Below are 144179 nucleotides of genomic sequence, written 5' to 3' on the forward strand. Positions count from 1 at the left end.
TTTTTTTTCATCACATATTCAAGGGCTTCACAAAGTGTTGTTTACATGACGAAATAGGAGCTCTTTTGAGTCACAAAATGTGGCCTTTGCCCCGCATGTGCTTGGAGCATGGCTCTCTTCCACCAACCGGCTCTCCTCACGCAAAGTTCAAAGGTCAGCCCTTTAGCTACGACCCCACCTTATCCACTCCTCTATTGATCGTTCCCTACATTATGTTTCCATCTGGGGATCAATCCTTTAGCAGAGAGAGAGAGATAGAGCGAGAGAGCGAGAGCGCACAAGAGAGAGAGATAAAGAAAGAGCGACAGACAGACAGACAGACAGACAGACAGACAGACAGACAGACAGACAGACAGACAGACAGACAGACAGACAGACAGACAGACAGACAGACAGACAGACAGACAGATGGATAGGTAAACGTATCTCAGAAGGACTAAAGGTTATGTGAAGGTAACCCTGAAGTTCTTTAGTCTATCCTAAGAATGTCACACATTTTAGAGAAGCTCTTCTGAAGGACCAGAATGCCTCCCCACTCATCCGGTCTGCTTAAGGTTATGAAGGCCTTTTTTACACCGCAGGTGAGACATGTTTCAGTCAAACTTTCATTAGAGTGCTTGCGTTAAGTTTAAATGTCACGTTCTTTCCTAAAGGTAATACAAATTAAAAAAATTAGCAGTGCATGGGAGCCAAGTGCATTGCCTTCCTGTAGAATCGGTGGGCAACTGCATAGCATAACTCTATACGTGGCAATGTCATGCCATTCAGCCATGACATCATAATCCAAATAAGAGCAACAGCAACACTTTTTAGGGGTTGCACGAGTGAGGTAACCTGTATCTAAAGGGACAAGAACAAATACGAAGCAATGAAGCGTAGTGGAACACTCGGCATCGAGCCAAGAGCTCTAACAACAACCTTACTGCGTGGAGCAGCTGGCACACGTAAGGCTGGCTCAAAGCTGACATTTTAGCCGTACCATATGTGAATACAGCTGATGACCCCGAAGACGAGTCCCAGCAGGAAGGCCATGGGGATAGCCAGCAGGGTGCTCAGTACGCGGTAGAAGACGTATTTGGCGAGCTCGAACACAGCGTGGCTTCCTATCCAGACCCGGTCGAAGCTCTGCGTGGAGCGCGGCTCTGCGATCACATCGTCAAAGCCAACCTGTCGAGTGATCAAACTGCTTGTCAGACAAATGGGGCTTCGACCGATCAAACACATTGAGGAGATTGAATCGAGCAAAAACAATCACACATTGAGAGGGGGCTTGACAATGAACACAGCTTACATGAACGATAACACATGTTGGAGAGCCTGAGATGATGCATTGGTGCGGCGCACATGAAAACGCAGGGGAAACGCGTCTGGCTACGCATGGCTTGAATACAATATGGGTAATCTCTGTGATCGTGGAGTTTCGCTTTACCTTCAAGTGCGCGTTTATGTCGTTTGGATCTCGGTCCGGCTCCTCCACGTAGATCTTCCCTTTCTTGGATAGCATTGGCTCTATCGACCTGTTGAACTCGTCTTCGTCCATCATTATACTCGTGTCCGATCTCTCCTTTTCGACCCCCATTTCAGTTTAGCGGGAGATGGCTGAGCGAACTCGCGTTGACAGTTGCGCGCTGATTCTCCTCACTGTAGCCTACACGCTACAGACGCGCTTTAGTGCGCAGCAGGGAGAGACCTGACCCACGCCCCGTGCTGCCGGGCGCGGAACAGCAGCACTCTCACACACTCACTACTGTTGACCGAGAGAAGGTCGCTTGAGTAGATATCCTCAAGGCTGTGTGGTTTTTAAGATGAAGACACCATGGAGCAACATCCAATACAGTGTTTCAGTTCAAGCAACTTTTATGCTGTTTATTGCTCTACTAAATATCGAGACGATGCACGGGAACTAGTTTGGTGTGATACACATCCTGAGTTATGTGATGCAAGCAACAAGTGTGCACTACCCAATGTTGCCCTGAACAACTCTAATAATGCTCACTGGAATCAAACGAGCGGTTCCTCCCGCAGCTCTGTCGAGCTTGAACACAACGAGGAGCCGCAGTGCGTTCTCCATATTTGGTAGGAAACTCTGCCTGCACAACAAGCGCAGTCATATTTCCACTTGCACCCAACAAAGCCCTCTGAAACAGACCGCATTTGTGCTGTCGGTGGGAATCTGGGGGGGGGCTGGCATTAGGCCTGACCCCCTGGCCGTCTCACTCTCCCCGTTAACATTGTTCCAATCACTGGATCTCCTCCGAGGTCCAATCAACGGAAGCACAACAGGAAAACCCTTTTCCAAGCCGCCACCAGTGCCATTGTCTCGTATAGAATGAGCTCACTGTCACTGAGACCTGTAGGCTATGGGCTATACCCCGACCTCGCAGGCCACATACATGCCCTCGGTGCTGCTGGGAAATACTGGAAACCTACATGTCTGTGGAAAATGTTAATAATGGAGTGGATGGGCCACTCTGTCTGTCTGTCTGTCTGTCTGTCTGTCTGTCTGTCTGTCTGTCTGTCTGTCTGTCTGTCTGTCTGTCTGTCTGTCTGTCTGTCTGTCTGTCTGTCTGTCTGTCTGTCTGTCTGTCTGTCTGTCTGTCTGTCTGTCTGTCTGTCTGTCTGTCTGTCTGTCTGTCTGTCTGTCTGTCTGTCTGTCTGTCTGTCTGTCTGTCTGTCTGTCTGTCTGTCTGTCTGTCTGTCTGTCTGTCTGTCTGTCTGTCTGTCTGTCTGTCTGTCTGTCTGTCGATTTGTGCATAGGTTTCAGTAGAGCAACAACAGTGAACAACTTCACTGTGTCAACAGTGGGTCAACTGCAATGTTGTTGACAGTGGGCCAACAGCATTGCATTTTTTCAATGCAATGAATTGCATTGAAAAAAACTCTGAATGTTAAATGGGAATCTCCAAATGATAAATGTGAATATTTTAATAAAATAAAGATACAAAATTACAAACAGACACACAGACACACACATCTCAGCAGAGAGATGCTGCCCCCCCCCCCCCCCATAATCCACCTGGCTCAGCTAACAGGCGGCTGCTGACAGCCCTGCTTTGGTAGGGGCTAGCCCCTGTGTGTGTGTGTGTGTGTGTGTGTGTGTGTGTGTGTGTGTGTGTGTGTGTGTGTGTGTGTGTGTGTGTGTGTGTGTGTCTATGTTTGTTTATATCTGTGTCTTTGTTTGTGTTTTATTTTATGTGTGTGTGTGTATGTGTTTGTGTGTGTAACTGCGTGCATGTGTGTTTCTGTAAAACAGGAAGTTCAGATATGAAGAGATACAGCATTAACAAACAATATTAAAGTTTATGAATTCTAGTTTACAAGCCTTGCTTTGTAGGATATTGAGGATATGTACAGTATATGTATGAATCATTTCAAAGCAATATTTGTGATTCGTTTTCAGCACGTCAACATGATGGCCAGGGAGGTCATTCTTATCTTGTCTTACCTGACAAGATTGCATTTCTGTGACATCTGCTCCTGAAAGCACCCTCACTCTATAAAGTCATCAACAACAATGGAGTGTGTATGTGATTTTGTGTATGTCTACGTGTGCGTGTGTGTGTGTGTGTGTGTGTGTGTGTGTATGGTCATTGTTTGAGTTCCTGTGACCTGCATACTCTTCTATCATGTTAATGGTTAATGAATTCTCCAAGCAGCCACATTCCAGATTGTCCAAAGTTTCCATGTGCGACTTGGCTGTGGAATTCTTGTGCGCCTTAATGGGGAACAAATTCCTTAATGTCCAATGTTTTCCAGGGGGAACAATGATATCAGCCCACCTGCAGTGGTGGGGGAACTTCCTGTTACACCCTTGTAGAATGATCTTATCTGTTAGGTAACACACACACACACACACACACACACACACACACACACACACACACACACACACACACACTGTATACTTATACAGAATTTATGTATTGGGGACTATTTACGGAGCACTAGTTTTGAGCCCTCAAATGGACAGGGGCAAACTCCTAACAACACGAAGCAACCTTGAGCAGATAGGTGATACCAATGAGAGGATCCTTAGAATTACAATTTATGCGGATGATGCACACAGAAATACATGAAAGTGGGTTACATAAAATAGATCATGAATACCTTCATTCTTATTAGCTTGCATAAATAGCTTCCCTATGCCCTCCCGCTTATTTGAAGAAGGGGGTTGCTTGTAAAAAAATAAAATAAAAAAGATTTCTCGATAACGAGGCATAAACCACATGAGCCATCCAGCTCACTGACACCAATACCATCATTAAACAGCACCCGGTCTGGGTTGGGTGCTGGCAACACACCACAGTATCAGTTCTGTTCACGCCTTCACATTCCAACTACTCTTACTTTCACCCAGTGCAGACATGCTTAACCAAAAACTGGAAATGCGATTGTGTTAGGTCATTGCTGTCTCTAAATCCAGTCCTGCATGTCCATGTTACAGGTAGACCAGGGCCTGATGACAGAGGATACACACCTGTGCACCAGATTAGTATTACTCTCTTTCACTGAATTTCATTTGATTCAAACTGGATAGCAGTTTGTTACCAATAGTAGTATTTTTGACAGACAGAGAGAGAGAGAGACAGACAGACAGACAGACAGACAGACAGACAGACAGACAGACAGACAGACAGACAGACAGACAGACAGACAGACAGACAGACACAGACATAGAGACAGACAGACACAGAGACAGACAGACAGTCAGACAGACAGACAGACAGACAGACATAGAGACAGACAGACACAGAGACAGACAGACAGACACAGACATAGAGACAGACAGACACAGAGACAGACAGACAGTCAGACAGACAGACAGACAGACAGACATAGAGACAGACAGACACAGAGACAGACAGACAGACAGACAGACACAGAGACAGACAGACAGACACAGAGACAGACAGACAGACAGACACAGACATAGAGACAGACAGACACAGAGACAGACAGACAGACAGACAGACAGACAGACAGACAGACAGACAGACAGACAGACAGACAGACAGATACAAACACACACACACACACACACACACACACACACACACACACACACACACACACACACACACACACACACACACACACACACACACTGGTAATATTGTCTGAATAAATAGTTAAGTCTTAAATCATGCAACATGCTTCAGGCATGCAGCTGTGTTTTCTTAGCATTTAAATGAATCTAAGTAGTTTTTTAAACTTTTATATGCAATGTGATTTGAATATGAATATGAATTGAATCTTATTAATGGTTGAATGAAGATTACACACTAAAACCATTGAATCACTCCATTACTTTATTAAGCCCTCCTTCATGTTTTGGCCCTGGGCACCTTGTGTTTACAGTGCTCTCAAATTAGTTATAGGCTGCTTGATAACTATAATAACTATCTTTCTTTCTTTTGGGTAAGTCCACTGAACTGGTAAACCCGCTGGCCATTCTCCGTCTCATTGAACCTCTGCCATCCCAGCCGCGTGAGTCAGGGGACATTCTGTCCAGTTCTAATGAACGCTGCCTCTTGGCACAGGACAGTAAGTTAGGCTGCACCCGGAAGAACTAACTACTGTTTGATGTCAGGCTAGCAGGGTTATGAGGAGAGAAGTGAACTCCTGAGATTTGAGTATACAAATATACTTATACGGCATTATACAATTTAAATCAAAGCCAAGTCAAATATACTGTGCATCAATATGTGTGCGAGAGACTTGAGTCCAAACACCATATCATTGAAGTGGTGTCCCAGGGGAGCTCTCTCCAGGGGAGGATTATGGCCAGGTGTGCCCAGCTAAACACCCCACCACCTCCAGCTCCCCCACCACCCCCACCACCCCCACCACCACCACCGCCACCACTTCCACCACCACCACCACCACCACCCCCACCACCTCCACCAATCCCCTTCCGGGCACCATAACTTGAGGACCAGGGAACAGCAGGCTCCCCGTCATACTGTTGAATGATGTGCTACAGGGAGAGAGTTCCTTCCTGTTCACTTGTATGAGGGAGGGAGGGGGAGGGAGGGAGGGAGGGAGGGAGGGAGGGGGGGAGGGGGAGAGACAGAGACAGAGACAGAGACAGAGACAGAGAGAGAGACAGAGACAGAGAGAGAGAGAGAGAGAGACAGAGAGAGAGAGAGAGAGAGGGAGAGAGAGACAGTCAGAAAGAGAGCCAGAGCTGCGGACGGCCTCCAGAGCTGGCCTGAACCACCAGCCCCTCCACCCAGCTCTGCGGAGGTTCCCCTGCAGCTCAGCGGAGGTTCCCCTGCAGCTCAGCGGAGGTTCCCCTGCAGCTCTGCGGAGGTTCCCCTGCAGCTCTGCGGAGGTTCCCCTGCAGCTCAGCGGAGGTTCCCCTGCAGCTCTGCGGAGGTTCCCCTGCAGCTCAGCGGAGGTTCCCCTGCAGCTCAGCGGAGGTTCCCCTGCAGCTCAGCGGAGGTTCCCCTGCAGCTCAGCGGAGGCTCCCCTGCAGCTCAGCGGAGGTTCCCCTGCAGCTCAGCGGAGGTTCCCCTGCAGCTCTGCGGAGGTTCCCCTGCAGCTCTGCGGAGGTTCCCCTGCAGCTCAGCGGAGGTTCCCCTGCAGCTCAGCGGAGGTTCCCCTGCAGCTCTGCGGAGGTTCCCCTGCAGCTCAGCGGAGGTTCCCCTGCAGCTCTGCGGAGGTTCCCCTGCAGCTCTGCGGAGGTTCCCCTGCAGCTCAGCGGAGGTTCCCCTGCAGCTCTGCGGCCCTCGGCGGCAGCGCTGGGTGGCTGCTGAGTGCTTGGCGGGCAGAGCCGCCTGTGAAGCCTGCAGTGTTTATCCAGGCGCTCAGAGAGCGGGTGAGGAGTTCACCTGCCTGATGGGAGCGCAGGGAGGAGCAGCGGCAGGTCCTGGATCAGTCCCGCCGCCCTGCAGTCAAATGAATCATTTGCAATGCAAACAATGTGTTAGCAGAGCTTCAGGGAACAGCGTGGGTGTGTTGAGAGGGGGGGCAGCCACTCAGCGCAGTACACTGTGACATTGAGAGAGCCCAAGAGGTCCACTCAAATGAAGGGCAGTTCTGTCAATAGAACATCACAGGCAGCCAATCACACAGCAGCGTTTGATCCTGATCACAGCTTTAATGTGATGATTAATACAAGCAATGTCCTTGAAAGGGACCCCTTTATGGTTTGTTATGGACATAAAATGGAGCAGTTTGTGACGGTAGCATGAGTGTTGAAGGCTTCACCTGCCAGGACCTTCATGTTTATTAAAGGTAGACGTATCTCTGGGGCCATCTCTGGTCCAACATCGGCCATTGTGTCTTGGCTGTGATTGCACCACTCTCTTTATCTTGATGTTAAGATTCAGTCGGGCTGACGTCATGTCCTGTTTGGCAGGAAGTAATCAGGTGTTTGGATAGCAGACATCAGGAAGCGGCTGTACTCCACCGCCTGGCAAAGGTCCAAGTACAAGGCAAACATTGTAATGTTTTAGTAAGGAATATCCTGCTATGGCCGTTAATATAACCCCACCTCTAGTGTTATCTGTTTTAGAATCCAACAACCCCAGTGATGCTTATGGTCATATAGTTAGTAGCAACGAGCAAGGCTGAAGGTGTGTCAACCAGCTTCAGCCATGATGGTTATCAGTTGAAAAAGGCATGGGACTCCAAGGCCTGCTGGACCTTGGTCATCACTTGATTTATTCATGATTTATTAATGACTCATTCATCATTTTAATTGTGCTTATTGAATAACCATCCGTTCTAGTATTCAATTGTGTGGCTCAATTCACGAAATGCATTAATGCAATACAATCATCCATAGACCAAACAGAATTAAGTCTCAATGGAAGAGGGAGTGCAAGTTGACTGCATGACTCATAGAGCAGCACAATGTCTTGTTTTGAGAATCTGATCAGAGGGCTATGCTCCGATAGGTTGCTAGTTCCAATCCCCTGACTCTTTGCTGACACAGTATCTCCAGGAACAGCAGGTGCGAGCAAAGAGAACTATGTGAATGTCAAAAAAAGAGAAGGGCCCTACCCTCTCCCTTCTTCCCACATCCTCTTCAAAAGACCTCTGTTCTCAGGGTTTGGCGTTTGTGAAGACAGATATACTAATAATTGCATCACCACCCTTGTTCTTAAAATGGAAAGTATGACCTCATGCTCAGAGACCGCGAGCGAGGCAGGGCGAGCGAGAGAGAGCGAGAGAGAGCGAGAGAGAGCGAGCGAGAGAGAGCGAGAGAGAGCGAGAGAGAGCGAGCGAGACAGGGCGAGCGAGAGAGAGCGAGGGCACCTGTAACCCTTTTTTTTGGAACGATAAACACCCGCCTCAGGCATGGAACACAAACGCCGGTGGTAGGTGTTATTACATCTAGCGTTTAGCCGACGTTTAGCCCCGAAGATCGATTGCTGAAAGAGACCAAAAAAAACGAAAAAAAACAAGTACCTCTCACGGATGGCGGCAGAGGATTTGCACTCTTAGGAGTGAAGGGCCATGCTCTACTCCACTGTTGAGGGGTTTTATCCGTAGCCTACGTCTCTCTCCCTTTCTCCCCCAGCCCAGTGGATTCTGGAGGCTGTGAGGACAGCTAACGCGAGAACGCCGGGCTGCAGCTGGGGAGGTATGCAGAGCCGCTGTTGGGTCATGTAGGGCCTGCGTTGAGAGGGTGAGGTACTGGAGAAAGACTTTAATTACACTGGAAAACATTCGGTGGCAGCTTCCCGTAAGACATTCCAGTGATGAAAAAACACAAGCAAACCACGTTTTGGAGTGTAAATGATTTAAGAAGTCTTTCATTATAGTACGGCTATATAAAAATAAGTGTTATACAGCACTTAGCCTATACATATAAAAAAAATCTGCTATACAGATACAGAAATCGTTTTTGAGAGATAATTACATGTTTTTATCATACCAAATATGATTTATTTATAATTTAATATAGTTCTATGTGGTTGTTTGAAGGAAATAACCAACTAACTAACAAAACATACTTTCAGCCTGACTTTAGCACAAGACAAAATGTAAATATGTGAAGGGGTACGAGTTCACTGTCATGTTCAACGACCCTTGACCTGAAGGGATAATAATGTGTACACTGTGGTTGTGCAGGTACCCACTCAGCCCGTCACTTTAGAAACCTTTTGCCTGGTGGCCATATTTCATCCAGTAAACTGCATTAATGTGAGATGCCATAACAGTAGAGCATGAGAGACATCTTACACTGAGAGACGAATACATGCACCAAAGCATGCATCCAATATGTCTTCAGATTCTCACAATGATCTTTCAATTATTATGTATTATTGTCGTGTTTCCTAATCATGCTCACCATGTGTTTTATGATAATGCATGATGCTATGGGAACATTGGCTGAATGATTGCACAGCTCGATAAGACATTGCAGAAATGTCACATTACCTGTATTCATATACTCCCCATAATGCAATTACACACACACATACGCACACACCCACACAGTGACACGCAGACACACACCTCCCACACACATATCTTGTGTTTTTCTTGGCAGTAAAATGACAGGTGTCTCTTGCTAAAACATTGTTTCCAAAAATCGCACAGATAAGCCGATTTCCAAACCAGTTTGTTCACTGATTCTGATTGAGCACTTTGAGAGATAATTACCCTATTGTTGTCACTGCTTCATTACACATTGGACCTCAACTCGAGTTACTGACTTACTACTGCATTATTTAATAATAGTGCAATGTCACTCACATTACATGTTAACATGTTAACATAAAACATCATCTATGAGTGTGCGAGAGACCCATTCTGTGGGCCCTAACTCCACTCATATGAGTTTTAATCACCACTTCAAATTCTGTATGTGAATTATGGCGGAGCATACTTAGCAGAAGGAGAAGAGCTGCAGAGGGCTGTGGGCTCCCCCCTGGAGGGACCTCTGCTCCACGCTGACTCAAGTGTTGGGTTGTGTGGGACACACCCGTCTCCTCTGTGTCAGCGCCCCCCGCCCCATCCTCCCACTAGCAGCCCCACCTTCTCCAGAACCGCGACCACAGCGTAGTGAGCTCACAGGCGCGCTGAGTAACCCGTTAAAGACGTGCGCGTGATGGAGCTCCATCACTCTCCTGTCAGAGAGACAAATTACATCGCTCGACAGCCTTGGCAAAAAACTCAACTATGCAGCCAGAAATGCCTCTGAGATTCACACCCTGGACTGATTTATAGTTGCTGTCCCCAAACTGCTTGGGAGTTCAATGATTGTAGCTGATGACATACGAATAGCAGAACGCTGTAGGGCAGAATAAAACAAAACTATAATTTTGGTTGGTCTGCAGGGCCCATTGGGAATGGAATGGGGGGTCGGGGGGGGGGGGGCTGGGGGGTCGGGGGGGGCTGGGGGGTCGGGGGGGGGGGGCTGGGGGGTCGGGGGGGGCTGGGGGGCTGGGGGTCGGGGGGGGGGGGGGGGGGGGGGCTGTGAGCCAGCATGCTATGTCAGCATGGCTGCCTCCCCAGTAGTTTTCCAAAGAGGGGGCGGAGCGCGGCGCGGTGAATGATGCTTTCACTCGGCGGCTGGGAGGCGTTCGGAAAGCCACAAAGATTCCCTTTCAGCGGGTGGGGAGACCTCCGCTTCTAATAATGACCCTGTGCTCTCCGGGCGATCCGACGGAGCGGGGTACCTGGCTGCCTGGGCCCACGTACCCACGCACACACCAAGGCCACTCGATGCCATCCAAATTTCGCTGTGAAAGTGACCGATGTGATCAACGTGCTAAAGAATGAGCCAGAGCTGAGGTCGGACTGAGAATTGCACGGGATTCTCATGGCAAGAGGATAAAAGACACACAGACGCTCCCCGGGCCAAACCTCGGGTAAGACACGCCCCGCTACTGCCAAGGGCTGAGAACCAGCGGCGGTCGCCAGGGTAACGGTGAGGACGCTGTGAGGAATGCAGGTCTCATTTGTTACAGGAGATACGATGTGCCTCGGAAGAATCTCCCCCGCTGCCGGCCAGCGACCGAGGGGCCGTCGATACGCTGAATGGCAGCCATGTTGGAAAGCGACCGCAGGGTCGGAGAAACAGCCCACGCCCACGCGCACACGCACACGCACAAACGTACAAACAGACATTACAAATGTTTCCTCCCCAAAAGCGCGCGCGCTCTCTCTTTCTGCCCCAAATATCATAAAAACACATTTTCCCACTCCCTCTCTTCTCCTTTCCTCTCTTCTCTCCTCTGGGGTCGACTAAAAATATATTTTGAGGGTCAACAACCCCTTCCTCCTCCCCTCTTCCCAAAACAAGCCCGAGCCCTGCTTGTGGGAGCGGTACTCTGTAATCTGTGCTCTGGGTACGGTCCGACCGGGCCCGGCCCCTGGCTCTTTGCTCGTTAGTGTTATGGCTTCGCAGTAGGTGGTACCATGAGGCTGCTGGGAGTCCTCCCAATGCTACCGCTTACGTCATCAGGTGCATGTTTCATTTGACCTTTGATCATTGGACGAAATCTCAAGGGTCAAACAGGATGCACCTTAAAGAATTGGCGTTTTAGTGTTAACTTTGACGCACACGATGTTGCAAACAAACATGTGCGCTCAATAATCAAGGTTTATGGATATATTACCGCGGAGGGATCACAGTATAAACACAGTGCAAGTACCTCACACGCACACCCTCATCCCAAGCTTCAACAACCCAGTCTTTGTGCGTGTGAGGGCGTGGGTTGCTTCCGGGAGAGGCATTGTTTACGGCAGAACGCGGCGAGAAGAGGAGCATTCCAGGAACGCCGGGCGTGTCCTGGAATATATATATATATGAGAGAGTGAGAGCGAGAGAGAGCGAGAGAGAGAGAGCGAGAGAGCGCGAGAGAGCGAGCGAGAGCGCGAGAGAGAGTGCGAGAGCGAGAGCGAGAGAGAGAGAGAGAGAGAGAGAGCGAGAGAGCGCGAGAGAGCGAGCGAGAGAGAGAGAGAGAGAGAGCGAGAGAGAGAGAGAGCGAGAGAGAGAGAGCGAGAGAGAGCGAGAGAGAGAGAGAGGACTGAAGCCAGACACCACCACGCCCGTTTACTCCCCACAGGAGGAGAGCCGGGGGGGGGGGATGAGGGAGGGATGGGAGACAGATGTTGAGGGATGGGAGAGGGGGAAAGGTAGGAGGTTTCGATGAAAGCTATTTAGAGTTTGGCTCCAAGCTTTTTTTGTTCTTTCTTTCTTTCTGTATAAAAATAGCTTTTACCAGATGTTTACTTCAAACTCAGCACAAAAACAAAAAACGCTTCAAGGGGGTCCGTTTGTGGTATTTCCTTCGATTTACAGCCGTTGTAGGTCAAGTTGTTTCTTTTCCTTGAAGCAAACGGGCCATTCTGTCTGATTAAACATGTGTTGTGATGCTTGTGAACCCCACTGGGCTATGAAGCTCGACTTTGTTGGAGAAGAGGAGGCTAGGTCACTCCCAAAGGTCATGAGGAGTGAAAGGACACATCCGCACAATATGGACTGTGTGGTACTACAAACGACGGATCCTAAACAGAAAGCAGCCTCTCACCTCAGGATGTTTTTGCATGAATCGTTTTTCACAGAACACCCACAATGGAGCCTAGGCTTTGCATATTCCTATTTGCTTTGCCAGTTGATATCAGCAGAGCAGCATCAGATGTTGGTTGGAGGAAGTTGTAACGATATGCTCAGCTTGTGAACGTAAAAAACATTATTTTACCTGATGAAAGACTTTTGTAATTATCATGTTAAAGTTCATAAAGCTACACCGGTACATTTGTGTAAAATGTAGGAACAACTGAAGCCAATCCTCTGTAAAAATTAAACAGCTTTTTGGCTTTTAGCAACATTTGGCATCAGTAAAACACTTAAAGCTAGGGTAGGCAACTTGGAGAAGCCAACCAGAGGAAGATAAAAAGTCCCACTACTTTGTTCAGGCCTCTCTCCAAATTCACTCCCCCCAAAACACATTGTGAGCTTGCTTACATTAGGTCTACCTCATCGTGGTGAGGATTCCAGTCATGAGCAATGAGTGCACAGACAGAGTGCGTGTGCAGGCAGTCTGTCTACCTACCATAACAGGCCTGCCACAGGCACAGATATTAGATTGTTTTCTTTTTTAGTCAGAGCATTTGATATAATGACTGCTGTGAGGAAGTAAAGAGAAATTCAACAAATAACAAACAAAAAAAATGCTTTTAAAATATATTGCTACCTATCTTTAAACGGGCAGGCAAACAAACTCACTTGTGACCAGAAAGCATATTACCAGATTATGTATCATTGACTCAAGCTATTAGCTTGTGTTTATGAAGACTATTTTGAGACGATAGAGACAAACCAAAACAGAGGCAGAGAGACAAAGACAGAGTGAGAAAGAGACAGAGAGTCGTAGAAACCGAGAGAAAGAGGCCGAAAGACCGAAATAAACGTTCTCAAACTGGTTATGTACAATAGTTCTTGTTTTTTTCGGCCAGGAGTGGATCTCTGTGAAATGTCTCCATCGCCTGGCATCGGTCAAACAGCCCAGAAACAGAATCATTTGTCAGAAAACATGTCAACATACCCTGCATGATGTGTTAACTCTGAGTGTGTGTCAACATACAAGTTAAGTGAATATCTGTCATTCAATGTAAGAGCTCAATGCCTATAGAGTAGGCTTTGAATTTACATTTAATCTTTTTTAAATAATCTGTTCATGTCTAAGACAAGGACACATGCAGCATTGGCATTTATACAAAAAAAGTGAGAAGAATGTTGAAAGAGAGGAACAAACAGCTAAATGCAATATTTAGCTCTATTTATGGAAGTAATTCTTCATGCGTTAGTCACACATTCTAGGGCATTTAACATTGATGAATTGCATATGGTTCACTATAGTCTCTTTAGTTGTGTGTGTGTGTGTGTGTGTGTGTGTGTGTGAGTGTGTGTGTGTGTGTGAGTGTGTGTGTGTGTGTGTGTGTGTAGCATAGGGACCATTTGTTTAAGCCCAAGCTATTTTATATATCTGCACTTAAGTTTCAACCGCCAAGGTCAAAAGATAAATAATTGGAGGGAACCTAGGGGATTATTCGTACGAGAGGCATCCACACTGAAACAACTGTATACATATTCAAGGTATCCAAACCAATCTGAAGTGAGTAAAAATACAGATCTTGCTAGCCGTTAGCCCTCTCCCTTTACGAAGATAACAGGTTGGGAACCAAACCCATGACCTTTTTCGGCTGGGAGACAAACTGCCTCATTTCCAAGAGGTTGTCAAAACAAATCATTCAGCGAAATCATTCAGCAAAAACAAATGTTAAGGATGCAATTCAGTCTCGACAGAGAAGGAACCAGCAATGTGGACCCTTTACTTTTTCGTATGACAATACTTCTCAATTCTGATTGCCTGATGAGTTAATGAGCAAACAGTTAGTTGAATGTGTTTATGTTATCTTAAGTTACACTTTGCGGTTACACATTACTGGACTACTGCTCAATTATCTACCGTAATACTTAAGAGATCAAGCTGTGCATGAGCTCATTGGACTGGAATCCTCCCCCCCCCCCCCCCTCTCTCTCTCTCTCTCTCTCTCTCTCTCTCTCTCTCTCTCTCTCTCTCTCTCTCTCCCTCTCTCTCTCCCTCTCTCTCTCTCTCTCTCTCTCTCTCTCCCTCTCTCTCTCTCTCTCTCCCGCTCCGACACACCTTCCTCTGCATGTCGCTTAGGAAGTGGTGAACAGAAGATAACAAGACCATGCCAAAGTGATACAGGGTACACCTCATTGTGCTTCTGCCTGGACCGGGGAGAGCATATGTTGAGCTTGTGTACTATAGCACTTTGTATGTGAAAACGGTGTGTGTGAGTGTGTGTGACATAAAACAAAGGACCAGCATCACAAGGGCTCATTAAACCAGGAAGCACTTCATTTGTGTTTCTTTGAGCAGCCAAACAGCGGGCAGAAATCCAGCTGCTTTATCTGGACCCTTCATGATCCGGTCCACCGGGCGTGGAAGCAGGCAAGGAGAGAGGGACTTCATCCATGTTTCTGAAACCCACAGGAGCCAATCCTAATATGGGCGGGGAAGTGTTGCCATCCTGAGTGGGGCCGGTATGAATCATAGTAATAACCTGCCCCCGCTGATTGACCCTATCGTTACCTTTGGTTGAATCTCGAAAGACATCCTTTGTTGTACGACAAAAACGCACATCTTTGTATCGTGTTGTATCATTGTCTTCAAAAGGGAACAGTTGTTTCGGCATCCCATTTGGCTTCCCAGCCCCTAGTGGCCGTTTAGGAGAACTTCTCCCAAGGACTTTCCCTGCTGGCCTGAAGTGTGCAGGTGGTGGTGGTGGTTCTGGGTAATGGAGGCAGGCCTGCAGATATGTCTGTGGTGCAGTGTGATGTCATGCAAGGCTTTCATTCATCTCCCAAGGAAAAATACGAACTTGTTCAGCCTTTAGTTTCCCCTGCTTTCCGCGACTCAAGGTCTGGACCGGCCCCAGCAGAGTCCCCTTCTAGTCCCCCAGAGAGCACCATGGATTTAAAAGGGGATGTAGAAAAGAATGCTACGAGAAATAGCACAGTTGTGTGCTTGGTGGAGGTTTAGTTCCCTGTTGCACTCATTGGGACACTGCTGTGTGGAAGGCTGTCCCCTATGAATGGAAAAGGGCAATCGACTGTAATCAGAAGGTGAAAGTTGTTGTGGCACCACTTGTACCGCTGGTGTCTGTATGAAGTAGGACACCGGTGTTTCAGCAGGGGGATGTTTATCGAGGGAAGGAATGTCTGAAACGTTTTTAATTGACCTGTAAGCATGACTCACCGTAACTCTTTAAGAACCTGAATCTGTTTTCAGAGCAACATTGGATCAAAGCGTTATTCTATTCTGCATCAAGTACGCTTCTTATCTGGTAGCTCATGGTCTGTGTCTCAATCACTCAGTCTCTGCTTTTAGCGTGACTCTTTACAGTTCTACTGATCCACGCACACATTATCTTGGTCTTCTCTTCTACTCATGCCTCTTCATCACATCTGTTCATCAACCAGCCCCGCCATCCCTACGCCCTACTCCTTTACATGCTCAGTTTGTGGTTAGCGTTAGCAGGGCTATATAAAGCATGGCTCTAGCCCCCCCCTCCTCCTCCTTCCCACAGTGCTCTCTGCCAGAGCCAGCGCTCACTTTCCTGGCCCGGGTTCAGGAAATTGCCGCTCCAGAGGCGTAGGATGGAAACTCGGAGACGGAACAGCGCCTTGGATACAACAAAACACACACAAACACACTGAGTCAGAGAGAGAGAGAGAGAGAGAGAGAGAGAGAGAGAGAGAGAGAGAGAGAGAGAGAGAGAGAGAGAGAGAGAGAGAGAGAGAGCTCCATCAACCTCTCCAGGTGACTGTCTCACTGAAGGTACTAAGAGACACACTCCTTGTGCGTGTCTCCTTGGTGGTGGGCAGACAGCGGGTCTTTCCTTGCGGGCTTGGATCTGGTGACTCATTCTTCCCTTTCAAAACAGAGTTCCCTTTCTCTCTTACCCAGAATGCTCCTTGCCCAGAACCGCCGGCTCGCTCCCTCTCCCTATGTTCATGCTCTCTCTATTCATGCCTACGTCTCTCTCCCATCTCTGTCTCTCTCCCTGAATTCTGGTGTGTTAATGTTCATTCATTTGAGTGCCTGTCGGTGAGACCGCCGGAGGCAGCCATTTTGGATCTTGGCAGTTTGAGTAGATAGCTGATCTGCCAGCGGTTTGATGGGGACTACGCTACGATTCTGCCCCCCCATCAGGAGAGATCTACAGGCATCCTTCACACAAACAGACGCAAATATGCACAGACAATCAAGCACACGCACAGAGGCTAAACTTGTAATAAACCACAGAGTACAGCTAGTCTGTACCTTCACTGCTACACACCTGTGAAATTGTTTTACTTTCTTTCTTACAGTCTCTCTTTCATGTTGAAAAGCTGTTGGCAGTGGGTTGCTATGGGAGTAAACTATGTTGCCAGGACATCTGCCAGTTGTCATGACAGCTGCCGTGACAGCTGCCGGTTGCCATGACTGCCGCGGTTATGGTGGTCACATAAGTAAGTGGTGACTGGGTCTCTTCCTCCACAGTGGTTCTGGAAGATTATCTGGTGTGGGCTCCAGGATAAACACACACACACACACACACACACACACACACACACACACACACACACACACACACACACACACACACACACACACACACACACACACACACACACACACACACACTTCTAAAGATTCCAGTCATGCCATACAAGTTGTTCAATTGGTTGAGGGAGGTTTATGGATATTCAATAAAGACTACTTTGTCTGATGGTATGAGCCTTGAAGTAGACATACTACAATAATGATGCAGTGGTTGGAGAGGCAACCTGACCCCTGGGGCTGCCATAAGAGTGCCACGTCTCAGTCTGCCAGCCTGGCCTACAGCCATGCAGAGTAAATGCAAAGCCAAAGGCATTGAACTAGACGGTTGTTTTCATTCAAATCCTCCACGCGTATTCAGAGAGCCTTATACCTTATTCATTCGGTATTCAAACTGTTCAAGATGTCATCTGATCATTTCAAGCCCGACTCGTTTACAGTCTCGTGATTTTCTTGGGACTGAATGTCTTTAAAAGTTAATTGCAATCTGACACGGATTACAACCTTTTCCTTCATTATAGACTTCCTCGCCAATAGATCTCACCCAGATAGACATCCGTTCATGCATATACAAAAATGTATATAGTACAGATTATGCATATAGTTGTCACATCATGGCCATCATGTCTATGCTGTTAGTCAATCTGCCTTGATTGACTAAGTAAGCGTACAAAGAGGGGTACTTCTATTGGGTGAGAGCGGTCGGTCGTGAGACCTGAGCCCGCTGTGGTCGTCCATCAAGCAGGAAGAGAGAGGCGGCAGGAAGGGCTCGGAGACGGAGCGCCGTGGACCACATGAGAGGGAATTCCACTGGAAACAGAAGTGTGTTTGTCAGGGGGCCTGACAGGGAAAACCCTATCATTCCATAACACACACACACACACACACACACACACACACACACACACACACACACACACACACACACACACACACACACACACACACACACACACACACACACACACACACACACACACACACGTCGTGAAAGAGGGCCATATCGCCCACCATCTGAGGACTCCCCTGCCAGCCGCGTGGCGGGGGAGAGGAAACAGGGATTTCCTCAGTTCGTCAGAAGAATGCGGCCTTGCTAACGAGTCGTCACTGAGTGTAGTACACACGGGTAAATCTTTCCGTGGCCCTCTGCTTCTCTTTGTGCCACAAGGCGCTCGGGGGGTGGAAACAGGACAGGAAATGACATACTGTATCCATGCCGACGGTCTCATGTTTTTGGAGCTCTGGTGTTACGGTGAGAACGGCCCCCTGGGGAGCCCTCGCCCCCTACCTACGCAGCTCCAGCCCGGGGGGCTTCCGTGTATTGTCAGCACCGCCGCGCGACCTTGAGCGAGCCACACGCCCCCTTGGCGTGTCAGCCAATAGGGGGCGAGCATGTGTAGTCAAGTGAATCCCAGGGAGGGTTTTAACCACGGCAACGGCAAAGGTTCCATCTTGATGGTGCATGTGTGTACGTGTGTGTGTGAACGTGTGTGTAGGTGTGTGTGTGAACGTGTGTGTACGTGTGTGTGTGAACGTGTGTGTACGTGTGTGCCATGGACCGCAGAAGGAAAGAGCAGTCTTAAAGTCATTCCACCGCCACTCGGATCTGCTCAGTAGCGGTTCGATGAAGTCCACATCAGACTCTCATAGTTTGTGGATTGGATAAATGTTTCTCTCTCACATACACTCTAGTGAAATGATCTTGCGTGTCTTTGGCTAGAGAAACACCAGTGGATGTCCAACACATGCAGATAAGGCATACACTAGGACTGATGTCGTAGACAGAACACCATCTCCTTACCACTAACTCTCCGAGTCCCTCTTGACTATAGATTGAGAGACCAATGATGTCCGTGTCACCACATCAATCAGTCAGTTTTAAATCATGCGGCGGATATTAAAGAACGAGTCGTCACAGGACAACAATGAATGAACACACCGCGGCTCGTCTCCGAGGCTCATGTCGAAGGACAAGACAAGACTCCTCATTGTCTCGTGGTGCTCAAGGGTAAGTAGCGTAATGCCGCGTGGGCCCACACTGGCTGAACGCTTTGGGGTTCGGCTCCTGACGAACAAACCGCGTCATCTTTAGAAAGGCTATCTGCACCGATCTCCATTGACTTAGTCAACACATGGCTTTGGCAAACTTAAAAAGGAACATACAAAGGCATGCACACACACAGGCATGCAAACACACGCACAGATAAAGAGGCATGTGCGCGCAAACACACACAAAACAAGGGGTGGGAGGCGGATGCCTGACAAGGCATCTCGGGATGGGAGTTGAGCCACAAACGATGAGGACAATTTCTTAACTGCTGCCGGAGGTTAAGCTACGGCCCAGGGCCTAGGCCTTCCCGCATGGGCTTTCCATTAATTCCATACTGGATTCATCTGGTGCTGCCTGTCATTAAAGTGTGGCATAACTATCCCTAGTTGACCTGCAGCTCCACAAGAAACTCCTCCTCCTCCTCCTCCTCCTCCTCCTCTAAACATGAGCTTCTGGAGCCCATTAGGTGGTTTCCCGAGATGGTAAGTCTCCAGTCCTGGCTGGGATCAGAGAGCTTAAGGCAGTGTTTCCCAGTTTATGGATCGGGGTCTCACTTGGGGTTTCCTGATGCTAACCTACAAGTTATAGATATTTGATGATACATTCTTCAGAAATGTTTTTTTACAGTTTGAAGGTCTCATAAAAGTTCATGTATGAAGAAACTGCTACTACTAATGTGGAACGATGGGCATAGATTGACTCAGGTAATAGCCCTGTTTCAGTCAACGTATTTGTGTGCAGAATTTTGAAAGCATGCATTTGAAAATGATGATGAAAAAAGGAAAAATGAAAAAAAAGGACAGACTAAGGATTTTACGGATACTTGGTTTTCCTTTTTCTAAGACTAGTCAATGCACTAAATGGGAGAAGGCAACACCTTTGCTAATTAAGTTCTGAGATATCGAACATCTAACTCACATGACCGGTTAGCCGTTTCAACTGTTGGCATCTTCCAGGATGTTCCATAACGGCCCAGCTCCTGCCAGATTGGCAACGGCTCCTTTTCACTTTGGGTAGGAAACGATAACACATGGGGCAAAGGATTGTGGGAAGGCTCACACACAGGCGGGGCCTTGTAGCACGTCGAAGTGGCGGGGAAGAAGTTGAACTTCAGTCGACTTTATGCAAAACGAGCGGGTAGGGTGGAGTGTTTCGGCTTTGTGATTGGCCAATCGACATTCAGTGAGCCCTGGAGGAAATGACAGTGTTGAATTTAATTTCCTTGTTTCTTAAAAACATCGTCAACGTCCACAACAGCAATGAGAGCAGGTGGTCATTATCGACCGCTGTCCATCATGAGAAATCCCCTCTGGTCGGGCGGGTCGAGGCATTGGTTGTGCACATCCTAAGAAATGAGAGAGACGCGTCTTACACACGCACATGAACGGCAGGGGCAGTATCGGGGTGCGACAGGGGGTTCTATGGAAGGCCGTTAGAGCAAGTACCGTCTTAAAATGTTGTGTAACACGTAACATTTGTACACGTTAACGCAACAAGCAAGGTGACTAGTTGTTTCCAGTGGGTAGCCTGTTCTTCTACTACTTTTTATTACAGCCATGCCTAAAGTAGCCAATACCGCTCACCTTTAACAAAACTACAAGTTGATGGAAACATGCATAATTCTTAATATTTTATGATTTGATTTTTTGTGACATAAATAACGCAACCACTTTTTGCCATTTCAATTTAACTTGAAAATCACACGGAAGCAAGGTTTATGATGCAGTTGTGGACTAGGTTAATGAGGCTTATGTGGAAGCAGATGAACAAAACATGATCTCTAATTGTACCGCGAGTTGTAATGCATCTGTGACTTAATGTTGTTACAAAGTTTCTGACAAACTTCAAACGATTGCATTCCACAGAGATTAGTCTGCGGGTTATGGACCATGCAGTTTCATTATATGTTATTGTTGAAGCTATAAATCATAGTTACAAAGGGGATGTGATATTACAACAATATATTCAGACGAATGCACCTTGCTCCAGCCTAGGGTGTTTCCTTAAGTCACACACACACACACACACACACACACACACACACACACACACACACACACACACACACACACACACACACACACACACACACACACACACACACACACACAGACAGTTAAAGTCAACGTGGATATTGACAGAGAGCGAGAGACATTCCTAGTCAGAGTATTTTGTGTAGTTCTGTAGTTAAAGGCCAGCAGGCAGACCCAAGAGCTGTAAATCCTTCGGACTGTCCCTGCAACATTGTGTGAGATCTTATTTATAACCCTACTCATTACACACCCCTAGCTACACTGTCAGAAGACAAGAAACACACAAATACAGAGGGCGGTGGATGGTACCTCTCCTATAGAAATGTAGATCACCAAACCCACACGCACACACATTTACTGCTCTCATTTTCTCAAGCTCATTGTCTGTTCCATTTCAACATCAGCTTCTGGTCATCTCCACTTCTTGGCTCACTGCCCCCCCGCTAACAAAGATAAGTTAGGACATTCCATTCCGGACCATCCCTGAATCGCCACATGGAACAAACCAAATGAAGGTGTGTGTGTGTGTGTGTGTGTGTGTGTGTGTGTGTGTGTGTGTGTGTGTGTGTGTGTGTGTGTGTGTGTGTGTGTGTGTGTGTGTGTGTGTGTGTGTGTGTGTCCATCTCCCGGTACATCATCCTGACTTTATATATGCAGCCATTGTAAAAACACAAGCTCATAAATCAGCCCACCATTTAGCTTCTATAAGTAGGCCCTTTGTGTGAAGTCATTGAGGAAGTTTTCCATAGTGTGTTCATTCTTCTTCCCCTTAAACTGGGCTTTTGCACACGGTATAACGAGTATAGGAAACTACACAGAATTCGGTACAGACTTACCTCATGCTCATGATTAGAATCTTTCAATGACTTTGAGTCTAAACGGTTTATTTTCACATTGCTATAAATTAATCAAATGTTTTTATCTTAATCTCCCATCTGGGATTTAACTGCATAGTGGCCACACAAAGCTGGACTTCGTCAAAGCCATCATCTGGATATCTGGACTTCCACAGAGTCTAAATGTGGCCATAAATGAGCCAATGAGGATAATGTGGAAAGAGTGGAGGCCGGCTCAATGGACCTCTGTCCCTTGTGGAGCCCAGGGGGAGAGCCGGTGGGGCTTCACGCCCGCACCATGTGGAGCATTCTACAGCCCTTTCACCTGACCCTGTTGTTGGTGGATAAATATTCTAAAAAGATAGACACTTTAAAAAGTTTGCCATCTTTGCACTGTCAGAAAAAACATTCCATCTACAGCACCCTCTCTGATAGACTGAATGTTTGATTGTTTCCAAAGCTCAAAAGAGTTTCTGTTTCATGAAACCAAACGAGTACGTATTCCTCCGCAGGCATGTGATGACTGGATGAATGGAGTGGAACAGCTCCATGTGATGACTGGATGAATGGAGTGGAACAGCTCCATGTGATGACTGGATGAATGGAGTGGAACAGCTCCATGTGATGACTGGATGAATGGAGTGGAACAGCTCCATGTGATGACTGGATGAATGGAGTGGAACAGCTCCATGTGATGACTGGATGAATGGAGTGGAACAGCTCCATGTGATGACTGGATGAATGGAGTGGAACAGCTCCATGTGATGACTGGATGAATGGAGTGGAACAGCTCCATGTGATGACTGGATGAATGGAGTGGAACAGCTCCAGGGGAAGGTATGCAGCAGACACAGAGAAGCAGGACGCTGAGACAGGCTGTGTTCTGCCCGCCAAGGCCCGCAGGAGAAGGCACTCCGCAGAACACCCTTCATTTCATTTAATTCAGCTTCAAGGAAACCAAAAACGTTTGGATAAAAGATTGATTCGATAAACGTCTTTGATACATGCCAATACCTGCTCGTATGTCATGGATTACACACACTTGCACATCGAACACACGGCAGACAAATGACGTCATCCATTTTCCGTGAAAGACACAGAGATGCCTTCTCTTTTGCTCCATTGCAACCACGTGATAACATCAACTCTGAGATCTCGAAGCGATGCCTCAGAAAACCTGGGACTTCCAAGTGGCTCGTCCACCACAAAGAAAAAAGACCCGCTTCAGAAGGGGCTGCGGCTGCCCCCAGTGCCAACAGACGGCTCACAACAGAACCTGCAGGCCTGGCGACCGGCTGACTGACTGCTGGGAGATCCTTCACTGCTGGAATATGACGGGTATGTGAAGAGAGAGGGGCCTCAGTGGTCGGGAGCCTCAGCATTTGACAGGTGAAGCAGAGCAGGTTTACAATCTGGGACGCCCGGATGTGGGGCGAGGCGCTCCAGAGCCAGGGACCCGTCTCTCACTGGAGTCTGCCAGCGGAGCCGACCCGAGGAAGGACCGTGGGAAAAGGATGCTTTGGTAAGAAGCACAGCGGTTGGTTGGTTTGTGAGGTGGTGGGGGGGAAAGGGGGGCTGCCATTTAGTGACACCTGCTAGTTTACTTAGCCCCACTTCCTAATGGCTGAGAGATGTAAGGAGGGAGGGAGGAGGCCGTGCTCCGCTCTCTCTCTAGCGCAGATATATCCCACAGCACCTTTAAGTTGTGGTGTGCCTTTTCCCACTACATCTTTAGATTACGTTTAGCTCAAATTAATTTGCGGTGCGCATGACTAGCCTATATTTTGCTTTACTTTGGCCTACAAATTCAACAATCATCTTCCATCTTGCATTAAACAAAATGACATAGCATATCTATAGAGAGAGCATTGAAATATCTGCTCTTAGCTATTTGAGAAGTTTTAAAAGGGAAGTTAACCTGGGACTCTTATCGGAATTTAAACATGGTCGTAGTCATATTCTAAACGGCAAGAGGGGTGACATGAACACAGTCCCCCTCTAGGTTACCCTGAAGACCTAATCTCCACATGAGACACTTAAAGGTCCCATGACATGTGATTATCCGTTACAAGCCGTTTTGAAAAACTGCCCCTTATGACATCACAAGAGGGCGTGTCCACCTAGACATGGGACCTTTAACCTGCAATCACTTAACCCCTACCTGGGGGTGCTTCCTCTGACCTTTAGGATAAGTTACAGTCCAACAGGGGATTCACAGTTTAGGCCCCTCAACTGCACACCACTCTGCAGCCCCACCACACACTTACCCCCCGAGTCATCCAGACTAACTGTCTAGAGAATGTAATGAGCTGGCGTAAGGACTGTGTGCTAGCTTGTCCTTTTGAAACAGAGAAACCATCAGAGGAATGTGATGTTGATGTTTGTCATTGAGTCAACAATCCGCCTCAGGCTGCAATAATGAGGTGTGTGTGCGTGTGTGTGTGTGTCAGGCTCAAGGGCCATAAGGATTTGAACCCACAACCTAAATTTGTATAACGATCCTTGGGTTCAACGCCATCTCTTCTTTAACCCTGGATCTCATTACCGTTTGTGTGATAGAACTTCCAGGGTGTATATTCATTTAAACACACACACACACACACACACACACACACACACACACACACACACACACACACACACACACACACACACACACACACACACACACACACACACACACACACACACACACACACTTCTGGTCCAACTGATAATGATGACACGCATTGTGAAGCTTCTGGGAGGTCAAAGAGGGACAAGCCTAGTTTTACAAAGTAGACGGAAAGACTTCAGAAAACAACTCCACGGAAAAACATTCTTTCAGCAAGTATGGACCGGTGGCCCGTTTGTAAGCAAGGACGAAGAAAAAAAGGAAAAGCAAACTCTGAAATGCAGACTGAAGTATCTAGGATGTTTATTGATGTCTGAGTGTATAAGTGTTCAAACAAGTCCATCATTTTGATGCGTTGATAATGATATGGCAATAGGCAACTAGTGATCGCTCTCAAGTGATGTTTATGAGGAATACAGTAGAACTGTATTGCACTCCCCTATGAAACGAGTCCTGCCGGGATCCATGAAATGATCTTGTTTAGAAGGAGTTTCCTTTCCAGTTAAGACACAGCTCAACCGTTACGCTTCTTATCAGTTAGTTCATTGTTCTTGTGCTCGTTAGGAAGCTCATGATGGATGAGAGTAGAGCTTGATGGGTTCTTTGGCTGCAGTACGTGTGCGTGGATAGGAAGCCAACCCCAATGAAACAAACATGGAAAGATCCAGTTAGGTAGGGCTGGGCGATATGGCCTGAAAAAAGAATCCCAGATTTTTTCACAAAAAATCCAATTTCCGATTTAAATCGATTTACAGAAAAAGGCATTATGGCAGGCCCTGCCATTGTAAAAAGTGTAACCAGTAACATTACATAAAATGTAAAATATATAAAATATAAAATATTTTTTTTCTGTAAACATAAAATATTACTAATGATAAGAGGTAGTTCTGATAAAGTGCCAACATAACATTCAAACTTTCAACATGTGTTCATAAATATACAGTGTTTTGCAAATGATAATTGCCTTAAAAAAAAAGGGAATGGTAACGGGAGAAGAATGAGAAAGACGCACACGCAGCTCTTTCCTTCACTCGTCTGTATAGAGTGGCGAAGTCACGCCCCTTCTGGTAGGGCTCATGGGACCTATGAGATCGAAAAATATGAATGGGTGTCAATGGAGAGAAAATAATTATTTTGTGGTCCCAGTCTTTATATGCCCTGGATTACACATATGTTGTTTGTGGATTTAAATGATAATTTTTCATGCAAAGAAAACTAAAAATGTTCGTGAAGAAGTTTGATAATTTTAGGTTTTATGTGAGGCCGCTTTGTGAACTACAGCTCTTCGCTGCTCTCGACGCATATGATATACGTCACCACACCCGCACTTGGAACTCGGCACAGAGATGGCGATCTCTCTGCCCCACTTCACCGCTTTTTCCAAGGGGAGGATAAAAGCATCGAAAGAGGTGAAAACCATTATAAGTCGGCGCACGTGCAGAGTTTCAGTTATGCCGATGGGAAGATTGTCGGTCTTCTCCACGCCAGTCGCAGGGAGCGTGACGTCACATACGAGCAGTGTAGTCTTTCTCGTTGTGTTTTCTCTACAGCCTTTATCTGAACAATTGCACAATAAACGGTCGAAATCTTTGCATGAAAAATTATCCTTTAAATCCACAAACAACATATGTGTAATCCAGGGCATATAAAGACCGGGACCAGAAAATAATTATTTTCTCTCCATTGACACCCATTCATATTTTTCGATCTCATAGGTCCCATGAGCCCTACCGGAAGGGGCGTGACTTCGCCACTCTATTGAATGAGGAAGAGGAGCGCGATCCCCCTACTGGAGCCCCGAGGCATTACCAACAGATCGACGAATTACCAACAGATCGACAAATTATTAAACCACACAGATATATTTAAAATGAATTATGTTTACCTCAAAATAGATTATACATACATGAATAAATTGTTGTATACAGCTTGTCGTCACACTCGCTGCCATGTTTGTGTATCACTTTGTTAAATGCCACTCTGTGCGGGGGGAGGGCTGAGCCCATTCCGAACTACGGGAGCTGAGAGGGAGGCGTTGGCGAATGTTGAAGAGAAAAACGATTTTCATTTAAACAAGTCGACGTGAGCTACACACTCGAGTTAATCGATAAAATCGGTTTATCGCCCAGCCCTGGGGTGAGGAGGGGGAACTGTGGGTTTTGGCACGAGTCGGTAGGTAGAGGCTTTTATGTGTGAGGAGGGGTCAAAGGTCGCAGGTCGAGTTCAGTGGAGAACAACCTCATAAATAAGTCACAACATGTGTTAGGAGGATGGTACCAAAATCCATGACCGTCATTCTGTCCGTCTCCTCTATGGTGGAGATTCTGGGATGTCGAAAACGCTCGGAAAGAATCTTGGTATCAGGAAGAGTTAAACTGGAGAAAGAAAGAAAGAAAGAAAGAAAGAAAGAAAGAGAGAAAGAAAGAGAGAGAGAGAAGGGCTGAGACGCTTCTGTTACGTATTTTAAGAACCTAAGCTACCCACACATAGACCCAATGAAGCAGGACCAAACATATAAGCCGTAAATACCATACATAGCCACAAGGGGAGCAAGACCTTACTGAAGGCTGCAATAAATACTTTAGCCACAGAAGGCAGCGGCACAGACCAGGCAAGAAAGCCGAGGGTTACCTCACATCGGCTCCCCCCACTACTTCCCGACCGCGCTGTTCAGACCATAACAGCCTACAGATCGAGCATGTCTTCAGAAACTCCCGGTAGCTATTGGACAGGGTTAGGTCTATTGATCAGCTAGGAGTCGCTCAGCACGTGTTTAGAATACATCTTCAATTTCTCTTTGCTTCAGAGTATCAGTTTACCATACCGAAAATACTTTATACAAATAAAGTCTCTTTAAAGCTATTCCTTTGGATTCGATCACTTTCCTTGAAGAACTCAGCACTTCCTCTTCTGAGTCTGAGAAGACCAAACAGTGCTTCAGAGTCATAGACACGAGTCCTCTAAGTGGGTTATCAACCAGAAAGAGAATAATAAATTATTAATATGGTAACAAAAAAAGGTCTACGTCTGCCTACAGGTGTGCTCACTCAAGGTTGGCCGATTTGTTCTCAAGCACGACAACTTTAAAAACAAAATCATCCTCAGCTTAAAACATTGCATTTTTGGACTGTGCCGCAAATCGATCGGATGGCGCGTCAACTTTGAAGTGATTTGCCGTACTGTGCCCACACGCGACGGTAAACGCATTAACGGCAGTCAGAGTCAGATGGGTAACACTTGTACCGGTACGATTTGAGGCGCCATGTTGAAACTAAGAACTTCCAACAGTGCGATATATAATAATACGTATGATGGAGTTATTGAGATCGTCCAATAATATCAGAGGGAATCGTAGTACCAGGTCAAGATACACACAGAAGAGAGATATTTTTTAAATGTCTCCAATACAATTGACATGCTGTTAATTTTCCTGCCAATCTGGATTTATCTGCACTTGGATAGAGCTTTTTGAATAGTTTCTCTCTTCCTCTGTCCGTCTGTCTGTGTCCAGTAGTGAGAACAGAAACAGAACCAGTCTCTTTATGACCGTACATGGCGGCCTGGCGCGCTGGTCCCAGGAGCTCCTAAACACTGGATCCCGGGTCGTGCCAGAGACTCGTGGGAGGGGAGGGGCTGCTCAGTCCATGTCTCAACAAGTGAGACCCAGTTTGAGGTGAACCGTTAATATTGAAGCAAGATAGAGTTTGGAGTCTTCTATGGTTACCTTGTGCAACAATGTCAGTCCTAGGCGAGGGTTTAACCATTTAATGTGAGGAAGGAGCCTCGATCAAGAGCAGAACGGTTCTGGCTGTCCAGTTCATGAGCCGAAGCAATCAGTGCTCCCTCGCTAAATGATAAGTAACATGCATATTGTTTCAGATTCTGAACACATGTTGTGTTCCTAAATTCTTGTCATGTCATACATTGCTCCGTGTAGACGCATATAAAAGTAAATAGAATCAAACTGCCACCCAAGCAGTTATATACAATCCTGCTTGCAGAAATACAAACTCTCTCTCCCTTTCTTCATGGTTTGCAAACTGCCACCTGTTCAGCAGATGTGTCTTCCAATACATCATGACTGGGACTCAGATAGCAACTTAATCTAAATCTTTAACATGTATTAAATTAACTAACACGCACCACACACACAAAGGTCAAGCATGTCTATGACTAACTACCAACTGGTGTAATCGGTACCTTGCAAACAGGTAATCAGTCCCATATTTTGATCTAGGAATCATCTGCACCATCCCTAGGGGCCGGGGGCATCTCTCAGGGGCCTCCCCTCTGACCTGAGAGGGAGCTTTGTGGGAACAGAGAGGAGGACTGTTCCAGCGCCAGGCTTCCAGTCCTGGAAAAAAAAGCCCAATCCCACAATGGCAGGAAAGGGAAACGTGTGCTGGAAGTCTGGCCGCTGTTACAGTGTGGGCCTGGGAGGAAGTGGTCATCATCAGCACATTCTAAACATGCCGTACATAGGCCTCGTGTCAGAACCAGACAGGCCTGTACTAGGGTGTTAATTGGGATACTGCAATTTAATTATATATAAATTGAATTGTCTGTTAGGAGGTCTACGTTTGCAAACATAAATGGAACATCTGAATCACTATACAATATATGTATTTCCACCATTTAAATTCAATCATGATTCCCCCCCCATCATTTGCTTTCAAATATCCCAGTCAATCACAACCCCTGCTCCTTGCATCAGCATCCCATTCGCCGTTCACCGGGGCAATTCCCCACGGACATGCTTCTGGGAAATGAGCAGGAGAGGAGGTGACAGAAGCTCAATCGATTATCGAAGCAGGGCTCATTATACGCCCTCACGCAGTTCAGGAGTCTGTACTAGCAGTCGTCTCGAGCCAAGGGATCGGGGTGCAGACGGAGAGCCACACCTGGCAGAACTCAACATCTGGCTGAACTGTTACATGAACAACTCTCACTGAACTCTGATTCCACATCGGAGACATTCCAGCATGGTCCTTTATCTTAGCAACGTACCTTTAGCCTCATTGGACTGAACATACCGTAGGGCATAGGATAATCCCAACCCATTACCGCAAAGCACACTATTCCAAACAGTGAGGCAGTGTTTACCGCTGCCCACCTCGTCCCCCCGTCCTGCCCCCCCCCTCTCCCTCTACACCCCATGACCCTGCTCTCCCAGGAGGTACTGCTTGTTGCAAGGACTCCAGACACATGCCATTTGGTTTCCAAGATGATGGAAGCATGCTGCGCTGTTGTTTCTCCACATTCCTAAGACGGACAGGTGTTTAAAGATTCCAGCATTCCTGCAGATTTAAACTGGGATGGTGAAATTTCAATCGGTTCCATCCCAAAGACACTACAGTTGAAATAGTACACTATATCCAAGTTATTTATGAGGCATGTTAGCTTGTGATATACATCAAGATTCTTTACCAAATTAGTTTAGTATTTAGTATTAAAAGCAATGAGGGAACATAAATGAGAATAAAAATAATTCATGCCCAAAATGAAATCTCAAGTTCTAAAAGAAAAGAAACGGTCTTGGGCGAACCGCCCCCAACACCGTCTGTGTCCTTTGGACCTGGGGCTCAAACAGGTGCTGTCCAGCCTTTATAAAAGATAGGCTAGGACCCCACCGAACAGGCTCCAGATGTACTGGCTCCTCATCAGAAGGCCTTTTTTTTGTTGCAATTCTTGATCTAGATGGTTTGATTAACATTTCTTCCCCCACTTTTAGCACAGATTAACCCTAAACACTATGAATACTATCTCATAAGGTTCCTAATTTAGGTTAGCTGAGCTTAGCTCAAACTGATAACAGATTGTCTGTAGATGTAGGAACGTTTAAAACCATTCAAATAATGGTTAACAGTGTGTTGGGTTGTTTACTCTTTCAAAATCAACAGTAGAATATCACCAAAAAGGGTATTTTGTCTGGTACTGAATAGTTAGCCTGTGGGATAAGTGGTTCTAACAAAGCCACATTGAATTCCCCAATTCCTTGTAATGTCTGGTGCCAACGTGATATCACTCCCTTGGTTGAGATCATGACTCACTGCTGAGTAACAGAGGAATAAAGTCACATTACTACATTAACAATCTGTTCTGAGTGGAGACTTTCAAACTGTTTTCAGTGATAGGATACTGAGATAAAGTCCAACGAAGCACACAAAACAAGGTTTCCCCAGCAATGGAAAATACATCTTTAAATTGAATCATTAATTCTGTTTCAGAATAAAAACGGAACACTGCTTCATTGTCATGTGCCTCATCTTTGAACCAGAGTTTGTTAGAGGAACTTCTGGGGTATCAACATCTCTCTATGACCAAGGGGTACACCGACAGGACAGCAGTACGGAAGAAAAATGTATTCTACTCCCGAAATCTATCTCATATTCATGGTACATCCCTCGTCTGTTGCACTTTAGATGTGTGAAACCAAACGAGAAAATGATATTGAAGCAGACTTTGTGGGCACTAATAATAAAATAAAGAATGCCTGCAATGTACTTTAGTTAGTGTAGCTCCGCATTGTGATTGAATTAGTTGGCACCACAGGTCTTCGCCATTGCCAAACCTAACCCATCTGGGACAAGAGAGCAAAACTAGCCAAGCATGTAGCATGGTTCCTATCAACAATACTGCCTAACCTTAAGCCAATGTAGACTCCACAGAAAAGTCAAAAAACGGGTCTGGAGAGGCGAGCATAGCTCATGGTCTGTGGCCAGAGACGTATTGGAGCTGCACTCCTGCGTCTCATCATTCTCTGTACCAACCGTTATGCGGCGCGGGGAGACACAGACAGGCACGAGGGCTTGGTGGAGGGCAAGACTAGGGTTGTTATGGAAATGGAAACAATGCAAATTCCTTTGTGAAACCTGATGAGTGTGAATCACATCACAAGGCAAAGCCCGACAGGCAGAGATGTGTCCGGACCCACACATCACGTTCAAAGCAGATTTACGCGATTCATGTTTAGATCTATCAGCATTGTTTTGGTAGTGGTATTGAATATAAAGTACAACTACTTAGAGGGATCGTCGAGACAGGCAGACAGTGGGGCATCGTGCCAGTGAGGGTAACGTATTCCATGACAGGGTATTCAGAGTTTCACTGCTTGAAGTCAGTCGTTTTCTAATGTGCATGAAGACATGTAGCAGAGTACTTGGGTTGTTGCAGGTCCAGCGGCAATATTCTGCACAGCAGGGGGGAAACGGGAGCAACGCTTTAGGCTGGCTGCCACTCAGGACAATAGTCTCGCTGAGGCAGAGCTTCCATGAATTGTGCGCTTCCTCACAGGACAATCGAAGGCACGGCTGGGCCGCCCGTGGAAAGCTTTTCCATGCCGGGCCGTCCTGCATCACTTCTCCTGGAGCCGGGCGCTCCCTGAGGTGTACGAGTGCTCACACTTCTTTCTAAATCAGCCGTGCAGAGCTTCCACCCCTCTGCATGTCCCTGCCGATAACCCACTCCCCAATGTGCCCGACGACACAGCGGTGAACCGGGAGCACGGTGGTCTAGGGAAACAAGAGTGACCGCTCCAAGGTGAAAGGATGCAGTCAACTTTGACAGGACTGCAATGGCCAATCTTATAACGGTTGCATTGGCGCAAACCATAAACAAAACTGAATGCAAAGCTTAGTTGAATTGAAACAAACTAGTTCAACAAAGACCTCCCGACAGACAATTGAACACTGTCAGCTGACTGTGGCCTATATAAGTGACACTGCCAGAGGAAAGTTAAATACAGCATTGCAAAGAATGTAACCACATTGCACCATATCTCATCAAGCTCTTAAAAAACTTCAAATTATAGCATGATAACATTCTACCAAGACCAAACCAACCAATTCAACATGAAACCGAACCTTTACACATCCACAGTCATCTAGTCAGTATCTTCCGACTACAAGAAGGGATGGGGTGGGGTAAATAATCCATTGATCGACCATAGAAACCATCCTTTATTTTGTGGAAGTCCTTCACTTCACTTGTTTGTACCAGGGACGATATTTGGACACATATCTGGTGGGTGCGCTTTTGGCTCATTTCGACCTGAAAACACGCGCTTCCAAGTGTACCTTGTAGATTCCAGAGAGCAGTAATGGCAGAATCTGCAGAAAGGGCTGTGCGATTCTCCAGAGTGAATTGTGTAGTTGATCCCACTTTGTGTTTTGATTTGTCTACTTACCCTCCACTTACCTATTGGTTCGCTCAACAATTCCAAATGACATAAAGAATGGTTAAGTGTATGGGCTGCACAACAATAAGCTGGCATTGGAACAGCATGGCTTACTAGACATCCAAGTGGCCTTTGAGCAGAAGGGCTTCATTCTGGAATATCTTCAAGCAGCTTGTAGGAATGCAAGACACCAAAGTGCTGTTGGAACCGCAGGGCATCAGTGTGTCATATACACGTTACCAAAGTTACAGCCGGTTCCACAACGTTCTTTCCCCATAGTTGCAAGTGTTTCCGATTTGTTGCCAGTTACTAGGGCACACATTCTTCAGTGATATCTCTGATGATATCAGCTGTCAGTTAGCTTGTCAACCCCAGTCTATGCAAAAGATAGTATACACAACACTGCACAATCTACATTCAGAACATCGTATTGCCTAGCTCTTCGTTAAAACTAATGTAAAGTTTCAGGTGAGATAACAGGGATACAGGGAAGAAATAAGGATAATGTAATCTTAGTTTCCATAGGAGCAAGTGAATGGTGCGTTGTCAGACCTAAACCCATGTCACACTCACTTGAGCCAGGGTGCATAGCTAATGGAAAACTACCAAAACTACTTAGCCTGAAGTGGGAGATTGTTTTCAACTGAATAAAGGGATTTTAACTTACTGATCTTTTGAAGAATACAAATTGGGTTACTCACTGTTGTGTTCCTCGCTGAAGCTCCACCATTGGCGGCACTGTCACCAACCGGTGCCAGATCCATAGTGCACATGAATGGATATCACTTTGCGGCACCTTTACCATGCATAACGAACATAGAAAGCAAAAAAAAAAAATGGCCAAGAAAATATAACACCTGACCTCAACTTTATCCGAAATATTTGATTGGCTGCTAATGGTAGCTTTCGTAACATATACACATACGTTTAAACATGTAGCCCATACGTGTTGATATTTTTATTAATGTATATAATTATCCACTTCTTGCCGAGTTGTTTTTTAATAGTGTAGCGACCCTGGGACAATTAAATAGTTTGTGTGTTATGTGTTGCATTGTATTTCATTGTCCGTTATGCCAGTTGTTCTATGTGCATGTATTGTAATGTTCTTATTGTCAATCAGGGTGGGGGCCTGCACGCGAGTGAGACCGTGTTGCCGGGGTAACCGGGGGTTTGTTTGTGTGTCGGTTTTCTGCGGTTGTTTACATTGTTACGAGTTTTTCAGTGACCTGGTTTTGGTTGATTAAAAACTACGATCAATTACTAATGACTCTACATGATTATGTCACCGGCGAGGTCGTTACAATAGCTTGAATCACAGCAATAATGCTGTTGTATAAAATACAAATACTTCTGCCCACGTGCAGTAGGGGATCTGGGTAGGCAGAGTGTTCGGTTAAAACCACACAAAAAAACGAAATGAAATGAGGGGTGCTACTTGGACTATACTATGCTAACAACGGGGGTGAAAATGGCAAACTTGCTAAGGCGAACACAACTTCAATTTCGCAATACAACGCAAAAGTGAAACAGGACCAACGTGTGATTTAAAAAGTAGCGGCAGGCGACACAGGTGAACTTAATTGAGTGTTTAGGTGAATAACGCACTGTGATTGGCTGAGGGCAAAGAGCTCGAGACAAGAAAATGGGATTAACGAGAAAATTAAAGCAATCCGATTATCAGGCGATTTATTATTTTGGATTGGGTTGTATGGCAATGTTATAATGGGATAGACTCCACGGCATATCATATGGATAGAACATGTTTGGGAGTATAGTATAGTCTGTGCTCCGTCATCTCAAAACTTTGAAACCACACAGAAGTCGCTATAATGATCCTTAAACTGCGATGCGCCATCTCCGAATTCATTGGGGGGGGGGGGGGGGGGTCTAGGTTTTTGGGCATTTCAAATTTGCAAGCAAGTTGCCAGCAGCCAGCGGCAGATCTAGAAACGTTCACTTATAGGTGGCAAAGGGGTGGAAGGAGGTGGTTGTTTGTAGTTGGCATAGAGAGGTGGAAAAACATGATTCAGCCTATAAAGTAAGTAAGCCTTAGGAAAAGCCACGACTTTGGCTGCCTTTAGAAAAAAAAAAAGCCTGTTTTAAATGATAATAGTATTGAATGAAGTTTACTAGAAATATAATACTACTGTATTTTATCACTGCGTAAATTGCTGCAGCAGGCCTTTTTGGGTATAGCCTGCTAGATGCAAACCCCATGATTCACAAACGAAGTTGCCTTGGATAAAAGTATCAGCTATGATTAATTAGGAAATTGCACGATATTGGAACGGAAAATATATGGCTAAAGAGATACATTATGCATTTTTCCTAGGGCTTGTTCAACACAATATGGCCTTTTGTTCTATAGTTGCATGCGTTATGCTCATGGTTACCATGGCAGGATGTCAGGTACACCATACACCATGTCACCTGAGATTAAATGAAAGATGAAAATGCCAAGACATTTGTTTTTTTAATAGAAAATCTGTCGATTACAAAATGGAAACAATTGAAACACAATGAAAGTATATCAAAAAGTAATTGTAGAAAATGTGTTATTAAATCAATTGAATTTGATATTTTGTCATTAAGTTGTAAACATTGGGTCATAATTGGTCATTACTAGTATCCAATGTTGCCTTGAAGACACTGAAGTCTATACACTTACAATTGTTATCGTATCCTACAATTCTACATTGTAACTTAGGTTTTTAGTTCTTTGACAAATGTTTTCCCTTCAGAGTGATGGCTCTATTAGAACAATATGAACTGCAGTTTATTGATCCATATCTTTTTTCAAATCAGCCAAATGAAGAACCTTCACCACATATGGGAATGGTATTGTTAGTCTGGAGAAAATCAGTAGTCTGGGCCAGAGATGACTCACAAGCCAAACAACATTAATCTCATCAGCAAATGAAAAAGAGAAAAGAAGCCAAGAGTGAAGCTACAGAGATATTCGTGGGGAAAGTGTGCCACCTAGTGAAGGCAGTTTAGAAAGGCGATGCATAGATATTGACTTTATCTATCTCAAATACTATTCACCGTTTATATGTTTATAGGTGGATTTTTGGAATTGCAAATTCCAGAGATGTCAAGCAATGCCGTTGTTCAGAGTGAACGGGACCTTGATCTCCCACCATCATCATCTGCCACATCTTGCACTCTCACTCTCACTCTCACACACACTCTCACTCTCACTCTCACTCTCACTCTCTTTGATTGCGCTCGGTTCAGTATCTTGTGCCTGGCCGCCGTTCCGCCGCTCAGGCGGGCGTCTTCTTCTTGCACTCCACGGAGCAGAAGAGCTTGTCCTGCACGGCCATGAAGCGCTCCCCCATCAGACACTTGGCGCATCCGGAGCACTGGAAGCACCGGGGCTCGCCGTGCCAGTGGTAGTCGCCGTAGGACACGCGCTGGGCCTCGGGCTCCAGCTGCTGCTGGCAGGAGACACACCACTGGAGCGAGAGGGGGGCGGGGGCCCGGGGGTTAGAGACGGCGGGAAGCAGGACGTCCGATTCAACTCAAAGTCAAACAACTGTCAACAAACTTCATTTGTGGTCAGGCACATACAAGCAGGACATACTTCAACAATAGATAGTTAGTAATCATGTAGGAGAATAAATCAATTCTTAAAAGCTAAAAACCCCTTTGGGTAGGGGTGGAGGTTAGGGTAGGGAGGATGGAGTGTTAGTAGGGGAAGGTAACCAGGTTGAAGTCTGCAGTGATGGGTTGGGTTGGCCGAGATAGGGGGCGGACTGTTTTATTGTATTCAACAGACCGATTCAGACAAAGGGTCAGTCCATACATGGGTTTGTTTAATGTGGTAAGGAAGTGAGTATTGGTAGTGGGGAGATAAGATACCGATAAGGGTGTCTTGCTGATCCTTAATGATCCTTAATGTCTGATTAACTAAGATAATGAGTAACTAACTTTACAGCGATATATCAGAATGACCAGCTGTAAGGCTAGGATGGCCAGATACAGAAAACCTGACCCACGAAGCTATGGTATCATAAGCGGACAGAGAGAAAAACCAAGAAATGCTCAGAAAGTTAAACAAGCTATCAGACCTACATGTGCACACATACGTAAGGGATAATGTACAGACCACCGGTCATTATCGAAATGACCGGTGGTCTATACATTATCCCACTCATTACACGGCAACTTGCCGAAAAAATAACTTGACACAGTGTGTCCTTTTACAATTACCATTCATAGTTTTGATCAGCAGAGAATTAGTCTGTCAAAGACATTGACGTCGCTTAGCAACCGAATACGCTGGGGTTGATAAGTTACCGGACTAAAATCCCCTTTCCTTGACAGCGGTCATTATATGCTGAGCAACGGTCAAAAAAAGAATTCACTCCAGGAGTCGGGAAGGCCCATGTAAGTGAACGGAGCGTTCCACAGTATTGAGAAGAGCCGTGTAATAAACATAGGCACACACACACACACACACACACGTACCACACGTACCACACACACGTACCACACATACCACACACACACACACACACACGTACCACGCTGTAGGTGTTCATGTAGCAGGGTCTGCAGAGGGGCTTGTCCTTCTCCATCACGTAGGTCTCCCCGGCCAGAACACAGTCGCACTCAAAGCAACAGAAGTGCTTCAAGTGCCAGTTCTGATCCTCGGCCTGTGTGTACGCGTTACTGAAGATCAGCTGTACATGAAAGACCACATACATACACAGGGAAACACAAAACACACACAAACGCATACAAATACACAGGGAAACACACACACAGACGCATAGAAATACACAGGGGAAACACACTCCACACACACAAATACACAGGCGAAACCAACAAACAATACACAGGGAAACACAAAGACACAGGGGAAAAGAGTCAAACAATGACTGAAGATCCTTGAAAAGTAACACTTACATCTCCGTCCCAGGAAAAATAATATGGAATACAACAGCAGACGGATAATCCAGAGACTGCAATGATGTGAAATGCAATGGATTTGATCTAGCGTGATTTTCTGATTCATAATGCACACCTTCATAGCCCTTTATGACATGACCAGAAGTGAATAAAAGGTTTGTGTTGTCCCCAAACCCCCCCCCACCTCGTCACAGCCCCCGCAGCGGGGCTTCTCGCTGTCGCCATAGTGACGGCCGCAGTACAGCTTCCCCTTCTTCCAGAAGTAGATCATGTCGACCAGCAGCTCGCTGCACTTGCAGCAGACGAAGCAGGCTGGGTGCCACAGCTGGTCGTAGCCGGCGCGCTCAGCGTACACCGCCGGCTCGCCACGACGCATGGGCAGCTGGCAGTGGCTGCACGACTGGGGGGGAGGGAGGGAGACAGAGAGGGAGGGGTGGAGAGGGGTAGACAGAGAGAGAGAGGGGGGGGGGAGAGGGGGAGAGAGAGCGAGAGCGAGAGAGAAGGTTGATAATGACTGAAGGGCGGTTTTATTTTTTGTGAGATCCAAACCAAGGGAGGCCCCGACACGCTGCTCTGTTTGAGGGGAGGAGACCAACGCTCCCCAGGGTACTCACAAAGCTCTGCTCCGCTGCGCCCACGTCTCCTCCAGGGACGCCCAGGGCTCCAGCCCCCGCAGCCCGGGCCACCTCTCCCAGCGCCGGGCCCCCCACAGACCCAGACCCAGGGGCCCCGAGCCCCCCAGACCCAGGGGCCCCGAGCCCCCCAGACCCATAGCCAGGGGCCCCGAGCCCCCCAGACCCAGGGGCCCCGTGCCCCCCAGACCCATAGCCAGGGGCCCCGTGCCCCCCAGACCCAGGGGCCCCGTGCCCCCCAGACCCAGGGGCCCCGGGCCCCGCATGGGCTGGTCCTGAACCGGCCCCTGAAGCGGCAGCGCCGAACCCTCCCGGCCCTACGATCCCCCCTGCCCCCCCTGCCCCTCCCAGCCCCCCTGCCCCCCCCGCCCGCAGCAGGGCCATCTCCTCGGGCAGCCGGACGTCGCCCATGCCCAGCGCGTCGTCCTTGTACTTGCGGACGTACTGCTCCATCAGCGCCACCTCGGCGGGGCTGAGCTCGTGGCACAGGGCGGGGTCCTGGTCGTGCTCCGGCAGCTGGACCGCCATCTGCTGCCGGCGGTACTCTGCGCCCTCCGAGCCCTTCACCGGACGCTTCCCCGGGGGAAGCAGCTCGATGTAGCGCACCGCCTGGGGGGGGGGGCAGAGCGGAGAGAGGACTCGGGGTGAGAGGTGCGCTCACAGACCCAGGCCGTCCCCTGAGCCTCACCTTAAGGCCCCAAGGCCCCCTGACATGCCGCCAGGTGTGGTGTGATTGGCCTTACTGCCCCTTATGACATCACAGGTGGGCGTGTCCACCTAGATGTGTGCTGATAGATCAGTCGACCGGCCTACCCAGTGGGCTGTAGCAAACGACGCTCATCTATCCGTCACACATCTAGGTGGTCATAAGGGGCCAATCACACTCACACCTGGTGGCACGTCATGGGACCTTTAATATCGCTGGAATGCATCAGCAGAGCCAGACCATCGCGCACAAGGAAGGAGGCGCCGATACCAAGGCTAAGGGTCGGCACACGGGGTAACCATGGACCAGTCATATGATAGTAACAGAGTTAATGGGAAGTATAGAACACACACACACACACACACACACACACACACACACACACACACACACACACACACACACACACACACACACACACACACACACACACACACACACACACACACACACACACACACACACACACACACACACACAGGGGGGGGTCTTACCATGTATTTATTGGCCCCCGGGGGCGCCCACTCGTACGTCACAGACGAGGTGCCGGCGTTCACCGGCACGGCCACGCCCTTCACCGGGGTGATGGTGACCTTGGCGGGGGGGGCGGGGGCCGGGCACTTCCCAGACCGGCCAGGGGGGGCGGCTGCCGCCCCGGCACCGGCCCCGGCACCGGCCCCGGCCCCGGCACCGGCAGGGCCGCCGAACGGGCCAGACGCAGCGTTGGAGGGGGAGGAAGAGGAGGAGGAGGAGGAAGAGGAGGAGGAGGTGCCGAAGGCGGGGCGCACCAGCGAAGAGGAGGCGGGGCTGAGCGTGGAGACGGCCGCCATGTTGCCCCTGTAGGAGGGCACGCCCTCCGTCTTCAGCTTGGCGATGAGCCCCGTGTACTTGGTGTCCTCGAACAGCTTGCCCACCTTCTTGCTCTCCTCCGACTCCATGTGCACGTTGTGGTCGGCCAGCCCACATTTGCAGTTGCGGCAGATCTTCCTGCGGACGAGGAAGACGGACAGAAGGAGGGGGCTGAGGCTCTGAGGGTGGAGGTGTTGGGTGGTGTCTGTGCATCACCCAGACATCGTGGTGCTTCACGGTGATAGTTGGACCTCATTTTGTAACATCAGTTCATGACTTGTGCAGTCATTGAAACACTAACCCTTCATTTAGAGTGTATTATAATATTTAACAATTACTCACCGAAGGCAAAGTGAATAGTGGTTACTCCCCACTATTCATGGAGCCTGAGGTGAATTATTGTTATATATTCTACACACTACTCCCAAAATAAAAAAATATAACACTTTTTGCCGGGATTTATTTGTCTTTTTATTAGCGATTTATTTGTCTATTTATTAGCGACGACCATCACGCGATATCCCAAGTTTGAAATCTCAATCATGGGGTACTGCCCAATATCCCAAGAAGCGAACCAATCAAATTGCGCCATCTTAGGGGGTACACGTGTAGCATTTACTAATAAGAACTAGAGGGATGAGGCAGGGAGGGGGACATTCAGGGTCACAGAGGAAGGGGGCATTCTTGTGGGACTGTAGGCTCTCCAACTGCTCTAACCTGCACGATTTTGGATGTGGGAGCAAACCAATGTCCCACCTTCTATCTCTGCTTTATAGACCACTCCCTACAATTCAGTGTTCAACCACAGGAGGGCGTGCAGCTCAAAGCCCTGCACCCCGTTTTGGATGTTGGACCGGTCAGGACATAATATGTCATGTCTAGCATGCTTGCAACTGCAATATTGCCAACTGATGTGCTCATTGTGGTACATGTTTATGATTAATTACATTTCACTTTAGACTCATTGGGTTCGTGGTAGTGTGAGCTCTTTCTGCTCTACCATATATGCAATAAATTATCTTTGTAACTTTTCTGCAAGTATGGGCCTACGTTTGAGTCACACTTTAAAGCTGTGTTTTCTCTATTAACATGATTAAAATATGAACAAAACAAATTTTCTCCAGTTAAAACTTTTGCATTTCCATAAATCCTCAGCCCCCCGGACAATATGACAGGCCATGCTGGGTAAATATAATAATTCTCTGACCATGGAAGAAGGTCAAAAGACTATGGGTTTACCATACTAATTTCAATGCAATAAGAAATACATTAAGAGTGTATATAGGCCCATAGGATTATGATGAGAAGACATGCCCTTAAATGATAAATGATGAGGTTTGAAACGTTATTGAGAGAGGGCTGTGTAGCTTTACATGTTAGGACAGGTTGTGTTATGTGGGTTGTGTTATACGAGAGAGCAAGAGCGAGAGAGAAACACACATCTGTTAGCTTTCAATCCTGCTTGCAACAGATTTTAACCCTCCGATCCACAACCAGACCTGGATGCCTTCATCTGCCTGCTCCCCGCTTCATGATTCTGATTATATGAAGGTCAGGACTGGGATCACACATATAAAAGTAGATATGCTGAGATTCAGTTCTGCTCTTTTACACAGAAAGGTAGTGTATTATGAGCTAAAAAGCTGTTTAATAACCTTTCACTGTAGTCGATATGGCCCAACCCTGCTTTACAGGCCCGGATTAAGCAGTCACAGGACCCTGGGCACAAATGTTGGATGCCCCCCCCCCCCCCCCCCCGAAAAAAAAACCAGTGCTGTGGCAGGTGTTTTTTATTATTAATGATTAGGCCTATTGTAGCCTATGTCACAACAGAACAGAAATGTTTCTATTGCATATTATCAACAAAGCATTATATGCTAAAACAAGACAAAGAAACATTTAACAAAGCAAAATGATATGCTAAAACCATCACCATCAAAATGAAATACTTTAATTATTTGTTTATTCGATTTGTTTATTCAGTTTATACTAGCCTAGCCCTATCAACTTATGAATTGCTGAATGAACATATGAACATAGAGTTTTTTTAATGTGACTGGCATCATCCCTTGGTCTCCTTTCTTCACTCAGGATCCCCTATCACGGTCTGGTTGTCTGTCTTTCTGATTTCCCCACTTCTGTCCTCTCTTTCATCTTGATCCTTAAACTAGTACTCCTCTCCGCCAGGGTATGTCTATATAATGAATGGCAATACATTACACGTAGAAGTTAGTAAACAGAAGTAAGTCTGAATACAAATATGTAACATTAAATGAGAAATAATATATATATGTTTATGTCTCCCTCCCAGACGCACCTGTAAGAAAAACTTCTTACGGGCTCTCCTATTAGCAAAGTCAGTGATAACTTCATCGAATTCCAGGCTCCTGAGTAGCTCCGTCTCGATGGCCATGAGTGACAGCGCGCTGAGGCGCTGTTGCGTCTGTGTCGTTCTAAGCTCATTTTTAATTCTGGCCAGATGTGAAAATGATCGTTCCCCTTTACAATTTGTCTCAGGCAGGGTCAAAAAAATACGGAGAGCTATAAAATCGCTTGGGAAAGTTGATTGCAGACCATGTTTTAAGATCATCTTCAAAAGCTTTTGAGGAGACTTATCCTGTTCGTTTTGTATGAAGCTTCTGAACTGGATTATTTCATTGGCCAAGTCGACATCTAAATCAGATGGGTATGACATGCAGAGCACTTCTGCCTGTTCACGGATACTGGTCAAATTGTCAGTTTCCATAAAGAGCACCTTAAATTTGTCCAAAACATCCCGATATGCGTCCATTCTGTGCCCCAGGCAGCTAACCAGTTTGTCAATTATGACATTGAATGTTGCTACCTGATATTGCTCTTGGCCTGTCACAGCCTGTACAGTACATTCCGCTACACTCAAACAGGGGATACTTGGTAAACGTTTCTAATTGAAACCGAGGCAACCGGCGTGCGCTGATATTGACTCATTCGCAACTTAAAGGGGCTCGCCCGAAAAAAATAAATAAAAATTCGGACGAGTCTTGGGCCCTCTGGCTGGGCGGGGCCCTGGGCACGTGCCCATAAAACCCATTGGTTAATCCGGCCCTGCTGCTTTACCATCAAGGTCCCATGTCATGCCTCCAGGTGTGGTGTGATTAGCCGTTACAAGCCTTTTTCAAAATCGGTCCCTTATGACACCACAGGTGGGCGTGTCCACCTAGATGTGTGCTGGATAGATCAGGCTACCGGCCTACCCAGTGGACAGTAGCAAACACTGTTCATCTAACCGTCACACATCTAGGTGGACACGCAGATTTTCCAAAAGGCTTGTAACGGCCACACTCACACCTGGTGGCATGTCACGGGGCCTTTAACATGTGCGTGTGTACTTGTGTGTGTGTGACTCACCTCCAGAAGTGCAGCTCGAAGCCCTCGCACTTCTCCTTGCACTTGAGGCAGGCGGCCCCCGCCCCAAAGTCATGACCCAGGGTCATCTGGTGGGAGAGGAGGGGAGAGGAGATTAGATTAGATGAGAGACCCATTCGATGGCCTGCATGCATTAAGCTGGATACATTATTTAATAGCCTCAGGGTTGGAGATCTTCTGTGACCCGTGCCCAGAGCCAGTACTTCATATTATAACTAAACAAACATACTCAGTTAAATATTAACATAATATGGAGGCTAAATTGTGCATCCTAAATATGGTTTGGATGCTTGGGCAGAGATGATTTAGTAATGAAATGTAAGGTAACAGGATTGCTCTCTCGCTATACAATTGCTTATAGTCTACAACGCAGTAGTTCTTGGGTCCTTAGTTACTCTCTTGTGTTTGAAGAACAACCCTGTGACGAGGCATAGTTGGAAGAGTGCAGACTACCACATTATTCATATTGACAGTTCTTGGCGCTGCTGCCGCGATCCTATCCTCCAACATCTGCATCAATCCTCCAACAACTGTATCAATCCTATCCTCCAACATCTGGATCTATCCTCCAACATCTGTATCAATCCCTGCTGGGGCAGACCCTGAGCCGTCCCATCTGATCGTGACCATAAATGGTCATGTATTCCATGATGTCTGTCTGGCCCCCGCAACCCCCCCCTAACTCCGAGCTCCCCTTGTGTCTGAGGGAGTCCTTTTGACCCACATTTCGTCCACTACTGAGGAATGCCTCTTATAAGAGCATGGCTCATACAGCCCCCCCCCCCCCCCCCCCCCCTCCTCCCATCTGTCAATAAAAACACAAATATACTAAAAAGCAAGGACCCCAAAAACAATAACTTAATAAACTTAATAACTCACATTGGTTAAAAAGAAAGTGGAGATGAACAAGAAGCTCTCATCCTAAGTTTCTACCAAGAATTAGTAAAACTGTAGCAGGAACCCATCTTTGTAGTCTTTAGAACACATCTTAATAGTAACTGTTTCTCAGCAAGGCAACTCAAAAGAGTGAGATACCTCTAACCTTCAGATGCTGGCCGGCTGCACCATCAGGCGATGAATATAAAGCCTGAGCCAACACATTCTCCACACTTCAGCCACGTTATGTCATCCCCCGCCCCCTCCTGCCTGCTTTTAATAGTCAGTGTAATTTAAGGCTCAAATCTCAAGGAAGCATAAGCTATGACTAGACTGCTTTGTTGATCACTGCCATGTCTGCGACAAAGCATTCAAAACAGGAACTACTCTGTACTCCCCCCATGCCTATATTCTCCTTTTCATTTGACAAAGCTTACGGTCACTGCGCCTTGTCTGCGTCCCCAACGACAGCAAATCATCCAGAGTATATAATTGTATGTGCTCATAAACAGTAGTTTTAAAACCAGCACTAATCTTCTGGTGTTATTGCCACTGGCTGTTGAGTCAATACAGAAGAAAACACCCATTAACCCTTTTAATGCAAATGTAAATGTTTGGATACCAGGAGATTGATGGAGTCGAACCATAACCCTCTCTGGATGTTTTGTTCTTCCACGGCAGAGTTTAAACTCAGTCCACTCCTCAAGGCAGGAGTGGACTGTGCAATAAACGGAGGTTGTACGGTCAGGTCACTAGTAAGTACAAAGAAGTTATTCACAGTGCTACTAGTTGCATTGAATGCCACCAGAGTATTCTTACGATTCTTCAAAAGACAACAAAAAAGGTTTTCATTGCAGTGTGTATTTTTTTTCCAAATTGCAGCAATCTTGCACTGTGTATAATATACTGGTATACCGTTTTAAAAAGGACCTGCAGAGCTCGGGTTCAAATGATAGTGTTTAGTGTCTGAGGTCTCCAACGACCAGATGAGCCAGGATGTACTCTAAGCATTGAGCTCAAAGATTGCATAAACGTCATCATATTGAGCAAACCGTGAGACGGATGACTAAAGACCGAAAATCTGTCACAAGGGTGGGTGTATGCGTGTGTTCGTGTATGTGAAAGTTTGTGTACGTGAACGTGTGTGTGTGTTCACTCTGAGGGAAATGCATGAATACAAATGGGACAACCAAACTATGTCACACTTTTATGATTAGAAAAAAATAGGCTTATGCCTCAGAAAATATGCAAACGCTATTCCTTCTCGTACTTCTTCGTAGGAAGGTGATATGCCTTTTTGCCTGCAGGAAAACGAGTGGCTACTATAAAAACAACATTTGCTGTTGTTAAAACAGTACGCTGTTAGAACAAATCACGGGTTTCATATCGACCCCTAAGGAACCGCAACTGTGTCATTGAATGAAAAGCAGCGTAAGCTGCACTGCAGAAAACGGCAGTAAAGTCGCGACTCCGGACATTCCGTTTATAGAATGAGGTAAAATGTTATACCATGAAGGTGAATGGCGGTGAAACTATTTTCGATTTAAAAGTGTTTAACGCCACCTGCAACAACCCTGGCACATCTCCCAGGGCGTCACCGGATCCGTGTAGGTCAGTCAATGAAGGCGGGATACCCTACCTTTTTAACTTCTCTCTCGATCTCCATTCTTTCAGCTCGACCTCCTTAGCGAGTGGACCAAACACGGCGCTTATGTCGGCGGTACTGTCAAGAAAACATGCAATGACACAAAACTTTCGGGATGACACACAGCCCAGATCACACTCTCATTCCACTTCGGGCGTCCAGTCCGGTTCAATCTTCCTTCAACGTGGGTGGGGTAAACCACTTCCGCCTTTGGGGTTCTCTCAACTCCGGGCCAATAGAAAGTTAGATAGGGACAGTGGGGGGCCAATAAAATGGAAGACAGCCAATCACCGTGTAGTAGGAGGAGTGTTCTGACGACCGAGGCCAACAAAGGCAGAGTCCAGTGGTTTACTTGTGCTTTGTAGATGAGACACACCTATACAGAGCTGAGAGTGTGAGGACCGATGTTTGACCTTTTGATTGCATGCACGTGGACATACTGTATTCAGGAAAAGGATCTGTGTGAAGGATCGACACACAAGCACGCACGCACACACACACGCAAATTAACTTACATAGTGACACATGTGAATAATGATCTTGCTGTGAGAGAGAGAGAGAGAGAGAGAGAGAGAGAGAGAGAGAGAGAGAGAGAGAGAGAGAGAGAGAGAGAGAGAGAGAGAGAGAGAGAGAGAGAGAGAGAGAGAGAGAGAGAGAGAGAGAGAGAGAGAGAGAGAGAGAGAGAGAGAGGTTCCCTCTTTGGCACCCTCTCAGTGAGCAGTGACATTGCGTTCTCCTCAGTCCGCTGCTTCGTCACCATCGTGGGGAAGGAAGTCAAGCAAGTGAGCAGGGATGCGGACCTTGACTTCCTCTCCTCGTCTTGTAGTCCACTCCCATATGAATACACCACTGTCTCACCCTGCCATCTCAGACAATAGAGCGGATGTAATTATTGAACTTGCCCTTGAACACATGAGCGGCTGGCATTCAGTAGTCTCTTGTTGGCCATTGCCTGGCCCAAAGCAGCAACACCACCTCTAGGTCTTCAGCATGCAGTTGATAGATGTGCTAAAAAGTCAAAGCTTGACCAACATTTGCTAAACCCTGCAAGGTGAGCTTTTATTTTGTTATTAGCGACGCATTCATTCATTCGAGGGTCCTGTGGTGAGCAGCATCAAAGTCAGGCGGTCTTATAAAGATCATGTATGCAGTACAACATGGCCACTCTGGTCATCTATGTAGTAAAACAATATTCATATGATAGTGATGACAAAAAATGTAAAAGCTAAAGTGGCAAATGTATTTTTGGTGTATAAGATGAAACATAAAAAAAGAGATGCACAAAGTATGAAGCAATATTTTGTGTCCAAATGTTTTTTTTACAAGGTCAACAGATTCAGATTCAAGTGTTTGAGAACAGCAGCAAAACAATATTTCCCTTCTCTGGACTGCTCGTCAGAAAAGGCAAGCAGATGAGAAATAATCACTTCAGGCTGTCGTACCTCGTGAGATTACATTGACTGGACTAAATAATGAACTGGATGACTAGATGACAAACATGCTGAAGCAGAGGCCAGTTCATCACAGAGTTACCCAGACACCCTGTCGTCTGTGGCCATACAGGCTCACAGGAAGCAAAGCCTGCAATTTGAAGCAATGGGAGTTTATGTGTGTGTGTGTGTGTGTACGTGCGTGTGCGTGCGTGTGTGCGTGCGTGCGTGTGTGGGGGGGAGAAGGGGGGCGTTCAGGTCATAGGGAGATTTAGATTTTACTTTTGAACATGAACTTGACATCCTGTGAAGTAAGGAGCAGACAGCAGGTGTAGACCAAACCTCTCATATTATCTCTTGACTTTTTCCTGTACCCAAGTCTTATCAGCACTATTGCCTCATCGGGCTACTTGTGGGCGTGGACCAGTCGTATCAGCCATCTTAATGTTTGCTTTGCTCAAAAAAGGGAACACCTTTTTTTTTAATTCAGAACAAAATGTACTTAAATAATGCCAAATATACACATTATTAAAGAAAATAAATGACATTCAATAAAAGGCGTAATATCGAGCTCTGTGTGAAGCTCAGGCTGTATCAACGCCCGGCTGTTAACCGCTTTGGCCTTATGAACACAAGGTGCTGAACCGTTTCCTGTTGTTGTCTTTGGGTGTGAACAGTGTGAACAAGGAAACTGATCTAATGAAAAGTCTAATTTTTGGTTTAAGGCATTCAATAAAGATGGGCTTCAAAACTTTAATATTTAAGTTTTAAAGTCTTTAAACTTTAACGGGACTGATACGGAACAGCGTCCGTGGGAACCCGACCAGCCGGGCCCCGGTCCGACCCCCCTGAAGCGAGGCCACTACTCGGCCGTCACCACATCAGCCCAGCCCCTGCCTCCGCCCCCCGTCAGGAGTTTAAAGCCAGGGGCCGCGCCGGGGGCCACACTCTCCTCTGCTACCATGAAGGCACTGCTCGTGTTCGCCGCGCTGTCGCTGGCGGTTCTCGCCAGGGACACCTTCGATGGGTGAGTGAGTGAGTGAGTGAGTGAGTGAGTGAGTGAGTGAGTGACTGAGTGAGTGAGTGAGAGACTGAGATGGGTAAATGTGTATATTAGGGAAATTACACAATGACCTGCAACACACAAATATAGACAAAACAAAACAGGTGCATATCAATGGAAAAAAAGTAACGTGATACTCCAACATATGGATATGTACACTTTGGATGTAGTAAAGCTGTGTCAGTTTGCAGATTTTTACCAATGCCATGGGTCTTAATATTACTTAAAAGCGATTACAAACTGTGTGTTTGTGTGTTTATTTGTGTGTTTGTGTGTTAATGTGTGTGCGTGCGTGTGTGTGTGTTAATGTGTGTGTGTGTGTGTGTGTGTGTGTGTGTGTGTGTGTGTGTGTGTGTGTGTGTGTGTGTGTGCATGCGTGTGCGTGTGTTCACCAGGCACCAGGTGCTGCGCATCTCGGCCAAGGATGAGCTCCAACTCTCGGCCCTCCGGGACTTGGAAGCCCTGGATCACCTGCAGGTCTCACCCCCTCTCCCCCTCACCCCCCCCCCCCCCCCCCTCTCACCCCATTACCCACTCAACCCTCACCCCACTGACCCTCACCCCCCTCCCCCCCTCTCACTCCATTACCCACTCAACCCTCACCCCCTCCCCCTCACCCCCTCACCCCCTCTCCCCCTCACCCTCTCACCCCCTCACCCCTTCACCCTCTCGCCCCCTCACCCCTTCACCCTCTCGCCCACTCACACAACAACACACACAGGGCTTGTTGCTTCATGCAGACAGAAACACACTAGAGCAGTGGTTTTCAAACTGTGGGGGGCGCCAGAGTTCTTCAGGGGGGGCGCGACGTGAGAAAAAAATAAACCCGAAGAAAAACCTGAAAGTCGATGATTCAAATCATCAATCGTACTTCAACTGTAGAAGTAACCTAACTAAATCGATTTTCAACCGTTTATCTTCGTGCAAACCATTTAACAAATCTACACACTTGTATCTTCAATAATATCTAAACAGAATTTCGATATCATTTAAAATTTCTTCAGAATCACAGTTTTAGTTTCATACCGCTTCGTTTTCAGCTGTTTTCATTGAAGACGTCAGCCCATTCTGATACACCTACTCCTAGACATCGTAACTCATTCATTTTTCGACCGTTTACCATAGTTCAAACCATTGAACAAATCTACACACTTGTATCTTCAATACTATCGAAACGGAATTTTGATAGCATTTATACTTTTTTTAGAATCACAGTTTTAGTTTCAAATCGGCATCGTTTTCAGTTGCTTATAATAATTTAGGTCACCATAGCAACGCCGGTAAACAAACCCCGCCGAATAGTCGAATCTCTGGACTGAAAAAGCAGATCTGATTCGACTCTGAAAATTCAGAGTCGGGGACCCTGAATGAATCTGTGTAAACTGGCAGTTTACACAGATTAAGATGTTCAAATGTATTTAAAAAAGGTTAAGCTAAAACATGCTTAGATAAAGTTCATAAATTGTGTTAAGAAATGTGTTTAAAAACGCACAAAGATGTTTTAATGTTTCAGAAATATGTTTAAAATGTTTAAAAAATATGTTTCAAATGTTTTAAAATTATGATCAGAGATGTTTAAAATGTGTAAAATAATTAGGATAGCTTTCAAAACACAGGTCTTTAGAACATTTTTTTTTGGGGGGGGGCTCAGCTGAATTTTTTTCTCTGAGGGGGGGCTCACTCTCTCACACTTTGAAAACCCCTGCACTAGAGATCTGTTAGCTGCTCCATGAGGCCGGATTCATGGGCCGGAAGTGAGTGTGACTAAATGCTGGATCTCTGGTTGTGGTGCTGAACAGGGGCTGTGTGAGGGGGGGTGAAGAAAGGCATAAGGTATTAGGATAGGTATAGAGTGGTACGGAGCACGGTGCGGCCGAATGGTGTCTGGAGCTGGTTCTCTAACAAGAATATAAAAGGAGAAGATTGTCTTGAAAAACTGTGTTTTTAAAGCTTTAAAGTAAACCATTCTCTACAGAAAATAAATAGGGTAAATCATTAATACACTAGACACGCGCGCGCACACACACACACACACACACACACACACACACACACACACACACACACACACACACACACACACACACACACACACACACACACACACACACACACACACCATCTATTTTTGTGATGTTGCGGTGCGTTTTCATTTCATTGGAATTTATGACCAATCAACATGCTTCCTTCCCTCACCGGTTAACCCGCCCTCTTGACTTCTGACCTGACAGCTGGACATCTGGATCGGGGTGCGTGATGTGAGCACCCCTGTGGACATCAGGGTGCCCGCCTTCAGTCTGAGCACCGTCAAGTCCCACCTGGACTACTACGAGATCCAGTATTCGATCATGATCCGGGACCTGCAGGTACACGACCCCGCATGAGAACAGTACGGAGGTGCAGCGCTGGGAGAACGAGCGGACGGAGATACGGAGTTGGCACAATCGGACGTAGTTGGATATGTTCCAAGGGATTTATTGGTATATTGACAGAGGAATTAAAAGCATGCCGATCAGCTATTAAAATGCTTCTTAGAACATACATTGGGCTTATTGTTCGGATATTTGACGAGGGGTAGGACGATGATAATATTCCTGGTGGTGACACGATTTGTTTCTGAGAACCGTCAGATGCACAACTGCAGTGACTCATTTTAACCACTAGACGTCGCCAATTGCTAAACACAAAATAAAAAAAATCATTATTTTTTTCATATTGTTAATAGTTGTACTACGACTGTACTTCTGTTGATCAAAGACATTTATACGTGACGGGACGTAAAACGCAAGATACGATTCCTTAAAGTAGTCAGAGACATATGTGCACTGTTCGTTCTCAGGTTGCGTTGGACGAGGAAGCGGAAGAGATGGACGCTGCAACACGTGATGTTGAGCCCAGAAACACTGACGCCTTCGACTACTCCAGATACCACACCATCGAAGAGGCTCGTAACCAGCATCAAACTCTTAACTAATTACAACATAATAAATAGTCAACGCAATGCTACAATGCTATTAGACATTTCTCTAATATATTATACCATAATAAAATATTTTTATTATAATAATACTAATACTAAAATTAATTATAAATGTTACACATATTATAATATGCAAAGTACATATTTTATTTTTATTTAAAAATTGTAGTGGTGTGGTTGGCGTTGAAGATATTTAATTTCACCATATACTTACAGCCTTTGGTTTTCTTCAGATCTACAATTTCCAGGACATGCTGGTGAGTGAGAATCCCAACCTGGTCAGCAAGATTGTGATTGGTCGGAGCTACGAGGGCCGCCCCATCAACGTGCTGAAGGTAATCCCGCAGAATATAATCCTTACCCTTGACTGAAATCTAACCGAGGCCGATGAAACCTTCTGTGTGACTAGGTGCGCGTTCTCACTCTGCTTGAAAGTGTTTGTCTTAATAATGATAAACTCTCCTGTAGTTCAGCACCGGTGGGACCAGTCGCCCGGCTATCTGGCTCGACACTGGAATCCACTCCAGAGAATGGATCACTCAGGCCAGCGGAACATGGTTTGCCAAAAATGTAAGTGAATTAACTACACACTTGGCCACATCTGTTGCCATAGTCAATGGGACCAACAAATATACTGGTTCAAACCATGCTAGCTCAAACATGGTAGTAACAATTGTCCATGGAAAAACATAGCTTTACTATTTTCGTATGATTAGATTTTTAATATGACTAAAAACGTAGTTTAATTTCCATTCAATAATGTGATATACGCCACACTGTCGTGTGGTTGCTGAACTGTAATATAACCACAAAAGTCTAACTATTCCCTGGTGTGTAAATTGCCTTTATGTATATGTGTTGTTCAGCCCTGAATGGAGGTTAACAGGCTACCGTTCTTCTCTAATGGTTAGATTGTGGATACGTATGGGAAGGACCAGGCCCTAACGGCCATCCTCGACAAGATGGACATCTTCCTGGAGATTGTGACTAACCCTGATGGTTTCGCCTACACTCACTCCAAGGCAAGTAGAGCTGGGATGCTGCCACACACACAAACACATTAACCCTGACCCTAACCATCCTGTTTTAACAGAACCGCATGTGGCGTAAGACCAGGAAGCCCAACCCCGGGTCCTCCTGTGTGGGAGTGGACCCCAACAGGAACTGGGACGCAGGCTTCGGAGGTGGGTCACCCTGGGTCACCCTCGGGGCATTCACAGTTGTAAAGCAGCGGCTCATAATGTTAAAACACAGAGTATGAACAACCATAGGATGTATAGCGGGCACGATGGTCCCTACCTGAACCCCGATGGGCGTCAGTAGCTCAGAAGGTATAGCGGGTTGGAGTGTTGAGTAGTCCCTGAGCAAGGCATCTAAAACCCATACTGCTCCCGACGAGCCGGCTGTCGCCTTGCATGGGTGACTCCGCCGTCGGTGTGATTGTGTGCGTGACCGGGTGGATGTCAGGCCGCATTGTAAAGCGCTTAGGAATAAAGCGCTATATGAATGCAGGCCGGTTAGCGTTATGTCGAGCAGCAGGTCTCCCTGCTCTCCCACCTGGTTCACGTCCTTCTAATGGTGGTTCTGATGTTCAGGAGCGGGCGCCAGCGGCAACCCTTGCTCCGAGACGTACCGCGGACCCAGCGCCCACTCCGAGTCTGAGGTCAAGGCCATCGTGGACTTTGTCAAGTCCCACGGCAACATGAAGGCCTTCGTCTCCATCCATGCCTACTCCCAGATGCTGCTGTTCCCCTACGGCTTCACCAAGACCCCCGCCAGAGACCACGGGGAGCTGGTGAGTTCAGGGCCAGGTCCTCCAGTTGTCCATCTGCAGTGTTGGGGATCATGCATGAAGCAATGCGTCTTTAATCAATGTTGTGGTTGAATTCCTGTACTGTTACTATGGAAACATATCGCCATGCAACTGTAATGAGTAGAGGCGTTTTCCAAAAATAATCTGAAGATCATAACATGTTGATACCTTGATCCGACAGAACGAGCTGGCCAAGAAGGCAATCACCAACCTGGCTTCACTGTACGGAACTCGCTATCGCTACGGCAGCATCATCAACACCATCTGTAAGCTCGGCCAACAATACTCACCATACACATCTCACCATGCTAGCCAATAGTCACACTTTAAAGAGGTCGGAAACCTTAAAATGGTTCTGAATTAAACCTTAACCTAGCTAGGACCCTTGTCCTATGAATAGCATTACTGATTTTTCAGCTGGACCGTTAAGAGGAATATCTGGCAGCAAGCAGATGTCAACAACATTTAAGCAGGAGTAGACCATTGTATTTATATTCAAAGACTGTAATATCATTTTAGACCAAGCCAGTGGCGGTACCATTGACTGGACCTACGACCAGGGCATCAAGTACTCCTACACCTTTGAGCTGAGAGACACGGGCCGCTATGGCTTCATCCTCCCTGCCAACCAGATCCTGCCCACTGCCAAGGAGACGTGGCTGGCCCTGATGACCATCATGGATCACAGCAGCAGGAACTCCTACTAGGTGGCCTGCCAACCAATGCTAGGGACAGTCTGGTGCAACGCCTGTTCCCTGAACGAGGTGGAATAAAATACTCAACCGCCATCATGACTCCCATGCAATTTTATTCAGAGGGATGTTAATCTACATTAGTTTTCAATATCGTTCCACTATTTATGTAAAAAAATATTGAAATCATTAATGTGCATTAGCCCCATCTTAATCTTGAACAGTTAATAAAGAAAGTCAGTGGACACACAGGTCAGTCCGTAGGCATGTTTATTTTTTATTGTTCATCAGCTGTACATTTACATTCTCATATCTCCAAGAACATGTTGACTCAATCTCAGGCAAACATTACAAGCAGTCTATAATCATTCATTCCTTGGTCTTTATACCAGAGCAGTGTTCAAAGCCAGAGAAGATCACAGGATTTTCAATGTAGGCGACGATCTTTTAAAGGAGCATTATAAACAGAGCTTCCATTTCACTCAACCAGTCAATGTTCCCCTCCTTGTTAACAAGACTGTAAACGCAACAGTTAATGTTCACGGTGCCAAAGTTGTTAGACGTCTGCGATCTTAACTTTAAAACGGGTTGGGGGGGGGGGAACGACTGAATGTTGACCGTATAAACCAGTAGGCATAGCCTCCTGTGGTTACCACAATGGATAGAGTTTGGCAGTTACACATTTCAGTTGAACTGATGGGAGCTTTTCAGGCGATCAATCAAGGCGTTTACACTCCATTGATTGGCTATTGCTATAAAGGGAGGGGAAATGGTTCAGTTATTTCTCATAACAAAACCGAAAGGGCCAGCCAATCCCTATCCATCGTTTCATTGTCAGACCAGTCTCAGTTCCAATCCATATTGCAGCCAGATTTACAAAAACCCTACCATCCTACAGAACTGTATAAGAGCTCAACCAAAAAAATAAAACGCTATCTTCGATGGATAATTACATACGAACGCGGAAAAATGGTAAATGCGTGGTTCAGTGGCGATGTTCTTAAAAACAGGCGTAAGAAAAATATGGAGACTCATTTCTGCCATCTGCGGCTACGGCTTCAGCGCTACTGAACCCAGCTGGGATGTTTGTAGGGCAGGAGAACGGCCACAAGAACTGTGACATTATAAAGCAAAGAATACAAAATATATATTTATATATTACTAGAGAACAATGGAGGCAAACTAAAGAATTCAACGTGTTTTAGTTGCTTAACAGGAAATACAACTGGAGGGAAAGCTTCATATGTTGCAGCCAAGCATTTATGGTAATGACATAATTTACAGTTCAAAATACTAAAGCAATGGCAGCCTATTTTACAGATCTTACAAACCTTTAGACAATTCCATGTTGCCCCTTCCTGAAACAGACGGTTCAAGCAGGACAATTTCCCTTCCAACAATAAGATAAGAACTAGCGGCAGAACACGACGTGTCCGCCCGTCTCCCCCTGGGATCCCCATCGTTCTGTCGAGCACCGTGCCGTCTGATCCGAGAGAATACAGCCTACCTAGCGCACCGTGAAGGCCTACCTAGCGCACCGTGCCGTCTGATCTGAGAGAATACAGCCTAGCTAGCGCACCGTGAAGGCCTACCTAGCGCACCGTGAAGGCCTACCTAGCGCACCGTGAAGGCCTACCTAGCACACCGTGAAGGCCTACCTAGCGCACCGTGCCGTCTGATCTGAGAGAATACAGCCTAGCTAGCGCACCGTGAAGGCCTACCTAGCGCACCGTGAAGGCCTACCTAGCACACCGTGAAGGCCTACCTAGCACACCGTGAAGGCTTTTCCGTTAGCGGTGAACAGCATTCATGTTACCGTCACTAAACAGGACAGACACTCTGACCAAACTAAACACTACAAAAGGATTAAAATGTTCACGATAAATCAAAAGAAAACAGAAAAGGTAAAAAACAAAAACAATATTTCTATTTACAGAGAACAAAAATAAAAAAGGAGAATTTCTTGGTGATTGGTTGGAAAACACAGCCTTGAGCAACGAACAAGCATTAAAATGGAATAATGCATTCTGACTTAAATCTAGCATCAAAACGGTTGCAATTATTCTCAAATAGATATTCGGTCCATTACTCCGCTGGTCAATAATCCATTTTAGTTGGTCTAAAAAACAGGCAAACACCCTTCAGTTAACATTGATAATTCCCATGAAATGAAACACGGTACTAACAGGTCAATGATCACACATATCAAATGTCTCATTAGTGGCAAACGACTGCTAATAAACAACAGACACCCTCAGACTGTCCGGTGTCCGTCTGATGGTGGAGCTTTACGGCAAGGCGGTATTGGATGAAAACGAACACCCTAGCATTAACATGAACAGGTCTCCATGGCAAATTACTGATTAAAGAAAAAAGTACTAGATCCTCAAAATTAAAATGGGAGAATTGTCGGTGGCTGAGGTTTAGTTAAGCATAAAATGACTCTTCATGATAAAGAACAGAGTGAGGACCATCCTTCAGGTGCATGAGAGGACCACTCTTTACCGTTTCAGAGTATATTTTCCAAGTGAGAGATTGTGGCATCAGCAAAAACAAAAAAGGATAGGCTCGGATCAAGAACAATTAATCTAGGGGTCTTGAATAAAGCAAATTAATAAAGGACACCTGTACGTGTGGACAGAACTGCAGCAACATGGGGCAGAACTGTGGGAGTCAATGAGCTGCTTCAATGTGTGCGGATCTTAGGTCACTTAAGATATTTACAGATGTTAGAACGAGTCTTCCCTATGTTTGAAAATCCTTTTTAAGCTCCAGCAGTTTGGGCAACGAAAAACCCGCAGCATAGAGCAGAGAAAAAATAAAGAATCAGTAACAATTGAATGTCAAGCGGGTATCCGAGCTCCTACGGTGGATGAAGGCCGATGTGTGCATGTTGATGTGCCCAGCTGTGTACCTGCCTTTACACATGTTGGTTCGGCATCCATCTGCGTGTGCTGCCGCCGGTACCGACGGGGCGCTCACCGATCCATCATGCTGAGGATCATCTCTGGAGTCAGGTCGCCGTTGGCCGCCGCCGCCGCCGCAGCTTCGTCCTCCGTGCCCTGCACCTCCACGGCCTCCACCTCCTCCGCCTCCAGACCCACCGCCTCCACCGTCAGCTCCGAGCCCTGCTCCAGAACCGCGCCCGTGGGGCCATCAGCCTCCTCCTTCTTCACGATGATGTTCTCCACGGCTCCCGTGCTTTCATCTTCCACCTGGATGATGGCGGCCGCTGGGAGGCGTGACAAGACTTATTACAATACATTTATGACACGGCTCTTCTCAAAGCGCTGGAGCGCTCCGTTCACTGGCAGGGGCCTTCCCCACTCCCGGCCGTTAAATATCGTCAAGGAAAGGGGATTTTTGGCCTTCGATTCACGTCTTCATAACTTATCAACCCCAGCGTATTCGGTTGCCAAGCGACGTCAACGACAAACTTTTTCTCTGCTGATCAACACTACGAATGGTCACTTTTTGGTAAACATAACATTTTGAAAAGACACACCGTGTGAAGTTATTTTTTCGTTTTGGCAAGTAATAATAATAATTGATGTTTTTTATAGCGCTTTTCTAAGTACTCAACGACGCTTTACAAATAATCAAACAAAGGGGAAAAAATAAAAAATAAAAAAGTATAAAGTAGCTGTGTAATAAGCGGGATAATGCATAGAAAGCCGGTCATCAGCGAAAATAAGCCCCCCAGGGCGAAGCAAGACCCCTCCGCTTCGTGCATTCTATCCATTATCACTACATAGTAGTAAATCACCATTTAGCTCCGGGAGGAGACCCACCAGGACCACTACGGTATATGACGCAGCAGTACAGGATCAGGGGCTGAGTAGCAGTATGTTGTAGTGTAAATCCCAGGGGCCTCTCACCTGTAGCAGCAGCCTTGGCCGCGACCCGGGGGGACTTGGTGGGCGTCGGTGCGGGTTTAGGGGCGTTCTTTGGTGGGCGTCCTCGTTTCCTCTTGACCGGTGGCTCCTCGGGGGCGGGGACAGGGACGGTGGCAGGGGCCTGGTCCAGCTCCATGGCGTCTTGCTCCTCCTCCTCCTGCAGCAGCACCTCCTCCTCCTCCTCCTCAGCGTCCAAGTCGTCCTCGTCCTCGTCCAGGTCAGGGTCAGCGTGATCCTCGTCTACAGAGGAAAGAAAAAACCAAAATGCATTACAAACGACCCGATGGTCATTGCAGCGACTCCACATGCACGCTAGGGTTGACGTCGGTCCAAACCACGAGCCCCTAACTCACCGCTGTCCTCCTCCTCGTCTCGCCTGCTCCTCATCTTCCTCTTGCGGCCCCTCCTGCCTCTCTTCGGGGTTGGGGTTCCGTTCTCGGCATCGTCAATCTCACCGTTACAATTCTCAGCGTGGCGCGCCATTGTGTTCTGGACAGGAAAGGACAGGAGAACATCAAACGTTTGAAGGAGGGTCTTCGAGAGGTGAGAGACCAAGGCAAAGAAGACAATGGGCCGTTGGTTACAGCAGCCTGCTTACCCGGCGTGTGAAAGTCTTGCTACACTTGGGGCAGACGAAGGAGGTGGGAATGAAGTTGGGGTCATGGTAGCGTTTGAAGTGCATGTCCAGCAGCTGCTTCTGCCTGAAGGTCTTCTCACACTGGCTGCAGGCGTAGGGCTTCTCCCCCGTGTGTGTGCGCCGGTGCATCACCATGTGCCGCTCCTGCCGACAGCAGTAGTCGCACATGTCGCACTTGAAGCGCTTCTCGTTCTTGTGGGACTTCTGGTGCTGGATGAGGGCGTAGCGCTCGTGGAACACGGCGTCGCAGTAGCGACACTTCTTGCCCGTCTCGATAAACGAGTGTTGCTTTCGCAGATGAACGCCTGGCCAGGAAGAGAGACACGGGAGGGTGAGCATCTTCAGAAATAGGGAAAAGCAAAAGCAGAGAGCACGGACTGCAGAACCCGTGTAAGGAGCAAACAGATGTGCTGCAGCATGTTAATAAAACGTACCCAAGTCGCTCTTGCGGGCGATGACTGTGTCACAGTGGGGGCAGTGGAACTTGGCAACGTTCTCAGTGTGTTTCTGCAGGATGTGCATCTTCATGGTGCCGCTCTGGGTGAAGCGAGCATGGCAGATGTAGCACTCGTATGGCTTCTCTCCTAGAGAGGGTAGGTACACAAACAGATTAACCACCAACCCCATTGCACCCAGAAACCAGTGTTACCCGAACACAGCCAGGTGGAGAGTCCGAGGAGGCAGCAGGGCGTACCTGAGTGGGTCCTCATGTGTCTCTTCAGCTTGTAGGTATCTCTGCTGGCGTAGCTGCACAGGCTGCACTGGAACGGACGCTCTCCGGTGTGGGAACGGATGTGGCGCTTCAGCTTACTCACCTGGGTAGAGAGGGGTAAAGGTAATGAGGCTCCATAAAGCAGTTAGCCCTGGAAGCTTTACACATGTTTCTTTGTGTAATCATGTTTTTGCCCGCCGCACAACTTTGATATTCAACTCTTGGCTTGAGAATCCAGTAGTCTCTAGCGTTAGGGTAAGTGAACACTGAGCTGGAGGAAAGTACCTCAACACTGGCATAGTCACACATGGAGCACTTGAAGGGCTTCTCGTGGGTGTGTTTGTAGCGCCGATGGCGAACCAGCTCTCCACTGGTCACGAAGGCCATGTCACAGTCTGTGCACTTGTGAGGACGGGTTCCTGCAAGAAAAAGGAAAATAACATAAAAAAAGTGTTGCTGGGTTTCTGGGCTTAGTCCTTGTGCTACTTCAGAGTCTGAGGGGGCTTAACCCTAACCCTAGGGTGTGAAGAGGGCCTACCAGTGTGTGTGTTGAGGTGGTTGCGGAGCAGGGTGACCGTTCGGAAGGCTCTGCCACACAGGTGACATTTGTGGGGCCTTTCGTCAGTGTGGCTCTTCATGTGGCGGTCCAGGTTAGAGCGACGAGGACAGGTGTAGCTGCAAAGCTCACACTGGAACGTCTTCTTCACACCTGCACGGGGCCAAACAGGGCACTCGTTGGAACCATCGTCAACCATTTGATTTATGCTTCCATGCTTGGTCAATAGTTACGTTTAGTGTAGGATTTTAAAATACACTACTGCTACTAAAACTGGCCACCAGCAGGGGGTGCTAGAGATGCAATTGAGTGGATCATGAGTCCCTTACCCTTCTTCTTGATCTTGGTGGGTTTCGGCGGCTTAATGTTGCCCACCACCTTCTCAGCGTTGACTTCAGACAGAAGCCCTTCCTGCTGCTCCTCCTCAAAGTCATAAACACTGACGTCCATGTCCTTATCGCCCTCCGCGTAGCGCAGACGACTCTTCTTACCCTAGAAGAAGACCAACAAACCCGCAGGCACTCAATATTCTAATACACACCATGATCAGAATTTGAATCTTTAGAAGTGAAGCCAGTAAAAGTTGATGTTTTACCATCACCTTCTTGGACTTCTTAAGGGCCGCTGAGGGGGGCTGGTAGTCGGGGTCTTTGGACCAGGCCGAGTCATCGTTTTGGACCTGAGCGGGCTCGTCCTCCCCTTCCAGGACCTGCGTCACCTCCTGTTCCACCTCGTCCTCCTCTTCCAAAGGATGGGTCTCCGTCCCCTCCTCCTCCTGCTCCACCGTCTCCACCTCCCCGTTGGCGCCCACCTTCACCACCTGGTTGGCAGCACGACAGAATGAGGTTAAAATAACAGTACAAAAGGGGTTACTAATGTCCTGCCCAAAAGGGGCCTCTTAAACTGGACGTCCAAATTGCCTACACGACGTGACCCGTGTTGGTGTAACGTTTCCCTACCTGGAAGCCTTCTGGCAAGGGCAGGGTGTGGCAGATAACAGGGTCGCCGTCCTTGGGCATGGCAGTGGCGTCCACAAAGGTCCCCTGCTGCAGAGCCTCGACCGTGGAGGCGGAGACGGGAACCTGCACCAGCTGCAGCTCACCCAGGCCCAGGGCAGCTTGCTCCTCCATGTTCACCACCTAACACAAGACCGTCTCCTGGTTAGGAACACTCCACACGCCTTCATCAGACCGCCACTCATCATTCCAGGCACTGCTCTGACCTGCAGGGTGATGATCTGCGTCTGGTCCACCGTGGTCACGGTGGCCTGATGCGCACCGCCAGCTACCCCTCCACCTACTGCAGCTTCCATCACCTAAAGGCAAAGCACGTTGATCAGCCGGATCCATGGCTAACATTATGGGCCAAATCAAATAAAACACACTGGTCGAGTCAAGTTTATTTTTATAGCCCTTTAAAACAACAGTTGACCAAAGCGCTGTACAAATCAAGAGAAAATAATTCAGTTTTTAGGAGGGATTTGAAACTGGGCACTGAAACAGGGCTGTGGTTTACCTCCGTCTTCATCTGCAACAGGGCTGGATCCAGGGACTCCATCACCATCATCTCCACGCCTCCGCCCCCCTCCTCCATGAGCTGCTGCTGGGTATGCACAGCCTCCATCCCGTCGCCTGGACACAACACATTAAGACACCGGTTACCAAGAAGCCACCCCATAGAACTAACTTAAAAGTTATGATCCCGAGAAGATCGATTAAACGTAAACAAGGATGAAACCACCCGTCTAAATAGACGACAAGTGTACACTTGCAGAGTAAGAGTTATGTCTGTGTTGGTGCTGCTGAATCCATATGTGGCCAGCCCCTGAGAGCCACAGACCCCTCACCTTGGTCCAGAACGATCCCGGACTGTCCATCCACCACTCCGCCGGCCTCAGCTGCCTGCTGGAGCAGATCTGCCACCATGTCCTCCTGGCTGTGGACACTCTGGATCGAGGGGTAGTCTTTGGTGGGGTCGTCCACACCCCCGACATCCTCTGCCGTCCCCTGGTCCATGCTGGGTAGGCTCTGATTGGTAGCGATGTGGACGACTTTAGTTTCCCAAATCGGTGGAGGGTACGCAATCACCTGGTAATACTGTAACTCACATATATCCTACAAATTCCTCCTGTAACTTTATGTAGCTAATGTCACATCCAACGGACACTGACGGAACATAAATACAAGGTTTTGTACAGGTGCTCAGCCTTTTGTGAGTTACCTGGAAGCACATCGCACCTCGAAAACTCAATGTGAACATCTCCTGACAGAACCTCTGCAGCTTCCTGGCACAGAATCTCGTTGCTCAATAACCTTTATCTCATCTCAGCCTGATATTCCAGCTAGCCTCTCTCCCTTTTCTCACTGTCAGCCTGCCAGGGGAAGGAAGGATTATTCAGAGCACTGAATCAGCCACACATTTTCAGTACATTAACCGTGAACTAATTGTGATAACAATTATTAAGCTGTCAACCTAAAAAATATATAAATATAAATGTGATTATGCTTGTGTGCCGACGTGTGTTCAACTATAAGGCGAAGTTGCCCGAAGATTTTTTTTTAAACGAGGAACTGATTATTAATTAGCTGGAAATGTTCATATAGGGCCGCTAATTCCCTACGGCCGCCTTCTTGAATCAAGAGTCAATGGTGATTAATTAGGAAGGGGCCTCTAATAATTTATTTTAGACACAGCAATGAACTAAGTTCGACAGCGACCGACCATTCATCCAATATATACACAAGTGGTCGCCTTCACACATTGCACATATAGTCGTATTTTTGTACCTCTCCTAGCCGAATCGTAGAGGGAGCTCTCTGCTGTTATACATCACTGTGTATGCCGTTCTAGGTGGCTTTTGATAGAGACAAGCGGGCAAACGGCGTAACAACAACTTGGATTCCCACCGTGGTGGAACGAGGGGAGACAATGTTCCCTCAGGAGGACCTTGTTTGCGGGGCGCCAGGCGAAAACGACGGACAGAAACACGCAGAGGTTGCAGTAGTCACTTTGCTATAAATGCCTCGTCATCCTCCCGCGGTGGCCTGATTTTTTCCTCGTGCGCCATATGCTAGCCGCGGAGCTAATGTGATGCTACATGCGTCGCCACCGCATTTTGATGTTTGAATGCATCCGGTGGCGCGGTATAGATTTGCACAACGGTAACATTGTGCTGTTGACTTGCAATGGGATTCGCCTTGTACAAAACTTGGAGGAAAAAGTGTAGTCGACAAGTTATAACATGGACGCGGGAAGGTTAGGCCGTAGCCTCGGGGCTAGGAGGGAAACCGCCTTGCTATTGCTAACCGAATATACTTTTTAAATATTAACCCCGGTTCTTCCATTTAAAGTCGACTGTGCCACATAATGGTGTAGTGTAGTGTTAGGTTGTATTTATTAGAGTATGTGGATCAATGTATTCAACGCATTACGTAGTTCTGCTTCCACATTTTCAACCCGACAAGGCGAGCGTTAGCCCACTATGCTAACGCAGCCCGCCAGTTTCCATCTCGTCTCAGCAGTAAAAGACAGGAAACAAAGAGAGGACCGAGAAAATGGACGCCCGGCCTAAACACTTAATTCACATTATTACAGTTATTCATCTACCGTTTCAACACTTCTACAGCGGATACCGCTGCAATTAGAGAGGGCTCAAACTCTATCGTGAAAACTTCTGTTATTTAAACGCATTTTGACGGGGATTTCAATAACGATAGAGGGAGACAAACACCCCCCGACAAGCCGCCCAGACCCGGAGCCCCATCGTGACACCTAGAGGCCGAATAAAGATCCTGCAAACTCCCCCTTCTCTGAAAAGTAGTAGTACTTTACCTCTTTTAAGTCTGTTTCTCCTCCCGGTGAACTCCACTGAAAGCGCAGAGACTGTGCTACAAAGTTGGCAGGGCAGATAAGAAATGCAACCTTCTCCGACGCTTCTTTTAATCCCTCTCCCGCTTTTGCAGAGTAGGCTATGCCACAAAATGGCAGTTGGGAGCTCAGTGCGCCTGTGCGACCGCTGGGGGGTGGTATCGAATCTTGTGCAGCCACCCTGATTGGCCAGGAGGGGCGCCCCGTTGGAATACATAGAAACCTTGAAACCAACCGGGATCGAACCAGTTTAGGTCAATGTTGTGGCTGTGGTTTCCCCTACGACTACGATAACTCTAGTTACTATTACTCTGGAGTTAAAATGCTGGTTATATGAGTTGCTTTTATCTGGAGCGTTTTAGAAATTAAACTTGAAGTAATCATTGTAGGCCTGCGACAAAATAAATGCAGTTTATTTTGAGGACATAGGGACTAACTTTAAATGTTGTTCAGCTTTAGGACTAACGTAATGAAGAAAACGTGTGTTCATTTCTACACTGCTTTCAGTCATGACTAGGCTACTAAACTGAATTGGATGTTTTTATTTTTTATGTTTAAAGTCTATACGCTCAAAAATGGACACCAGACACTGAACAAGCAACACAATCACCTTAGACATATTTTAATTACTTATATACATTTGACATCAGGCAATACAACTGCCAGGCAATATTTTATAGAAAAAATATTTTGCTTCCAATGCTGCAGTCTATCAGCCTTATTGAAAAAAATATATAAAATCTATGTTCTGCCTCACCTTTTTTCCTATGGTTCATCTTTTTTTTTTCTATAAATCTTAATCTCCCCAAAGGCTCACAGGATTCCATCACCACTCGAGGCACTTACACACTGAAGTATTCTAATCTAGAGGTATATCTGTAGATTATTGCTGTCCTAGGTTCACTATCGGAGGTATACAGTGGCAAATAGAAGTGCAACCATTGAAGAAGATGGTCTTCAATGATTTAGCAATAGCCTACAGCCTATTTTCTGTGTTCCCTTTTCATGCAGAACTGAACTGGCACATTTTAAATGCATCAATGTTTTAGCACAGATTGTACCCAACAACATGTTTTCTTTTATACATTTTAACAACTTTGATCATGATCAAAACGAAGAGCACAGTATTGAGTAATTATTGCTTGTAATTAAACAGGATTTCAACCATGGTTTAATCCTTACTAGGAAAGCAGCTTCCCGATTGAGTCTTGTTTCAATAGCGGTCTTTTGATTTGAGGCTGATTGCATTTCCCGAGGGCCTGCCCATCTTATTTGGTTTCTCTGGGGGAAAGGACGGGTATCGGGCTGCAATATGATTAATGCAATGTTTGATCCAAGCACTTGGTTAACATGAGAGGGAAAATAAAACCCAACCAAAGACTGCTCAGACCTTTAGACCCCATACATCAGTAGTCATGGGTTGGGAAGATGAAAAAAGACATACAGGTTAAAAACAAAAAAGGTTTCCTGGTAAATTATCATTCCAATTGAAAAGTATATGATTTCCCTCTGGGCCTTTCTTAAATCCAGAATAGTTTACAGCAGTTGCCCTTTTGTTGATTCTATGAACTCTGTGCTGCCGTTTATAAACATGCACCAATTCATGGGTTACTCATTACATGCTCTTCTTTTCATCAGAGAAAACTAAATGCTCCCAGCATGCTCCTTGATGCAAGCTACTCAGCAAATCAGAAAATAAACACGAATACTATGATTCTGTTTGGTTAGTTCACATGGTACATTAAGCGCTCTGTGGAAGACTTGTTGAATTTGGAGTCATCTTCTGTAGCCGGGTTTCTGTAACAATAACCCAAATAGAAATAGACAATAGCTGAAGTGCTTTGAAAAAGAACCAAATAACCTTTACAGTAGATAATATACAGTTGATGCATCACCAGGCATAATAATGCTTTTATAAAAGAATACAAATAAATGTACAAATTAAGAGTATGCTATAAAATAAAAACAAATGTACAATACAATCACATAACATGTACAATTCCAGTGAAGTATAGTTATATTAGTATATATATATATTTATATTTCAAGGGAGAACAGGCTGAGCAATTCTCATGCATATCATTCACACAATGGCACCGGATCGCTTCACCCAATGGCTCCTAACTCTCATCATATATATATATATATATATATATACACATATACATACATATACATATGTATATATATATGAGCTCTCTCATCAAATGGGAATAATTTAACAAGCAGATGACCTCCCAATGTTATGCAGTCAAACACAAACAGTATTTGATCTCAAACTAACCGATTGAGCCGAGGTGCAGGTTTTCCCGTGGTTAATCGGCAGTTCCCTTTCCTGAAGGATGTAAATGAAGGAATAGCCACATACATAGACCAATGAATGCTCATCCTTTCAGTAGATTGGCTTCTTTCTGCAGATTGTGGTTGGAATCCTTTTCTTTGTGGGCTCGTCTAGTGGTTAAAGAGGCCAGACACACCTGGAGTGTCCCAAGATCAGTTCTCTGTCGAGTTCATGTGTTAGTCTGTCGGTCCTCCAGCCATCAGTCTGTACGTTTGTATTTTCTTGAGCCAGACACTCAATAGAATCCATTCCTGTTTCCTCGTCCTAAAGGAGCTTTACGTTGAAGACATATTCTAGTGTCCTATTGTAGTATTCAGAGGTAGGCCAGGGAGATAAGGGGACCGATGCACTTATTACTACCGGGGTACCCCCGTATACCTGTTAGGTAATTCACAAGTCAGGTTATCCCCCTTATGTTTTAGCATACAATGTTTTAGCCCAAGAAAGGTTTCCCTGGTTCAATACAGCTGTTCTAATGAAAGAAACACAAATAGTTTATTGCTAGCTTTGTGCTAATAAGCATTTCAAAACTCAAACTCAAAGATAATAAACGTAATGACAGCAGGCACTGGTAAGTTTGACTACATCTACCAACTACGAGTTTACCAAGTGGCAATAATGAAGAATTTATAATACGCCATCATCCAAGTTAATTATGAACCATGTCACTATTCATAACAAACCGGGCTGTAATAAACTATGTTTGAGGGAGTTACTGCATCTTAACAACGGATTCATTCGAATAAAAAATAAAGTTACACACAGCTCCGTCCGAACGCTATTTGTATCTTGAATCCAATGTGAAATCAGAATACCAAAAGTGCAATGAACCCCCACCTCCTCTTCCAACCCCGGGAGGCATTGATATGGTTGCTTTAATACATATAATCAAACTCAGGAGCTCAATATAAAAGCATAAATGCTTGTTAAGCCTTCCCTCCCCCTTCATTATCCCATCAGTCAGTCCACCCTTCCGGAGGCTCTCCGTCCGCTCATCTCCACCCTCTTCTGTTTAAGGCAGTTCACTCTGCAGCCCCTATCCACAGCTCATGTACAGAGTGTGTGTGTGTGTGTGTGTGTGTGTGTGTGTGTGTGTGTGTGTGTGTGTGTGTGTGTGTGTGTGTGTGTGTGTGTGTGTGTGTGTGTGTGTGTGTGTGTGTGTGTGTGTGTGTGTCTACCACCAGACGTACAGAGTGTGTGTGTTTGAAGGAGAGAGAAGGCTGTCTTCAGAACGCTGTGCTGGCCATGCCTCCGGGCGTGAACAGGCTGGGGAGACCTTCCTGTGACGTCTCCACGTGCCTAAAGGCCATCCTGCCCTCCTCGCCTGCCACACAGCCATCAAACACAAACACACAATGGAAGGAAAACAACACAACCAATGAATGGAGGAATGTGGTGATATTCAGACACAGAGACTCATGGTCCTTCTGTGTATCACAAAGTAAAATGGTATACAGCGGAAATGATTACAAATTAACCCAGTATTCGTCCAATACAGGACATATACAGTATATGACAACCGATGGATGGCAATATGAATACATAAAAGAAAGAACAAATCACTGATTAGGTTTTTAAACTTCGGCACATGGATATTAAATAGAAAGATGAATCATCGTTAATAATAATAATATTGTTATTACCCAGCACAAGAAGGGCTTGTTTGGCAGCGTCTCGAACTTCCTCCTTGTCTGTGCGACACAAATACACCAGCTGCTCAATGCCTTCTTTGGCCTGGAACGCAGAGAACAAAACACACACACTTAACTCTTTTACTTTACTATCAAGTCATTTAGGAGAAAAAAATGCATAACAGCGACCTGGCTTGGAGCCGAAATAGATCGTGAATATTAAGCCTAGGAATAATGCCTATGTTTAGAAGCCCATTAACTTGTTTGCCTCTCCTCAACTACTTATAAGAAAACACATTTTGTAAGTTGTTGGTCTTTTCTTTTGTACCAAATATTATTGCATTTAATGTATTTTCTTTGGGTTTGGTTTGTTCTTTAAACGCTACTATAAAAGGCTAAGCGGTAGCGCAACAGACGGTTACTCCATCCCCTTGCATTTGGCTCCACCCAGTGGCCACTGAGAGGATACCGGCCAAATTGCAACTCTGATCCTCCACACCTGCACCTTGTTAGGTGAACGAGCCCGGTTCACTGAGCCCTGGGGGAAAGAACAAGTCCCAACAGCCCGGCCCCAGCGGATGCAGACAATAATCTCCAGCTTCTGCAGAGTTTAAAATCAGTTGCCGATATATGGGCTGAATATCAGGAAATTAAACTCAACACGAGTCTGGCCTGAGTCTACAATGAAGGGTGATTGGCCAACCTAATGGCCAAACTCTTTATGCAAATGGAAGCGAAAGTACTCTAACCTTTGCATAAAGTTAACCAAAGTTCTTCCTTTGTCTCACCACTTTCTAAGCACCCCAAGCCCCCGCACGCATGCGGCGTGAGATTGTCCCATAATCCTTTGCACCACTCAATATAAGGTCCAATACAATGAGAGGCGACGCCATCTGGAGTGAGTATGATGAGGCGGGGCTGGAAGGACTTCGGTCTGAGGAATCGCTGAGTGACTCAGACTCGTTTCACTTGTTGGATTAAAACATGTTCTTCAATAAATGTCTCTGGCCAGAGGTCCCCCTTCAGAGGGCTCAGGGCGCACTTTAAGCCAGACCGTCTGTGGCTGTTTGCGTCTGGTCAGTCTGTGACTGTTGTATTTCTCACAGTACCAACCTTCAAGCACGCCAGAGCCTTGCAGCCACACACCCGCGTCTCCACATCCGTGTCCTCCAGAAGCTCCAGGCAGATCACCAAGGCCTGGGGGGGGACGAACACACCGTGTGTAAAGAGGACGCACATAGAAAACTAGTGCATGCAAATACACAACATGACCGTATGGAGGCCGGAGGGCTGATTGACCTGGGTGAGGGAGAGCTGGGGAAGGGAAATTAATAGGCAAATTCTTTACAGAGATATAATCCTGTACTGTTATGAACAGTTCGATCTGATACTACCATAGCTTTACAGCGACAACAATTCCATCGCACGGAAATGTCAAATAATAGTTTTCCGGGAAATTCTATCCATTAAAAATATTTGAGTGTTACTACAGAAAGTGTATCGCGCCTCGCACATGAAGACCAGTTGCACACTTTCAGAAACCGATAGAAGTTTCCTAACACACACACACGGCTCACCCTCTCGCGGGACCTGGGCTGCTCGGCCAGGCTTCTGAAGAGCGAGCTGGCTGAGGCCGACACCTTGCCTCTGTGGTCCCGCAGTAACCTAGCGACCGCATGGAGCCCCTCCCTCTTCAGGCTGCAGTCCGGGGGGCGGCGCAGAGCGCGCACCAACACTTCCTGGTCACCTGACGAGAGGCTCTGGACCAATCGGACTGTGAGGCGGGAAGCGGGAGGATAGAGTAAGGTACTGTATAGTGGCTGAGGGACCACTTTGTAGAAGTCACCATGAGTCGACATCCTCACTGATACCCCTGGCCGACGTGTACCTGGCGTCATTAGATAAGAAACGTTCACACTCAACTACCTTAAAAACATTCTGAATGTACCAATTTGCACAATTAAAAAGCTGGGCAACACTACTATGCATTCTTATTTATCTTTATTCATCTGTATTTTTTATTATGTGTATTTTTTTATCTTTTTTTGTCTATTTTCTAACCAATCTTATATATTTAAAATGTTGTTGTGAATGACACCGTCTGGATTGCATTTAAAATTCGTTGTACCATGTGCAATGACGAAGAGATTCAGATTCAGATTTCTTATGTCTGAATGTACTATGCGTGTCTTAACATGTACATGCGTGCATGTGCACGGGATAGGTCCACACACCCTCCTCGGCCAGTTCACTGACGTGCGCGTTCAGGTCTTTAATGCCTTCCACCTCCAGGTAACTCCACAACTGGAAGATGGTCACGAGGACGACGTCTTTGTCGGTACTCCTCCGTGGTAAACGCCGTTCGAGTATCCGCTCCACTAGACGCTGGAAGACTGGAGACCCGCATTCACAGACACCCATACATATGAACACACGTGTAACACAGAAACACACACAGTATGAGCCGAGATATAACCAGGTAACAACAAACAGAAACAGCACTATTAACATGTCTACCCAAGTCTGCGGCGTCGGCCATCTTCTCAGGCAGTTTGAAGGAGCACAGCAGGCCAAGGGCAGTGAGGAGGGACTCCGTGGTCACATGGTACAGATGACCTCGCCCAACACACTGTTGCCATACCAACAAGGCCCCTTGGCAATGCTCCAACTGCGGGATAACTGATGGAGGAAGAAAACGTTTTTTAAGAGAAAAATGATTTGACCGGTGGTTGAACTAGATGGCAGAAATATGATATTTACGGCATGATCTCTTTGTAAATGTCTTAAAGGTCCCATGACATGCCACCAGGTGTGGTGTGATTAGCCGTTACAAGCCGTTTTGGAAATCTGCCCCTTATGTCATCACAAGTGGGCGTGTCCACCAAGATGTGTGTGACGGCTAATCCCAGCCCTCCTGGTGGCAGGTCATGGGACCTTTAGGGGGGAACTCTGGAGCAGGGTTTAGTTGAAGGGCCGGGTCGTTGGTCTAGAGATGGCTGTTGGTTACCTTCTTCCGGTCGGCTCAGCGCTCCGGGGGACTCCTTGGCGGCCCGCCGCACCATTTCCAAGATGCGGGCTTCCAGCAGCAGTCGGTCCAACGCGTACATCTCACCGCAGCGCAGCGGACCAAACATCCCCAGCCGCTGTCAAAGAGACCCCAGCAACATTAACAACAGATCAAGCTCTGTGAGCTTCAAAACCTGGTGACTCCATACCGTAGAAATATAACCGACATCTACTTCCCATTCCATGAATAGATTTGATTGAGGCAAAACAATGATAAAGAATGTCATTTTTTGGACTTCACTTTGGATTGAACCGGACTTTCGGGACGAAATCAGAGTGCGGGAAATTACGGGAAGGAAATAGGAAATTTTCAAATAACAATGACGATCAGTTGCTCCTGAGATTGTATTAACTTTCTTCAGAATTATATTCACCACAAACATTTCAACATAAACTACATGTATACTATTTATAATATTAAGTACTTTGTAGCCTTAACGTAAACCTCACCAGGAGCTGGGAGCTGCAGTTGTTCAGGTGGACCACTAGGGTGCGGTCTAGCGCAGCACAGCCAGTGGTGAGAAAGGCAGGGGAGGCCATCCAATCCCTCTCATGTTGGGCACTAGACACGAGAAACATCGTTAAAGAAAGGCACCATACAACCACCTTTTGTGGGGTGGAACCTGTGCTTCAGAAAATATACAATGTGTAGGGTTTAGAGGCCTCTAGCGATGAGGTTGCAGATAGCAACCAGGTGAATCTCCCCCTCTAACCTCTCCCTTTTCAAGGACGTACTAGAAGCTATTGGGGCCTGGTACCGGCCTGGTACCGGCCTGGTACCAACCTGTACCGACCTGTACCGACCTGTACCGGCCTGTACAGGCCGGTACAGGTCGGTACCGGCCTGGTACCGACCTGTACCGACCTGTACCGACCTGTACCGGCCTGTACAGACCTGTACAGACCTGTACAGACCTGTACCGACCTGTACCGACCTGTACAGGTCTGTACCGGCCTGAACCGGCCTGAACCGGCCTGTACAGCCCTGTACCGGCCTGTACCGGCCTGTACCGGCCTGTACCGGCCTGTACCGGCCTGTACAGCCCTGTACCGGCCTGTACCGGCCTGTACCGGCCTGTACCGGCCTGTACAGCCCTGTACCGGCCTGTACCGGCCTGTACCGGCCTGTACCGGCCTGTACCGGCCTGTACCGGCCTGTACCGGCCTGTACCGGCCTGTACCGGCCTGTACCGGCCTGTACCGGCCTGTACCGGCCTGTACCGACCTGTACCGACCTGTACCGACCTGTACTGACCTGTACTGACCTGTACTGGCTTGTAAGGTGCAAATAGGTACTTCCAAAATGACGTTATCATTTACGACAGCATTGGCCGTGATCATCTCCTTGATACATTAATAAATAATATCTATTTAGTCTGAAAACTAAAGATCATAGCTTACAAGTAAGATGGTGATTATAATAAGAAAATCTAAAATGATATTCTCCAGAGCTCTTTGTCTGTTCTGGACGACAGTAGAAACATGGCACTGCAACATGCTGGGGAATGTAGAAATAAAGGGCTTATTCTTAATTAACAAAAACATAATGATTTTTAATTTTCATAGTATTATACTCTAATTAAAACAAACTTATGAATACTCTGTTCCATCAATTCCAAATCCGTTCTATTGATTCCCCTAAATTAAACCCGCTACACCTTCAGGTGCTTGATGTTGTGTTGTTCTGACCCCCCCCCCACCCCACCCCCCAGCCCCAAATTGACTTATTCAAGCTTTACATTATTTTTGGTGAAAATAATTTCTATTTCTATTAATTTCTTACTACATAAACTAAGGCGACTTGCTTAGCACTTCCTTTATTATGCAATGACAGCACGAGGTCACACCACTAGATGGCAGCACAACATTATGTTGGTGCATTTCTTACAGTATGATCGGTGATTATTAGAAACTTGCTAACTATTTGCCTAATCTGGGCGTCAGGCATGTTGGTATTCTCTAGAATAGATTACAGATTAAGGAATATGAATTCTGGATATGTTAAACGCAACAACCAAAAGGAAATGCCACTTTTGAACACTGACCTGCCGTTTCGACTCTTTCTTCCTGCACCGTCCTCTTCCTCATCAGCGTCCGAGCCATTCAGAAAGTCGAAACTCCCCAAAGCGGTTTCCACAGTGAGGCTGACGATGCTAGGAGACCGGCTGTGCTTCCCGCCCTATAGCGGACACACACGCAAACACACACACACACACACATGATCAGACATGAAGCAGCAACCCCAAGCACAAAATAATGTATGATCGCATTCAGCTAGACAACCACTTACAATGCAGAACACACACACACACACACACACACACACACCCCCCCTCACCTTGAGCGTGAGCTGCAGCAGCCGCAGCTCCTGCTCCAGCAGCTGCAGCTCGGGGAACTGTCCCCGGTAGTCGTCCAGCGACGAGACCACGGCCTCCAGGGCCTCCTCCACCCCGCTGTCGACCAGGCCCCCCTCCTCCCCCTCCTCCCCCTGCCCTGCCCGGGCCCCTCCCCCGGGCCTCTCCTCGGGGTCCACCATCACCCTGTGCGCCAGGAAGGTTCCGTCCTGCGTCGGCGGCGGGCCCCCCTGGCCCCCCGGCGGAGGAGGGGCCTCTGGCTGCAGGGCGGTGTGTGTGAGGGGGCCGCCCCCCCCCTGGAGCTCCGCCGCGGGGTCCGGGAGCTCCATTGTGATGTCGGTGATGGAGAGGGGCGACGCCAGGGGGGTGACCTCGGCCCCCAGCGAGCCATCCGCGCTGCTCTCGCTGATGTGGCTCAGCGAGCGCATGAAGGGCCTCGGCGTGCCTCCGGAGGCCGCCGCCGCCGCCGCCCGCCGCCGCCGCCGCCGCCGCGCTCGCTTTGGTCGCCGCTGGTGACGGCTTCCCAGAGTCCTCGTCCCCGCCGCCGTTGGCGGGTAAGACGGCCGTGCCACTCTGGTCGTCCCTGCAGAGAGCAGAGAGCGATCACAGGCAGGTATAAATATATATATATACAGAGAGGCTCCGCAGTGCTCAATAAAAGTATCGACAAAAGAGCAGCGAGTAAGGAGTTGATTTGTTTGTTTGTTGGGTGTTTGTTATTGGTAGTAACAGAAGTTAACCACACCTCTGGAGCTCCGCTTCGCCGTCCGCCGTCCCCCCCACCCCTTTGTGGGCGGAGTTAGGTGTTGAGGAAGCGGCGCTTTTAGGACAGAACGTGATGTCTATCTGCGGGCTGCTACTTCCTGTCGCTGCCGGTTGGCGATCTGGAGTGGATACCGCTGGCTGGGGGGGGGGGGGGGGAAGAGAGAGAGAGAGAGAGAGAGAGAGAGAGAGAGAGAGAGAGAGAGAGAGAGAGAGAGAGAGAGAGAGAGAGAGAGAGAGAGAGAGAGAGAGAGAGAGAGAGAGAGAGAGAGAGAGAGAGAGAGAGAGAGAGAGAGAGAGAGAGAGAGAGAGAGAGAGAGAGAGAGAGAGAGAGAGAGAGAGAGTTGTTGAAACCGTCCACACCACCCATAACAGAGAGGCCGGGGGACGCTGAGGGCTGATCTGGGGGTGGGGGGGGGGGGTCCTGGGGTACCTTGTCGGGGGAGGAGTGTCGCAGGCCGCCGGCCGACAGCCGGGGGCTGGAGGAGTCGTCTGAGGACTCGGAGGAGTTGGACCAGGCCGTGCCGTTCTCCAGGTCGTCCTGCCGCCGCAGCATGTTCTACAGGGAGAGAGGCGTCAGTCCCCGGGCGGCGTGGGGGCGGAGCCTGTGGGCCATCATGGCGGTTCTTCTTTGACCTCGCAAAACGTATTTTCCGCACAAAGCCTGCCGACCACGGACACTCAGGGGCGACGCTGGAGGTTCTGGGGGTTCTCTACTGGGCCTCCACACCTGGGGGACGTTCCCTCACCAAGGGCCGCGAGGAGGGGGCTCCTAGGGACTCTACTCTACGGGGGGGGGGGGGTCCTTCTCACCACACCACTTACTGCCGTGGGGGCTCCTAGGGACTCTACTCTACGGGGGGGGTCCTTCTCACCACACCACTTACTGCCGTGGGGGGCTCCTAGGGACTCTACTCTACGGGGGGGTCCTTCTCACCACACCACTTACTGCCGTGGGGGCTGCGAGGGGGGGATGTCGTCGCTATGGCAACGCTGGTGGCTACGCGCGTCCCGGAAGACGTCGAGCAGCGCCCAGCTCTGCCGGCCACTGGTCAGCTGCCGCGGCAGGGACTGGTGGAGCGGGCAGGGGGGGGGGAGATGGGAGGGGTAAAGACCAGGGCGAGACCGCCGCACCAGGAGGCCACAGCGGGCCTGGTTCTGACAGATTATCATCTGTGTATTTAAAGGAGCCAGATGGGGCAGTGAGGTACTTCTGAAGGGGCTGGCCATGTAGCCATACACCACCCATCTGGTAGCCTACATCTGGTCTCCATCCATGGAGCAGCAGTGATGTTAACCTACCCTGTGGAATGTGATCAGCAGTATATACATGCTCATTCCCTTATCATGAGCCGGCCCAGGTGGAGGCTACAGCTCTGTGAGCAGTGTGGATGGTGCCCAGGTGGAGGCTACAGCTCTGTGAGCAGTGTGGATAGTGCCCAGGTGGAGGCTACAGCTCTGTGAGCAGTGTGGATGGTGCCCAGGTGGAGGCTACAGCTCTGTGAGCAGTGTGGATGGTGCCCAGGTGGAGGCTACAGCTCTGTGAGCAGTGTGGATGGTGCCCAGGTGGAGGCTACAGCTCTGTGAGCAGTGTGGATGGTGCCCAGGTGGAGGCTACAGCTCTGTGAGCAGTGTGGATGGTGCAGGTGCAGCACCTCATGTGTTGGACAGCCACCCTCCCTTCATGAGCACTACTGCTGCAAGATGGCCAAAGAACCACACAGGGCCACAACACATCGAAACTGAGCATTCAGCTACAAAATCTGATGGCACTTTGTGGATTGAAACTGCACAGAATATATATATATATATATATATATATATATATATATGTATGTGTGTGTGTGTGTGTGTGTGTGTGTGTGTGTGTGTGTGTGTGTGTGTGTGTGTGTGTGTGTGTGTGTGGATCTCTTACATAGAAGGCTTGTTCCCGCAGTGAGGGGGTGTCTGGGGGGCTCTGGTTGAAGATGGTGGAGAACCTCTTGTTGACGCTCGGAGCTTTATTGACAGTGCTGGCGGCGGACGACAGGTCGTCCTTATCAAACGGACTGAGGAAGACGCGCAAAGTTCAACGGTTAGCAGTTAGCTTTCCTTGGAATTAATGTATTGCAGACTGATGAGAAGCTTTCAATCAAAGACGAATGGAACAAACAAATGAATGAATGAATGAATGAATGAATGAATGAAGACATGACCGCACTGACTTCCATGTGACCTCCAGACTGAGTTTAATGGTCCCCAGGTCGTTGATGTCCACGGCGACCGTCTGCGGTAGAGCAGCATACAGGTCCTTGGTCTCGCACGACACGGTCCCTACGACCACGTGATTGGCCAAGCTCTTCAGCTCCGTCACCTGGGGGGTAAACAGCACGCAGGGCATTGGGTCAACTATGAGAGTTGATTTGGTTTTTCTTCAGAAACACTTGATATCTTGGTTTTTTGTATGCATGGAAAATGTCTACAGATTTTTTTAAATAAAGACATACGTCTTTACGTACATACGAAAATAGAATTTCCTCCTTGTATTTTCAAACATAACAAGGACCTTATGCGACAACCTGAACAAAACACATGTAATGCACAAAGAATTTGAGGAATCAATTGTGCTTTGTAAATGTCGAAAGTCAAACATACACGCTGAGAGCACATAAATACCCTGTCGTGTTGTACTGGAATGTTTTAGAATTGTCCTGACCGAATGTGGTTAAATATCACCAGGAGGAATCATACAGGAACCAACGATACATTTGTTTCTGTAGACAGATGACCTTTCATGCACAGGGACATTTTAAGTCAAGAGAAATGTTAATTTATTCCACATTCACAGGGTTGATGAAGAGTGTAAAGAGTTAGAGAGAGTAGTAAAGAGAGTTTAGGATGGGGGGGGGGGGGGGGGGGGCTGACCTTGATTGAGAGGAACTCTGTGACGAGCGGCAGGAAGACCATCTCCTCGCTGTCCCAGTCCTGTTTACCGTTGATCTCTATCCTCCCTCTCAGCTTCCACCGCTGTCGCCCGTACCGCATCAAGACCTGCACACACACACACACACACACACACACACACACACACACACACACACACACACACACACACACACACACACACACACACACACACACACACACACACACACACACACACACTTTAATTGCAATGCATACTGGTTTTTTTTCCCCTTCTGGTTTCTACAGTTTATTTATATCAGTGCATATTAAAATAGAAATATTTTTTATATGCTTATTTTTATAAATATATGTTTGCACCAATGCTCACGACAATCTGTTAATGGATCTTATGGGTATGAAAATGGCATTTGCCAGTTTTAATGGGAAAAATACCAATTTGAATAATATATGTGGAAATGAGTAAGTGAGTGTGTTGAGAACTTAGTTAGGAGGTGTGTGTATGTGTGTGTGTGTATGTGTGCATGTGCGTGTGCACACAAGTAAATTAGCCTAAGGGTGACGTGTGTCAATCACTCCTGCACCTTGTGTAAGCGATAAAGTGAGACAGTAATATACATATTGAAATCACACACACACACACACACACACACACACACACACACACACACACACACACACACACACACACACACACACACACACACACACACACACACACACACACACACACACACACACACACACACACACACACACACACACACACACACACACACACGATGAGGCTTACCTCATACTGGTCTCCGGCGCATAACCTGGCAAATCCAGCCAGACCTGCCAGACAGAGAAGCGCATAGCGTCACACAGACCGCGTGCTCCGGGGGGGGGGGGGGGGGGGAACCCAACATAAACACATGCCAACAAGACGACGGATCTCAAACATAAAGGAAGCGTGTAGAAGACCTGGGGTCAGAGCCGGGAGATGAGATGACTGCCGGGATTTTTCGTAAAAAGAAAGAACTGGAATAGTTGTTACCTTTCATCCGAATGTGGAACTCCCCAAGCAGGCTCTCCAACTCGCTCTCCAGCACACACATGTTCTACAGCAGGGTGGAGGAAGGGGTGAAGGAGGGGGTGGAGGAGGGCAGGTGCAGGACGGACAGACGGACATACAGAAACAGACAGAGATAAAGGCGTGTTCAAATGACAACAACCCCCTCATCAGCACACATCCGTCTAAACATCCCATTGTAATATACTAAACGATTGACAGAATGTGATTGGCTGCCAATCATTTTCAAGAACAAATACATCCGATTGGTTTACAGCTCTACAACCAGCAACATGGGAAACATTCACACCCCAAAGCATGCTGGCAAATTGTCTAGATAAACAGTACTGTACAACTTAAACAGCAATATATATATATATATATATATATATATATATATATATATATATATATATATATATATATATATATATATATATATATATATATATATATTAGTGCTGTCAAGCGATTAAAATATTACATCACGATTAATCGCATTAATGTCATAGTTAACTCACGATAAATCGCGAGTAATCGCGATTGAACGCAAATCTTTTTTCTATGCTAAATACCCCTTGATTTCTTTGTCCCATTAATTGTTCTCATTTTAATGCTCTTATCAACATGGAGAAGTGCATCCGCATGCCTTGTGCAAATGTTTTTTTATTGATAACAACATTGGCATACTGATCAAAACAGGACGATACAAAAAAAAAAGCCTATAGTGCAATTAAACGATGAACATACAAACATACTGCCTTGAACATAGCAGTCAGGCTACTGCTTCTTTGTTTTGAGGCAAAGAAAAAAAAAAAAAATAATAATAATAATAATTCCGTTAATCGCGCGATAAAAACATTAACGCAGTTAAATTTGGTTTGCGTTAACGCCGTTAATAACGCGTTTAACTGATAGCACTAATATATATATATAATTAATTAAGGGCCTAGTTTCAGAGGTCCTCACATACATAATGCTGATGATGATGATGCTGATCAGGATCTCCCCCTCTTACCTCGGTGTACTCCTTGTAGCTCTTGTTGGCCTCCGACAGGCTCTCCCGCGCCTCCTTGCTGCTGGACGAGGCGGTGTAGGCCTTCACCATCTTCTCCGCCCCGTCCCGGAGCCTGCGCTGCCGGCAGTATGCCTCGTACAGCTCCTCTATCTTCAGCCCGGCGGAGGAGAGGGAGGGAGCGCAGGAAAGAAAACATGAACATCCGCTCGTTTTGAGGTCATACAGGTCGAACTTCGGCGCAACCGAATTGATCGCCAAGCGGCCAAATCATAACCCTGAACACCACTTAGAGAACATAACCCTGTTCTTTATGTGGCGTGGGGTGTATGAATGCGCCGCATTCAAAATAATAAATCTATTGATCCTCTGGTTGACTTTACAAGTTAAGAAGAACTTAAGGCTGAGGAATTTCTCCCCCATAAAAGAGCCCGGGTCTGCCTGCAGACAGAGCGGCGTTGGAGGCCCGGCCCCGAGCTCCAGAGGCTCCTCGGGGCCCCTGCTTCTGATGTGCGGTTCACGAGGGGCTCTGTAATTTCAGGCAGCGACAGCGACAGCGCAGGAGAGTATTTATAGTCTTCCCTCCCGCTGCCAGCTGTGGGCCTGCTGTGGGAGTCTGAGGCTCAGCTCACTGCCTCCGTCTTTTATTTTTTTATGTAGAAACTAATCTTGGAAGGTTGTGCCAGGGGACAAGGAACATCTGAAGGAATGGTATCATTCCCACACACCCTGGAGCATGTGCATGAGCTAGTTAATTCGTAATTAAGTTAAAGGTGAGACAAAGATCGTTGGGACATAAAATGCATCTTCAGTACAGGTAAAAGTAGTAAACCTGCAATGCACGCACACACACACACACACACACACACACACACACACACACACACACACACACACACACACACACACACACACACACACACACACACACACACACACACACACACACACACACACACACACACACACACACACACACGTTTTGCTGAGCTTTCATGCATGCTCGACTTCTTATTTCCCCCCCTGGCAAAGTTATTTGATGACACCAACGACACTGAGTCATGCATGTACATGCAATTGTATGCAACGAACTATGACCATAACAAAAAAGATGCATATGGCATCTATTATTTAACAAATACACAAACTGCGGTGGTCAGAGAGGGGGCGAGGGGGGAATTAGAACACCAAGAAAGGACGCAGAGTTAAAAGACTACCGACCTTGTTTACTGCTCAACTACCACGGCAGAAGCATCTGGATTCACTCACAACACCCTGTGTTGCTGCCTGCTTTGATTGGCTCATTAAAGCTTTGAGCCAGCTCATATTTGTTTACACTTTGTGTGGATCATTTTCAAACTGAAACTAAATAGGAATTCAAAGTAGTTCCTATGCTCACTCTCTCCTGTGATGCGTTGCCCCAGCCAGATACATGTAAACATTGAAGAAATCCTTTTTTCGGCCATCATGGGTTTGCACACAACCGGTGACATTACCAGAGTGGTTTGTGCTGACAGTACACGTCTATTCAGCCATACATACACTACACAGACATGGAATAATCGTGGAGAAAATATCTTATTTGTTCAAGAAAGAACCGGGGGATTGGCACATCTCTGTCTGCATCATCTTTCTAAATTAAAAAATAAAATACAGATATTGTTTTTTGTTTTGGACCTTCTTCAAACGCAGTACTTGTCCTGCTATTGATAATCTGACACATCATAATGTTGACGGTAGATCATGGGCTCTGCAAGTAGTAGTTTATCAACTTCCATTCCATTGTGACTGTCTAGGACTGTACTCATTGGTCGAACCCAGAGCAAGAGGCGTACCTTACTGAGATGGAACTCCAGTCTTCTGATGAACCTCTCGTTCACCTTCACTTGCTGTCGGAGCGGAAAGAGATTCAAAAATGAATATGCAAATTAGCTTCAGAATGATGAACATTATACATTTTTCAACAGAATCTATTATTTGCTCATCATTTGCCCTGGCATTTTAGTGCTACTCGGCCTTGCCACTCACCTTGTCCAGTTCATAAAGGAAGCCCTGAATCAAGAGAGGAAACAGTCATCAGCATCTCTCACCAAGGACACTAGTACACGGGTATTATCCAACACAACTGTCACAGGTTTCTATATGCTTTAAAACGGGTCTAAAACCAACCAACTCCATTGTAATACCCATTTAATATTTTTTCTGCAGTTATACCACATGACAATTGGGACATTGGTTAAGCTAATAACAATTGCTTGCATAATTAAGTAAGACGCATCAAGAACAGTTCATTTTTTGTACAATAAATGTCTATAGTCTTCTTATTGCAGGAGTTGTGGCAGTTCATACATTTGCGTGTAATCTTCCCATCAACACTCTGGCATGTGATTGCAGATCCTATACATATTGCCCAATGACCAACCAGTCTATCAGTTCTGGTGAGGAAGGACAAGAGTGACCTGAAAATGGAGCCAAACTACAGGGAGAGGGATTGTTAGAATGCGTGACCTACCAGTCGAGAGTTCCGCTTGGATTCCTTCATCTGTCGGCTGAGGCTGTCCAGTTCTACCTGGTGGACCTGAAGATAGGACCTGATACACACACCTTCCTTTAAGAGCTCTCTCTCTGTGTGTGTGTGTGTGTGTGTGTGTGTGTGTGTGTGTGTGTGTGTGTGTGTGTGTGTGTGTGTGTGTGTGTGTGTGTGTGTGTGTGTGTGTGTGTGTGTGTGTGTGTGTGTGTGTGTGTGTGTGTGTCTTACTGTAGGCCTTTCTTCAGGGCCTCGTAGACCTCGTCCAGTCTCTCTGGCTGGGGGACTTTGGGCGGCGTGTTGGACTTGGTGGTCATGTTGAACATTCTGCTGGCCCGGCTCGTCTTCCTGCTGAGACCCGGAGCGGTGAACACCGATAGGTTCCTGGAGATAACAACAGGAAGCGCTCCTGTTAGTGTGGATGGCAACCGTCTCCAGGTCAACGTTGTTTCCCTGAGAGTTCCCGCTCACATCATCCTTTTTACAGGAAAGAGGTCGTGGACTATTCACAAGTTCAGAAGGCGAAAGCTCCATTGCGCACGTGTGTGTGTGTGTGTGTGTGTGTGTGTGTGTGTGTGTGTGTGTGTGTGTGTGTGTGTGTGTGTGTGTGTGTGTGTGTGTGTGTGTGTGTGTGTGTGTGTGTGTGTGTGTGTGTGTGTGTGTGTGTGTACCTGTAGGCCTTGTCGTAGGTGTTGACTCCGGCGAAGCTCTGGCTCCTAGTGATGGACCTGTTGAGGACCCGTCTGGACGGGCGTGCTGAGAGGGACATGGTCGACACCGCGCGGGACGGACTTCCTGAAGGACACACGGCGACACACAGCACACAAACGTCAGTCCACGTCACGCACACACAAAGGAGCGATGCTTTAAAGAGCGGGTAAAAACCAAATCCCGGTGAAAAACAGCTTAGTTTGTGTCTCACAGGGTGATATTTTGTGGTAAAATATATAACGTTCAGCGGGGAAAATTCTATGTAAATTCTAGAAGTTCGCTATTTCCGACTACAAAGCTTCTCCAGAGTGGTAGTGGTTGCTGCCTATTGGCTGCTCCCCCTGCCCAATAGGGAGTGACAGTGCCTAAGGCCCCGCCCCCCCGCCCCCCCCCCACTGGCTCCTATGGAACCCAATGTGAGTTTTTCTAAAACCTTTACGTCTGTCAACAGCTTGGATAGCAAATTTCGAAACCTGGATGTGGTAATCCTGCGAAAACGGGGTTTACTTACCCCTTTTAAACATGTGCCTCACTTTAAGAACTAAGAGGCAGAAGCCTTACACCCCATTACAATGAGCGGGTTGAATCGGACCCTCTGAGACGTCACATGTGGACGTCTTTACCCAGATGTTTAGAGGACTGACCGCTGGACGACAAGAATACAGAGTGATGGACGTAACTCAGACCAACCAAACCACTTTGACTAGACTGTAGACAGGGAGACAGTTTTGACCTCACATGAAGTACTTAAAAGGATTGAGAGCATTGGACTACCACGGAATGATGCCCCCATCACCACCGCACATCGAATGCTAATTGGTTTGGAAATCGGAACCACACACAAGAAAGTATCTTTCTTAGAAACAAGACTTGAATTTATCAAGGTCGTTAAATAGGAATGATTTTTTTTAAACTGTCCCCACTGCAACTGTGAATACTACTAGCCTAATTCATCTCAATCACCAGCAATGAATTTGTGTGCGTGCGCACACGTGTGCGCGTGTGTGCGTGCGCACGCGTGTGTGTGTTAAAGCGATGACACATCCACACAAAGACCCTATTAAATGGACCCTAATTTCTGGGGAAGCAGCCAAGAGAAAACAGTTTGAGACAATCATACCCACACTCTGTCTCTCTCCCCTCTCTCTCTCAGATTATGTACACAGTACTCATCTACCCCTGACTGGCCTATTTGTTTTTCCTTTATGTGTTACTTTATTACATCTTGGTGATGCTCCGCAAGGTGACACATGCTTCCTATCTTTACCATCAAACCCCTGCTGTCCACAGAACTATTCATGAACATCGCCTGCTGACAGGTGTCGGCGAATACAGCTGCTTCCAACGCTAGACTGTGGATCAACATGTTCTTCCACACTTCCCTTTCAGAACTAATGACCTGCCTGGATGCTCTTTGTTGTTTTTTAATGAACTAATTTGTATCACAATGGTGGATATACGACTAATATCAAGTGTCCTCAATAGTCAAGAAAAGTAGTGCAGTTGATTTTCGCTAGAGGCCGTACATCCCAGTGAGAGCCTCAAAGGGCCTCCTGTACCCACACTATATCACACCAACGCCCCTCGCCCTCTGAAGGGCGAGGGGAACCTGAGACAAAGCATGTGACCAGCTTCATGTTAACGCCACAGCACCACCGTCTAGGGCTGGGTGCGGGGGGTCTTGAGTCAAACTTCACAAAAACAGTGAGCACTTATGTGATACTAGGCTGGGATTAAGACTTTTAATATTACAAAGGACAGCCTTTCTTCAGATTCTTTTAACGGGACATCGATTTGTTTTACACTCACATCAAGAGCGTCAATAGCTCGGGAGAGAAAATTAAATGGATGGGGGGGTTCGTCACGGGATGGGGGGGTTCGTCACGGGACAATAGTGCAGCGGAAGGCTGAGTTTGCACTAGAATGAATTATTGACTTTCCACTAGAGTCACACTCTCTGTCTTTCTCACACACACACACACACACACACACACACACACACACACACACACACACACACACACACACACACACACACACACACACACACACACACACACACACACACACACACACACACACACACACACGTTTACTACCGCTGACTATGTTCAAAATAAATATAGTCAGTGGAACAATATCGACTATTTATTCATCAACCCACCTGAAAAACATAATTGCTAGTCGGAGCCCTACAGTGTTGAGGTCTTATGATGTCAGAGTTAAAGAATAACGACTCAGAAAACTATCTATTCTATTTGCGATACTTTACCCTACTGCATGTGGCCACGTACCGTAGCAACGGTATGATGGACATTATATACCAACGCAGATTACTAAGGGACAGAAATATTATTCCATATCATCAGCAACAGAGTTCTAAAAGCAAACATTTTGTAAGTGATGGGAATGATGTAATTACGATGCCTAAAAGTCAAAGACAACGTAAGGTTTGGTAATGCTTTTACAGCACATCGTTAAGTAATGTGGTTACAGTTCGCTGCGTATTCAGCTGCATCTAATAAAAAGAACCACAAAATAACCACCATAGCCAAAAAGAACCCGTGAGCAGTTTGTAGATTCTGGTCTAACAGTCTGACAGCTATAACCAAGCACTCATCTGGGCCCAAAACAGCCGGCCTTCTTTAAATAGTTAGCACTTCAAAACCGCTGCTATGACCCCATCTCCACCACCCCTCCCACATCCATCCTACACACACCACAGGAAACACTTGAATCCGCCAGGAAGTCACATGCTATTGGTTCTCCTGACAGGAAATACGTTTCCTGTCAGGAAATGGAAAGAAAAATGGTCTTGAGATGTTAAACAATGTTATAAGCTCAGCGAAAAAAATAACAAAAGAGGGTTAGCAAGGTTTGTTATCGAAACCTATCTTAACACTAAGCACAACAATTTCAAACTCGCCAATGGTCCGTTGAATTGAGAATTGAGAATATCACAGCAAATGCACAATGTCATCACACACACACACACACACACACACACACACACACACACACACACACACACACACACACACACACACACACACACACACACACACACACACACACACACACACACACTCTAAGGACTCCTTGCGGGGAGTCCTTAGACAGGTCACACAAAGTCTACACATCCCCACATCTCTCTCTCTCTCTGTTTCCACTTCTTTTCCCTCTCCCTCTCTCACCAACTGCTCTTCTAACATTGGTTTCCTTTCTACCCCGGCCCCATCCGCGTCGCTCACAGTCCCTGGCAGCCAAGCTGCCCTCTCCTTCCTCGTCCTCGTCGGTACGTTGTGTTGGTAGAGTCCCACCGTCCCGTTAACGCGTCCACTTGTTTACCACAAAGGATTCAGACCAGGCCGTCCCCTGATGTCACCCAGGTTCTAACCACATTGATGGTATGTCTCCCCTAACCGTCCATAGGGTCCAGGGCCAGTGTGTGGCAGGTGGGCTCCACCCTGTCTATTGTGCAACCGCTCGCTGGTCACCCTAGGACCGTTCTAGAACACAAAGCCCTGCATAAAGTGAGGCACACACACACACACACACACACACACACACACACACACACACACACACACACACACACACACACACACACACACACACACACACACACACACACACACACACACACACAGTGTCACCCAGTTCCAGGTGTTGTTGTAGTTCTCTGCTAAGCCATTGTGTGGTGCAAACAGGATCGAAAAGAGTACTACACTGAGGATTACATATACGGTAGTGAGTATTACACAACTAACGTGCTATAGTGAAAATGATTCATCTGCAACCCAAGAAAAGTATGTGAGTCAATTTGGCCAAAATCCACACGTAGCAAAAGAGTATCAACCCCAGTAGCAACCTCATTCGACCATCGGAATAAGTCATTATGGGAGCTATTAGACATCCCATAGCAGCCATAAAGTGAAATAGAAAGGACATATCAAACATTGACAAGATGGAACCTAATGTGATGCATGTTAAATCAATATAATCAAATATCCTTTGCATTAAACCATCACAATTACTTGCACCCATAATCTGACATTGCAGCATTAATATAGTTCCATGGCTAGAGCTGTTACAGGACAGCAGTCCCCCGGCATGGCAACAGGCGGACAGCAGTCCCATGGCTACAGGCGGACAGCAGTCCCATGGCTACAGGCGGACAGCAGTCCCATGGCTACAGGGACAGCAGTCCCATGGCTACAGGCGGACAGCAGTCCCCTGGCTACAGGGACAGCAGTCCCCTGGCTACAGGGACAGCAGTCCCCTGGCTACAGGGACAGCAGTCCTATGGCTACAGGGACAGCAGTCCCATGGCTACAGGGACAGCAGTCCCATGGCTACAGGGACAGCAGTCCCATGGCTACAGGCGGACAGCAGTCCCATGGCTACAGGCGGACAGCAGTCCCATGGCTACAGGGACAGCAGTCCCATGGCTACAGGCGGACAGCAGTCCCATGGCTACAGGCGGACAGCAGTCCCATGGCTACAGGGACAGCAGTCCCCTGGCTACAGGGACAGCAGTCCCATGGCTACAGGCAGACAGCAGTCCCATGGCTACAGGGACAGCAGTCCCATGGCTACAGGCGGACAGCAGTCCCATGGCTACAGGCGGACAGCAGTCCCATGGCTACAGGCGGACAGCAGTCCCCTGGCTACAAGCGGACAGCAGTCCCCTGGCTACAGGGACAGCAGTCCCATGGCTACAGGGACAGCAGTCCCATGGCTACAGGGACAGCAGTCCCCTGGCTACAGGCGGACAGCAGTCCCCTGGCTACAGGCGGACAGCAGTCCCCTGGCTACAGGCGGACAGCAGTCCCCTGGCTACAGGCGGACAGCAGTCCCCTGGCTACAGGGACAGCAGTCCCATGGCTACAGGGACAGCAGTCCCATGGCTACAGGGACAGCAGTCCCATGGCTACAGGGACAGCAGTCCCCTGGCTACAGGGACAGCAGTCCTATGGCTACAGGGACAGCAGTCCCCTGGCTACAGGCGGACAGCAGTCCCCTGGCTACAGGCGGACAGCAGTCCCCTGGCTACAGGCGGACATCAGTCCCCTGGCTACAGGCGGACAGCAGTCCCCTGGCTACAGGGACAGCAGTCCCATGGCTACAGGGACAGCAGTCCCATGGCTACAGGGACAGCAGTCCCATGGCTACAGGGACAGCAGTCCCCTGGCTACAGGGACAGCAGTCCTATGGCTACAGGGACAGCAGTCCCATGGCTACAGGCGGACAGCAGTCCCATGGCTACAGGGACAGCAGTCCCATGGCTACAGGGACAGCAGTCCCCTGGCTACAGGGACAGCAGTCCCATGGCTACAGGGACAGCAGTCCCATGGCTACAGGGACAGCAGTCCCATGGCTACAGGGACAGCAGTCCCATGGCTACAGGGACAGCAGTCCCATGGCTACAGGGACAGCAGTCCCATGGCTACAGGCGGACAGCAGTCCCATGGCTACAGGCGGACAGCAGTCCTATGGCTACAGGGACAGCAGTCCCATGGCTACAGGCGGACAGCAGTCCCATGGCTACAGGCGGACAGCAGTCCTATGGCTACAGGCGGACCTCTTGATGAAATAAGGCCCCTCGGCACGGCACTCCAACATGTATGCATGTCTTCAATGTACTATATTACTGTACTTCATTGACACAATGGTATAACACTGAGTACTAAGGCCTTGTACAGAATATACACTGTACTACACAATGTCAAGATAATAAATCTTTGTGTTTGTTGGTTGTGCGTTGCATACCATTTGTGTTTATATAATATAATCCTTTACAGGATATAAGAGCATCAGGGCCCGTCCCTCTACCAGCGCTGGCCTGAGGATGAGGAAGTGGGGAAGGGGGCCGGGCCAGGAAGAGCCCCCTTCAGCCTACGGCCCCACACCTCAGAGCCAAAGATAGCCTCGACTTCACTGTAAAACTCTAGTTTCATTCTACCAAGTTATACCGCTGTCACTATCTATGATGCATCAAACAGCCAAGAATAAGTACCTATTTTTTTTACCATAAAAGACTTTATATTAAAGAAAACATTAGCGATAGGTAGGGTAATCAAGTATGCAATGGCGGTAAATGCTCTTCAGGAGAGATTTTGAAAAGCGTTGACTTCTACACAATATGTCAAGTTATTATTTTATTAATAAAAAGTAATTCAGTAATTTTGTTTTAATAATATTCATACTAAGAGTTTTAATAATCTGTTAATTGATGGATATGGTAAAATTACTTAATGACATCAAAGCCTTAAAATGAGCTCAAAACCAGGATCATTAAGAAACCACTTTCCCAATGATTCAGATTGGCGAAACTTTATCGCATTAGTTTCAACTTGCAGCTGCATAGTGGAACTCCTACACACACACACACACACACACACACACACACACACAAATAAACACACTTGATTTACTTTGCTATTCTCCCCGCACTGCTAAACTGGTTACAGCAGATGTAAGCAAAAGCTGAAAAATATAAATACCTCCATATCCAGTGTACATGGTCTGTCCGGACACTGACAAGTCCACAGCGCAACAACAACACCGATGACTTGTTTAGGTCCCTCTTCACAGAGGATGTTAGCCGGGCAGAGGGACACGAGGAATTCTGGGAAATCAGCCGTTTCTCCCAAGACTCGGTGTAGTTTACTTTGCGTCTCTGTGGCGCACCACTTCCTCTCTCTCTCTCTCGTGCCCACTCCCTCTCAGTTCCTTGTCCTGCGGTCGTGAAGATCTGTCCTCCCTCCTCGTTCCTCTTCCACACTTCCTTTGCAACGACCTCACTTGTTTATTTGTGAGGGCCGTCTATGACCACTAGCCTGCCTCTCTCTCTCTCTCTCTCTCTCTCTCTCTCTCTCTCTCTCTCTCTCTCTCTCTCTCTCTCCCTCTCTCTCCCTCTCTGTCTCCCCCTCTGTCTCTCTGTCTCCCCCTCTGTCTCCCTCTCTGTCTCCCCCTCTGTCTCCCTCTCTGTCTCCCTGTCTCCCCCTCTGTCTCCCCCTCTGTCTCTCTGTCTCCCCCTCTGTCTCTCTGTCTCCCCCTCTGTCTCCCTCTCTGTCTCCCTGTCTCCCCCTCTGTCTAGGACCTACAGGCTGAGCGAGAGGAAATGAGGAGAAGGAGGACGGAGGGCCTGAAGGAGAGGAGGAGGAGGAGGAGGAGGAGGAGGAGGAGGAGGAGGAGGAGGAGGAGGAGGAGGAGGAGGAGGAGGAGGAGGAGGATATGAAGGCCTAACCCACCCCCCCACCCGCCGCCCCCCTTCCTCTTCTCTCCTCTTCCTCGCTGACATCACGGCCCTTTCCTGCCCCTCCCTCACTCAAGGCCCCCCCTGCAACACACACACACACACACACACACACACACACACACACACACACACACACACACACACACACACACACACACACACACACACACACACACACACACACACACACACACACACACACACACACACACACACACACACTGGATAGGCTAGGTCAGTAGGTTGTACTTCAAAAGACTTGGCAAGAGCATGGGGATTTGAAGAACAATTCCTTTTAATTTAGCTATTAGTTCAGAGGAGCAATGTGGAATGATTGTTGAGACGCCAAATAATGAGTAAGCAGCGCCATGGAGACAGAGACAGACAGAGAGAGACAGGGGCGGTTGGAGACTAGAGAATATTTCTAAAGGGAAAGGGAATTAGAAGGAGACAGGACAGGAAATAAAACCGTTTCAAGTAAAACAAACTAAGACAATGGGCCCCAACCGTGCTCCCGCTGGGTTTCCTACTTTTCCAGTTAAGTTTAACAGTTTCTTTTATGTCTTGTTATGTCTCCTCCCTTTCTGTCTGGCCTATTTAGTAGAAAACACCAACTTATTTGAATACATGCAATCCCCTTTTTAATCCTTACTGTGAACAGACCAGTATACCCGTAGAACTGGTAATCTTCAGCAAGTGAAAGATGAAGGGCACTGGTAAAATACAAGCTGTGGTATGGCATGTGTGGAATGCAGGTAAGGAGTTTCCCTGGCTTTGATATGCTACCAAGAAATGTCCAAATGCTTTGATATACGAATGTAATAGAATGCCAACTATGTAAGAAGATCCAATTCCTCAGTGGAAAGCGTGTCTCATCACCAGCATAGGATGTACAAAAGGACAGAATGCCTATCTCAGTGCAGGATGAGTGCTATCATAGAGTTTATGGTCTTTCTGGAGTAAGTGAAGGCGTAAAGGATCGCAAGGGGCTGAGCAGAGGGTGGAACTACTGCATTCTTCCTTATACTTTACATAGATAGGCTGGGAGGTAGACAGCGGGGGATGGGAGTCGTAGATGTATTAATAAAATGGACATCATTGTAGTCAGGTGGGTATGCAAAAAAGCCTTAAATGAATCAACATACATCTATACTAAAACGATTTACAGTTCCAGAGGTGTAGCTCCTTTTAAAAGGTGTAAAGAGAGTCTAACGTCTTTTCATCGTATTTGACAGACAAGTCTCTTTTAGATTACAAATGTCTTTAAGACAGACATGGCAAATTAGGTGTTAGTTATAAAACAGATGTAAAACAGTATTACAATGTTATGTTATTAAATGAAAAATACCCAAAGTGACTCGAAGTTTTTTTGGGCTCCTCGGCATTGCAACAGTTAAAAAATAACAATAAAAAAATCGATATGATAATAAAATAATGTATGTATATATGTCGTGTAAAGTTGTAACCCATGCAAGCCTTGTATCATTTCCTGGGCTAGCCTCGTTCTTTGGGCAAAGAGGTTACAAACGTAACGTTTTTCTTTACGTTAATATCGAAAACTGAAAGTGGCAAAAACGTTCCTCGTAGATTAAATCCATTTGGCATATGATTGAACACCCTGATGTAATCAACATGAGGAGTACAAGAAGGCCTAAAGGGCCCGCCGCCATCACACACGTTTGTGAAATTCATCCAATGAATTGTGTGCGTGTGAAAGGGAAGACTACATCTCCCATGTAGCTGCAATGAGCTTAAGTCTATGTTGTCACTCAGTTTGAATGGATTAGGCAAAGGGAAATCTAAACAGGATTTATGCGAAGAACAAAATCAAAAGCAATGCAAGATCGACCCACGCACGGGGAGACGCCCTGAGAAAGCCCCCGAGGCTGAGAGGAGCCGAGGGAGCCTGGAGGAGGGTGTGATGTGAGTACCGGCTCTGATCCCTTCAGCCAGCGCTGGGAGAGCAGGGACACCAGTCTGTCTCCTCCTGAACAGGCCACCTCTGGGGGGCAGGCCTGCACAGCACACCATGGATATATAGTATATATATCCATGGTGTGGATATTCTCACTTTCATAGATATTATGATAGTGACTATCGATATGTTGTCATTTCATAGATATTAGGATTGTGATATGTTTGGCAATATACCATTCCAATCTACCTCTACGTTTAAAGATACTTAAAACTCCAGAAGTAGTGGGTGTGTGTTATAGGAAAGTTGCTTTACCATTCTAACCCGATTGTATTCCTTTACGGCGTGGAGTTTAACTTTTTTGGCTTTAATCATCTAAGGAAGTGACCCTTTTATACCATTATTGCCTGCATGACGGTTTTAAAGGCCAACCCAACAGGCCTTCCTCTACTGGGCTCCTCAACGCTCAAACCCCTCCTCTGCTCGTATGCAGCGCCGCTCTGCAGCTCCTGCTCGCAGCGCTTTTGTGTGAATAGCTGCAGCTGATAGCACCAATCATGTCCTGTTATCTGTGGAGACCAGGGACAGGACAGAATGGCAGCTTTCATTGGAAACAAGGACCACCGCATGGAGCAGCACAAAGGACTGGCTTTATCTGTCTGGGACACAAAAATGTGTGAATAATACAAAACTTGTCCTGCACCAATCCGTTCCTGCACAGTCACTCATTTACATTTGTCTTGAAACCCTGATGTCTTGCTCTGGCTGGGATTAGAACCCATGAACTCCTGCCTACAGATTAGTAAACAAATTCTAGGGCTAAATGTACTAAATACCCTCCTACACAAACACACTGGTTTCCCTACACATTATATGGTTGCATAATGTGCAGGAAACATTATACATATTGCACAGTAATATAAAATTTAGGGAACTGTTGGAAGCAGTAAAACAAAACCAACTTGGTCTAGAAGGGTTGAAAGAGAAACTTGTGTTTTACAAGTAGATTCCAACAATATACTATATATATATTATTCTTTCTAGGTTCAATACACAGCTCTTGCGACACTATTTGCATATATTCCCTTAAAGGGAACAAAGTACAGAGACAAGACACCATGCACACACACAGACACACAGAAACTGATACAGCATCAATCAACAACTTCCGTTTTCCGCCTTAAAACTTCAAAGTGGTTGCCTTCCCATCGGGCCTCCCTGCAGGGGTGAGTGCCCTCTCTTTGCCTCTTCAGTCCAAAGGGAGCGTCATGGTTGGACAATTTTCAAAAGTTCAAGATTGATGAGGCCCTTAAAAAGTGCGAGAAAAAATGCCAGTACAGGTTCGTCTTGGCTGATTCATAAAAAAGGTCCATTAAGGATGAATCCATTTTACAACTCTGTAGAATCAAAGTCCAACACTGTCAGCAAATATCTGGGTTCAACGCAAATCTCTACCCTGCTACGGTTATCGTTCCCCTTTCCTCCCGTAGTCGCTTAGCTCCCTGTCTCCTCTGCTCAGCACCCAGTCCTCTACACAGTAGTAGTATTTTCATCGTGTATACAATCTTCTTGTACCTGCTCTCTACTAACATTGAGTATCTTAGGCCCTCTCAATCATTCCCACCCCCACATCCTCCTACACTCACACACAAAAATAAGTGGTTGGATACAAACATGCAGAATAAAAGAGGAATCTCATAATAGCAAAATCCATGAAACTTTTAGCAGTTAGAATGCCTGAGCAGACTGGCAGACTTCGTACTGGGCAGTGAATAAGAGTTGAATACCTCTTTAGGCTTATCTGGAGCATTCTAAAACACATCACTCACAGATTACCTATATGGCTAATATGGTTCCTTTGATTTGTGAAGGTTAGTTTTCATATGCCCATGCTACAATTCAACAATAATGTGTAATATTCATTGTGCCTTGGAAAACTGCTTTGATCCCTGGCACAGCTGTCCAACTCACAAAAACAGTCAAGCACTCAGTGTAGCTGAAACGCCGTTGAATTCCTCGCAACCTTTAGCTGTATTCTGATTCCTGCCACCACTGTTGCACAGTTCACCACAGGCGACATGCTTCAACACAAACATCAGTGAGGGCAGAGGACTCCCAAATCCTTAATCAAGGATCTGAATTGATCAACTTTCTCCCATTTTTCCAGCCCAACCCCAGGCACAGCAGTGATCGAGTTAGTCGAAAACTGAGTCCCACATTAGGCAGACTTTTATTGGCGCAGCCATGTTTTTGCACACACACACACACACACACACACACACACACACACACACACACACACACACACACACACACACACACACACACACACACACACACACACACACACACACACACACACACACACACACACACACACACACACACCCCCCCCTATGGCGGGCTGCAGGGAGCAGGTAGGTTCTCGGGACATGCGTGTAGACGCTGCCAGCGGGAGGAGGACGATGCGTTGTTTTCACTGAGTGGATTAAGGAGCCCCAGACATATGGAGGACTGGAGTAGCTGCCAGCCAGCAGGAACTCACTCCCCTGGCCCAGTGGGTCACGCAGCGCTGCAGCCTGCAGGCAATCTAACTGATGACACCTGACGGTACGGTCCGCCTACGGTACATTCTGGACTCATATTGTCCTTTTTATTATTGGATTCCTCGTTGTATTCTGTTTCGTAATGGACAACAATACAGGACCGGGTTATACATGATGTTCAGGGTGACGGTACAAAGGTGTAGAGGGGTGTGTGTGTGTGTGTGTGTGTGTGTGTGTGTGTGTGTGTGTGTGGATTTGACCCCTGCTTCCTAGGGTAATCTCCAGCTGGCCAATAAGCAGCTTAACTGTCACTTGAGCACCACTAGCTTAGTTAGCTAGTGTAGGCTAATGGCTTTCAGATGTGTCTGAAGTGTCTCCAATACATACAACATAATAATAACATAATAATAATACAGTTCATACACATAGAACACGTTATTAACCACCTACAGTAATGAATAGTAATAACCAACAATAAAAACCTTTTGATCTCGCCCTGATGATATTCTTCCATGAATTAACCAAGTTAATGTACATACGAGACACATAACCTTCTCAGTACAAATAGAAAAAGTGTTTTTTAGACTTTTGTTTTTGCTAAATGTCAAAATAAATATCCCTTCATTAGTCAGTGAGATTAAATAAATACAAGAGGATTCTTGTGTCCTTAGCCCAAAGCCCACGAATGTGTCGGGTGAGATGCTTGTTTTACAATTCTCACGTCCGAAATAGATTTGAATCAGAGGAAGCCAGCGATAAAATACAGCCTCTGCTACAGCCATGTTTCATGTGCTCCTTTAAAACAACATGATTTCTTTTTGGGATCGACCTTCGAATATGAACCGGAATACACGGCGTCTGTACTTTGGGCTGAAGAGAGTAGTCTGGGAGCATCAATGATTATTGTCTTTGAGGCTAAAATAAGTTCTTGAGGGACAACAGCATCACTAATGCGTCATGTGAGTGTCAAGTCCCAGCATGGTGCACACACACACACACACACACACACACACACACACACACACACACACACACACACACACACACACACACACACACACACACACACACACACACACACACACACACACACACACGTGTCATCACCTAGCCATGACAACAGCCCTAATCCATGAGAGCCTTAATCAGTGAAATGCAGCTGGACATTGGACATAACTCATCTAATACCCGCTCCTCGGCCTCACACCAAAGACTCCACACTGTCATGTGTGGAGAATCTGTGAACATGACAACACTATAATTTGTGAGAGCCGGAAGCAGTCTATTTGGAGAAGAAACAAACAGGTCTTTATTTCTGACCATAATAATGTAGTCTAGTAAGCGATATCTTGGGTAAAACGGGTCCGTGATATTTACAGACTAGAGCAATATACTAATATTTAAAGAGACATGACAGCAGTACTATCTTAAGCACCAGCTCCCATCCACCGCTTTAGATTGTCGTTCTGGGACCTTGCTAAATAAGGTTTGGTCCATGGTGATGGATCTCATTAAAAGTCCAGTCTATTTCTGACTGCTGCATTTTAGTCTATCTCCTTGGGTCTGCGTATGATTCTAATAATTCTGGAGGAAATATTAATTAGATCTTGTGACCCATTTTTCGGACCCAAGTTAAACAAATTATGAAAAGGGAGATTTGCGGAGCAGAAACTGGGCTGAGACAGACGTGGTGTAACGGAGGATTAGCAGAAACACCTCCAGCTCCTCCCAGTCCTCTCGCCGTCTGGTTTATCTACATGCCTTTGAGATGTTTAGGTTAGGGTGGAAAGAGTCATCTAGAGCCATTACAACATAGATGTTTAAGTTAAGGACTTACATTTGAGATGTTTAGGATGAGATGCAAGCCTTAAGCCTCACAATGACATTCTGACCTTATATACTATCAGGCCAGACATTGGTGTGTAAGCCATGGTGGGAGGGATGACCGGTGCAGGCCCGATTGGACATAAACTGCTGTTATTAAAGACACATGATTTGGTATGTTACATTCTTAAACAAATGTTTTTTGCTACTCGATGTTAAACACTTTTTAAGACTAGGTTTGACATCTCCTTTTACCTTTTATGGCGTGCATATTGGGGGAAATGTTTGAGGTGTCCCTTAAGTTGCATCAAAATTATCTTTAAGCCCAAAGCATGAACTGTACATTTACTGAATTCTGAAGACGAATAGGACAACTGGTTATTTCAGACATAAGGGCACAGGGTTCTCCCCAAGGCTGTGGGTATTGGGGATCGACAGAGTTACTGTACTATCCTGCCCTCTTAAATGTAAATCAGGGACACATGTGCGCACAAAAAGGTGACACACACACACACACACACACACACACACACACACACACACACACACACACACACACACACACACACACACACACACACACACACACACACACACACACACACACACACACACACACACAGGTACAAGGACAGACAGAGAAAGAGGGCGACACAGATGTTGAATTCGAGTATAGTAATCTGTTAACTGGACTCTCACTGGAGTTGTAGCTTCATATTCCAGACCTCACAGTTGCTGTGTGTTTAGAATTGTAAACACATTTAGCACCAGGTAACGGTTTGAGCCCTTCCCTGGTTTGCAATCATAAATAATCAGTAAAAAATAAGAGGCAGTGTGGTTGGTGATAAAACCAGCGCTCTCCCCCCCCCCCCCCCTCCTGTGCTGACATAAATAGATGAGTTAATGAACACGACTGAGTGAAGACTGCTCTGACTGCAACGATAGGACAGACATTTCCCACTGCCATGCTAGGCCTGTTGCCAACCACACAGACCACTGCTCTAAACACGTTTCCAACCACCATGGGAAGAGAAGAGCACTAGGCTAGGCATGGAGGACATACACACATACCAACGCCTGCTGCGGAGGAGTACAATGCTATTTACCTGGATCCTGGAGGACGGGGAACAGAAACATGTTGAGCTTGAGCAGTGGCAGTCGTCCTCGTTGGGGGAGACCAGTGCGGGTTTAACTTGCACTGCTAAGCATTTTGTACTTTGTCCCGTTAGGCCACTTCTGTTTGTGTTTGGACAGAGCTTACCTGTGCAACCAGTCTCCACACACACACACTTTGTTTACCTGGAAGCAAGAGGAGGCCAGCGACAGTGTGTGTGTGTGTGTGTGTGTGTGTGTGTGTGTGTGTGTGTGTGTGTGTGTGTGTGTGTGTGTGTGTGTGTGTGTGTGTGTGTGTGTGTGTGTGTGTGTGTGTGTGTGTGTGTGTGTGTGTGTGTGTGTTCCAGTGCAGCCATACTAATAACAGCTCTCTGTCGTAAACACACCAAATCTCAAGTCATGTCACGGTCCAAACTAGTCGTCTTCCTGCCTTGTTAATAACTGTGATTGAACCGGACCATTTGCTGGTGTGTTACTGGCTACCATTACGACTGCTCTCTTCACTCACTGCTTCTTACATCCATTATGAAGCCAAGCAGCACGTTGGTTGGCACCGAGCATCGATGAACATGGTCAAGATAGGGGAGAGGATATTGGTTTTGTGTAAAAATAAATACAAATGTTTTGGTCTTGAAGGAGGAGGTTGTTGAGATCACATTTAACTATTTCGCAAAGTAATGTGTTTGTCAATGTTACAAACCCATCTCCAGACAGACGGTTAACGAGAACAGCATACGAGTGCAGTTTAACACTAAATGTCCACAGGTGTGTCAAATTGTGTTCAAATGTGTTGTGTGGGGAGAGACAGGCTCCATCATCTTGGAGGAGGTATATATATTAGTATTCATGCAGTGAGATCTATGACGGTATGCATATGTTTTCGACACTGTCGAAGGCCCCACTGTCTGGTACAACTTAATATCATAGGGGTATCCCTGAAGTAAACTGAGCATAGCAATGAGTAGGTTGGAGTAGCCTGTTTAACATAGATTAAAAACATCCCAAGCACCCTAAAGCCAAGCTCCTCAACTCTCCTTATGGCCTTGTAAACTGTGTGTGTGTGTGTGTGTGTGTGTGTGTGTGTGTGTGTGTGTGTGTCGTTTTTTAGAGGAAGTGCAGTCAACAACAGGAAGTGATTAACTTCAGAGAGAGCACGCGGCTTGTTGTGGTATGTATGGGGAGCGATACCTTTACACACACACACACACACACACACACACACACACACACACACACACACACACACACACACACACACACACACACACACACACACACACACACACACACACACACACACACACACACACACACACACACACACACACACATAAAACAAATAAAGATAACCTTCTACAATAATCCTGTGTCCAGTCCCCTGCAGGCATCGGACACAAATTGAATGTTTTCTCGTGGGCCGACGGCTGCGGTAGACCCGCTCCGGGGGAATGGGTGGAATCGATAGACGAGAGTCCAGAAGCGATGGTGGAGCTGGGTGGGAATGGGGAAGCTGTCTCCGTGAGACGCCCGCGCCCACCTGATCATTAGCTGAATTAACTCCTCTGACAGAGCACTCTGCTCCCATCTGCTCAGCCCTGAGCAGGCACAAAGCAGCTACTGTTCACACGCAGACCTGCTGTGTGTGTCTGTTTGTGTGTGTTTGTGTCTGTGTGTGTGTCACCTGCGTATTTGTGCATGTGGGTTTGCATGCATGTGTTTGTGAGGGTACCTGTCTTCCCACACTCGGATGCAGGACAGGTTAAAAAGGAACTATTGTTGTACGAGTTGTGTGTTTGTGTGTGTGCGCGTGTTCAACCGTATCGAATGTTGGTTTGTGTGAGTGAGTGAGTAATTGAGTCACATAACACACACTTTGTTTTCAAGCAATGTCAGAAATGCTGTCAATCTTTGTTGTTCTGCAAGACCCACTCAGAACTGTTACCAGTCCGAATGGATATAGCAACCGGACGCTGTTCTGTTAACCAGCTGAAGCCAACCTACGCTTTCATTTATAGGCAACGACCTCCGGAAGAACCACACCTCTTCCCCACAGCTTCGATTAAAATGGAAAAGCGTCAAACACACACATGCGCGCGCGCACACACACACACACACACACACACACACACACACACACACACACACACACACACACACACACACACACACACACACACACACACACACACACACACACACACACACACACACACACACACACACACACACACACACACACACGAGACTGGACGAGGTCTACGAGGCCCTGAAGAAAGGCCTACAGTAAGACAGACAGACAGACAGACAGACAGACACCAGAGCGACAGACAGACAGACAGACAGACAGACAGACAGACAGACAGACAGACAGACACCAGAGAGACAGACAGACAGACACCAGAGAGACAGACAGACAGACAGACAGACACCAGAGAGACAGACAGACAGACACACACACACACACACCAGTTAATGTTCAGAGTGCCACGTGCTGCCAGTGGTGTCCCAACTTCTGAAAATGTTTGATCTGGGCAAAGCCTGGCTAGGAACAGCCAGGGGTTTTGGGACTGGTGTCCAGAGGTCCACTGAAAGGAGCCGGCTCTCAGCCCATTAGAGCAACCCATTGAGTCATGGTGAAGCAGGACTTATAAATAGAGATCTGCCGGAGAGGGTGGAGGTATATAGAGAAGGATTCTGGGGCGTGGAGTAGGTAATTTCCTCTGCACAGAGAATACACGGTAATAATGTCCAGTCATATTCCGTGAAGAATGTAGCAAAGTTCAGCTTCCTTTGGGCCCGAGACGCACCGGATGGGTTTGGCCCATGAGACAAAAGACAGATGGAGAGATAGCGCCTGCATCACGGCTCTGTTGGGACTTGCTACCGTTTTCTAAAAGTCTGTCAACTGGACCTCTCAAATGTATGACTCAAGTCCAGCGTCTATTGCTAATATACAGTAGGCCTACATGAGTGTTTTGCTCTGACGTGCGTGATTAGAAAGAGTCAGAATCACTGACTGCACGGGCCTGCCCTGCACTGTACACACATACACCCTTTATGAGGAGATAGCCATGTGTGCGTTCTCCCACACACGCAAGCGCGCACACACACAAACACAGGTAGGCCAACACACACACGCGACAAATAGTGTTATTTCAAGAAAAAGCATCTTGACCTAAATTAAAACATTATTTCGCCCCTTTTTGGTGAATTTATCCCAACAACTTTTTTAGGCAGCCACGATTATTTTCCACAGGGTGATTTTTCTACATTGTAAATTAGCCCACATCACAAATCCTTATAGCCTAGATAGTCTCACATGTAAAGCGAACTTGAACGTGCTAGAAACAGGTGATGACAAATATATTCAACCAACATACATGATTGCTGCGGTGAGGTTGTCCTCTCTCCCTCGTTGTCACTTCAGATGAAAACTCTTGGTCAGAACGGTGCAGCAAAGTCTCTACGTGTCCCGCGGGCTCATCGGTGCTGCAGCTCAGCGCACGGATCCGTAATCCGTATCCATCTGTTACTGGCGTCGTCGAAGAATATTCTTAGAAATAAGTAGATCCCCAAATGTGGTCACCGGGCTACAGAATTCCTGGTCTGTGTGAGGTGTGTGTCACAGTGTGTTTCGGTGCGTCTCTTCTGTCAACCGAGGAGTAGCGCACACCCCCTCCCAATTGCAATCCTTATCTCCAAAGCTGCAATGGAGACTGGAGGAGAGACCTAGGAATAAGCCGTCCTCAGTTCTTCTGGAACCGCCGTAGCCTACCTATCTAAAGAGAGGTTTCGGTACTGCGATAATGTCGCTATACTGGCGCGCTAAATATTTGGGGTGTCAAAAGGCGCTTGTGGGCAAAAGGTTGCAGCTGACTAATTGGAAGTCCTGAGATTCCGGACGCTGCTTCACTCAAAGTCCGACGGATTGTGTCCGGTCCGAGCCGGTGCAAGACGTCCTTCCAAGACACATAATCTGAAATGCGACCCTTGTTCAGCAAATCACTAAACAAAGCAGTGTCGTCTCGTTGCGCAAAACTCCTGACGATGAATGAATAACCCGCCGACTCACTCCGACTCTCTGATTATCCCTCTTTCACTCTCCGACTCTCCCTCTCTTTATCTCTGGTTCTTTCTCCGGGAGGGTGTTCGCATTTAGATGGGGTTGGGTAGGGGGATGGGCGGTCGGCGGCAAGTGGTTCAGCGGGTAAAGTGGTGGCTCATTATCATACAACGTTTTAATAACATTGAACGGGTCACACGGAAACAATTGGATGGATGGAGATGATGCGTGGTTGTCTGACGTTGGGTGAAGATAGATCATGGAGGGTTGATTATAGACTCAAGCTCGGGCCGGAGCACTTTTTTATTTTATTTTTTACACAAACTATAAACAACAGCCTGTTGAATGGCTGCCCCCCATGTTATCCTCCCCCCCCCCCCCCCCCCTCCACACACACACACACACACACACACACACACACACACACACACACACACACACACACACACACACACACACACACACACACACACACACACACACACACACACACACTTTCTCTTGCGCACCGTTGTCAGGGTAAGTGTGTGTGACACCGCCTATGCCAGACCACGCTAAGATGAATAGCCGGTTACCCAGGCAACCCTGGCTGGGTGATGTCATGCAATGAATGGGGAGGGACAAGTGTGTGAGGCCGCCTGCCCACCTCAAGTTGGACCACTAGTGTGTGTGTGTGTGTGTGTGTGTGTGTGTGTGTGTGTGTGTGTGTGTGTGTGTGTGTGTGTGTGTGTGTGTGTGTGTGTGTGTGTGTGTGTGTGTGTGTGTGTGTTTACTAAAGTAAAATGTGTTGTAAAGCCTTGTGCTAACCAGTGCTGATTGTAACAATCAATCAAAGCAGACAAATCAAAATGACGTACACACAGGGTTTATATACGCTGTGGTGCGTTCAGTGGCACTCATTCATATGGGCACAGTATCCATCTACACAGCCGACAACAGGCTTATTGTAATGTCACTGCTCCCGACATTATGCAACCGGCTGCAGTGTAGTGAGGCACCCACGGACTGCATGCACCAGAGCTGGACTCACACTAATCTGGCTTCAGGAATGTACACACACAAGGACCCTCCATCAGGTACTGGGCCGGTACGGGGGGGGGGGGAGAGTGAGTGAAGGAGTGAGTGAAGGAGTGAGTGAGTGAAGGAGTGAGTGAAGGAGTGAGTGAAGGAGTGAGTGAAGGAGTGAGTGAGTGAGTGAGTGAGTGAGTGAGTGAGTGAGTGAGTGACCTTTTTATAGTCCAATAAGTGAATTGAAATATTAATGCAGTTGGTTTCAACTTAAAGTTAAATTGTAAGCTGATAGGAGTCACATTGTACAAATTCATGGCACACTACCACAATAAAATAACCATGCAGTGTGTAATTGTGTGTTTTTGTGTTTGTGTGTGCGGGTACCCATTGATGAACTCCTTTGATTAAGGCATTGTGCGCAAACATCCATTCAGAAAGTTCTCTGAATGTCCGCACAGTGAGTGGATTCAGCGGGTGTATGAAGTACAGGACGTGGGTCAGGGACTACAGACATGACAAAGTGTTGAGTCAGCCAGTTAGATCGGCATCACTACAGACGGATACGGGTCTGTTTTGTTTAATATCTGTGTACATACAAGCTGAAATAATTGGAGGATAAAACTTTAATATTCATATAATAAACATACAATCCATGACTCATGAACGACAGCCTCCCCCCTCCCCTACCATCATGGATTCAGGATTTTAGTCATGTGACCCAAACAGGCAACTCAACGCGAGTTTCGTTCCAGAAACCTCCCAGTGATTAATGCTGTTTGATAAGGTCGGACATTTATAGGAAGAAATAAGATGTCTGCAGCAATTGATTATGCAATGAACACAATAAAACATGTAAAAGGGAAGGCGGGAGGTCACGACTGGGAAAACAATCAGCAGAAGAAATGAAAGGAGGTGAACTAGGACAGGAAGTGAGGAAATACCAATTCTCAAGGGAGGTCAAGTGATCTACCAGGCAGTCTATGTCACAGATCCCATTTCCCTTCACCATCTCCTGCTCTCTCCTGCTCTCTCCATCTCTTCTTAAAGCCCATATTCAGAGGGCATTAACCATTTCTAGTAAATAAAGGTTGAGAAGGGATACGTGATGGGAATGGCCAAGAGTGCATTAGGACAGGGTGCTAAGCCACTGCACGGCAATGAGAACAAGCGCCAGTAAACTGAAATCTTAATAACAAGGCAACTACATTTCAGGAAGGAGACAGAGACAGCGTGAGCCAGAGGCCGAACAGGGGCTTCAGGAAGGAAGAGCGCTAACGGAATAGAAGTGCTGATGGAAAGAGATATTAGGAAAGAGGTTCTTCACCTTGTTTGGGAAACATCAGGAGCTAGCGCACGTCTAGCTCGCGCCCATCAGAAGAAGCGGGCCAGGAAGGCGGTGCCAGACCTTACAGTAAGAGATCCAGAGAGAGTGAACCCAGAGGTTGACCGCAGCCTACTTTGTGATACCGTTCAAGAGTCAGGGAACACTGATCCACATATTCAGATCAGATAAGGAATGGGTTATATGAATCTTTACTGGAACCTGCCGGGTGGGTGGGAAATAAGTCCGACAAGAAAGAGGAGGGTCCAGGAGAAGATAAGCCAGAGGACGGACCAAGACACCCAGGGGAGTGAAACCCCTCCCAAGTTTGACTGAGGGGAGGAAAGGTCATAGACAGCCAGGCTGCATTGAAAGGATAGAAGTTGTCAGAGAAGTACCAGGTTTAAAAAGAGAATGCTATACAATATTGGTGGGTCGATACAATGCCTGCATATTGATCACGAAACCTATTCAATAAAATGTGCGTGACCTTTAAAGATAAAAAAGATGAATGCAAAATTCCACATGAAAACAAATCATGTAGTGCAACATATTGGTTCTGATAAATCATAAGGGGGACGGGGGAATGCAGCATATGAAATTAAATACATATTTAAAATGTATTAAAATGTTTATGAAAATTTAATTTTAAAACGTCTTAAATCTAAAGGGAACAATGCCATATCCAAGACTTTATGCAGCACATCTAAAAAGTAAGGGACAAACCATGTTTAAAAAGCGATGAATGAGGTACGACATTGATTTGACAAAAGACGGGCGCGAATTGACAAGAATATTATTGTTGACTTGGTCCTTGTTATGGGTCGCCCTCCTGTGGAATGATGCGATACTGCGTCTGGTACCATTTGGAGTTGGAATAACATTAACTTTAGGAGAAGCCGTAGCACCAAATTCTGGGACCTGTATACAGGAGGTACTGATGGCCCCCCCCGAAATCCCCCTACCAGCCTCCTTGTTGACGGAGGGCTGGTAGGGGGTAGACAACAATTGTTGAGGGGGGGGGGGGGGGGGGACGCGGAGCGCAGTGTGCAGCTCCTACCACTTGGGGTTGGTAGAAAATTCAAAAGACAATCTTTTTTTTATTTTATTCCCATGGGCCCCCCCTGTCTTGCCCCCCCCCCCCCCCACTGTGTACCTTACCCCCGCAGTCCCACTGCCCTGCCCCGGGGGATAATATGTGGACACGGTTGTTGTTTTTTATTGGTGTACATTTGGATTTTAACCCAGAGTTAATACAAATATTGAAGACGTACTGGTTAGATTCAGCCTGCAGTGAATCTCCTTTTTGTTTTTCAATTCTATTCAAGCGAACAGTTAAAACCAAAAAGGGACATCAACATGAGAATAAGCATTTTGCAGCGTATAAGGACACATCTCAAACAGGCCACCGACTCCGACCAGCGCCACCTCTGTTCCGTGTGGCCTCAGCTTGGCTCTTTGGATGGGTACGAGTTCACCAGTATACTCTCCCCGTATCACAGACTTGAAGACCCACATGGGCAGATGAGCAGCAAGGAAACGTGCACCCATTGTGGCCATGCCAGCGGAAATGACCCAGGAGAGAGCAAGAGTCACGCAGGAAAGGACCACCTTTGACTTCCTGTCTTTGTAAAGCACACCCACGTGCCTCCTACATTGACCTTAACGGTGGTTATCATGGTGGCGACTGCCAAAATAGTATGAATTTCCTTTAGATTTCTATGGTCAATTCATATTTTAAAAATCCGAGAACATCAGCGCTCGCGTCACCTCAGGCCGACTGGAGACCGGTACTGGGTACTCCTCGGCCCCTGGGGCTAAACGATATCGGTCTCATTATTCAAAATACTGAATTCAATACTTAATTGAGATTGTGTTCCTTAAACTGGCATAGTTTAGGGAACACTGAAATTTGAAGAACAAGAAGAACAAAAAGAGCCAAACAATGCGTTGATATCCCCCAGTGAAACCCAGACTTCAGAGCGGAGGTTTCATCACAGAGAGTTCTGTTAATGTCTTCTCTTGATGAAACAATGCAGTGGGTCAGGGTGACCCTGATGTCGCTGCGTGACAGCCAAAGCTTGTGAACTTGGATGCTCCTTGCGGCGCTAGACTCATTGAAAAGATCCCCCGTGATGCCCACTCTGCATAACAGTCCCGTTGCTTAGGCAGCACAATGTTCCCTTTCCGTGGCACGGGATCAAACTCAGACACAGAGACAGAGAGAGACACACGCGAACGCACACACGCATCACTTTTGCCAGGGAAACAGGAAGTGATCTTTTTCTTTCTCCCTCCATCTGTACCAACAGAGGCTGGGTCTGTTATGATCGCTATCAGTCACTGTAACAATAAGACTCTCCTCTGCCAACATTTCTTTAAAGGATGGGCGATTTTCTTTTGCCAAGAGTCCAGGAACCAACGGAGACAGCAGCAAAGCAGCGGTTAGTGGGAGACTTTAGCCGAGTCAACACGGCCACACCAAAACTCTGCCTCATCATCAAACAGCTAGATTTGTGTTAATGGATGACGTCATTGATCGACTATGCGTGAGTGATACATTTTTTTTTTTTTTACATTGCAGAAAGGCTTGGTTGTGTCGATATTGATGATAACACCAAGTCCATACGCTTAAACTCTTCCCATCTTCTCAACATGGCAAACCATTCAACTGGTCAAATTAAACATTAGCCATAGTAGATGACTTAACAGTTTCTGTCCGCTTCCATCCATGGCTGTTGTTTGCCCTCACACACACTCTGGCCCCACTCGTTCCTTCCTCTGACCTCTCTCACACACAGGGCTTGGAAAACACCTCTCTCTCTCTCTCTCTCTCTCTCTCTCTCTCTCTCTCTCTCTCTCTCTCTCTCTCTCTTCTCTCTCTCTCTCTCTCTCTCTCTCTCTCTCTCTCTCTCTCTCTCTCTCTCTCTCTCTCTCTCTCTCTCTCTCTCTCTCTCTCTCTCTCTCTCTCTCTCTCTCTCTCTCATCTCTCTCTCTCTCTCTCTCATGGTGTTTACAGTAACATCAACCAGACCTTAGTGCACTACAGCTAAAATGTCTGTTTCCTCAAATGATCATTCAGTCTTCTCCTTGGTCTCCTAATGCTCTCAGTCTGCACGACATAACCCAACGGGTGTGCTGCAAGCAGTCTTGCACAAGCCCACATCCACACATACCTTCCCACCCTTCCCACAGAGTACACAAACACCCTGATCCCATTGGAAACGGCCCTCTTATCAGCCACATTGTACGCCAGTTTACATGCACAACATTGGCTGTTGCATTACAATTCCAACTAGATAAAAGTACAAGATAGTTTGTGGTATGCAATTTTAAGCTGACTATATTCTCTATGGCAGGGGTCACAAAACTATCATAGTGTGATTTATAGTAAAACAACTTAAAAAATAGTGAAAGTGCCAATGGAACAGCGTGTCAAAACCAAACACAACAAAATAAGTTTCAAGCAATGAGTCCTCATGGATATAGTTTTAGACTATTGATTTTACCTTGACACAAAGGAACCAATTAATGGGTGACTAGAGATAACTGAAACTCTGATTGAAATATAGGGTTAACCACTGTTGCTTAACTGCATTGTGCTTAACACAATGTGCTTGTACATGAACAAGCAAGTACCATTGTCTGATCTTTTCTGCTATCTTGTCTATTGATTATAATGGATTTTCACGTCCTTCTAAAATTGATTAGATTAGATAAGAAATTACAACATTGCTGCGTCTCGTTTCCCTGCTTGTAAATGTTATTGTGTATGTTAAAGTACTTTCTAAATGTATTTTTTAAAAAGGTGCTATTAAAATCATATACAAAAGGTCTTATTTTACTGATTACCAACCAAACACTCTTCTCCTTGGCCTCCGTTCCCTCAAACATTCTTAGCATCTACAAAAACAGACCTTAAACAGTTGTTGAACGTATAGTTAAAAGCAAGTATGCCCAAACTGGAGAAAGCAGGCATCTACAACTGAATGTGTAGTAGAGGTATCAGTTCTCCAGTAATGGAGTTGTAATGTGCACTTTGTTCTGGTTGAAACTCAAACACAGATATGCATAGTTCTATGTGAAGACCACATACAAACTGTCAGATAACACCACATACCAAACAGCCACCCTACCCCTAGATGGGATCAGTCCCCATTAATCACAGCAAGTACAGTTAATGACTGTAAACGTATGCAGACACAGAGAGGATGAAGAAGGCAGGGGATGTCTCTGAGTGGTGCGGAGGGAAACTCCCCACCATTCAAATGGGAGGATTCAGGGGTGTGTGTGTGTGTGTGTGTGTGTGTGTGTGTGTGTGTGTGTGTGTGTGTGTGTGTGTGTGTGTGTGTGTGTGTGTGTGTGTGTGTGTGTGTGTGTGTGTGTGATGTTTTCATGAATTAATTATTATAAACCAAGTGATTACATCTAGCTCTCTGTACAACTACTTCGACGACGTGGTTGTACTAACTCAAAAATAACTTTTACATCATTCCTACAGGCGTCAACAAACAAGGAGGCAGAGGACGGACTTATAACGCAGGTGTATCCGAATATGAAAAATGACGTTATTATTAGGGCCAATGCCGTTGACCACATGCAGTTTGACTAAACAAGATCAAAAAAATATGACGTTGGAGCATCGACCAGAACACGGATCAGACGAACATCAGATCAAAACTTCGCGCCGCGGACTCACTTTCAAACCTCAAAGCTCCCATGTCCACCAAGTTTCTCACCAAACACAACTGATTTGAAATGCATTCTCAACAAAGCATATATTTTTTCTTACCTTTGTGAAAACGTAGTCAGGCAACGTGAAAGAAGAGAGCAGGAAGGCGTATCCTACTCCGCCGAGCACGACTGTAGTTTGGGGCAGCTGTGTTGCCAGCAGCGTAGAGATGATCAGCTGTTTTACTAGGAGAAGCAACAAACCAGAGGCGAGGTGTTGAGAATTGAGGAAAAAAAATCAGAAGAATATGTTTTTCTGAATGAACGACTATTTGGCTTAGTTCCGAGATCAACTTCTACACAAAATAAAAGTCTGCAGTTGCTACTGCTAATCAGCCTGACCCTCAAACAGTGCAATATCAATACAGGTAAGGCATCTGATATCAGCTAATTTAAGCCTACAAGTTACATAATAATACAATCTATATTAATTGAAGACACGAGTCGGCCTATCTCCCAAAGTCTCAAAAGCAAACCATTGTGTTTCAGTTACCGTTGGGATCTACGGTATCTTCACGAGTCAACGACCGTTTACGTTTCATTGACGAGCAGTGAAACCGAGAAAATGTGTAGTCAACAATTAGATCAGGGGCAGTGGTGGGCAGAGTAGCTAAAAAATGTACTCAAGTAAAAGTACTGTTACTTTAAGATTATAATTACTCAAGTAGAAGTAAAAGTACTCGTAAAAATAATTACTCAAGTAAGAGTAAAAAAGTATGCAGTGAAAAGACTACTCAAGTACTCAAGAGTACAAGTAGGCTACTGAGTTTCTCCGATTTATTTTTTAAATAAACAGAGCAACACAAACGGTACAAAATAGACACCAACAAAATATAAAACCGCTATGTTCAAATAAAGATAATGTAAATAACATCCTTTTAAATAAAATAAATAAGAGTTTTAAAGGCACCCAGTGCAACTTTCGAGGCTTAAAAATAAACATTCAATTTCTAGTCTTTTTTACACGTAGTAAGTTTCAATAACTCCATACCATTACATACCGACATTCAAGCAGCAAAGATGAGACGTCGTTGTGTGGTGAGAACTGATAGAAAATCGATAACAACAACAATGCCGCCATTTTCTTTATTTTTTGTAACCTACAATAAATAAAGCAGGCTTCCAGTCAATGGAAAAATGGCTTCTCCCCACCGGCGATTGTTGTTGTTTACGATTTTCTATCAGTTCTCACCACACAACGACGTCTCATCTTTGCTCCTTGAATGTCGATATGTAATGGTATGGAGTTATTGAAACTTACTACGTGTAAAAAAGACTAGAAATTGAATGTTTATTTTTCATTGAATGTTTACATAAAGTTGCACTGGGTGCCTTTAAAAATAAAGTGTGTGTGTGTGTGTGTGTGTGTGTGTGTGTGTGTGTGTGTGTGTGTGTGTGTGTGTGTGTGTGTGTGTGTGTGTGTGTGTGTGTGTGTGTGTGTCACTCTGTTCGTGCCTGCATGATAGTTCAATGTTGTCATTAGCTGTTACGTCTTTCTGACCAACTGCAGTTCAAGGCCGACCTGGGCTGTGCCACTTCGGGAGGGGGCGCTCAGTTACTAGACAATCCTAGACAAAAGCGAATTGGTTGCGACGTCGACCCGGCGCCCCCCGAAACGTTAACGGGCCACAGGGAATTCTCCCAACTCTCCCGATTACCACTGCGTGTGCGTGCGTGCCTGTGTGTGTGTGCAGGCGTTATTCAATTGCCTCTCGGCCGCTTGTACCCGCGATCTCGTCCTTTCGGTCATCACCCAACCCTCATGACCATAGGTGAGGATAGGAACGAAGATCGACCGGTAGATCGAGAGCTTTGCCTTGCGACTCAGCTCTCTTTTCGTAACAACGGTGCGGTAAAGTGAACGCAATACCGCCCCCGCTGCTCAGATTCTCCGGCCAATCTCACGTTCCATAGTCTCCTCACTCGCGAACAAGACCCCGAGGTACTTGAACTCCTTCACTTAGGCTAAGGAATATTCACGTGATAAAAATAGATCTTGCATGTAATAAAAGAAAAGATCTAAAAAAACAAAGTAACGACCGTCACGTAGCCAAATGGAACGGCGTAAAAGTACCGTTCTTTCTTCAAATATTTACTCAAGTAAAAGTAAAAGTATATTGCAATAAAACTACTCCTAAAATTACAATTTATCCAAAAAGTTACTCAAGTATTTGTAACGGAGTAAATGTAGCGCGTTCCTACCCACCTCTGATCAGGGGGTGGTATTTAAGAGCACTATGAAGGCGGGTGACAAGGGAATTGCCTTGTTCTCAAATGCCAGGGCAAGGATGACAAGGCGTCTCTCTGCCGCCACCCCCCCCCCCCCCCCATTGTAATCCTTGCCACATCCTTATCACATTTGAAACCAGTGATCATATTTTATGTAATGCTGATATCATCCAAACTTTTACGTTTTCTTTCCATCCAAAAATATAGCATTGAACGCTCCTTTTTAATATCCTATTTGGTGATTTCATGATGGTAGAATAGGCTACGTAAATAGGTCGATTACTATATGATAGGTCGAAGGATACAATATGTGATTATTTTATTTATTTTTCATAGATGATTTATTCATTATTCAGGACTACTTTGATTGGTTGGATATTGTACGATGTGAATTGTCATGAATGAGCAACATACGTTTTTGTTTTTGTGCATAAACAACATACGCCATCTAGTGTCCAACTCATATTTGATCATCCTTTTTAGTTTAAGCATAGGCTCATTGCTCCAATTAAGAAAACAGTCTTTGTTGAAACGAAAAATAATATCTGTTCTAACAGTCAAGGCAAAAATGCCCAATTTTAGCTGTCCTGTGTCAATGTTTAAAGTTCCTCCATGTAATGGGTCCATGTTAGAGCTCAATATATCCCATATAAGGTGTCAGTATTAGTTATCAATGATAAGACACCATGAGAGAGGCTCATGTTATAAGTCCATATATATCATGTTCGATGTCAGTATCAGAAGAGCATGTTAGGACCCAATGCTATGCTGGTTGATCTAACGCTTCACACGTTTCCCTTCATTAGAGAAAGTCAAGATTCAGGACAGATTTAGAAAAAAATGGAAATGTATGGAAATATGGTTGACATATTATGACAGCTTGTTCAACCGTTTTGCATGTGAAGACGTATGCAATGACCTACGACCTAAAGGTTGGGCTGAGACTATTCAACACAGATCCACCTGCACTGGGCTTACACTGGGGGTCTTCAGGTTGGGGGGCTGGGGGTCTTCAGGCTGGGGGGCTGGGGGTCTGGGGGTCTTCAGGTTGGGGGTCTTCAGGCTGGGGGTCTGGGGGTCTTCAGGCTGGGGGTCTGGGGGTCTTCAGGCTGGGGGTCTGGGGGTCTTCAAGGCTGGGGGGCTGGGGGTCTTCAGGTTGGGGGTCTTCAGGCTGGGGTTCTGGGGGTCTTCAGCCTGGGGGGCTGGTGGTCCTCAGGCTGGGGGGTTGGGGGTCTTCAGGCTGGGGGGCTGGTGGTCTTCAGGCTGGGGGGCTGGTGGTCTTCAGGCTGGGAGGCTGGGGGCTGGTGGTCCTCAGGCTGGGGGTCCTGCCGCTTGGCAGAAGATGCTGGCTATGGGGGGTGATGGAGGTACCTGGCCCAGCCCGGCCACACTGGTGAACAAGCCAGATAGGTCTGCACGTTGCAGTGATCTGATGGGACAGAGCAGCCTTCCACCGCCCTACAGTGATCTGATGGGACGGAGCAGCCTTCCAGGGCCCTACAGTGATCTGATGGGACAGAGCAGCCTTCCAGCCCTACAGTGATCTGATGGGACAGAGCAGCCTTCCAGGGCCCTACAGTGATCTGATGGGACAGAGCAGCCTTCCACCCTACAGTGATCTGATGGGACAGAGCAGCCTTCCAGCCCTACAGTGATCTGATGGGACATAGCAGCCTTCCAGCCCTACAGTGATCTGATGGGACAGAGCAGCCTTCCAGCCCTACAGTGATCTGATGGGACAGAGCAGCCTTCCAGGGCCCTACAGTGATCTGATGGGACAGAGCAGCCTTCCACGCCCTACAGTGGTCTGATGGGACGGAGCAGCCTTCCACTGCCCTACAGTGGTCTGATGGGACAGAGCAGCCTTCCACGCCCTACAGTGGTCTGATGGGACGGAGCAGCCTTCCACTGCCCTACAGTGGTCTGATGGGACAGAGCAGCCTTCCACTGCCCTACAGTGGTCTGATGGGACAGAGCAGCCTTCCACCCTCCAGTGATCTGATGGGACAGAGCAGCCTTCCACGGCCTCCAGTGATCTGATGGGACAGAGCAGCCTTCCACCCTCCAGTGGTCTGATGGGACAGAGCAGCCTTCCACTGCCCTACAGTGATCTGATGGGACAGAGCAGCCTTCCACGCCCTACAGTGGTCTGATGGGACGGAGCAGCCTTCCACTGCCCTACAGTGATCTGATGGGACAGAGCAGCCTTCCACGGCCTCCAGTGATCTGATGGGACAGAGCAGCCTTCCACGACCCTACAGTGGCTGGGGAGAGACTTCAGCACAGAGGACAGCGACAGAAGCTGGGGGAGTCATGGAGGATCAATTCTACTCCTCACTGTCGCTGCAGCTCAGCGATCACTCACCAACAACCACTCCCTTCGAGCCTCAACTCACGTAAACAGACATTATCATGGCGGCTGTGCCCCCCCCTGACCACCACTTGGGGGCGCCACTGTACCTCCTTCCATTGACGTGTTCCAATTCCTTGTGTGTGTGTGTGTGTGTGTGTTCGGGGGGAGTTATAGATTAAACCACAGGTTATGAATCTCTCACAAAGTTGAGAGTGCATTTCCTATTGCTTCTGTCATGCCTGACAGCTATAACAGCAGTTCAAACATGCATGTAAACAGTTTAATATAAGCTATATAATCTATGCTTTAGGTGGGGGCGGGTAATGTTGTCTTTTATGTGTGCACAACTCGATGGCGGGATGATAGGCCGATTACACCCTGATTTATAACCATTAACCAAAATGCATATTTATATGGACATATTACATCTTTCTTTCTTTTTTTACGCATAAGTTTAGCCCAAAAGGGAATTGGCCATTAACAGTAAGCACAAGCACTCAAGCACTAGAAAAGGTAAAAAGAAAATTGTCTGTAAAGGCCGAGAATCAATACTGTTTAGACTGGTCACTGCAGAAATACATTCACATCACCTTCTTAATTAAATCAGAACCGCACTATATTAGGGTTCTAGAGAGCGGAGCGGGAGGAAGACACATGAAGAAGCGTGCGTTATGTTCACTCATCCCTGCTGTCAATTCAGTGGGGTCCAACGTGGGGGGTGTCTGTCCTCCCTATAAGCGGGGTCTTCTTCTGATCCTTCAGCAGGGGTGGTTGAATGGCAACAACTAAACAACGAAAGAGTATAGTACATGCATGCCTTTTCTGTTTCATCTGATATATGTTCGCAGACTGAAAGGGGAATACTACATTCGTCAACAATATACATGGAGAAATGTTTAACTCGATAACGTATTGCCGAAACATATTTTACTGCCCAAGTTATTTGGTGCGTCTATGCCAAAGGTACATCCACAAAATGGGTCACGGTATGAAATTGTTTGGTAATGCCACAAAAAACACATTTTATTATGATCGCTTATTTATAAAAGTATTGATGTAGTCTACTTGATAAAACAAAGTCATTGCACAGCACTTCGTTAGCGGTGTACTAGACGATTGTGTAAGGCACGGTCGGCACAAGGGAGCATTGCACCAAGCCAGCAGGCGGTGCAGTTGGAACACGCGCTCTTTGATAACTATAATTTTCTTCTACTTTTAGCTATAGAAACGTCCCCTGTAATCAAAACAATTCATGACTATGCCACCGTTACGCTTAAGAATAAAAATACAAATACAATGTGATGACAGGGTGGTTTTAGGGACTGAAGCCCCGAATCTCACTTCAAGCCCTGGATCTTTTTTAAGCTTCTTCATTGCCATCTAGTGGAAAGGACAGGCAAACAGCATGGATAATACTTTGCTACAAGATCATGGGCCTATTGGCAAAGCACAGTGGGCATACCACTTCTAAAATACAATAAAGCAAGCAAACAAACAATCCATCTCTGAAATCCTACTTTGAATCTTGTGGCAACCCCGATCGTCGGCGGCTGGGAATTTAAAAGGAGACGCTCCAAACAGGGTTGCGGGTGAACGGTTTTTATTCGTTCACCTCACTTGTATAAAAGGTAGAGCTGTCAAGCGATTAAAATATTTAATCGTGATTAATCGCATTAATGTCATAGTTAACTCACGATTAATCGCGATTAATCGCAAATTATTTTTCTATGCTAAATATCCCTTGATTTTTTTGTCCCATAATTCTTCTCATTTTAATTCTCTTATCAACATGGTGAAGTGCATCGGCTTGTCTTGTGCAAATGATTTTTTATTGATAACAACATTGGCATATACTGATCAAAACAGGACGATACAAAAAAAGAGCCTATAGTGCAATTAAACGACTGCTTTGAACAAATGTCATTTGAACATAGCAGTCAGGCTACTGCTTCTTTGTTTTGAGCCAATTTTTTTTGTAAATAAAATATTCGCGTTAATTGCGCGGTAATTTTTTTAACGCCGTTAAAATTGGTTTGCGTTAACGCCGTTAATAACGCGTTTAACTGACAGCTCTAATAAAAGGTAAAACAAAAGACAACAAAAGTTCTTCCTCTTATGGGGTAAAAAGGGTCTGTCTCTGGCTCTGGTCCTGGTCTGGCTGTGTGGACGGCGCTCAGTCCTGGGGGGAAGCGTATTGGCGTTAGTACGGGTTGGTGCGTTCTCCCCCTACTGCGTCTCCGACACGGCTGTCTCGCCCGTCTGGTGCGTGCTCGGTCGCCTCTGCCGTCTCCCTCCCCCAGGTGATCTCAATGTCCGTGATTGCCCGGGTGCGCTTGATGCGCGCTCCTGCGCCGCCGCGCTGAACGGCACATACCTCCCTCGGACTACCTGTCCGCGGAGCTGCCGTGGTTCGACCCCCCCAGTTGGATCGGGGTTGCCACAATCTACTGAAAATTAGTCTCAAATTTATAAGTCTCATTTTGCCGTTGTATTTTACATAAAAAACTCTAGAAGTCAATAGTTAGGTGGTTTTGTTTCTTTCCATTAAATAGTAGAGTGGCGAAGTCACGCCCCTTCCGGTAGAGCCCATGGGACCAAAAATATGAATGGGTTTCAATTGAGAGAAAGTAATTATTTTCTGGTCCCAGTCTTTATATGCCCTGGACACATATGTTGTTTGTGGATTTAAATAATAATTTTATCATGTCAAGAGTTTGACCGTTTATTGTGCAATTGTTCAGTTAAAGGCTGTAGAGAAAACACAATGAGAAAGATGTCTCGTATGTGCCGTCAAGCTCCCTGCGACTGGCATGGACAAGACCGTCAATCTCCCCATCGGCATAACTGAAACTCTCCACATAGGCCTACCCCGATTTATAATGGTTTACACCTCTTTCGATGCTTTTATCCTCCCCTTGGAAAAAACTTATTATCAAAACTTCACGAAAATGTTGAGTTTTCTTTGCATGAAAATGTATCATTTAAATGTGGAGTGGACGTTTTGAGGCGCTTCAGAAAGACAGACAGACAGACTTTTGATAAGTCAAGTCAACTGTATTTATATAGCACATTTAAAAAACCACATCAGGGTTGACCCAAAGTTTTTAACAAACAAACAAACAAAACATTGACAATATTTAACAACAACAATAATATAAAATGGGGACATCAGGGGGGAGAAAGGAAAAATGAAGGGGGGGGGGGGGGGGGGGTATTATGGTGGAATGAAAGCTTGGGAGAAAAGTCTAAGTTGGACTTAAAGCAGTCAATGGTGGGAGAGGATATCTGAAGTGAGGTAAACCTCAGGTTGTCTTGAGATAACCATGTGTTTCCTGGGGTTAAAGGTCCCATGACATGCTATTTTATGTATTCTTTAATATAGGTATTAGTGGGCAACTAACACAGTATTCAAAGACGTTCCCTAAATTCAGCCGTGGTGCAGAGTTACAGCCACTCCGAGCCAGTCGCACATTGAGCTTCCCCCAAATGCGCTGTTTCGGTGGGCGTGTCAAGGAGGAGGGTGGGGGTGTGGCCCTGAGCAGCTTGCAGCCACCATGCGCTCTGTTTACAGTGGATGTATCGCAATGGCGAGCCGCACACAGCCTTTAGCCGTGTTCTGTAAATATTCTAGAACACACGGGAGTCCTGGAGCTCTATATCTAAATATTATCATATAGCCTACACAGATATCTATATCATATAATATATATTATCACGGCCAAAAGCTGTGTGAGCCGATATTATGAATCTCAAACGACCGCGTTGGGTTCTCCGACGTTCCTGGTTCTTCAACGTCCACATCAATGTGAATACACACACTGTAACGCAAGTGTTTCTTGTTGGTTCTTTGACTTGTCTTGTATTTCCACAACGAGACTGTCGTGGGGGTTATCTGAGCCATGGTTGAGAAGGAATTGGGGGAAAGGAACTTTGGTTTGACTCGCTGAAGTACATGAACTGCGACATGCCGCCGGTTGCCGCGAGGCACCATCGCCCGGCAGCGGGCAGCCGGCAGCAGGCAGCGAGCGGTTCAGTCGACTTCAGGTTGATGTGAAAGTGGAAGAACCAGAGACGTCGCAGAACCCGACAAAGTCGTTTGTGATTCATAATATCGTCTGGAGGCGCACACAATATGTTATATGATATAGATATCTATGTATTATATGATATTATTTAGATATAGAGCTCCAGGACTGTAACGCAAGTGTTGTACACTTCCTTGTTATTTGGATAACCGTTCTGCTGTTGGTGTGATGGCGCATAACACGAATGAATGAATTGGGGGGAAGGAACTTTGGCTTTGACTCCCTCAAGAACATGATCCACGACATGGAGGAGAAAGGGATTGTTGGCGGCGAATGTCTCCCGCTTGAGCCCCGCTGAGGGACCACCGCCGGAGGCGGAGGTGCATAAGCGCTGCCCGGCAAAGATCCCTTTCTCCTCCTTGTCGTGGTTCATGGTCTTGAGGGAGTCAAAGCCAAAGTTCCTTCCCCCCAATTCATTCTCAACCTTGGCTGAGATAACCCCCAATACGAGTCTCGTTGTAGAAATACCAGAGACGAGAGTCCGACGTGTTGCGCCATCACACCAACAGCAGAACGGTTATCCAAATAACAAGGAAGTGTACAACACTTGCGTTACAGTCCTGGAGCTCTATATCTAAATAATATCATATAATACATAGATATCTATATCATATAACATATTGTGTGCGCCTCCAGACGATATTATGAATCACAAACGACTTTGTCGGGTTCTGCGACGTCTCTGGTTCTTCCACTTTCACATCAACCTGAAGTCAACTGAACCGCGCGCTGCCTGCTGCCGGCTGCCCGCTGCCGGGCGATGGTGCCTCGCGGCAACCGGCGGCATGTCGCAGTTCATGTACTTCAGCGAGTCAAACCAAAGTTCCTTTCCCCCAATTCCTTCTCAACCATGGCTCAGATAACCCCCAGGACAGTCTCGTTGTGGAAATACAAGACACGTCAAAGAACCGACAAGAAACACTTGCGTTACAGTGTGTGTATTCACACACACACATGTGGCGCTCGCACGGTCGAGTCTCATTGGCGGGCCAACGTCTCTGGGCGGGCCAGGCAGAGTAAGGGGAGGAGCTGAGATTCCTCATGACGTCATGAGCACAGATTTCCAAATCAGCGCGCTTGAGCCTCCGTTTTTTCAAAGGCGAGCAGAACAGCTAGTGCTCGTTTTTCACCAAACCCAAGTTTTAGCCACTGGGGGACCATAGGCAGGCTAGGGGAACTCATATTTATGTTAGAAAACCTCATAAATTGAGATTTTCATGTCATGGGACCTTTAAGATCCGATGTCTGAGCTGTGGACGTGACGTGAGGGCCCTCTAGTCTATACCGGGCGTCCTCTCCAGGCCTGGAACACCGACAGCAGAGCCGCGTGGTCCGAGAAGCGGCTGCCGGTGTAAGTACCATATTGGCTCGGCTACCAGATCGGCTCGGGGTCCGTCGTCTGCTGATTACGTTACACAATATCATTGGCTGTACGCTTGAATGGGCGTAGGCTACATTGTGATTGGCTGCTAAGGGACAGTTGTGATTGGCTGTTTTGTGCTGTAGCTCTGGCTGTCGTCATAGCAACCACAGCGAGCACATGTGTGAGCGCGAGTAGGTCTGTCTAGTTTCGGTTTGTGTTGCCAGATTGGGCATATGTCCCGTTTTTCCAGCCTAACGTGATTCAAAGTAGCCAAATCAGGCTGAAAATGTGCCCAATCTGGCAACACGGACGGCTTATCTTAACAGCCAAGATGATTCCGAGGGATGTTTTGTTTTTAGAAGAAAACTATCCATACAGATAGGTTGGGAATGGTCTATGTTCAAAATGAAAGATCATTACAGGCTCTTTAATTTAAGCCATAAAATACCTTATTGCTGTAGATAGCGTATTGTGTGACGTAATCAGCAGACGACGGACCCCGAGCCGATCTGGTAGCCGAGCCAATATGGTACTTACACCGGCGAAGTTGCGGTGCACGTTACCAAGGCGCCTGCCCACGTTGATGACAAAGGGCTCCGGGAAGCAGGAGGCGGCCGAGATGGTGCACAGCGCGTCGCCGACACTAGAGGGGCGACATCACCGTCATCACCTGACCACCACCGACCATTTATAATAATAATAATAATAATAATAGATTCAATTTATATAGCGCTTTTCACGTACTCGTAATTATAGAGACGAGAAGGGCTGCAATAGCAACAAGGGCCCCGTCCCATTATCCCCCCTAGCCCTGGATTTCAACCCTACAATTTGCGCGTTCCCGGGAGGGGTAGGGTGCTACAATACTTGGGGATCAAGAGGGAGCGCCTATTTCCCTTAAAATCATCCCTTGGCAGCTAGCCAGCTCGGTACCTCACTTGGAGCTAAGAGACGAATGACCCAGAATACCGTGCGAATTTAGCAAGCGGCAATTTTTCCATTTTTCACATCATGTTAAATTATTTAACTATAGACTGGATTTAACTCTACGATCTGATTTCTGTAAAAAAATCGGAGAAAATGATTGATTCATTTATTTATTAATTTATGTATGTTCACATACAGCAGCATCTTCTTACCAATGGAAGAATGTTTCTGAAATGCAATAATTATTCATGCGTAGTTGAAGCTGTGGAACAAAAAAGGGCCATCAAACTGCGGCTACATAGTTGTTGTTTTTGACAGGCACCTTTTAGGACCAACTTATACGTGACGTATGGCCGAGTGGTCCTTCGGGCGTCTCCGTTGCATAGAAACCAAAGCCGTAGGAAGCATAGATGCAAACCTAATTCTAAGATAGATAGCTTGTAACGATTTGACGCGTTTTCCTCTGTATTACTTACATTTCAAATTTGCCGATATTTGAATGCTGGTTGTCGTCTTAAGTCTATTCACAAAATTATCCACCTCGCTAGCCAACTATTAACAGTTATTACATTTGAATGGGGCGAGTGCGATGCAAATGTTAAGTTAACGTTGGAGGGAATGATGAGTCTCGGTATGATTTAATACGATGAATGACCATTTCTCTGATCATACAATGTCCACCAACAAAAGAGTTGACCATACATGGACGAAGAACAAGTCAATTCAGCGGCATCACTCATAAACAGTCCGATGTGACTCTTCGTTAGCTTACCAGAGGGAAGCTAAGTTGGCAGCACAACGAGTCAGGATCCTGAACACTGAAACCTTGGACCATTTCTGTGTCAACACGTCCCTTCATTGAAGTGAGGGCACCATGGCCGGGGACGCCAGCAGCATCCCTGAACTGGACCAGGACAAATATGATTCTGACGAGCAAGTCAAGATCATTTGTTTAGGAGACAGTGCTGTTGGCAAATCAAAGTAGGTAGTGACTTTATTCGCACATGAGGCCATAACGATCTATGCATTTATAAATGCATTCATATTGTGTGTTGTAATGTTTGTGTCATACTTCATGTTGGTCACTGGCTGTTGCTTTTTCTCGTTGATTTAGGCTGATGGAGAGGTTTCTCATGGACGAATAGTATCCTTTAAGTTATATCCGTGTGTTTAAAAAAGTAGACATGACTTGATTTCTGGTTCAGCACTACCGAGGTGATTACGGCTTATTCATGATAATCAAATCCTACCTCATAGCCCGTTTTGAGTGGAAAGGATTCTTAACCTTGCTCCAGTCGGCCCCAACAGGTGTCTACGTATGCTCTGACTCTCTACAAGTACCTGACTACTGTAGAGGACAAGTCTGTCGTGGTTGGTAGGTTTCAGCTTCTCTTTCTTTTTTTCTCTTGATCAAATTGATTAAATGGAATCGAATATGGAAGGCTGGTGCTACCGTTGACTCATTTAATGTTGTTGTCCCCTGGTTTGGTTTTATCTTGGAGACTTCTGGGACACGGCCGGCCAGGAGAGGTTCCTGAGCATGCATCCGTCATATTACCATAAAGCACACGCTTGTATCATGGTAGGAAATCTTCCCCCGATTTTTTTGCCGGTCAGGCAGCTACAGCAGTCCACTAAAAGTCTAGGGGTGTGTGGGAAATAAGAAAGAATAAAGAAGAGTTTGATATTATAATGTATTACACGTGCTTAATTTTGTTTTTATAAGGTTTAAATTACAACTGAAATTGTCAACTCACGGTGCATAACAAATACAAAATGCAATGGAATATATACTGTATTAACAAACCAGATCAGAGAGCAAGAGCAACTCATAGAAGATGTGGAATAGGTGAACCGCATCTGACAAGTGCTATTGGTTCCCTGCTGCACCAAGTACTGCCCTGATTAGTGTCCTACCGCTCCAAACCCCCCAGCTTGGTTCGTGTACTCCCTACCACACCAAGCCCCAACATATTTATTATCCTACTTGTCCAATGCCCTGCAGTTTTTCTTGTCCTACCATACCCTATCATGTTGAGTGCCCTACCGCTGCAAATGCCCTCCTGTTCATTTGTCGTGTCCCATCAAGTACCTTCTAGGGGCCATACTGCACAAAATGCCATATAATTTTTTTGGGTTGTTTGTGTTTCCTGGGTCTTCTTCCAGGTCTTTGATGTCCAGAGAAAGGTCACGTATAAGAACCTCACCAGCTGGTACAAGGAGCTGAAAGAGTTCAGGCCGGAGATTCCTTGTTGTGTGGTAGCCAACAAAATCGACGGTGTGTTAGCAGTTTCATAGTTGTTAAACATGCCGATTGTACGTGGACGCAATATTTTAGAATGGAATATATAACAATATGGACATTTTGTTGAATAATATCTTCTGACATTGGTCTTTATATATTTTGACTGCCTTTCTCACTTACTGTCAGAACGGAGAAGCTTTGTTCCACTTGGTGATTCAGGATGAAGGGACACGTTGAAGCGGCGAGGTTTCGGTGAAGAGAAACTGTCTTAATCTGTCATTGTGTCCACAGCTGACCTGAAGGTGACCCAAAAAAGCTTTAACTTCGGCAAGAAGCAGGGACTCCCCTTCTACTTTGTGTCTGCAGCCAACGGAACAAATGTAGTGAAGGTGATGTTTCTGGTGTCATAGAACTACACCCCCCATTCCCTCCAGGACCTTACCTAAAGGTGCAATGTGTTGGATTTGGTGGCATCCAGTGGTGAGGTTGTAGATTGCAACCTACTGAATAACCCCCCACCCCTCCCTGTCCATTGACTAGGAGAAGTTACAGTGGCCTCTACTGGCCTGTAAGGTGCCAGTAGGTACTTACACAATGCTAGGACAGCATTGAGTGGGCACGTCCCAAGGGATGTTGTTGTCCTTGAGTGTTTTTCGCTGTTGGCTCCATGGAAGAGTCCCCACTCCACTCCCTGTGGAGAGATGAAGGGCTCATTCTAGGATTCCTATTTTCATTGCGTTATATTCTACAAAATAATACATACTTACGAAGCAATTATTACAATTATCACTGCACCTTTACTCTTTAAATTGAGTTATTTTATCACCTATGTTACTACTTTTTAAATTTAGTCACATGAACTGTAATCCGTCCTTGTCTTGTCTGGACCACAGATGTTCAGAGAAATGATCAAGAGAGCCGTGGACTACAAACAGAACCCCAGCGACTTCATGGATGAAGTCATGCAGGAACTCGAGGTACTTAGTTGTTATATTGTGATCCTGATCAAGTTCATCCCAAATCGACCGGCACAACGGTCATGTTTACATTAGTTTTCCCGTCCGACCTCATTGAAATCATTTACATTTAGGGCATTTAGCAGAAGCTTTTATCCAAAGTGTCTCACAATAAGTACATTTGTGAATCGTCAGAGGACAGAGCAATAACAATATCCTTACTGTCGGTACAGTAAGGGTACAGTAATCATATGGAGGAGACCATTAAAGAGGAGTGGGGAGCTACAAAGTACCGTTTTGGTCTATAACTGAGGCACTCTAATATTTTTATAAATCTATAAACATATCTAAATGTAGCTACTGTGTGTCATTATGGGCTTTCAGAACTTTGAGCTGGAGAAAGAAGAAGGCCCATCTTGTGGGGCGGTGAAGTCGGCCAGCCCCGGCCCGGCCCCAGCGGAGGAGGACCTGTAGCCCTCTGAAGCCCTCTCTGGGGACCGACCGCCATGCATGGAGCCCGCCTGGAGCACGCTGACCGCAGCAGGAGCGCTGGCAGGAGAGGCTTTCAGATCCCTGACCTGGATGTTCATTTACAACTGTGACAGTTTCATCTCAACACTGCCGTGAAGACTATTCTTTGTGTCTCTTAGTGACCCCCCCCCCCTGGCCTGTAGCTGCAATGCTCAGTGAGTGTTTCCCTCCTGCTGCTCTTCTTTAAGGATGTTGACCAAGGTTGTGGCGTCGTCATGTAGACCTCATATTCTTTGTGTAACATGCGATATATTTACATTAAGACCAGTGCATTTGTATATATCACAATACCGATTCAATGTTTATCTGGGTGTTTGTGTACTGTAATGGAAATGTGAAGTTTGGAGATGTGTTTAGTGCCCTGCGCACACACACAAAGCGAACCGTGCCTGGGGTCGGACCACTACTCCTCACAGGCGCTCCTGATGTGGGAGTGAAGCGTGCAGTTATTCTAGGGATCCATGGGTTTTAGCAGCTGCTGTCGTGCTGTTGTTAAAGTATGACTTTTGATTGACCATATATAATAAAAACAGGTGTATATAATGTTTAGTAGTAGACCCTTTTCATATTTACCCTGGTACTCAGAAGGAGCAGACACAATAAGTCTTAAGTGACCCCAGTGTTGTTCCTATGAATCCTCTGTGTAAAGGGGCTACATCTACTCACATACCCGTATGTCTGCGTGTACCAAGTCGTATGAATCCTCTGTGTAAAGGGGCTACATCTACTCACATACCCGTATGTCTGCGTGTACCAAGTCGTATGAATCCTCTGTGTAAAGGGGCTACATCTACTCACATACCCGTATGTCTGCGTGTACCAAGTCGTATGAATCCTCTGTGTAAAGGGGCTACATCTACTCACATACCCGTATGTCTGCGTGTACCAAGTCGTATGAATCCTCTGTGTAAAGGGGCTACATCTACTCACATACCCGTATGTCTGCGTGTACCAAGTCGTATGAATCCTCTGTGTAAAGGGGCTACATCTACTCACATACCCGTATGTCTGCGTGTACCAAGTCGTATGAATCCTCTGTGTAAAGGGGCTACATCTACTCACATACCCGTATGTCTGCGTGTACCAAGTCGTATGAATCCTCTGTGTAAAGGGGCTACATCTACTCACATACCCGTATGTCTGCGTGTAGCAAGTCGGTTCCTCACACGGGCAGGGAGCTCTCAAATGCCCCGGTCCTCCTCAGGGGAACGTTGTTTAGCTACGAACCCCTCAACCCTGCTGGCAACAGGCACACGAGAGAAAGACAACAGCAAAACAAGCCATATCCAACTATGTACATGCAGTTCTTTATCTAGCTATGTATAGATCTATCTGTATTTCTATAGATTATTTTGGTGCTTTGCTTGGGTTTGTTCTTGCTTTATACACACAATTTCACACAATTCTTAGCAGAACAAGACAATGACAGAGTTAAACTTTGAATTATAAATTTATTACGTAAGATAACAAACATATATCTCTGTGGTGGATATATCTCAGAACTGGCTACAGCCCCCCCTTCAACCACAACACTTTCCCAAGCCTTTCTTGCTTTGTATGGAAATGAGAACGTTTACCTCCCATTATATTAATAGCATCTTTTACTAATTCCCACGTATGAGGAAGGGTTTCAGATTACGGATTAGAGAGATTAAAGCCACATGGAGCCTTTTCGATAGCCTCATGGTCCAGTGGAAGCTTCTTAAATTAGTTTGACCGTAGAGCTGCGTCGAGCAAGGGCGTAGGACCGGGGGGGAGGGAGGGCTGAAGCGCTGCGGAGACACGTCCACTGGTCTAAACTTCACAGTGCAAAAAAGGAGATCATAAACGATGAGAAAATTAACACCGGCCGATGATAAGATCAGAATCCAGTGGGTTGTTAAAAAGATTACGCCACTCCCTCTACACCATGTAGTTTGTGCTTTGTTGATTAAAAAAGAAACTCAAAAGTAACCCTCTGGTAAACTCATTAAGAGTGAGTGATGTTTTCGTAACGGCCTCTGAGGTGAAGGAACACAGACAATCAGGAGTCCTCTTGGCTGTGTCCTCCGTGCCTTTCTGCTATCAACAGGTGTATTGTGTTCTTCTTTGTCTGTGTTTTCAAACTGTATAACAACCCTGAACACAGTTAAACCACACCCTTCGCAAGACCCTGCAATAATAATGACTTAGATTGAGATTTTGATACAAATCTCAACGTGGGATTCTCAGAAAACATAAAAATGACCATTCACACCAGAAAAGGTGCTGTACATGTAATGTATCTAAAAATGTCTGTAGTTCTCAAGATTTCCAGGAGATGGCACCATATTATTGAGTCTAATAGCTCAGGAACATTATAACTAAGGTAGTCGTAAAGTAAAGAAGAAATATACAGTTGTCATTTTTTGGCACATTTTTTCTTTTGTTTATGTTGCTTCCTCTTTAGATAACCCTGTGAAGCACAGGCTAAAACTATCTAAAACTCACAAACCGAAGGTCTGAAAAACGAAAAAGGAGTAGCCAGGTAGCTGAGGTGGAGTGAAAGCTCAGATGCATTCTGGGTATGGAGGAGTGTAAAAGCATCACATTGTGAAGGAGAGTAGCCTACTATATACAAATTCACAAAATCCTCTCTCCATACATACGATTCTCTCCCTCTCGCTCATTCATTTTTTAATTATTCTACTCCACATTTTAAAGGTGAAATTGCTTTGCGGGAAGTACAAAAAGCTGGGCAATTATTACTACTACTAATTACTTGCTGCTCATGAATGTTGTTTGAGTTATGTGTTATGTTTTACACAGCCTCTACCGGGAGTCTCTCTGGGATACAGTAAGGCTATTGTGGAATAATTTCAAAGATTTAAACCCTATCAATAAACTATAGTCTGTCTCTCAAGCTCTCTTTCTCTCTCACACACACACACACACACACACACACACACACGTGCATCTACATGTGCGCATGCATGCACACACACGCTCACACGGACACGCACAAACACACACACCCACACCCACACCCACACGCACACAAATGTAAAGCGTATGAAAGGTGAAGAGAACGCATACTATTCGATTCTGGGATTCCAGATGCAGGTGAGCGCTTTGACGATGAGTGGCTTATATGCTAGCACCTTGTTTTGTGCAAATCATCCCCTAGTTCATAGTTCAGAGTTCAAAAGTTCAAGAGTTCATAGAAAGAATAAAATCTGCACACCTTTGTTCAGAAGGTGATTAACTATGCATATATGCCAAACATTCATATATAGATCTATATATTTTTTGTTTTTCGAAAAATGTATATGAAATCTATCATATATACATTGCTTCTGATTAATATAAAAAGCAAATATTTGTATTTTGTTCATATTTACAAGTATAAGTATGTTGCAATAGACAGTACATTAGTATTTTCTTCTCCTGTCTGGTTCACTCTAAAATTCAAAGTAGTGATAAAAGTATCATGTTCCACAAGCTACAAAATCTACCCACAGTGTAGGAGGGCAATAAATCAAACAATCAAAGAGGAAAAATGACAATCCAAACAAAATCAATAAAAACAAACACAGAAACCAATAAACTCCAACTCAGTCTTAAGATCATAGCACTAAAATACAAAAGAAAATGAAGGAACTCATCAGCGAGGTCACAGTGAGGCAGTGAGTGCTATTCCTACAACATTACACAACATTACAAAGAACCAAATCCCTCTCTACCTCGCTCCCCCCTCTGGCCAAAGTGGTAGAAATTAAAATGAACCAAAAGCGCTTTTGGGAGAGATCCAACGTCCTTGCCATGCCTCTTGGCCTACCGGTCAGACGGCCTTGATCTAGGGTGGTTGTTAATGGTGGTGGTGGATCTCCCAGCTCCTCTTCGAGAAGTGGCTCTGGATCAGACAAATCATTGTGTTGCATGAATAAAACTCACTGGTTCTCACTGGCTGCAGGGGCTACTCGTTTTGATTACAATTGCAGATTTTGTGTGTGTGTTGTTCAGACCTGGTTCAGGCAGAAGACTCCCCCCGTCCTGAGAGCCCGAAGCGTGCCAGTTAAATGACCTGCAATGCTGTTCTGCCAAGGCACAGACTGTAAGCCGATTCAAACCACTGCGGGATCTGTTGTTCTCTCATTTTCGATGATAAAGCTGATGCAGGGAGTGGGGGGAGAAATTAATCAGGCAAAGTAGAACATATCTTTATAAAAAACGTACCAGGCTTATTTCTTGCCAAGGTTTGACCGTTTTGCTGCCAAATCGTAGCACTGCCTGTCCACCTGTACCTGTGATAAGATATTAAATCGTTTTGTCCCTCCATAACTGCCGTATACAGCACTGTAGGATGGAGGTCACCATTGTGGTCCTTGTTTCCACAAAGCAGCGCCCACGGGGCTGGCTGGCCGGGCTCAGACCTGTCAGCCTTGGGGGTTTAAACCTATACTTCCCGAATACGATTGTAAACAGAGGCCAATAAAGTCAGCCACCAAGTGACCCCCATGCCCCAGCCCTCCCTCTCCCCCAACCCCTCCTCACCCCCTCCCTGAGCGGCGCCTGAGGACACCCTGGCTGTGCACTGCGGAAAAAACCCTCATGGAGTAAAAAATAGGAAAGGAAGGAAAGAAAGAGCACACCACTTTAAGAGCTGTAACCCAGGCAACGGGCGGGGCCTCACATTTTGGGATGCCTTTGCGTACGAAGGAAGACCGTAAGAAAATAAAAAGAACACAAAGAACGCTCTCTTTCCGAGTCATGATGCAACTTGCCATGCTACTGTGACCATGAGTAAAGATCAGATTTGATCATGTATATATATGTATATATATGATCGTGTATGACCATTGTCATGTTACTTTTTTTTGTTTACCTTGACAAAAAATCTTTTGAATATATCTATATACTATTTTATTTCAAATATATATATATATTTATATATATATGTATATAATTAGTAGAAATTAGTAAAGTATTGGCGAAATAAATCTTCTCTTGGCCCTCTACACTAGAAACAAAACACAGGTGCAGTTTTATTTATCATATTTCCTCTTTGTAACATTGTGTTTTTTCTTTTCAAAGCTATTTGGATATACACATATATGTATATCACATTATTTATATGTAGATCTATAATATTCCCTTTGGAAAAAACAAAAACAAAACAAGTGTTTGATTAAGTAAAAAGCCACTAGTGTTGGTTAAACATTCTCCGAATATAGTTAATAGATAGCCCAGTGTGGATCCTGGGACCCAAGCTGGATCTCCGGGGGTCTCCTACAGAAGGAGCTCCAAGGTGGCGGTCTGAGAGCGACCCCAGGTAGAGACGACGCTCTGTCTGAGCAGAGGCAGCGTCCTCAGCCGTCATTCATATCACTGGAAACCTCTTCTGAAAGGCCACTGAACTCTCCGTTCAGACACTAGATTGCCTCCCTTCTTTGACTCGCAGCGTGGTGGGGGTCCGGCGTGGTGGGCCCCTAGACTCGACAGGGGGGGGGGGGGGGGTAGAAAGGAGAAGAGGGGTTTCTTTGAGGACACGAGGGTGTGAATAACAAAAGGTTTTGAAATGTTGACTCTTTTGAAGTGTTTGTAGTTGGAGCTGATGCAGACCTCCATGTAAGGTATGAAGGGCCTGATCCTAGAGCTGCTTGCACCGGGGATATGGGGGGGGGGGGGGGGGGATGGAGAGGGAGGTACGATTCAGTGCAGGGTCTCAATGAATGAGTAACTCAATGAGAAGGTGTCAAAACGGAGCGAAGAGTAAAAGAAGGGGGCTCTTTCCTCCATCCTGGTGCATCTTTCTGGGCCTCTCCTTGGTTTGTCTCTACCTCTCCCCCCCCCCACGTTCCTCGGCCTCAGGGCAGGGGTCAGCTCTCCAGCAGATGCTTCAGCGCCCGCTCGATGTTCATGCGGTGTCCGACGCGGGTCACCCCCAGCTCCGCAAAGTCATCTTTGGTGAGCGCCGGCAGGTGGGAGCCCTCGATCTCGTGCTCCTGGAACCCCGCCCGGTGCTCCCCCAGGTTGATGCTCTCCAGCCAGTCGCCCACGTCGTACTTGTTCCACAGGTGCAGGGGCTTCTGGTGGAAGGGCCGCAGGGCCAGCAGCGGGGAGCCCAGCCCGGGGGAGTGGCTCGGCGACGGGGACGGCGAGCGGGAGCGGGCGCTGGAGCTCCTCATCACGAAGCGGACCTCCTTGGGCTCGTGTGGCAGGCTGAGGCTGGAGGTCTTCAGGATGGTGTGGGGGGGCGTGGTCGGCGAGGTGGGCAGGCCGAAGCCGGGGAGGCGCCCGTGGGGGTCGCCCCTGTCCGGGGAGCCCGGGCTCAGGGTGCGGCGGGTGGCGGGGTAGCGGGCGCCGGGCCGGATGGCGTAGGCGGTGGCGTAGCTTCTCTGGGAGATGGTATGGAGCTCCCCTAGACTGCTGAAGAGTCTGGGGGGACATCGCAGAGAGACAAAGACACTTTGAGAAGACGGAACCATCGGCCTCCCGTCCTACAGTCGCAGTGTGTAACGTTTCTAACGCTCCAGCCTGAAGTACCTGGACGTATCGGTGGTGATCTCAATAATACTATCAATGAAATCACATCCTACAACCGATATGTTCTCCAGTAAGATGTGCAGGCCAGCCTGTACCTCTCGCTTTGTTTCCAATAATCGTACCAGCGATGATCCCAAAACCCCTCTCACCCACGCTACACAGCCTGCCCAGCTACGCTAGCTCGCTTCACACAGTGGCCCGGCCAGTAGGAGTGGGCAGAACACTGTTATTGAGCTATTGGAATACTGAGTGTCCCGTCTGCTAACTGGGAGGGGCTCACTCCAAAAACACACTAAAAAAAGAGAGCTTTGCGTAACAAGTAATGTATAGGGCAGAGGTTAGTGACTAAATGACATTTACAGCAGCCCTTGTAATCGCCTACAAACCTAAGGACTGGGTCATCAAGATCTCAAGATATTTACTATCTTATTAAAGTACTTCCAACCAGATCTCTGGCTCATCTGCAGCCTGGCTCAGCTGTATCTGTACAGGATCAGTATGGGCTTGTCTCTAGTGAGGATATTGTCTGCATGCTAATATTGTCTTATCTGTCCACGGCAAGTGTACACAATAGCATCATCTGTCAACGTGTCTGTTTTTATATCAACGTGCATGACGAAGAGTAGTGGGTGAAAACGTGTAATTAATAACTACTGAGTTTTATGAAAATATATTTTTTCCTGGTATGGATTAATATTGAGCTAAATAATCTACTATTATCCTGAAAAAGACTTGATGATTGCAGTCATGACCGTTCTGAATTTATGAAGAAAACGAAACAATGAAAGTGCTCTATCTCTCCTTCCCCTATTGGGTATCTTCCCAAAGGTTCAGTTTTCATGATGCGTCGGAAATGGTTTTGGTATCATTTAAACTTTAGGAAGAAATGGTTGAGTTAGGGTTCAGGTCTGGGCAAGTATCTGGGGAAAGCAATGCATCATGAGAAATGGACACGAGAACAATCTGTATTGATTGTACCTCAAAATGCCAAACCTAGACCCACATTTTGTATTTTAAATCATATGAAACAAGTGAACTGTGACTGGGGGAGAATAAACAGTGTAATGTCAACAGGAAATGAATGCCACTTCTAAAAGTCAGCTTCCATTAACGTCAATGACAGATGGATGAAAGGGTAGACTGTACTTATCCTGACAGACACTGTAGAGCAGAGTACCGCCACTATACCATACTGCCTCCGAGCTGCTGTGCTAATGGGTATTATATACTTCAAACTGGCATTGGTGGTAACACTTTATAATAAGTACATTAATGAACAATTATTTAACATGAGTTAATGCAGTAATAAGCATAACCTGTTTCATTAGCATAGGGTCAAGGGGTAGGGTTAGAGTTAACCCAACCCCTGTTAAATAAAGTATAAATGAATACCATGGTTAACATTAACATATTAGAAAACATGCACACCATGAGACCATTATTACTAAACACATTAGTTAACTGTTAAACAAGTTATTTAATAGTGAGTTAATGCTTATTACTGCATTAACAAAAGGTCAATTCATGGTTAATTCATGTACCCAAAATGTAAAGTGTTAACAGATTGATTTCATCATCTTAACATTTATTCTATATTTCTTAAAAGGCAAGAGCATACCTTGGGCAGGATTCCAAAAGTGTCCATCTACTGATCTAGCGATCGTACAGGTCTACGGCGATCGTACAGGTCTACGGCGATTGTACAGGTCTACGGCGATCGTACTGGTCTACGGCGATCGTACTGGTCTACGGCGATCGTACTGGTCTACGGCGATCGTACTGGTCTACGGCGATCGTACTGGTCTACGGCGATCGTACAGGTCTACGGCGATCGTACAGGTCTACGGCGATCGTACAGGTCTACGGCGATCGTACAGGTCTACGGCGATCGTACTGGTCTACGGCGATCGTACAGGTCTACGGCGATCGTACAGGTCTACGGCGATCGTACTGGTCTACGGCGATCGTACAGGTCTACGGCGATCGTACTGGTCTACGGCGATCGTACTGGTCTACGGCGATCGTACTGGTCTACGGCGATCGTACAGGTCTACGGCGATCGTACAGGTCTACGGCGATCGTACTGGTCTACGGCGATCGTACTGGTCTACGGCGATCGTACAGGTCTACGGCGATCGTACTGGTCTACGGCGGGGCTATGGGATACGACCACAAGTCTTCTTCTCTCATGCATTGGAAAATGTGTGGCCATCGAGATAGTCCGGAGATAAGGTTAGAGAGGTGATCTACCACCACTACTTCTACTACTACTACTACTACCACCACTACTACTACTACTACTACTACTACCCATACTACTAGTACTGTACGCTGGTGGATATTACATGAGATCCATGCGCACTTACACAGTTGTCCCAGGCTCCTGGGCGCACAGTCAGTTCTAGACCAATCAGATCAGAGCAGCAGGGCGGGGCATGCAAGGTGAGCAGAGAGAGAGAGAGAGAGAGAGAGAGAGAGAGAGAGAGAGAGAGAGAGAGACAGAGACAGAGACAGAGACAGAGAGAGAGAGAGAGAGAGAGAGAGAGAGAGAGAGACACAGAGAGAGACAGAGAGAGAGAGACACACAGAGAGAGAGAGAGAGACAGAGACACACAGAGAGAGAGAGAGAGAGAGAGAGAGAGACAGAGACAGAGAGAGAGAGAGAGAGAGAGAGAGAGAGAGAGACACACAGAGAGAGAGAGAGAGAGAGACAGAGACAGAGACGGAGAGAGAGAGAGAGAGAGAGAGAGAGAGAGAGAGAGAGAGAGAGAGAGAGAGAGAGAGAGAGAGAGAGAGAGAGAGAGAGAGAGTGTAATGGGAGAGAATGTTAGCGTCACTGCATCGTGGCTTCCGGCCGACCAGACCTCGTCAGGCAGCTCTCTGCTGCCATCTGTGTGTCTTCTCTACTCTACTGTTGGAATGCACGTGCCTGGTACATCTGAGTGTTGCTAGGGTAAATATCTCCTCTTTCTGTGTGTGTATGTGTGTGTATGTGTGTGTATTTTGAAGTGTTGAACTACAGTGGCAGCAGAGTTAAACGGCCGATAAACCAGTGTGATCGACTGGCCCCTGGGATAGAAATGAACACACTATTCACGTATCAAACACTGCACAAAATGACAAAATAACAAAGGACAAAATAAACAACCAAAGATCCGAAGCAGGGCTAAATTCACTGTATTTCGGGTTACTACTTTACTACTTTACATTTTAGCCTGTGAAAAATATATATCCATACACATATCTAACATATAAGTATGACCAGTGTCGGTGGCTCTTTCTGTCCAATTTGTTTCAATGCATGTTGTAAATCAACTTTTCCAAAACACGTACATTACAGTGTCAGGTACAATAGCGTTTCCTCACTAAAAATAATAGGTAAATAAATGTATGCATGAATATAATTAAACAAAAACAAACAAACAAACAAACAAACAAACAAACAAACAAAAGCAAAAGCAAAACATCAACCAATACAAAATAACATCAATGCATGAACAGTGAACCCAGAAGGGCAGCACAAATCCAAATGGCCAACGCAGGATAAAGCAACGCTGGGGATAAGCAGCATGGGAGATGGCAGGACAGAGAAGCCTGTTAGGGAGCCTTTATGAGACAGTTCATAGAAAGGACTGAACAAAGGGTCTTTATTATTACAGAGGAAGGAAGGAAGGAAGGAAGGAAGGAAGGAAGGAAGGAAGGAAGGAAGGAAGGAAGGAAGGAAGGAAGGAAGGACGGAAGGACGGAAGGAAGGAAGATGATGGTGTGAATGGCTGTACTTCTGGCGTCATGGATGAGCTGCCAGGATCCACACCGACCATAGCTGTAGCTATATGATGCAGATGCAGAAGCACATTATCTTCCATATGAAGATAAAAGTCAATATACCTTTGCTTCAATTGGCTCAAGATTACACACATCAAATGTGGGGGTCTCCTTTTAACCAGGGGCAGCTAAAGACAGGAACAGATCTGTTACTCATACACATATTTGCTGTTTCTTGGTTGGTCTTTTTTCTCCCGGTCTTTTCCCTCAGTGGGATTTTCCCAACGTCTTGAAACACAGTAGAGCCAATGAGTGAAGGTCAAGGGGGGCTTCTACCCTGAGTTACACAGAGCGGGTTCTACTAGTCCCACAGGAACCTGTCTTCTTTACTCCTTTATGTTCAAAACAAGTTATCTTGCAAGGTGGCCTGCTTTTGTTAACACACAAAAGGATCATATGTTTAAATGTTTAAACCAAATTTACAGTAATATAATGTAATACAAGCAAGTTTCTAACACAGTTGAAATTAGTTTTAAGCAAATAAAAAAAAAAAAAGCTTAAAAAGCAGCCCTAGTTAATGAACAGAAATTCCATGTTCATGGGGTTTTAACACTGCATGGTGTGAATATTGACCAAACACAGACTGTGAGTGTGTCCAAAGTATCATGTTCAAAACACTTATCTCACATATCTGCACATGTGTGTCATTAAACGGGCTGTAGTTTAGATTCAAGAGCAATCATTTGAAGGTTATCTGTTAGAAAGGGCATAGCCATCCGTTAGATATTAGTGAGTGAAGTGCTCTGTGAGAATCTCTGTTCTGGTTTACTGCTATAGTGTTTACATTTTCCAATGCTCCTAAAAGGTACACGGTGATGCCTGACAGAAGCTATCCCTGATGATAGATAGTGCAGACATGAGTGAACTGGAGAGGGTCATCAGGTGAGGTGAGGTCCTAATCACTGAGGACCTTAAGGGGCAGCTGATAAGGATGCACTGTTTATTAAAGGGCCCATGTTCCTTTGGTTAAGCACAGGGGAGGTCTGTGTCTGAGGTGAGGTGAAGGGGTGTGAAGGTTAGCTAGGGTAAGCTAGCAGGGGTCAAAGGTCAAAATTCGACAGAGAGGTGCTTAAAGTGGAACCGTCATACTTGCTATTTTCTAATGAAAGAGGATACTGCTTCATCTGGGTGTTATGAGGAAATCATATGTTTTTTCGTTATTTGTCTGGAATTTGTGCTCTACATTGGTCCACTGATGTCGTCGGTCCAACTTTTCCAAGATTCTTTTTACAGAAACAGAGTTGATGTTGACACCCATATGAAGCAGTAGAGTGAAATAGATGAGCATGATGGTTCACACTCTAATGAATGAGAAGAGGCATAGAGATAATGCATATCCATTTGCCTAGTGTTACCTTGTTTGCAGAAAACAGACTCATGACTGACTATAAAAGTGCACGTACGCATGCACGCACGCACGCATGTATACAAAGATACTTTAGATGATTCTGAATTTTTGACAGGAAATAAATGGCATGAAATTCCTGAAGGGGTTATGGTTCTAAGTGGAATGGTCCTTTTCTTTCCAAAATGAGTATTTCCATATGTTTAGCTGAATATCAGACTGACTTAAATGAGCTAAGGTACAGCTCTTAAAGTTATTTTGTCCAAAGCAACATTGAAATATGCAGACAAGGTAACAGTTAGTAATTAGATAAAATGCATCAAAGTGAAACCTACTTTTGGAGAGGATAAGTCAGTTGGTTTGTTAAGGAAAAGGCTAATTCAAGGTGTACATTTACCCTAGCAGATATAAGCTTAAAGTTTACCCTCCTCGGTGTCCCTCTCACATCTGTGGGAATATAAAGGACTGCATTGTAAAACACAAACCCACATATGATTCCACACTAAATAGTAGCAAATAGCATAGCTCTTTAAATTGTTTATAGATAATATATAGCCTATTATTTAGCATAGCCTGGGATGTTAATGCTATCTGATGGCTGAACCTAACAGATTTCTATGGCAATCTTGTTGCTACAGCTAACTGGTAGCTAATGACATCTATTTGCTACAGCTAGCTGTTGTGACTGCTATTCAGTGGTTGCAGCTAGTTGTTGGCTTTTGCCCTGAGTGCTTAATACCATTACAGTGGAGTAATATAATAAATACTAACAATACGCTAATAAATAATAAATAAAAACACATAAACCTAATCTCTGCTCCTGGTGTATTTTGAACTCGGTTCCATGCACTAAACTCACCGGGCTCCGGTCACTGGAGACTTCCTGCCAGGGTCCAGAGACGCCCCCAGTGGTTCCTCTCCTAGCGACCTGGTGTCTTTGTTGAGTTGCTGGAGCCTTGAACTCAGCTCTCCCATGACGGATGGTTTCCCGACTTCATCTGGTCCCAACCCTAGCCCCAGCCCACCTAGATTTCCCAAACTCCCAACACCTAGCCCGATCCCAGGCCCACGGGGCTCCACCGGGTCCCCCCACAGCTTGGACCGCCGCTGGAAGAGGTATCGCGGCCTCGTCGGAGCCAGCCCAGACACCGACGCCGAGCCACCGGCGGTCAACGACGCGCCTCCGGCCGCGGCCGCCGCCAACGCCGCCACCTGCTGCTGGGACAGCAGCTCGCTGTCGGAGCTCTGCTTCAGCAGGGGGTCCCTGAACGTCACCGGGCCCTTCCCGCCTCCTATCTGGGACTTGAGTCGTGGCTTGGGAGGCACTGGTGGCTTGTCGGGCATGAAGGTCTGCCCGTCGTAGGAGGAGGTTTGCGTGGTCTGGGTGTCGGCCGGCTCGCCGCTCTCCGACGAGAGCGTGGACATGCTCGACACGGTGGAGACGGTGCTGGTGGTCTCGAGGTGGTGGTCTCGCTCCCGCTCGCTGGAGCTGTGCGTGTCGGCCTCCTCCACGCCGGAGTCGGCGGCGGAGCCGGACTCCCCCACAGGCGGGGGCTCCAGAGGTTCAGAGGGCTTCCCTGAGACGGACGCTGTGCTGGGCGACGGCAGGGGGAGGGGGGTCTGAGGCTGAGTGGGGGTCAGCGTGGGGGTGGTCGGGGTGGAAGGGGTTTGGGGTGTCAGTGTGTTAGAAGGGGTGGTGGGGGAGGAGGCAGGGCTGGTCTGGGATGAAGGGGTCCCCTGAGCCTTCGCCTGCAGCCCGTTTGAAAACTCCTCCGGCGGCGGCACCACGCCGATCTTACGCAGCTCCTCGCGGGTTTCTTCGTCACTCGATGACAACATGGCGGCCGGCAGGGTCACGGTGTAGGGATCCACGTCCTCCTCAGAGCTGCCCTGAGCGAGGGCCATCTGTTGGACCGGGCTCGCAGAATGGAGGACCGGGGACTTGGCCTGCATTTGGGGTTGTATTTGTGGGGCTGTGGGGCTGGGGGATTTCTCCCGGGGGCTTGGAGGTTTGCTTTGTTCACTGGCTGTTGGGGACGGCGTGGCCTCAGGTTCTGAACCCGCCCCCAAAGATTGACCATTACTCGTGGCGTGCACCATGACGAGCCCGGCGGTCTTCTGCTGGGACGTGTCCAGGATGCTGATCAACATGGTCTTCTTCTCCTCCTTGACCTCCTCCCCTCGTCCCTCCAGGTCTTGTCTGAGCGACACCGGAGAGGAGGACGAAGACCACGGCGGTTTGGTGGACTGAGGGGCTAACATAGCCCCTAACGAGGATCCATAGCCCCCTACCTTGGAGCTCTGGGAGGAGAACGGGGGCGATGCCTGGTCCCCCCCTCCCAGCTGACACTCTTTGGTCTGGATGTCCATGAATATCCCGCCCGGGCCCGCTCGCTCCTGTTTAGTCCTGGGCTCGGGGCTGCTGGACTGGGACTGGCTTTGAGAGGTCAGGGCTCTTTCCCTTGCGGCCAGCGCAAGAGCCAGCGGGGAGTTGGGGTCCAGCGGCTTCCCCGTCAGCGGGTGGATGAAGGTGGTGCCGCTGGGGGAGGGGCTCAGGGCCAGCGCCGGCGGGGGCAGCTGGCCCAGCTCCCGGCTCAGCATGCGCTCGTCGACGGAGCGGGACGGCGTCAACGCGTGGGCCTCGGGGCCGCCGGCGGACAGGCCCTCCAGCGTCCCCACCGACAGGAAGACGGGGGACTTCTTCCGCTCCTCCAGCCGCCGCTCGCGGTCCTTGACGGCTCCGGCGATGGCGGCAGCAAAGGGGCCCTTGCCCTGCAGCAGGGCCTCTCCCTGGAGGCGCAGTCGCTCCCGCTCCGCCGCCAGCTGCTGCTGGTAGTACTCTGCGCGGCTGGTGTGCGTGTGCCCGTGGGCGTTGGCCAGCCGTCCTGAGGGTGAGGTGTCTCGCGAATGGGCGCTCGCCAGCGCCAAACTCGCTCTCTCTTGGGCATCCTCCACCTGCAAGCAGAAACCATTCCAACCACTCAACATAAGGAACTGTTTTTATAACAAGTCTTCAGAACAGGACGGCTCTGCGGCCTCTCATTCATGCTTGGTGTTACTTTGTGATGGAGCAGTGAGTGATGAACCGGGTCCCGTACCTGCAGCTGTTTCACCAGGGGGCTCTTCTTCCTCTGCGGCTTAGTGGGCGTGTACATCCCGATGCTGAACTGCCCCACGTTAGCATAGGGGTTGTCAATCACCCGGCCCTTCCTCTTGATCCGCTCGGGGGGTGTGGTGGCCGCGGGGCGGGGGATGTCGGTGGCTTCCACCGGGAGGTGGGAGGAGTCCTGCAGGATGATCATGGAGCGGGCCTTCTTCTGCCGCTCCAGGTGCGAGGCCTGGCGCTGGGCCTCGTAGGGCAGGTCCAGGGAGGACGGCTTGAAGCTGGAGCGGCCCCCGGGGTCGTGGCCCTGGCTCTGGGTCCGGGAGGGGGGGGGAGGGGGGCAGAAGCCGGGGGGAGGGCAGGTGTCCTGGTAGTAGAGGGCGGGGGGGGGAGGGGGAGCACCCTGAGGAGGGGGAGGGATGGCGTGGGGGGGGTACTGCTCCCGGAGGCTGTCGGTCATGGAGGAGCTCCGGGGGAAGCGGTGCTCGGCCACCAACGCCGACAGGCGGTCCTCCTCAGTCGCACCTGGGGACAGGAAGTCAGCACAACTAGACTCAGACAGGAAGTCACTGCAACTAGACCTAGACAGGAAGTCACCACCACTAGCCCTAGACAGGAAGTCACCACCACTAGACTTAGACAGGAAGTCAGCACAACTAGACTCAGACAGGAAGTCACTGCAACTAGACCTAGACAGGAAGTCACCACCACTAGACTTAGACAGGAAGTCACCACCACTAGACTTAGACAGGAAGTCACCACCACTAGACTTAGACAGGAAGTCACCACCACTAGACTTAGTAAAGGAGCTCTTGGACTTCCTGAGGACAGAAATTCCCCACACCAAGAGATAGCACAGTAGTTCTGAGACTCTTCTCAATTTGCAGCATATTGGATAAGGTAGTACTATTATTATGTCTGTGAGGACATATCCTACACAAATCAGTGCCCTTCGACATGTAAGAAGGTGAAGTTGAAAATAAAAAAAGAATTTGATTCTGAATCTGATGCCCCAGATATATATTTTCCATAATATGCCATGCCGTGTCTGTGCAGTCAGATCATTCTGTCAGCATAATAGTGAGCCAATGTCAAAGTATGTTGGATGTATTGCCTTACCAAACGACTTTGTCCTCGACATACCCTTTGGCACCGGCATGTGACCTCTCTCGATCCCAGGGTGGAGGCCCCCATGGAGAAGCATCCCCTGCCTCTCGAACAGCGACTGAAACACAACACAACATATGCAATGATTCATCCTGTGATTCATATTGGGTACCGCTATGGCACGATTTAGGCGTGAACACGCACGCACGCAGTATGGTATGGTGGCCAAAAGGTGTTCATTATCTAGTTTAAGTCGAATGTTTTCCTTTCATTGTCTTGTTTTCCTTTCATGACCTTATTACATGAACACAGAGTGTGAATTTCGGTGGATATTTGTAGCACGACCCAGAAAAGAAATGGATCATGATGTTTTTAAAGGAGCTAGGCAAACGGTGCGCAAATGTAGTGGACTGTATTTTAGCTTCGAACTCGAGTCTATTTTGGATATCAAAGTTCAAAGATATAATTTGGGGTCGGCTTCGACATGGCCGTGTGCTTTGGACTTGTGTAATACGACTGGTGCTAATACTGGATATTAAAAATACTAGGTGTGCAATGTAATGATCCATAGGAGGCTAAACAAATGCCCCTGAAAAACATTATCATTATCCCCAAAAATATGGAGACAATCTTTGGTTTACCTCACTTTATTAAATTTTAATGCAGCATTAAAATAATATATGAAAAAAATATAAACTATAATATATATTTTATCATATTTTTATTCAATGCTTTTGTCTGTCTTGCCTGCCGCTCTGGGTGCGATCGCTGTCAGCTTCAATGTGCTCTGAGGTACCCCGCCCAGGGACCAACGCTGGGGAGAGCCAATCAGCTAACACGGATATACAAACAAACGCTAATGAATGAAACGACTGGGAGGGCACTGGGAGGCCTGGGACGGCACTGGGAGGCCTGGGAGGCACTGGGACGACCGGGAGGGCACTGGGAGGCACTGGGACGACCGGGAGGGCACTGGGAGGGCACTGGGAGGGCACTGGGAGGCACTGGGAGGGCACTGGGAGGGCACTGGGAGGGCACTGGGACCCCTGGGAGGGCAGTGGGACGCCTGGGAGGGCACTGGGAGGGCACTGGGAGGCACTGGGAGGGCACTGGGAGGGCACTGGGAGGGCACTGGGAGGCACTGGGAGGGCACTGGGAGGGCACTGGGAGGGCACTGGGACCCCTGGGAGGGCAGTGGGACACCTGGGCCGACTCCTTACGCTGATCTCCGCCGGGGTGATCCTCCGGCTGGTCGGCCTCTGCTTCACCGTGGCCGCCCGGTAGTCCCCCTCGGGCCCGGGGGGCCGCATCGTGGGCTCCTGCGTGGCCAGCATCTCGTCCAGCCGCTCTGTGGGGTCAGGGAGGACGGCCAGCCTTACATAAGGACCGCGTGGAGCTGCATCCACGGCAGGACAACGCCCACAGGACACAACACAACCCCCGGCTGGCCTTACATAAGGACCGCGTGGAGCTGCATCCACTGCAGGACAACACCCACAGGACACAACACAACCCCCGGCTGGCCTTTAGGGCAGCGTTCAGGGGCGTCCTTTAGAAGCCTTTAGTAACGATCAACTAAACATTAATGATGGTCTGTGTTTGCACAGCCCTCCAGCTCGTCCAGTGGACCGTACCAACTGGTAGGCTGTTCTGTCCATCAACCGGGTGGACACGCCCACTTGTAGTTAGAAAACTTCAAAATAGCACCTCTAAATATTTACAAAATAATATTGTTTCATGATTTCATGATTGCTTCCTCATTAACTGAAGGCTGATCAATAAATGTTTTGTTAAAGATGAGGTCATCATCAACTAAAGGCTTGTAAATGACTGGTGACTGATAAGGCGTTAACAAAGTAAAACAGATGAAGACTTTATGAGCGAGAGGGAGACCACATGGAGTTGGGGCGTGTGTGTGTCATAACCGTCCTCATGGGAGTGAGTCAGTGGCGGGAGAGGAAATGAAAAACAGGAAATGAAACAAAGACGTGGGGAAGGTGAACGTGTGACTGGTTCGTAATCACCGACACTGTGGAAATCAAAAGCCGACAGGTGAATCATGACCTTTGACGCTCAGGGACGTGGCGATAGCTCACACTCACCTCCTCTCCGTCGACGGGCGGAGGCTTGGAGGGGAAAGCGGGTCAGCAGGAGAAGGGGAACGTTAGGGTGGAGCAGACAGGGCAGAGAGACTCAGAGTGGGCTTGGAGAGCCACCGAGCGTTGCTCCACAATCCAAGAAACAGGCATTCAAGGAACATAAGAGTAGAGAGGAAAAGTGCAGATGTGTATGTATGTGTGAGTTAGTGCGGGTGTGTGTATTTGTGTGCGTGTGTTTGTTTGTGTGTGTGTGCATAGTGAACCTCTGTACGTCTTAATGCCTCACTCTGTGATTGGTGTGTGTGGTGTGTGTATATCGTGTGTGTATATTGTGTGTGTGTGCGCGTGTGTGTGTGTGTGTGTGTGTGTGTGTGTGTGTGTGTGTGTGTGTGTGTGTGTGTGTGTGTGTGTGTGTGTGTGTGTGTGTGTGTGTGTGTGCGCCCTCACCCAGCTCCTCCAGCTCCGCCGTCATGGACTTGGACCGCAGCGTCAGCGTGGTGCTGGGGGCCCTCTTGGGCGGGGGGGGCGCTGTGAAGGACAGAAGGCACGGCGTTGAGGACGACCCCGCCGCCGACCCCTTGGCCCTGCGGCTCAGCGCCCGCCGGGCCACCTCCAGCCGGCCGGCCCAGCCCGCCCTCAGCGCCCTCAGCCGGGCCGGGCCCGGGCCGGCGTCGCAGGGCGTCAGCACCTGGGTCTCCCGCCCGCAGGCGCTGGAGCCCGACCGCCTCATGCTCCGATCACCGATTGGCTGGCAGGGAAAGCGGGTCCGATTGTCCCCTTGACACCACCTCCACCACCAACACCACCAACACCACCACCACCTCCTCCACCACCACCTCCACCACCTCCACCACCTCCACCACCACCACCACTGCGGCCCCTTCAGCCAGCCAGGCGCCTCGGCACGGAGGAGCCAGCAGGGGAGGCGAGGACAGCCCGGTCCTGGTTGTTACCCCTCAGTACCAGCCCGGTCCTGGTTGTTACCCCTCAGTACCAGCCCGGTCCTGGTTGTTACCCCTCAGTACCAGCCCGGTCCTGGTTGTTACCCCTCAGTACCAGCCCGGTCCTGGTTGTTACCCCTCAGTACCAGCCCGGTCCTGGTTGTTACCCCTCAGTACCAGCCCGCCCACCATCCGCCCAATAGAAGCCCTCCACCTCCAAGGTAGGCACAACGAAGCAGCGAACACGGGTGGCAGAGAGAGAGAGCGAGACGTCCATTGCTCTTGTCACACTGCGACGGCGGGTCCAGAGTGGTCCCGTCGGGGCGGGTGAGGGGCGCGGAGAGGGGACCCGCCCGGCCCGGGAAACACGTTCACACCCTCCCGGCGGCGCCGCTCCTTTCAGACGCGGTGTCAACGCGAAAACACCTTGGTGAGGAACACGGCTCCATGTTGGCCAGGAACGCGGACGGTTAACCAGGACTGGAGCAGCTGAAGGAGAATACTGTCACACACTACGGGGTGCAGCTCCCATGAGCCCAGAGGCTGTCTCCAACTTCACAGCACCCTGGCAGACCGCACGCTGCCACTCAGAGCGCTGGCGGATACCGATGCTTTAACACACAACATCCATCCACTCATTTACATGTAACGACAAAAAAGAGAGATACAAATACCAGAGCACAGGCAGCCCAGCCAGGTTTGACGCCGTCCAAAGAAAAAAGCAGAGAGTCCCAGGTTTGGATCCTTCAACATGATGCAGCCCTGAGCACAAGGCGATTCTTCCTCAAGCAACGCAAACCCATGGCCATCGATTCCATCCCCAACACCCCCGGTGCTCAGCGGCTAAAGGTTTCCAGGCACCATCCCACGCCACTCACTGTTTAAGCGGAACGCCTGTACACCTGCAAAGCGGTCTCGGCGGACCGCCCCGGAGCGCTGTCTATATATACGTCTGCGCGTCCCAGATGCCTCCCGCGTCGCCACAGCTGGACCACGCCGTGCGGGAGTCAGCAGGAACAGAGAGACTCAGACACCCGTATCAGACGTCTTCACTCTGCTCCTTGGGCTGCAGACACTGGTAATGGAGCAGGGTGCAGTATGCAGAAAACACAGCAACGGAGATCGACACACTGTGTGAGTGTGTGTGTGTGTGTGTGTGTGCGTGTGCCAGTCTGCGTGTGTGTGTGAGTTTGTGTGTGTGTGTTTGTGTGTGTGTGTGTGAGGGAGGGAGAAGGAGAGGGAGAGAGAAGGAGAGAGGGAGAGATGATTTTGCTGTAGAGTAATGCTAAAATCAAACATGCAGTGTAGTCACCATGGCAACGGTGGCAGTAGTTAGGCCTCGTATGGTGCAGCAGAAGTGTGTGTGCGTTTGTGTGTGTGTGTGCGCATGCTTTCGTGCGTCTGTGTGTGTGTCTGTGCGCAAATGTGTGTGTGTGTGTATGTGTTTATGTGGTTCTGTTGCAAAAATGCAGAAACTCCCACTGAAGATCAGTGTGAATGTACAGTCAATTGAAGAGAGAGCTAAAACACGATAGATTAAATAAAACTCACAGAATGTGTCTTGGATCTCAGTATCCTCATTATCTTAGAACCCAGACGCAGTCAATCTCTCTCGTTTCCTGCTGAAATCTGCTCCATCCACCTGGCGGAAATCCCTCTGAAAGTATTTGAATACTCAACGGCAACATCTCCTCTGCTGATGTGTACTGACGTACGCTTTAATCGCCTTATCTACCTCTGTCTCTCTCATCAGGGTCCCCTCCCATCGTCCTCTGGGCTCATCTGTGACGCCCGGGTCATGAGCTACAGACACGCCGAAGAGACGTGTCTTTAAGGAAGGGCTAACCGTTAACTTATTTGGACTTAAAGAAGAACATCAAGTAACAACGATAAGGAACCTAAAGCCAAAAGTAGGGTTGCTAAAATATACGCTTGCTTAAACATTCAAGCGGAGTTGTTGATAAGGTTAAAGCTCTATTTAGAAATCCGCCACTAATTCCAATACCATTCTAACACACTGAGATGTGTTTCAGCACAGAAGCCGGAAGACAAGAAAAGAAGAAGACAGATGAAGGAAAGCCATAGACAGCCAGACAGATCCCCCCGCCATGCCCTCACACACACACACACACACCCAAACACGCACACACATATGTGCCCGTGTGCGAAATGGTGAAGGCTTGTGCTTGTGTTAGTGTGTCTGGTGGGGTGCGGTGCTATGGAATGGTGGACTGTACTGTTGACATGGAAACCACATGACGATACAGCAGGATGCCATGTTGCACAAACTACTCGTCTACCAGAGACGACACGCTCCTCCCGACGGAGCCCGGCTCTGAGGCCTGCCCCCCCGCGCCCCAGCCCCCCAGCCCCCCCGACCGCACCACGGAGGGAGACTACCAGGACCGGTAATCACACCAGCAACTCTCACTGCACGACACTCTCTCTCCCTCCCGCCGCTCAGGTACAAAGGTGTTGTTGTTGCTGTTGGAGTTCTTTGTACTCAAGCCTGCCACGACTTTGGATCTGACAAGAAGACAACACACACAGTGTGTGTCTGTGTGTGTGTGTGTGTGTGTCATACTCCCAGTGTCTATGTGGAAAGCTCTGGGACAAGCACCCACAGACAAAGAGACCAAACTCAACTCTAGCCACTTAGTCGTAGGTGAGAATAATTTGCAGTATACCTAAAATCGTATTTACACAAATTGTGCAAAAAACGGTGCACTAAAGAGGAAATCACTCGTCTGCATCGGCAATGTATGGGAAGAACCACAGGCGCTGCTCGTAGAGCGCAGAAGGCCGTTCGCCATTCGATGACCTTCTCGTAGACGAAGACGTGCAGGTCACCTCGAGCTCAACAACACCTGGCACTCCTCTGTGCGAGGTCGTGGCGAGTCGTCGCTGATTGGCTGAGCGCAGAGCA

The 144179-nt window shown here is 47.1% G+C and overlaps 7 protein-coding genes across 7 annotated transcripts in view; 2 read left to right on the forward strand and 5 right to left on the reverse strand.

Moving 5' to 3' along the window:
* cav2 (caveolin 2) overlaps positions 1-1989 on the reverse strand; it is a 5046-nt gene extending 3057 nt beyond the window's left edge. Inside the window, exons 1-2 of the mRNA XM_060060072.1 lie at positions 1430-1989; positions 980-1167 (exon numbers count right to left, since the gene is read on the reverse strand). Coding sequence (XP_059916055.1) covers positions 980-1167; positions 1430-1579 — 338 coding nt within the window. The 5' untranslated portion in view covers positions 1580-1989. The remainder of the gene's footprint in view (positions 1-979; positions 1168-1429) is intronic.
* A 33279-nt stretch (positions 1990-35268) lies between these two features.
* Positions 35269-46057, reverse strand: tes (testis derived transcript (3 LIM domains)). The gene is made up of 7 exons (XM_060060089.1): positions 45836-46057; positions 43303-43388; positions 39561-40053; positions 38343-38969; positions 37913-38128; positions 37341-37499; positions 35269-36269 (listed from the first exon to the last, which is right to left on the reverse strand). The coding sequence occupies exons 1-7, from the start codon at positions 45860-45862 to the stop codon at positions 36078-36080; spliced, it is 1800 nt and encodes a 599-aa protein (XP_059916072.1). The 5' UTR covers positions 45863-46057; the 3' UTR covers positions 35269-36077.
* A 2092-nt stretch (positions 46058-48149) lies between these two features.
* Positions 48150-53915, forward strand: cpa5 (carboxypeptidase A5). Its single transcript, XM_060060092.1, has 11 exons — positions 48150-48298; positions 48730-48811; positions 50566-50700; positions 51174-51278; positions 51548-51649; positions 51783-51884; positions 52226-52336; positions 52408-52498; positions 52910-53109; positions 53309-53393; positions 53647-53915. The coding sequence occupies exons 1-11, from the start codon at positions 48234-48236 to the stop codon at positions 53832-53834; spliced, it is 1266 nt and encodes a 421-aa protein (XP_059916075.1). The 5' UTR covers positions 48150-48233; the 3' UTR covers positions 53835-53915.
* Positions 53916-54072: 157 nt separating this feature from the next.
* On the reverse strand, positions 54073-63419 carry ctcf (CCCTC-binding factor (zinc finger protein)). The gene is made up of 17 exons (XM_060060088.1): positions 62407-63419; positions 61858-61991; positions 61467-61647; positions 61136-61251; positions 60843-60935; positions 60580-60759; positions 60216-60440; positions 59950-60112; positions 59603-59773; positions 59350-59483; positions 59047-59167; positions 58787-58936; positions 58314-58657; positions 58069-58204; positions 57698-57955; positions 55585-57051; positions 54073-55326 (listed from the first exon to the last, which is right to left on the reverse strand). Exons 3-16 carry the CDS (start codon positions 61633-61635, stop codon positions 56798-56800), a joined length of 2514 nt encoding a protein of 837 aa, XP_059916071.1. The 5' UTR covers positions 61636-61647; positions 61858-61991; positions 62407-63419; the 3' UTR covers positions 54073-55326; positions 55585-56797.
* Positions 63420-64093: 674 nt separating this feature from the next.
* Positions 64094-96785, reverse strand: LOC132463959 (rho family-interacting cell polarization regulator 1-like). Its single transcript, XM_060060093.1, is given in 25 exon segments — positions 64094-67152; positions 67472-67562; positions 68573-68656; positions 69037-69233; positions 69694-69852; positions 69977-70138; positions 70467-70602; positions 70976-71087; positions 72571-72704; positions 72864-73278; positions 73280-73462; positions 73625-73782; positions 74075-74200; positions 75557-75689; positions 75846-75994; positions 76546-76671; positions 77339-77382; positions 77585-77648; positions 78618-78767; positions 80450-80503; positions 80643-80666; positions 81127-81205; positions 81373-81525; positions 81813-81936; positions 96508-96785. Coding segments are annotated over 25 exon segments (3186 nt in total). The 5' UTR covers positions 96539-96785; the 3' UTR covers positions 64094-67054.
* Positions 96786-118418: 21633 nt separating this feature from the next.
* rabl2 (RAB, member of RAS oncogene family-like 2) lies at positions 118419-122874 on the forward strand. Its single transcript, XM_060060073.1, has 8 exons — positions 118419-119578; positions 119712-119741; positions 119893-119972; positions 120100-120179; positions 120764-120875; positions 121134-121231; positions 121736-121819; positions 122183-122874. Exons 1-8 carry the CDS (start codon positions 119472-119474, stop codon positions 122270-122272), a joined length of 681 nt encoding a protein of 226 aa, XP_059916056.1. The 5' UTR covers positions 118419-119471; the 3' UTR covers positions 122273-122874.
* An 886-nt stretch (positions 122875-123760) lies between these two features.
* The window catches only part of shank3a (SH3 and multiple ankyrin repeat domains 3a), a 159436-nt gene continuing 139017 nt past the window's right edge, over positions 123761-144179 (reverse strand). Inside the window, exons 16-21 of the mRNA XM_060061538.1 lie at positions 140760-140840; positions 139434-139561; positions 138226-138331; positions 137102-137631; positions 134863-136958; positions 123761-128725 (exon numbers count right to left, since the gene is read on the reverse strand). Of these exons, the coding sequence (XP_059917521.1) occupies positions 128167-128725; positions 134863-136958; positions 137102-137631; positions 138226-138331; positions 139434-139561; positions 140760-140840 (3500 nt within the window). The 3' untranslated portion in view covers positions 123761-128166. The remainder of the gene's footprint in view (positions 128726-134862; positions 136959-137101; positions 137632-138225; positions 138332-139433; positions 139562-140759; positions 140841-144179) is intronic.

This window comes from Gadus macrocephalus, chromosome 9, assembly GCF_031168955.1.
Source record: "Gadus macrocephalus chromosome 9, ASM3116895v1".
Lineage (NCBI taxonomy): Eukaryota > Metazoa > Chordata > Actinopteri > Gadiformes > Gadidae > Gadus > Gadus macrocephalus.

Coding starts and splice junctions, on each gene's coding strand:
- tes (XM_060060089.1), bottom strand. CDS start 45,862: ATGGAGATCGAGAGAGAAGTTAAAAAG. Junction 40,054..43,302: donor TTCGAGCTGCACTTCTGGAG/GTGAGTCACACA, acceptor CCTCGTCCGCAG/GAAGATCTGCCGCAACTGCA. Junction 37,500..37,912: donor GCTGCGGGGGCTGTGACGAG/GTGGGGGGGGGT, acceptor TTTCATGTACAG/CTGATCTTCAGTAACGCGTA.
- cpa5 (XM_060060092.1), top strand. CDS start 48,234: ATGAAGGCACTGCTCGTGTTCGCCGCGCTGTCGCTGGCGGTTCTCGCC. Junction 48,299..48,729: donor GCCAGGGACACCTTCGATGG/GTGAGTGAGTGA, acceptor TGTGTTCACCAG/GCACCAGGTGCTGCGCATCT. Junction 51,650..51,782: donor GCCCCATCAACGTGCTGAAG/GTAATCCCGCAG, acceptor ACTCTCCTGTAG/TTCAGCACCGGTGGGACCAG.
- ctcf (XM_060060088.1), bottom strand. CDS start 61,635: ATGGACCAGGGGACGGCAGAGGATGTCGGGGGTGTGGACGACCCCACC. Junction 59,168..59,349: donor GTGACTATGCCAGTGTTGAG/GTACTTTCCTCC, acceptor CTCTCTACCCAG/GTGAGTAAGCTGAAGCGCCA. Junction 57,052..57,697: donor GGCCAAGGCTGCTGCTACAG/GTGAGAGGCCCC, acceptor CACGCCTCCCAG/CGGCCGCCATCATCCAGGTG.
- rabl2 (XM_060060073.1), top strand. CDS start 119,472: ATGGCCGGGGACGCCAGCAGCATCCCTGAACTGGACCAGGACAAATAT. Junction 119,742..119,892: donor AGGTTTCTCATGGACGAATA/GTATCCTTTAAG, acceptor ACCTTGCTCCAG/TCGGCCCCAACAGGTGTCTA. Junction 121,232..121,735: donor ACGGAACAAATGTAGTGAAG/GTGATGTTTCTG, acceptor TCTGGACCACAG/ATGTTCAGAGAAATGATCAA.